Source organism: Pomacea canaliculata, linkage group LG11, assembly GCF_003073045.1.
Source record: "Pomacea canaliculata isolate SZHN2017 linkage group LG11, ASM307304v1, whole genome shotgun sequence".
Lineage (NCBI taxonomy): Eukaryota > Metazoa > Mollusca > Gastropoda > Architaenioglossa > Ampullariidae > Pomacea > Pomacea canaliculata.
The window spans coordinates 12,400,515-12,516,795 of record NC_037600.1 but is presented as its reverse complement, the minus strand read 5'-3'; the positions used below and the strand labels follow the sequence as shown (position 1 = coordinate 12,516,795).

The 116,281-nt window shown below is 41.9% G+C and overlaps 5 protein-coding genes across 7 annotated transcripts; 3 read left to right on the top strand and 2 right to left on the bottom strand.

The window, feature by feature from the left end:
• The first annotated feature begins 24,448 nt into the window (after positions 1-24,448).
• On the top strand, positions 24,449-43,967 carry LOC112574890 (retrograde protein of 51 kDa-like). The gene is given in 12 exon segments (XM_025256248.1): positions 24,449-25,168; positions 32,747-32,933; positions 33,283-33,378; positions 33,779-33,887; positions 33,890-33,936; positions 34,356-34,481; positions 34,967-35,187; positions 36,183-36,268; positions 42,510-42,637; positions 43,051-43,155; positions 43,540-43,653; positions 43,923-43,967. Coding segments are annotated over 12 exon segments (1,728 nt in total). The 5' UTR covers positions 24,449-24,701; the 3' UTR covers positions 43,965-43,967.
• A 3,667-nt stretch (positions 43,968-47,634) lies between these two features.
• LOC112575753 (sulfhydryl oxidase 1-like) lies at positions 47,635-57,837 on the top strand. Its single transcript, XM_025257760.1, has 11 exons — positions 47,635-48,096; positions 48,211-48,311; positions 49,097-49,254; positions 49,435-49,525; positions 50,595-50,731; positions 52,389-52,582; positions 52,825-52,834; positions 53,017-53,146; positions 53,402-53,518; positions 53,874-54,009; positions 54,552-57,837. The coding sequence occupies exons 1-11, from the start codon at positions 47,826-47,828 to the stop codon at positions 55,019-55,021; spliced, it is 1,815 nt and encodes a 604-aa protein (XP_025113545.1). The 5' UTR covers positions 47,635-47,825; the 3' UTR covers positions 55,022-57,837.
• A 613-nt stretch (positions 57,838-58,450) lies between these two features.
• On the bottom strand, positions 58,451-95,358 carry LOC112574958 (protein FAM102A-like). 3 transcript variants are annotated; one of them, XM_025256399.1, is made up of 10 exons: positions 94,630-95,358; positions 91,301-91,491; positions 81,351-81,471; positions 80,798-80,988; positions 67,573-67,745; positions 66,629-66,703; positions 66,001-66,166; positions 65,748-65,784; positions 65,228-65,339; positions 58,451-65,104 (listed from the first exon to the last, which is right to left on the bottom strand). In XM_025256399.1, the coding sequence occupies exons 2-10, from the start codon at positions 91,447-91,449 to the stop codon at positions 65,052-65,054; spliced, it is 1,077 nt and encodes a 358-aa protein (XP_025112184.1). In that variant the 5' UTR covers positions 91,450-91,491; positions 94,630-95,358; the 3' UTR covers positions 58,451-65,051. The 3 variants fall into 3 exon arrangements, with proteins under 3 accessions (XP_025112184.1, XP_025112183.1, XP_025112185.1); XM_025256398.1 differs by lacking the exon at positions 94,630-95,358 and adding an exon at positions 92,599-93,129; XM_025256400.1 differs by lacking the exons at positions 66,629-66,703; positions 94,630-95,358 and adding an exon at positions 92,599-93,135.
• A 1,662-nt stretch (positions 95,359-97,020) lies between these two features.
• LOC112575752 lies at positions 97,021-104,272 on the top strand. Its single transcript, XM_025257759.1, has 11 exons — positions 97,021-97,173; positions 97,523-97,584; positions 98,000-98,118; positions 98,294-98,458; positions 98,932-98,978; positions 99,478-99,589; positions 100,126-100,290; positions 102,368-102,410; positions 103,087-103,214; positions 103,571-103,738; positions 104,007-104,272. The coding sequence occupies exons 1-11, from the start codon at positions 97,171-97,173 to the stop codon at positions 104,102-104,104; spliced, it is 1,110 nt and encodes a 369-aa protein (XP_025113544.1). The 5' UTR covers positions 97,021-97,170; the 3' UTR covers positions 104,105-104,272.
• A 515-nt stretch (positions 104,273-104,787) lies between these two features.
• Positions 104,788-108,866, bottom strand: LOC112575751 (homeobox protein ceh-31-like). Its single transcript, XM_025257758.1, has 3 exons — positions 108,650-108,866; positions 106,205-106,457; positions 104,788-105,305 (listed from the first exon to the last, which is right to left on the bottom strand). The coding sequence occupies exons 1-3, from the start codon at positions 108,864-108,866 to the stop codon at positions 104,966-104,968; spliced, it is 810 nt and encodes a 269-aa protein (XP_025113543.1). The 3' UTR covers positions 104,788-104,965.
• Between the last annotated feature and the right edge of the window lie 7,415 nt (positions 108,867-116,281).

Below are 116,281 nucleotides of genomic sequence, written 5' to 3'. Positions count from 1 at the left end.
TATTCAAATAAAACCAGCAGGAGCAAGGCGAGGAACAATTCATGACAGAGTGACATCCATTAACCAAACAAACAAACAGGCATGAAGACATGTATCCAGCCAACCATCCAGCTAAAGCAAGACGAATTAATGAATGGTTTTATGACCGTTCAGTTATTCCTTTGACAATATTACAGAGTATAATATCTTATCAGCGTGCACCTGTGGGGTAGGCCATGTTTCTGTGACGTATGCACAGAAATGCAGGCTGCGGCATGTTGTGGGACTCACACCCTGACCTCTGCCCTCAGGTTAAAATGTTACGTGAAAGGCCACCTCACTCACATCCCTTCCCTCCCCTCCCCTCGTGTTGAGTTTTCTCGAGTGAGGAGGCCACGTAACTCTCCGCCGCAGTGTTTGTCACGGCGTGAATCAGTCCGGTCACTCGATGACGTCACTGGAGTCTGTGTCCATAAGCAGCTCTGCCTCCAAATAAGAGTTCTGCCCATGGCCGGAGCAACGACCTTGTTTGGAAAAGGTAGCACTCTTGGGTAAAGGTTCGAGGTTAGCAGGTTTGTTCTCATATTCAGGTGACACAACTGTTGTTGGAGAGAGAGAAAAAAAAAAGGAGTTTCGAGGCCAACGACCAGAAAATGTAGTGAGCTCGTGCTCTTACATGTCGGCCTATAAAATCTCGTAGGAGTGAACAGTAACAATACGATACTGATTACTTCTTTCACAGTCAGGTTCAGAACGAATGGAATGTAAGTGATCTAGGAGTCTACAGACCTACACACTTTGTTGGCAGGTGATTACTGTATGTTGGTGTTTACACAACAAGGCTGTAATTATACCATTGAAAATTTTTCTCATTCTTGACATCTGACAGATTCTGCAGACGGAAATGCCGAGACAAAGATTTCACAAAGGCAAAGAACGTGGCTTCGTGCAGTAAACAAAGACAATTTGTTTCTTGTTTCCGCTCGGCAATGCCTACCGAGGTCTGACCCCGGTGACCCGCATAAATTAGCAGACGACGCTGTGACTTTAGCTTATTTTGTACCGCCACTGACGTCATTGTAAGAAAAAAGGTTTTTCATGCTAGCACTTTCGTTAATTTAAAAAATGTCTTGGTCTTTGTGTCTGATGATGTTGACATACGTGTCCACGTGACCAGCGCTGCACGACGCATCTGATGGAAGATGGAAGGTTTGCTTCCATTACTACAATACGGTATTTATTAAGCTGTAATTAAACATTAAACAGTCAAACCGGTTGATGATAACATTTCATTCTGCTGGTGGCTACTTCCTGTTTGGCTGCAGACTCTAATGGCGTCACAGCCTCTTAATGCTACCCGATGAAAAGCGATGAAAGAGAAGAAAATTACTCATTCTCCTAAAATGTCTGTTAAGAACGACAGTAGCAGGACATCAGTTCTCAGAGCCTACACAGTGCCATGTGTCTATAAATACCTGCAGGAGGAGGGGATGGGGAGGGAAATCGATGTTTTGTTTGGCCAGAAACATCGTAAACAGGTAAACAGACTCCACAGCGCGACGATGGAAGTAGTCTACAGGGAGGTTCACGTGTGAGTGGAAGGTGCGCACGTGTGCTTTGGGCGTGTGTGTGTGTTGTGTGTGTGTGTTCTTCTTTGGCCTGACTCAATAAGTCTGAAGACTAGCCCTTGGCAGCATCGCTAGATACCCTCTTGATCGTTGCCTAGGAGACATCCGTTCTGCATTCATCCCTCGCTGTCCGGACGTCCTGCATCTTCGCATCGTGTCTTATAAATAACCTGTAAGCACTCGTAATTTAATTTTATTTCTTTACACTCATTCAGGTTTTTAAAAAAAATGATACCTAACTTCCAAAACTGTATTAGTTTCTTTTCTAATACGATAACTTCAGATACATATCTATATATTGATATAATTATATCATAATCGACAGGAATGGAATATCGGAGATGACTAACTAAAACTCAGAAGCGTGCTCAGAGGTGAGCACGACTTAATTAAGCATACTTATGGGTATTTCCTTGCTCTAGTTAATATAAATAGAAGCACAAACATCCACAGCAGGGCGAGCACGACACACGTGTGGGAGAGATGAAACACCGAGGCCATCTGCCGCCTGGCTATCTTAAACAAACAAATCCTGAAGCTTTGTCAAAGGCGTGAGATGACTATTGTCAGCACCTCAATATGGCGGACACATAAATATTGTCAGTACTTACAGACTGTCAGCGGCCTGCAGTTGGTAATAGAATGGTGTCAACAATGATGGCGCTTAAATAAATGGCGAACGGGACTGTTGGGAAACTTGTTTATAGCTGCACCTGTCCATCGTCAGTTTGTGATTATTGTACACATCGAAATATTGCAAAAATATTTGCACCTGATATTTTGATAAAATGTTACAAAGTTTTGCTATAACTGTCATTTTAAAACTCTGGTCACACGTTCGTCCAAGAATGACCGTTGAAGAACCTCGACTTCAGCTCAGGTCGACTTCGATCCACCGCCGCGTCGATCGTCGGCTGTCCTGTGTAGTACCCGGGGTGGCAGCCGGCCAGGGTATCAATATTAAATACATTGAAGAAATCGTTATCAGCACAAAGTGTAAACAATATTTATGCGCCTTTGGCAGCAACCTTTTCACACGCGTCCAACGATGAAACCGTCGAGCTCGGTGTAGCAGGTGACGATGCGGAGAGCGACCACAACTACTGACAGGTGTTAGTTAATTAATGAGTGTGGGGTTAGACGGGTGTGAAGCTACGGGTGTGGAGTGGGAATTAGTACTGTGTGTGAAAATAATGCTCTTGGACGATGGCGTGTGATGAACAGTAAAATTAAGGTTAATGAGGCGAATCAGAAAAAATATAAAATTTCTGAGTTTTCAATAAATCTTAATGTGGACATTTGTAATTAAGTGTGGAGTTTGTAATCGAGGGACGTACGCATCAACACACACGCAAGCACGTTCACACACAAAGACTTGCACACTCCTACATTTGTGTGCAGGCATAGCAAAAAAAAAGAAGAAGAAGAAAGAAAGAAAACGGCTTACAGATGGAAGAGGAAAGCAGACATTGACAGACGATAAACAGAAGACAAACGAGAGCAAAGGTGTTCTTTCGGAATGAAGTGCTGACTCGAGGACTTGGAGGCGTTTGTCCACCCGACACCCAGCTCCCCACCCCACATCGTTCCACCTCGTGCAACACTATTGGTGACTAGAAAAGTGCATAGAGTACAGGGGGGGGGGGAGAGGGAAGGGTTCCACACCAGCAACCACCGATGTTTTAACGAACATCGTCTGTAGGTCTTGCAGGCATTGTTGTTGCCGTTGTCCAGGCGAGATCCGTATCGTAAATACCAAGAAGTAGCGGGAGATCTCGCTACACTCAAGTCCGCCCTCGCTCAGGGTTCATTGAGGTCAGGGTTCAGTGAGGTGAGCCTTGCCGTGGGCGCTTGACCTTTCCAAGTGCAACCTTTAACCTACTTGCTAGTAAATAAGTCGCTCATGAATGAAGTTCCGGCTGTTGATTTTCCAGTCTTCCATGCACCGGTACGTCCTAGTTTACTGTATTGTCAGTCTGTCAAAACTACTGTAGGGTAGGTTGTTTACAAAGTACTCAACTGCTAGTGGGTGGAGGATGGGGAGGTACTTCGTGTTATACAGTGCGAGCACTTGGAGGAGAGGTAGTCATTAGAATTCTACTGCTTTCTTTAGGGGGGAAAAATCTCTGAACCATGACACTTGCTATCATAAAAAAATGCCTAAAGCTGAATGGGTTTGGTTGTTGGGGAAGGGGGAATGAGGAGAGTTAAACAAGGGGAGATAACATCAGATTTCTGCTGCTTCATGAAGGGGAAATAATCTCTATGATGCGCCGCTGTAAAACTCTTAAAAAACAAACTAAAAATAAATAAAATAGGGAAATAACCAGGCAAAGGTTTTTGTTTAACATAAAATATACGGGTACTTACTTCACGAAGGAGGTATGAAAAAGGAAAGATACTGGCACAGACGTTGCGACCCGTGTCGCAGAGGTCACGAACCTTTGTCATCGACTGTTGATACGTGACTCGAAAGTAGGCAGTGCGGAAAGCAGTTAATCAGACGATGTAGACAGTAATTATTAAATGCCTGTCCTCTGGCAGACAGACCAGTGACAGAGAGAAAAATGCGGTTACGTGCCACGACGTCACATACATCACGTGGTGCTACGGAACCAAAGATACACACGCACCAAAGGCTATTTCATCCAGTTCTGAATGCTACAGATGGTCAGGCTAGTTCTTGAGGACAAGTTTCCTACTCCCATCGTTAGAAACCAGTTATCTAACCCTTTTATTGCCTCACCACAAATTGTATTAATGGACCGCTTGAAGACGATTTTTTTTTCAGTTAACTACCAGAACGAGGCTGGTGTGCACAAAGCTTCCGGTTTAGTCACATTCGTGGTTTATGCTCGCAGAGACTAACAGCGGAGAACCTTGCAAGAGGCTAAGAGTTGATCTCGGCAGACAGACATCAGTCACCTACACACGTCCATGATCTCACAGAAGTGTGAATGAGGTGAGGGGACAGTACAGGTAAAGGTTACCTGGCTAAACTAGTGTCCCTATCACATTCAGGCGGTAAAGATTACCTGGCGATCGCTTCACGGCTGACTAAACATGAGGAAGCATGCTGAAACTGGAAAAACGAACCTCAACCACCCCCTACCCTAATACTCCCTCCCACAATACACCACCACCTTTCTCCGACCTCTCTGAGTTCTCACCAAAACCTGCAGAGCACGAGAGTTCGTCGGGGATTTCAGAACACGCCTAAGCCATAGGTCACCTAAGCCACGCTCCAACAAGTTGCCCCAGCATGAGCATGTCTACCTGTGCAAGCTTATTACTTCATGGCTGGCTGGCTGGCTCGCCATGTCGTGAGGTGAGAACCACACCGGGTGATTATTCCTTTTCAGTGGCTCGAAAGGTACGAAAGAGTTACAGGACGTCGGTGGTTTTATTGTGGTTTTTTTTTTAATTTATTTTCTTGCTAACACTGACAGGAGCATACACTTGTACCAACACCGGGGCGTGTGAACTTCTCCACTTGTCGGTATTTAAGGTTGAGTAAGTAGATGTGTTGGACTGGGTACTGTACTGATGCATCCATGTGGATGTGCAGCAGCAGTGTCCCCAACCCTGACGATTTATGAGAGGAAAGCTTCAAGTGCAAGAAGGAAAAAAACTGACTTCCATCATAGATTAACATGGCGTAGGCGAGAGAGTGTTAGCCATGACGGACGAAAGAAGCAGTAAATGATAAGAACTCAAAAAAAAAAAAAATGAGTTGCGAGGTTTCTCCATCAAATGCCTTGAGTCCATCCCCTTCCCACCTCCATAACCTGTCTACGTTGTTGCTTGAGGGGATGACAGCGACGAGGGTATAAACCGTGCATAATTATTACTACGATAAGCATTGTAGCTTATGCGTGTACGTGCGCATCCATGCGTGCATACGTGAGTGTCTTGTGGTGCGTATGTGATCAAACCTAACATAGAATGAGAGAAGGAAGAGATAATTTATTCCCCTGCTTACATTTGCAATGATTTCCTACTCATGTACATCAGCCACATTTTTTAAACTTCCTGTCCTGGCAGGACCTCAGTCGGTGCGACCTTAAAGAACTAAAAAAAAAAATCCAGGACACGCTAATGAGGTCAGCAAGATGGAGGATTGAGGGTGGGGGTAGGTGTACGAATGGTGGGGTGAGAATCTGTACAATATGCCATAACCACGTGACCTCACGTGATTTTTACGTGTTTCTCACTCCCTCCCCCCTTCCCACCGAGCAAAAGAGAGAGAGAATGCAGTCATGCGTCGTCGTCCCGGCCAAAGAGATCGATGGGAGCAGAGTCCGGCTCGCTTCGCTGCGCATGCGCGTAGCGGGGTCATGGGCGAGTGGCGCGGCTTGTGGTGTCGCAGTACTGGCACGATTCGCTCTGCTGGTTGTCGGCGGTGACAGCAGCAGCAAGTGTGCACGGTGCGCTCCACCCGACCGTGACGACAGTTGTAGGTCGCCTCCTGCCGGCGGTGACCCTCCACGATTCGCCACGTCAGTCTTTATTTTTTTTTTTTTTTTAATTAACCTTCGGAGCATCTGCAGTACAGGTGCTGGATGCAGAACCCGTAGCAGACATTGCAGCATACATAGGACAATAATAGTACCACAAATAATCACGTAGTAGCCAGTGATTACAGTTGTAACATCAGCTGTTGTTATGCAGCTGTATTAGGAGCTGCGACTACCTCCAGCTGTTGTTTTGTTCTCGTCCATCGGCACCAGAACAGTAATAAACAATAATTCCCCCATCGCTTCCAACACCCATACACCTCTTGATAATATCTGAATGATCAGGGTGCGGCGTACGTGCGTGCACTCATGCAGTGCCTACAGGTGCAGCTGTGCGTGTGTCTGTCGGCGAATGAAGGAAGCGGCGACGTCGACATTTGTACACAGCGGTGACGTGGAGTGCCAGCGCCATCACTAACTGCGCTCGCGAGCCTCGCCTGGCAAACTTTTCGCTTCACTGACAAGGGGAAAGTCACGTGATTGGTGTTGCTAGAAATTACCGGTCGTGCAGTAAAAGGCATTTTGCTTGCTCTGGGTTTTTTAAATTATTTATTGTGCTCGCGTGTATATGGAGTGGGTGCATTTTTACTGAATATGCATCCTGGATTTTTTTTATTTATAATAATTTTTACTTTGTCGGATAGAGATGAATTCAGACAGGGAATATGTGTGGCATTTAATTGCATACCAAGAATTTGACCTCCAGACTAACCTTGACCCGTCAACAAGGTCGAGTGTTTATGCACTGAGCCTCTGGGTTGCTCCTGCCAAAGCTATAGTCAATGGTCTGTACAATCCTAGAACTTTCACTGCGGTGTATTTTATTATTATTATTCATTAGTGGAGACATGTGTAGTATCAAACGTTTAAACCAAACTGTAAATAGGATCGAAACCCCGCAGGTACAAACGACAACGTAAAAACCGACAGTTGAGACCGGTTGTTTATTTTCTTGTCACATTGTCCTGATCTCCGGACACTGTGTGCGACACCTGTTCGCATGGCTGGCCACCCGGGGTGTCTCCTCCATCCTCTATCACGCCTCTCCCTTCCACGAGTGCGAAATCGTCTCAAAGGGAAAGCACGTTTCTGATAATCAACCAACCAGACATGAGAGAGGAGGGGGACCTCAGGGGTCACCTGTGCAGCAGCAGAGATGGATAAAAAAAGAAAAATCCTGCTTTCTCTCGGTCTGAAATTAGGAACCAATATGGCGTGTGAAGACAGCACAGAGGAAGCACGAAGTGACTGGAGTGGCGGAATAATGGATGAAGGTCGGTTCCGTAAAACCTCTTACTGGAACCTCGATCGTCTAATAATCTGACCCTTACCTCTCTCATTTCTTCCTGATAACCTTTTCCTGCAGTGCAAGAAGGTCGAAGAACATATAAGAAGCCGAAAAGAGAGGAAGAAAGCAGTCAGCAGAGTACATGTACATTGATTGTTAGGGATTATCTGGTCATCATGTAGAGAATACAGAGCTGGTGATGGTGTCTGGGTGCACCCCACCCACAGCCAGTGAGTGGAAGGATGTCCAGCTGTCAGATGGAAGGAGAGAGAGAGAGGGGGAAAACGGATAGTCGAGTGGCTAGAGCGCTGGATTCCGAACTGAGAACCGATCTGGTTCGATACCCGGGTAGCGCAGCAAACTTCTCCCAGTCGACTCAGCTGGCGGGAATGGGAACCTGACTCCATAGAGGGTTGGAGAATGTAAGGCAGCGAGGGAGAGGCGATGGGCACCGCCCTCGAGTAATAATGGCCTCGAGAAACGTGAGGTCTCGAACACCTCATTCCACAATGATCTTAGAAGGTTAGCGGAGGACCTTTACCTTCACCAAGTCCCAGATAAATGACACTTTCCTTTGTGGAATATCAAGTTTCAAAAACACTCCGCCACCGACAAGCAAACTGCGCATTTTTATTATTTTACAGAAGACGAGTTGCAGAAAACAGGAAGGTGCAGATTAAGAAACTCTCTCAGCCGGAACAGTATGCGGTACCTGTGTGACAATGTATAATGACAAATACAACAATATTATATTAACTGACCAGGACAACTTTGACTGCGGACAGTGATATTATTTGTAGTGTAAAATGTAGCCATTGAGACCTACATAAAAATATTTTTTCACCCGCATTTATGCTGATGCTCCTGGGTCACATCCCAGTGTGGTGAAAGACAGTTGAAAATACATTTAATACATCCACCTTAGCAGTTTATCCTCTGAACCTCACAGAACGTTTCAGTCAGCCTTCAACTGTGCAAAAGAATCAAATAAACATTTTTGAAAATAAAATGTTGAATATCTCATGTGAAGATCAAAATATGGTTTCTACTGAATGCATCATCATAATGGACCGGTGTGATTCAGGGACCGTGAGTATATCATCAACAATATTTACTGTATATCATCTACACTGGGACAAGATATGTGCGTACGGATAAACATCTACAAAGCACGTACACACATATTGTGTGTGGAGAGGAGGGTAAGTAGAGTAACTCAAACATAACTCGTCGATACGCTCGGTTGCAAATGCTGGAGCCTGACTCGCTCTGCTGAACGCATGCGCGCGGCAAGGTAACCACGGCAACCAGAGAAGTAATCAGGTGCCTTCATTTTGATGACCACTCCGTCCTACCTCAAGAAGTCAGGAGACCAGGCAGATGACTCATCCTTATGCGCGAACTTCGACCCGCTGCTGGGAAGGAATCACAGAGCTACATTCACAAAGAAAAAAAAACAACAACACACATACACACCTGATGTAGATGTGTTATTAGCATGTGTTATCCTGGCCAAACCCGCCAAAGGTGTCATAGAGCTAGATTCATAGAGACGAACTCACACCAAGGACTGTCGTGACCGATTTGGATCAGTGAGCGTCTTGACGACGAGAAACTAGCAAAGGTCACAGAGATAAATTAATAAAGAAGGACATAGGGTCGTTGTGCTGATGTAGTTCTGTGACCGCCATCCGTGTGACAGAGTTAGATTCATAAACACAGATGCACACATAGGAGGGGGGGATGTCGTGCTTATGTAGATCTGTGAGTGCCATCGCCACAAAGCCAGTGAAGCGAGTCCACTGCAGCGAGACATCGACATGCACTTTCACCGCGGGGTCAAATCGAACTTCCGTCACGCATGGCTGCGGAGGCCCTGTTCCTCCAACCACCTCGTCACAGCCCGATGAGAGAGGTGGTTACACAGGTTGCTGGATGCTGCTGCTGCTGGGTCGATGCGGCACATTAGTGATGTGATGTCGGCAAAACAGCAGACTCCCCTCGTCGTGCAATGGAGAGATCGAACTAAAATCTGAAGCACTTAGAAAAGATGTGCATTTAAAAAAAAGTGTGAGAGACAGAGAGAGAGAGGAAGGGGGGATGGGCTTAGCGTGTTTAAAGATTGAGATGTTCTGATAACAGTCGCAAGGTAGCAGCCATTGTCCCTCCATGTTCATAAAGGCAAACAAAGCCCTTTTCAATATCTACCATTAGCTTCAACCTGGCTCGAGTTTGAAACTCTATCAATGCAAGTTATGCTCTCGTTAAGCCCCTCACTGTCAACAAAACATCTCAGATTTCGGTATTCCATATGGACTAGTCACTCTCATCTAACCTTTTTCACCAGCAGAACCTACACCCCTCCTCACCCAACTTTTTTGGTCTTACTTACCCGTCCCTTAAAGTCAGTTTAGCCTTACAAGACAGCTTATGTCTCACTGGGGTGGGGGTAGGTACATTTTGCAAGCAAAAACTGCATCCGTAATTCCTGCAGAAACCTTAAACTGATCTGTGTCAAAGTTCACGAAGCGGGGGACATTACGACTGACATGAGGAATATCTTACAAAGCAAAGTCTGCCATTACTGAATAAAAAAACAACAAACAAACAACAAAACAGTCTCAAAAACTAGTAACGTGATACTTACTGTCGATAAAGTTGTCTGAAAAGGTCTATAAATAAATGTTCTGTTGCGTCACTTCTTACCTTCTGGATTGTTTCTCTGCGTCTGCGCCATATTGCTTCCTTCAGACTTATTCTTTATTCAAAGCCCATGTTAATTAAACTGTAAAATAAACTTTTCAGAAATAAAACAAAACTACACATCGGTGAAATAAGATATTTTCAAAACGTTTTTAGCTAAGCTAAGCACAGAAAACATCTTTCAGATTCTGAACATCTGACAATTTCAAAATTGTAATTTTTGTCCAAATCTGCTGCCATGTCCTCAGGTGCTCGTATTGACAAACATTTGCGCACATCTGTACATTGCTGATTGCTGCTGTTGTTGCTGTTGTTGCTGCTGTTAGCAAGGTTGGTCAAATCAATGAATGTTCATGCTTGAGTGGATTTTATCAGAGCGTGAATACAAGTCTGCGTCCAACTCATGCGTGCAGCCAGTGGCGGGTACGAAATGAACGGGAATCACCACCGACACTCTGTGAACTGATGCAAAGAATTCACGGCAAAATGTCCTGAATCAGGCCCAACGTCCCAACCTCTCATTATACCGATAAATATAATTGCAAATGTACAATCAAAATCTTTATTTATTTTCTATTTTGTGTACAAACATGAAATATTCGCGTTTTAGCTAACCCCTAGGAGGAGACAATTCAAATAACTCGCTATGTACTCCTCCGGGTGGACGGCGTCTTTTCCAGTGTTGGCTAGGTTTATTTTGTTAAACCCAAGGACCGCAGGTAGCCAGTGGTCATCGACTGTCAGAGTTGTCAGGTCACGCATGGTCACATTTCTCGCACACCTGTAGAACATCGCCATTGCTGACGACGAGCCCATGACGCCGGAAGTAGTGTGCTGCCTCGTTGTGGATCCGACGTGCAGATAAAGCATGAATGTCCTGGAGCCGGACGCACATAAACTCTCAGCAGGAGATTTTAAGTCCCATTCATCGGCTAAAACTGATGATATTTTCAGGATTATAGCTGACTCTAAGGCTTAGCGGCGAGAGACCGTGTTTGAGCGCCCAACCTCAGGAGGACAAAGCGGGACTGTGTTGAACCTTTAACCTGCATTGTCTGATTGACGTAGGTGTTTACGTGGTGCAGGTAGGGAGGGAGAGAAGATTGAGGGTGTGACTGGCCTGCACCGCTGTCTACCTGAAACATCCGGCCTTGAACTATGTGCATATCTCTACACCTCCTCACACAGGGAGTGTAGGTACTGACGCATGAAAAAGGCCAGGTAAACATGAAATTAAGTGGCACAAAAAAAAACTACGCTGAAGAAAAAGCACAGGGTGCAGAATAAAATAAAACAAATGAAGGGTGTGTGTGAAAAATTAAGTTTAATTTACAGTGCACCTGCATCTGAATGAGTGAATGTGTGTGTACGCGTAAGTGGACGCGTATATATTAGGTAGTGGGGGTGAGAGAGAGGTCAACCACATTTTACTCTTGATCTCTTAATTAGTCTGTCCGAGTCTTTAAAAAAGAAGCGATTTCTTGTCTATTTTTAACTCACCCTTCTTCAGTCAACGTCTATGCCATCGACCGGAAGTTGTGGGGTCATGACTCCAGCTACTGAGCCCCTAAGTGGTAAAAGTTACCCACTCTCCTCTAGGCTTTCTGCATCTTGTTTACAGATACCCTGTGTAGGTAGATACCCGACACTTGTCAGATACCCTGAAGCTTAAAGTCAAGGTATGTGATGATGTATGCGAGAGGGATGATCCCTCGCCTAACTGGCTGCAGGGGGCAGAGGTCAGAGGTATTTTTGTCTAACCTGACGTCTTCCTCATGTGTGACTTGTTGTTGTGTACGTTAATTGTTGACGTTCCTGCCATCGCACGTGTGGAATGTGGAGCATCTTCCGTGTCAGTGGCTACAGTTCCTTTTCGACATACACCCGCAGTCCTGTGGGCTCCATGTCCGCTTGACCTTTGTTGATCAGTGAACTTTGGCGAGTGTTTGGCATGCGTGGATGAGCAGTCATCGTTGCAGTGCAACTGGTGTCATCTGTTGGATATGCGTTTGCGTATTCCGACCTGTCCGACATGGAACTGCGGAAGGTGTTCGTTGTTCATTGGTGTGGTGTACACATACCTACGTCATTTTTGTTCTGTCGTCATATTATTTTTGTTCTGACGTCATATTATTTTTGATGTGTCGTCATATTATTTTTGTTCTGACGTCATATTAGTTTGTTCTGTCGTCACCTTATTATGACGTCACATCACATTAGTGAAGCGCCTTGAGGATATAGGAGTGAATATGGCGATACTCGAGCAAACTTTTATTTTCATCCTGTCGATGTCAGTGTATGAAATATTATTCATAAGATTGTCGGAACCTCACAAATTTCTTCATCACTCATTTCCTCACACTGTGTGTGTGCGTTCGTGTGCTCGTAAGACACGATAAACTAAAATATTCTATGTTGCATTCAAAGAGGAGAAGGGACATGCAGAAAGCACAGCTACACGACGAACACACGGGTAGCGTAACAGGTAGGGAAGAGGGAGATATTCTCTTCTTTCATTCACTGTAAAGCTCTACTTTTGTTCATTGTTTGGTCACACACACGCACGTAAAGAAAACACATTCTTGTCACCTGCTCAACAGGTAGAGCGACGCCACGGGGGGTTATTTTTAGCACGTCGCGTCGAGAGCGAGGAACAGGTATGAGGGTGTGAGGTGTGAGGTATGTTTGTATACCACTTGACGCCGGTAGCTCTGTACTCGAGTACATACACCACAAGGAGCTCAACGATGTGATGTTCAGTCTCAGGCTTCTCGCTAGTACTCAAGTCCAACGGTCTACAGTCTGCACCCTCCTTATCCATCTTCAGACTTGTCTACTCTGCTGAATCACGACACCATCAGTTCTTCTTACCCAATTCTCCTTTGTATTTTCTAGATTTGTCTTTTATTAGTCATCTTGCTTGTCCTTCCGTCCTTCGTATATTGTCCATGTTTCCTTCTTGTTTCAAGCGCCGAAGAGCTTGCTCTGTACGAACGTGAGTATGCGCTATTCAAAACATGCGATTATTATTATCATCATCATCAATCAATCAATCAATCAATCAATCGTCGTCGTCGTCGTCGACACTTCCGTTCTTCTGTTCCAGCCGCAATTCTCCTCTCACACCCACAAATTGATACACAGACACATTCACATAAACGCTACTCAAATACATACGTTGACACAAATGCACACATACACAGACAAAAACATGCAAATACACTTATAGGTACACACATACAGACAGACAAATAGAGAAATACAAAGGCACCATGGAATACACGCATGCGCGTGTGCACACAAACATACAGAAACAAATACACAGAAACACACACACACATATGTATATATGAACACACATTTATACACATGCAGAAACACAGAAGTATACAAATACACATATATACAAACACAGAAACACATACGCATAAGACACATATTCACACAAACAAGATTCAAGATTCTTTCGCCCCCGCAAAGGTATTAGGTTACTAAGAATGTTTTTATATATATACACACATATATATTCACACACATTCCTCACTATCTGTATATGCATTCTCTCTCACACACACCCACACGCACACACAATGGGTCGGGTAGCGTGGCTGCTCGCATCTCTCTTCCCACACATCTGTAGTGTGTGGTTTCAGGTGGTTTAATAACTGCGAATGCTCCCTGCCGACCCGGCCACCCTGAGAGTTGTATTGAAAGTGAAATGACGATGCACTTTTACAAGCTTTCTCTCCTTTACAGAACATTGAACAGATTTCTACAATCACACAGGGCTAATTACAGACTGGGAGGTTTGCCTGTTCCTCGCTCTACCCGTCCATTAGTCTGTCACCCTCACTGACTCATTGCCAGCCTGTTTTGTTTTTGTTTGTTTTTTTGTTTTTGTTGGATTTTTTGGTTTGTTTTGTTTTGTTTTTTGTTTTGTTGTTTGTTTTTTTTTTTGTTTTATGCTTGTCTTTTAGTGGTTTTTTTCTTTTGATCTTTCATTTTTTTATTAAGACTATTTTCGTCTTTCAGTCTTCCTGCATATGTATTTGTCTGCCTGCTTGTTCGTCTCAGTATTTGTCTGTCTCTGGGCCGTCTCACAGTCTGTCTTGCCCCCAGCCCAACCCCCTCACGTCCTGATTTTCTTCTCCTCGCCCACATTTGACATTCCAAGTCTCCAATATTTCAGTTTCCCAATGTCCCCGCAGTTAAGGAATGCGAAAACATCTAACCCAAACTTGCACCGTGAGCACATTTTCAATACCCAACCTGCTTAAAAAAACTCTCACTACTTGTTACACAAGCCACCTACATAAAGATCTGAGATAAGTCTACCAACAAAAGACCGGACCATTTTTTTTCTCCTTCACTAAAAAAGCTGCAGAAAAGTCCAGGGTGAAGGTGAGGAGGATCTTTGCTACCCTCCCGCCTATTTACCACGGTTGAGAGACTAAGCTGGTTATGCAGGTCTGCAGAGCTGAATACCCGACCGGCGAAAAACCTGCTGGACGAGGTTTTATTACGAGGTTTGGCCTCTCGGAAGATTTTCATGCCTCGACCCATACCCATGTTCCCAGCAAATGTGTTTATTTTCTTGTATGCTTATCGACTGAGGTTAGGCTTCGGGTCTTGTTTGTCGAGCAGTTCACCTGCCGAGCAACAGGTAGCAAGGGGAAGGTGGTGGGGGAGGGGACCTGTACTCATAAAACACCCCCTTTTTTGCGTGTGGGTGTGGATAGTGCGCGGGTACCGACGTGCATGCAGGCACATGCGAGGGGAAGAGAGTACAAACGCACACAAGAACGCATGCACGCAGACAAACACGCATATACACACACAAGACGCGCGCCTTTACAACAATCCTAAAAAAAAAGCCTGAGAAATTTTTTACAAAAATTAAAAGAGGTTGGGAGAGAAAGAAAAGAGCTTCATTCACTCCTCTCCTCGCTTTGCACAGGCAGCTCTGAAAAGCAGCACGTCCTCCGTGGGTTTTGTTTGATCGAGACTTCCCCCCGAGTTGGCCGGGGATGCAGCGCAACAATGGCGTAGAGACGATAACCGCCATCTGGTTTCAAAGGTTGACCCCTCGCTGCATCCTGCTTCCATGGAACATAATCATCGCGAAATCTCACTATACTGCATGAAATGTCTGTCAAGACAATAGTCTCGGCAGGATGGAGGTGCACTTGGCAGAGATATTCACCAAACAACTGTGACGGCATTGTTGTAAGAGCGTGGGTGGGAGATAAGAATATTTGGAGGAGCAATGTTAAGATAAGCGGGAGGATCTCAGGGTTTGGATGGTGAAGGTACTCATATTGTTTAACCTAAAAAAGGGCCTTTTAATCAGAGCAAATTACAAATCCATGATACAGATAAATAAAGTGAAAAGCAACTAATTATAGTAGAAGTTCTTTTGTTGCCTTTGACCTCACAGAGGACCTTTTCTTGGGTCAGAGTGAACTCATGTGTTAAGTGTTTGTTTGTACGTGTTATATTTGACATTGTTACATGCATGTTATGTGTTACATTGTTACATGCATGTTATGTGTTTTATATGCATTGAATGTGTATAACTGTTTTATACTTGCACTTTGATATCTTTGTATTTGAAAGTGTTTCTCCTGCATAATTAGTGCATCCTCCATAGTTTCAAATCACTTAATACATACGGCAGTTTTATATTTTGTGTTGGAAGGAAAGATAGTGGTTTGAAATGGCAAGAAATAGGATGGAATGTTATGGACTAAGAATGACTAAACACTTATCACTAAAAACAAAGTTTAAATTACAGGTATGGCCCCTTCCTTTCTTCTGCTCAACCATTTCTTACGTTTTGAGACAATAATGATATCATAAATCCTCGGCAATTATACTAGAGGATATACTAGGGAATTGTGTGCAGTTTTTAGAATTTATTTACACCTTCATATTAAGCTTATACTTTACAGTGTGGGAGGGGGCAGAACGAATGATAGTGCGATGGAGTATTGAAAAAAATGATTTTTGTTTACGCTCATGATTTTTTTGTTTTTTAAGTCTCTCTGTGTGTGTGTGTGTGCAGGTTAAACATACCGTTGATTATTTTCTATCGATATTTGCCTATCATACATAGCATTGATATTTGCCATCATACATACCTTGTGCCGCCATATGTGCACCCGACCGCTGAGATCATGGTCTCGAGTACCTACTGAACGCAGAGTTATCGTGCAACCCTCAAGCAAAAGTGACAGCATGGTAATTATGTGTGTGGTAGTGGTGGTGGTGGTGGTCGTGTGTAGTGCGTGGTGGTGGTGGGGGTGAGGGTGGTTCACTCTCTCTTCCTATATCCTTCCCCTCCAACCTTCTACATGCCAGCGCAGACTTGCATAAGGACGAGGACTTGTCTCTGTTCTTCGATTGCCGGCTTCACTCGACAGGCGAATGAATGATCAATGAAACGCTTAGCTCTGAACCCTGAGTCAGCAGCCTACGTCCGACATCATTATTGGCACCAACAACACCACAACCACGGCATTCACCACCGACGTGGTTGCCACCACCACCGCCAGCACCACAACAGTGGGGAACGCAATCAAAGATCAAAGCGAAGGCACACCGCCATCATTACACCTGAGTGCAGGAGCTGTCATGCTGCACCTGTATGTGCGACAACTGTCGTGTATATTAGACTTGCTACACCTGCGTTTATACATTAATTATGTTCAATCTGTGTGTAGTATCTGTCTCATACATTATCCATGTTACATTTCTGCGTAGTTGCTGTTTGGTTTTTTTTTTTTTTTTTTTTGCTTTTGTTTGTTTGTTATTTATTTTTTTTTTTTTTTTTTTTTTTTTGGTTTGTTTGTTTTGTTTGTTTTGTTGTTTATTTTTTTAGGGGGTGGGGGATGCATTACCCATGATGCACCCAGACTGTGCTCATGTAAGGCACTCGATGTGTAAGACAATGCACCAGTCAAGGTGCCGTGTGCACTGCGTCTGCTGAACGCTCCACGTCAGTTCCGGTCGATATTCCAGTTCGTAATGACCTCAACAAGACGAGACCATCCCTTCCCCCCGGCACCCAGCAGGACAAATAAAATCGTAGAGTTACCTACTCGTCTGCTGTATCCTTCTAATCCCTGTGTTCACCTGCCGTGGGCGCTAGACTCGGTGTGTACCTACACCTCGGCCATGATGGCAGTTCGTGTCAATCGATATGTCCGCATGACGCGGTGCCACTGAGGTCAAGGTCCGCTGAGGGTCTGGCCACTGTGGCTGTGTGTGTCTGTGCCAACAAAGTTTTTTTCTCTCTCTGGAAGTGCATATGCTGGCTCAGCAGGATTGACTGAAGTTTGTAGACAGCTTCCAGTTGTTACCACTGTCAGATGCCATTCAGTGTCTGTGACATCCAATCATCTCTTTCTCTCATTCTCTCTCTCACTCACTCTCTCTCACTGTGGCAAAGATCCATTAAGTGGTTTTGAAACTGGAGTAGAGAGTTCTCTTACATGATAAAGTGGATCGTCTCCTCCTTCGCACGCTCCGTGTCCCTGCCAGAACCAATAATGGCATCTGGGAAGGGCGTGAAGGTCGCCTACCCGAGATAAGTCCCGAGGCCGTAGTTATGAACCAAGCAGGCGGGTTCCCTAGGTCACGCACTGAAGGGAAACAGAGTCTGGTTTCCGTAGTTACACTGCAATGCATAGACCCTGAGTTCTCCATGCTGCCCCAGGGCAACGACGTGCCCTCTGTTTATAACTCCTGCCCCAGGGTCTCGGGGGCAAGGGAGATACTTGTTGACTCTTGAAACACCAGACTGGGCCCAAAGGAAGAGAGAGAAAGAGATGCTGTCAGTGACAATGTGTTGTCAGCTGCTTTCCCCAACCGTTTTTATCTTATTGTCGATTCTTCGCCACATCAGACAGAGCGATGGAGTTTCTGCTAGTTGTTGAACTTTTTTTTTTCCAGAACACTGACGAAGAAGGTTCAGCATCCTTTGAGTGTTTTCCATTGACTCTACACGTGCCTGTGTGTGCGCAGCAGCCAAGAGCCGACAGACAAACAGACAGATATTTTGATAAGATAGAGAGAATTCCATTCAGTAATACCCCATGCTCATGTTCTACCGCTCCTCTTGAAACGATTTAATCGAATGATGAAATATTTCAGGTGCATTTTATTTTATTTTTATTTTATTTTATTTATCAACGGATTTCATAGCAAGCTACAGTTTGTTGCCAACCCACCCAGATCAACCATCATGTAGAACGAGGAACAGTAACTGCTAGCGAGACAGGACACCCACCCCGCTGCCGACCCAGACATCTTGTCGATGGAAGCCATCGATCTCTCGGCTTTTATGGCGGAACTTTTTTCCCTGCACTTTATCCGCGCTGAAGTTGGAACCTTTGCCAGAAGCCCGGAGGGGTTCGACTGTTGTCCTCTTCATTAGAAATCGGTGGGAAGCTGCACTTTTTTTTTTCTTTTTTTGTTTGTTTCACTCCGCCAGTGGCGGCATAACCTCCCAAGATGGTCGAGATGGCTTCCAGGCGAATAAACTAAGCCAGGATGAGAGTGTGGTGGTTACGATGGTTGGTGTTGATAACACTGAGAGCATAAAGCGCCGTTTGGTGTGAAACACTTGTCTGAATTATTTTTTCTCGTAGCAGTCATCATCATCATCATCGTCATCATCATCATCATCATTATCAAACGAGTATCTTTTGGTGATAGGTTGGTACACTAGACAGTTTCTGTTTTCTTGAAATGAAAAATCGACTCGACTGCATTTTTGGGGTTTGTCTTCCCATCTTCCCAGCCTGACCTCACGTCGTTTTTAAACACGTGGTCAGAAGCTACTGGAACTTGATATCGTGGCTCGTTTGCCGAAGGGTGGGGACGCAACTGGCTGTGCAACAGAAGTCTTTAATCGTCACGGGTGCGCAGATCTCAGTGTAGAGGGCGCTCGATGTTAGAACGCAGTTATCACGGCTTTCCCCACCCACCCACCTACCCGTCCTTGACAAAGACGAAAGAGGACAGACGCACAAAAGCAGGCAGGGCTGACTGGAAGACAACCAGCAGACGAGAAAGTTAGGGTATCAGGGGTATCAAGCCAAACAAATAAAGCCATATGACAAAAAGTATCCGGTAAACGGGTACCGTGTACAGAGATAAGTTATGGACACCCGAGCCTCACTATGCGGTGTCAACTGCTCTTAACCGTTTCTCAATAGAACATAAACAAGAAGTGGAGACCAAACAATTCAATGGCCAAACAGATAAAAAAGTAAAATTTTGACAGAGATAGCTGTATTAGCAGTTACAGAGGTCAGAGAGGTAGAGCTGCGATCTGAAAGGTGTGCAAGGTAAAAAACTAAGATGGCAAGTCTCTTTTAAAAGTTTACAAAGGAAAGAACAAAAATAATCCAGAAACACGGACCTTCTTCAAGTATAGGATATCTTTATTTATTACAACTTCGTCAGACACAAAACAGACCTACTGCGCGCTTTGTGTGAACGCCTGATCGAGTATCCGTGTGTGAGAGAGAGAGAAAGAGAGAAAAGAAGAGAGAGATACAAAAGTCCTGAAGCAGCAAAACCCAGAGACGTTTTTTAGATCCCCAGCCTATAGTTTTCTTTTTTGTTTGTTCTACAACTAATCTTAGAGTATATCAAGGAAATAAAATGTAAGCAGATAATTTCTTTACCTTTTTTTAAATTGACACAAACACACCCCAACCTCAAACTTTCCATGATAATTTACAACGCTTTTCAAAGTTTAAAAATATCTTTTACATGGTATAATTTACTTGGATGGATTACTTTATCAGAAAAATATTGTTAAATAACGATCATATCTTTTCCTGCCTTTCTGCATAGCTCCAGTAGAAATTTAAATGCATGATATAGCTGCTTCTATCTACATTTGCATGTGGTTAATTTATCTAAAAACTGTTACATGATCCATGATAGTGTCACTGTGATCATGTTTTAAATGTCGAACTATCTCTGTTTTTATATTTGCTTTTTTTTCAAATATAGTTTCACTGGCCTTTGTTAAATGTCAACTCTGAAGTAAGTGTTCGGGTGAATTTCTTAAAATCCATGCATAACAATCTCAAAGATGAATTTCAAATAGTTCATTCAACCCAGTAAAACAATGCATTCAATTATTTTGATATTGCAGATATTTTGTGATCTCTCAGAAAACATTTTTCCTCCCCCAAAAAAATTTCTGAACTATTTTTATGCTACCATACATAGTTCTTGACATTGTTAGCTCCCCTTGTTGTGCCAAAGGGCAGGACAGAGTGTTGAAGGTGTGAAAGGTCTGTGGAAACTCTAAGGTCATAAGTCATCAGAGAGATCACGTGGTCTGCCGGGACTAGACTGAAAGGTAATTGCCGATGGCTGTTTGTAGACAGTTTTCTCAGCATGAAATGAGTAGAATTTGCGTTTTCTTGTTTTGTCAAAAAGCCCAGGCTTCCAGTGCAACCTGGTTTCAATACAAATATATAGTAAATACAGACTGTATGACTGTAGTGTGCAGGACCTGTTTACCACCTCTCCAGACAGACCTTTGTGAGGAGACTGTCAACCTGCGTCTGTCCAACTACCCTCCATAACATACACATACACACGCATCCATCCACCTACCAATTTTATATAAAAAACAAAAACAGCACCGAGGTTATTTATAAAACGAAAAAGTGTCACAAAACCTGGTCGGCATGTAGGGAAATTAGGTGTTATTTTTATGGAAGCACTTTCAGGTATGCTGGAGATGCAAGCAGCAAAATTCTTCTCTGGCTGGATACGTGTATGTACACGTGTGCATACACACACAACCACAAACATACATTGACACACCCATCCATACACATCTACACATGGACACACACACATTCACACATGCATCCATAAACATGTTCACATACATCCACACACACATCCACACACACACAGATATTTGTGAACGCTGCCTTTCATCGACCCTATAGACAGACCCTCTGAACATCAAGTCGAGCGTCTGACGAGTCAGTAAATAAATAAAACTATTCTTTAGTTCTTTTTATGCGTAACATATATTTGTTAATTTATTTAATGTATGCAAGTGGATGTGGGTGTACCTCACAATTAGATATGCTTGTGTCATATGTGATGTGAAATTGCATAATTGGGAGTGGTGTGGGAGGTCTTCGCTTTTTTGCTTAATGTAAACACACACACACACACAATGTGTACGTAGAGTATCTGTTTGTGAGGGTTTGGAGGAGCTAGGTGGTAGGTGTAGGTGTATATATGTATATAAACACACAGCGCCCAGGGTTAGCACATCCCAAGAGAACTCCCCCATCCCACCCTCCCAAAAAAATGTGTTAATACGAATGCCTGCTGCACATTGAATAGTGATTTTCAACACGACTCATACTGCTTGCCGACATAGTTAAAATACCTCCACCCTTAAGGTTTATAGAGTGGCTCTGAAAGATGTCCAGGTTAGGGCAAACACCTAGTAGTGCTATTTAAGTTTTACTGTTGACATGGACGTGGCAGAAATGAATGTAGGATGTTGGTTTGTCCGAGCTGGTATGCTCTTGATGATCTATCCCACCGTTATTTTTGTTGCTGCTATTCAATACCTAGGTTATTCCTTATTTCCTAGGCTTTCTTCCAACTTTTTCTATCAATCCCACTCCGAAATGTAGACAGCAGTGCATTCGTTTGCAAGGATCTCATTGAATAATTCACAAGTTGAAAAGCAATATTCGCAGCGAATCCCCTAAACTGTCCCGGTACTTAGAAATAGCAAGATTTTGTCGAATGAATCATGTGGGTCCTTTTCACACACCTCCCATCTCCAATTATCTAACCCCAACCCCAATCAATGGCGGTTGAGTCATCTTGGGGGGAAGGAGCGAATACTGTGGTTGACAAATTACGGTTGACGTAGACGGTTTTTTTCTCCCCCAAGGCTATTCATGGTGATGCACTACCTGTGCATTTGTTATGTAAGAAAGGTGCAAACTGCTGCAAGCTCACACTGTGAGCAGGTGGTGCACTTCTCCCTTCTCATCTTCTTCCTTCTCTTCTCTCCTTTCTCCTTTTTCTAACACCCTCTTCATCTGCTCCGTCTTCTTAAAATAATTATTTCATTTGAAATGTTTAAAAAGTATTTATGCAAGTTACATTTTGGAACTGTGTTTTTCTGCTCTAACTCTGAACTAATTCCAGTTTGAAATAAAATGTCTTCACATATTTGTGTTCATATTTTTAAACATTCTTGTGTAAACGTACTGTCTTGAGAAAGGACCACAATTCCCACTAAATATTTCCGTAATTCAATCCAAGTAATCAAAGTGAGAGCATGAGAGAAACAAAATGAATTATGGGAGATTTGCTTTTCTCCCATGTTGGTACTAAACCCAGGGTTGTAGGTCTCTGCGACTGATCAGTGGATGAGGGTTTTGTTAGTACTCCACATAGAATTTGCTAAATATTTTATTGGAATGACACACCCGTGCTCGTTCACATCTCTAACATCTTCAGGAACCAAAACTGAGGTTGTGAACTGAAGGGCATGGGCTCTCACTCTCCAGCACAAAAGGAAAATAAAATGTTGTATGAACGATGCTAAACACGAGATGAAGCTTCCTAGGTGACAGGAGTGTCCACGTGATGCACTACTAAAGGGCTTGTCTTTATTAGAATCGGTTCGTGAGATGTGAATTGTCATGAGGTATGTCCAGTGTCAAGATCAAGGGAAGGATTCAGTTGACACAAGGTCCCCGTATGTACACAGCCGAAATTTACTGGTCCTGTCGATCCTCTCCTCCATGAGTGTCGGCGAACTTTAAAACATGCTTCTTGTGTCGCATGTAATGTCAGTCAGTATGTTCTGCATTTCGCCATAGTGCACTGAATATCTGCGACGACGACGACGACGATGAGGATGATGATGAGGAGGAGGATTTAAAACTGCTCTCTGACATTGTCAAAAATATTAATCTGAGAAATGTGTATGGGTAAGGAAAACAATCTGTACTACTAAACATATTTTCCGTGGCCACAAACCGGTCACCTAAATACCTTGATGCGAAGAGGAAGCCGACTGGTTTGAGTACTGGCAGCTGAAACTCAGGGCTCACCGGTTCGAAGCCCGTATGGCGCAACACACGTCCCACAGTCGGTCCAGGTGTCGGTAATGGGTTCTTGAGTTCACAGAGAGTTGGGGAAAGGGAGAAGAGATGGCCACCACCTTCTATAACTTTGGCAAAGAGAAAAGTTTGGTCTGTAAACTTCACTCCCCAACGACATGAAAAGGTTAGGGGACGACTTTTATCTAAGATTTATGTGAAGTAGGTTGAGATTTCTTCAGGTGCCTACCTTAATTTTATTACAAGAAGTATTTTATTTTAATCAAAATCTATGAAGAAGAGACACGCCCAATAACTCCTCCCAGGTCCCTGCGACACTCAATAATTCAAGTCTGCAAACGCAGAAGACTAAGAAGAAAAGATTGTGTTGTCTATAAGCTCGATTTGAAAAGTGATAACAACGACCACGACCTCAGCAATGAAGGTAGCGATGTCAGTCGTTGTACGCCCATCACCCGTCATCTCAAACTCCACAACACTGCTTGCAACCCTCTTGACATATCTCCCTGCTCCTTACACCAGGATTAAAACAGGGAGGAAAACATCATTCAGATATATGTGTGGCTTCAGCTTTTTCCAGGTTAAAAATATTTCAAGTTTAATTTCCACAGTGTGCTGGAGTGGGTGGGATGAATCTTCGTTTTTAACATCTTACCAGGGATAAAACTTGCCCCTAAATTTCCGAACATGAGCAAGGACCTACGGTCGGAAGATGATATTCAAATGCTTCATGCAGCTGACCCCAGGGCTCCACCATGGGTCCTCCGCGAGCAGGTCATGTTCCCACACCTTCGCCAAATTGCAGCACTGTAATTTTTAGCTTACACCATTTTGTGTCCACGATGGAGGTTTGTACACTTATCGTGTGTGGGAGAGGAGAAAAATGTTCTAGAACGAACGAGCGTTCTATGTACTAACCCTGTTTTTCTTCTTAGGAATATTAAAAGGACGAAGGTGGGAGGGGTACAAGCAAGCAAAAATAGACTTGCCCTACAAGGTTTCGGGTACTACACGAGAGAGAGAGAGGGACGAAAAAAAGGTCTTAGGCAAGTGACAAATTCGTTCATGCTTCGACACGGGCCCCGACGACCTACAGTCCACGCATGCGCACACCCACGCTGAGGACGCGAAGCCGGCCGGCGTGCCCATGATGCTTTTCGCGCTTCCGTCATATATAAGCTGCGATCGAAACCGGCGTCAGGCCATAGGCGAAGTGCCTAGCGTCCTCTTTGCTGTCGGTCGCACGCAGTCTCCTCGGTCTGTCCTCCGCGCTCGCACACACAGCCGCACCTCCTTCTCTCTTGCTTCGTCGTCGTTGCGACCGGTTGTTGCAGCATCAGTGGTGGTCTCGTCGTCGCCGACAGCAGCCATCTACTTCAACCTTTCCCTCAAAAAAGGGGTTTAGTTTCTTGCGCTCTCTTCAATCTCTCCAAATCGCAAGATGACGGACGAATACCTTCCCAAGACCCACCAGAAAACGGTACTCCTGAACCGTTCCACTGTCGTTCCCAAGTCAAGGACCAGTCTTTACAATGTGTCTACCTCCGTCTCCCGCCTGTCCGGCTCGGGCTTCTTTGACCCTAGCGTCTACTCCAAGATGTCCAACGCCGGCATCTCCGACTTCCGTGGCAACCGCGAGAAGGAAAAGCGGGAGATGCAGGGTCTGAACGAGCGTCTGGCCTCCTACATCGAGAAGGTCCGCTTCCTCGAGGCCCAGAACAAGCGCCTGGAGGCCGAGAACGAGGCCCTGCGAAACCGCAAACAAGAGGACTGGAAACCCATCCGGGACATGTACGAAGGGGAGTTAAACCAGTGCCGAGAGCTGCTCAAGCAGATGTCCACCGAGAAGGGTGTCAACGAGGGCCGTCTAGCGGGCATGCAGGACGAAATCCGAGCCCTCAAGGAACTGTGAGTACCGCTAGACCCATTTTTTTCTGGTTCAAAACGTCCATGTGGTTTACTTCCGGTGTCCAACACGTCAATAGTGACGTACATTTCGATTCTCCCCCTTCCCCACGTCCTTGGACGTCTTTTCTGGACGTCACTCCACGTTTTGCTGATGTAGCATATTAATAACCAGTGTCGCCGATCATCGGTGTCGTGCCTTCTTTGAATGCGTGAACGTCACTTCCAGTCTACCTTCTTTCTCTCTCTCTTACCTGAAGTCAGCTCCCCACTTGGAGTCTGTCCTTTCTCGGTACGTCGCGTTAAGTCAGTACGTCATTTGAAGTCTGTCGTCACCGGTGACGTGTGTATGCCTCACGTGAGTCTATCGTTACGTTTCTCACTCTGTACGTCACTGCAGTACTCCGGTGGTGTACACAACCTTCATGTCACTAAATTTTATTATGTAACCGGTGATTGGTCAGTATAAAAACGTACAAACCATATATATATATACCAACAAAAAGTAAGTAGAGTTGTGACGAAATACGTTATGTTTCTATAAATAACTTTCTAGACGAACTTCATTCAATAATTGAGTTTAACAAACGGTCCATAATTTTACTGTGTGCTAGGGAGGTCAGTTGAGAAAAATGTTTGCAGAGCTCGATTCCTGGTTCTCCTCCAGAGGTAGGGACTATACTCTCGAAAGTGCCACGCCCATTTTTACCGGCGCAGTAATAATAATAATCGTAATACAATCCTGCCAGCTAACCAACAAGCAGCAAGGCAGGGCGCACAGCCTCTCGATGAAAATGTCGCCGGTGAAAATTCTCTCTCAAACTGCTCATCCCTCTCTCAGGTGTGACAAGCTGTCATAACGCCGTTCACTGTTCATGAGCTCAACAGCCGGTGCGCAGAGTGGAGGTGGATGAACGGGAGGGGAGTGGGGAATGTATGGGAGCAGGGAGGTTAAAGGTTCATGCTTGATAACATTCATGATTCCCGATCCGCATTTTTTGCATGCGTCATCAGTTCCTGTGTGATCATGGGGGGAGAGCTGACGGGTGCAGAAAAACACTTGAGAGGGGGAGGGGAGGGGAACAAAATCTGCAGTTTGCCTACCGGAGTCTCGAGTGTGGGAGTACAAAGGCACCCCTATAGAACCAGGCCACCGGCTACCCGTCTGGCAAGTTTTGTCGCCGGGACTGAGCCGACACCCACGGCCATGAGCCTCGTCGGCGACCCGGCCACGGAAAAGCACTTTGGGCCCAGATATGGAAAGTGTCGGGTCGAGCTCGTGCGCACAAGCCCCGCCCATCTTTCCTGATTATGGTCTTGACGACTCGCATTCCATGACGACGGGTGACTGGCAGTCAGGTTCGATCCCCGCTTTAAATAGATCGTCTTTTTTCTTCTTCTTTGAACGAGGATAGTGGGAATGCATTGACAGCTAATAGACGGATGTTATCTGCGTGAATTTTTGTCGCCAAAATTTTGCAGTCTCAAATAATTTATTATCAAATATTACAGTCTAATAAGAAACGACGTAGGTCACAGGTCACAAGAGCTAGTATGCAGAGCAACAAGCAAATTTATTAGTTTGTGAAATGAGAAAAACCCAGCGATGCCCGCTCACACCTTACAGTTCGAATCCAGGGCTGGTCGAACGTGCAGATGGAAAGACAGTTCAGTATTTTTTTTTTTTTTAGCTGACAAGGAAAGAGGTTCTGTGTTTCATCGTCAAGACAAATGCAACTGTGTTTGCCGTCTGTCCGCAAGTGTCGCCCACTCCCCCAACCCTACCCCTCCACCCAAGGTCGAAAAACACGTCAGGATACTGTCCTGTCTCGCTCACAGCTCACGGCAGGGCGTGGCGGATATTTAGGACAGGCTGCCGGGCCTCCTGTGAACACGACCCTTCCCCCCACCTTACCCATCCGCCTACCCACCCCACCCCCTCTAACAAGGGCGCAACGGTGTTGCATTTGTTAGCTCAGGGTTGAGGCGCTGCGAGGTGATGGGGTGTAATGAAGGTGTGCAGACTGTGTACCTGGCTCTAACCTACCTGGCGTGTACCTTCGGGATAGCTTTTAGAATGGAAATAGTTTTAGTGGTCGGCAGTTTATTTTGTTTTAGTCTCACACACAAACACATGAGTAAACATTAACACAAGTAGACTTCCTTCTCCTCACCAACATGTTACCTACACGCACATACATCCTCATACACGCACGTGCACAGGTGTGCACTAACACATACGAACACAGGAACGTGCAGAATGTAACGAACAGAAGACGACACATTGACAATACACACGACCTTACCCTCAAGGTCTACCAGGGGTAGGTGGGTAGAGAACACTTCTGAGGCATACTACACACATAAATTATTTATCAAGCATGGCTGTTATTTGAGAACTCCATTACAGGCACTCAGGACAGATAGCTTTCACCTTGCAACGGTCGTCTCCTTCACCGAGAGCTGCCAGGTCACACACGACTCTAGCGGTTCATTGCCCAAGTGTTGGTTTTTAGGAAGTGTACATAAGTTGCAGATTAAAAACAACAACAAAAACTAGAGAAGTCTCCGATGTTGTGAAGGTAACCATGACATCTGCAGATAACAGACGATCTGGGTCAGCTTGTCATCGATTGACCTCCTCAGCTTCAGTGACACGTGGCTAGAAGATGAAGATGGAAAATGTCTGCTGGCGCCACCTGTTGTTATTGTCGCGCAAACGTGGGGATTCTTTTGTCAGAAGAGGACATCAACTTCTAGGCCATTTCCAGAACTTGACTGACTATATATAATAATAAACAATAGAGATGAGGTGTAGAATATACTTGTTTAAAAAAAAAGGAAGAAGAAATATAAAATGAGAAAGGTGGCATGGTGGGGTTGCCATACCTGGGAGTACAAGCGAACTTTATGACTGGGACAGGCGTTGGTACTTGTGACTGACACACACGGTGAACCACTTGTTGACATTATCCTCCCCCCTGGAGTCAGCTGTGTCTTGTGTGGATATTCACACACCTGGCGGGTCAGTGTGCTGCAGCAGATTAACCCCCTAAACCCCCGTCCAACCACAAGATATTTTCAACACAACAGCAATTATCTTCGTGAAGGTTTAGCCATGGAGTATGTAACATTTAACCAAAAGGTCTCTCTCTCTCCCTCTCACACCCACCCACACACACATCGTGGAACATGTTTACAAGCTGTGTCACTCGACGCCCAACACAGCCAATCACTCGACAGCTCGTGTCTATATAGACACAACCCTACCCCCCGGTGCCCCCTACCCTCCACACTCTCCCCCTCTGGATGGTGGCGCCGAGGGCAAACAGATACGTGTCGGCTAAACTTTATTTTCCATTAATCTTGGCTGGTCGTGCTTTTGATTGCACCCACGCACGCGCGCTCGCAGGCACTTACATGCTGTGACAGAGAGCAATAAATTGCTGGTCAGGGTGGTCGAGATGGAGTCGGCCGCCATTTTGAACAGCAAGGTGACGCAATGTCATAGCTGTGTCCCCCCTCCAACCCTCAACCCACCCCAAACATACACACACTTACTCTCAACCTTGTATGCACATCCTTCTCTATTTCTGGGAGGGGTTAGATGAGAAAGAGGAAGATGAGAAGCTGAGGTTCTTAGCATGACCGCGCGTTCGGGCTTTGAAGTCCGAGATAAAACCGTTACATCGATCTGAGACAAATGTGATTGGTGATACATTGCTTAGTAGGCGCTTATAAGGCTATTGATCTACTCGTGTGTGTGTGTGTTTTTATTTTATCCCCAATGTTTGCCTTTATTTTGCATCTTTGATTTTTGCTTGTCGTCAGTGAACAGCTCCTGTCAAGGTGTACCTGGTTTTCCCCAGACACTAGAAATGAACGAAGGAGAGGGTGTGGGGAGGATACATGCCTGAACTCTTGGCTTGTGCAAGCAAAGCATTATTTTTTTTTTTTTTTTTTGAAGATAGTGAAGGTTGATGAAGTGAACGGTCCGGTGTCTGTTCACAATTAAGCAATCAAGTCATTATCCCACCCCCGCCTCTTGTTTAGGTTTTCAGCGATCCTTGGAAAATATTCTCACGAACAGAATTTTCGAAAAATATTTTTCTCCCATCATTTTTAACGCATCGCAGCATCTGCCTGCCAACGGCCTATCACAGTCGGTAGGGGGCGCTGGCGGTGACAGCGATATGGCGACGTTCCGCGCCGCTGCACCGCAGGCTCGTGCGGTCACGTAACTATAAATATAAAAAATAACACGGTTGGACTCGCAAACGATCCATTTCCACTTTGCCGCGAGGCAAGTATTTGATGTGAAAGGTTCGTTCTGCTTCCGACGGGCTGACAGAGTCCTATTCCATTTAATTGATAGAGATCACGTGATCTGAAGTTCAGAAATGGAGAGTCACTTCAATGGTCGGAGCAGACAGGAGAAGGACGGGAAAGAATATTAATAATGCAGTATTATTTAGTTTTGGTCATATGTGGGAATAGCAAATATCTTGTCTGTCATTAAGTAGAAATATTTTCGTCGACGTGTAATGTTTTGTTGGGGAAAACCAGCCTCCAGCCTCTGCCTCCATCTGGCAAACTCGTTGTCAACAACGCTGAAGTGTAAATTCTCGCTTAAAATTAATGTTAAAATTTTATATTATACATTTCTGGAATCATGCCTTGTGGTGTACTTACTAATTTCCAATTTGAAGAAGCCACAGTCGGCGTCAAATTGAGTTGCTCTGAGGTAGAAGCCTTTGACAAGATCGTCTAATTGTAATTTGCTGTTATTTACTGAAAATAATACTTCATGTCTTTTATAGAAGACACCTGTTGACCTGTGGACCATTGCAGCTGATTGATATTCTCAGTGGAATAATGAACATTAATAATAATGATTGCACTTCATCCGGGTACTCAGTGCAGGATGCTATACCGCAGACAGGCTTTGCGAGGAGGGTCGTGGTCTTTGCAGTAAACGTCACTAACATCCGGGGAATTGTTGCAAGATGAATTTGAAAGTGCTTGGCTGTGACACCAACATCTAGGCTGGGAGTTGAATATTGCTAGAGGATAAATCTGTTTTATGTCAGCCATGTGAGAATTTTATTGCGGGAGAGAAGTAGGTTGGGGTTAGGGAGGGGATGCTTGCATCTTCTAAATCCTCCTTGTATGAAAACTCACACACACCATCCTCTAGAAAAGCTACTTCACCGACAGTTTCTACGTCAACCGATCTGTCGTTAACTTTTATTTTTATGAATCAGTCGATACATTTTTCTCGTTGCCATGGTACCTGATGTTTCTTTGAGAGAGCTCATTACTGACATTTAAGCTGTCTTGATGGGGGGAATGTTGGTAGCTGGGGATAAATGCTGAAGAGAAGGGGAAGGGGATGAGTGCCCAGAGTGCTGGCGGCAGTGGCTGGCCAGGGGGCAACCTAGCGCAGCAACAGGAAAGGTCAGAGAGACCCAGTGTGAAAACAGTGGAATGGCATGACAAGCATCGTGTGCACGCTCAATACCAGACAGTATTGATTGACCTCCAGGGTCAAGGACTGCCCCCTGGGGTCAGCATTTTATTGTGGGTGCATGGGTGGGGAGAGGGAGGAACTCATGTCCGCGCACTCAAAGAAAGGTCTTAGTCACTAGGAACGTGAAGTATACAGAATATGCAACACTGAACTAAATAGCAGGAGGTATACATGTGTTTGATTACAGTTTACACTAATAAGTATTACGTCAAAAAAGTAAGAAATATTCCAGCTAACCTTCTTCCTGTAAGCATTCCAGAAGCTCATGCGATATTAACAGTGTGCTCTGTATTCTGGCTTGATCACATTTTCAACACCAATCTCTGTCCTTCTGCCTCTGACTTTCAGTTTGTTTGTTTTTGTTTTTTTCTTTTTTTTTTTTTGTTGTTGTTGTTTTTTTTTTTTTTTTTTTTTTTTTTTTTGCTTGTTTATTTTATGGACATATCGGTTATTGTATCCCCAATTTCTCACACATGAATACAAATATTCTGCGGTCTGTCTGTTGGATGGCTTGTCCTTCTCACTGCATTTCAGTCTGTCTACCCTGGTCTGACTTTCCAGCAATGAGTCTGAATATTTCTCTCTGTATGTCTGTCTACCTGCCTGTCCTTCTATCCGTCAGCGCACCCACGGTTATGCAGCGAAGCACAAGAATAATTTGTCACGCGTGGCTGCGGTTAATAGTCCATCGGACAACTTGGAGGGTTGCTGGTGATGGCGGGCTGTTGAGGCCTGGCTAGACCACAACACTCTGGTAGCTGCGGCAGTTTTTAATGTAGTGGACTACGGCTGTCACGTGAAGCAATTTAACAACGGGTCCCCTACCAGGAGGGAGACTTTTAATTAAACGGCACTACACACCGACCTCTACACTTCAGGTTTTATTTTTTGAGTGAGAAAACATGAGAGTAATTTTGGCCAAGTTGTCAAGCTTTTCTTCACACTTGTCCAGTGTTCAAAATGTCTTTCAGCGTTCTGTCCAAACTTTCCTCTTACATCATGACGTGTGGTAAGCTCCACTTGATAGATTCAAAAAATCGCCTGTATATCTATATCACAGGATGAAAGGCTTCTGCGTGCATTTTTATGAGGAGACAAGGGATAATCACGCCAATGCAACCCTGCTCTTGGTTTTGGTCGCCTGTTCAGAAGCTGTTTGGTCTTGTAGTCTTCGTCATCTGGCTAAGCCAGGCGAGAAAGATCCCAAATACTTCTTGAAAACCTGTGGAGAAAATAGTAATCCAATGTGTTGAAAGAAGACATTATTCTAAAAAGAACCTGTCAAGAAATGAGGGTTCACTGCACTAATGCCTTTATCCTTTCACAATGGTAAAGACCGTTGGACTTTCTGGTTGTCTTTCTATTCTAATCCCTTGTGGCTCATCGTGAAACTCGCCTGCGTTATCTTGCCGACTACATGATAACGATGTGAGGACGATGCAAATTCAAACAGTGTAATGAGAGATCATTTCTCAATGACCATATTTTCCGATTGAGCCCATTCCGTTGTCGTTGTAGTAGCCTAAGGGTCTGACATCGAGCAGTCGTCCCGTCAATAACATCAACATCTGCGGCCACCGTCATCGGATGGCTTCGAGGGGTACAATGCCGGTCTCATTGTGTCCTTAGTCTCTTGTACCTTGAAAATGGAGAAGTTTAACGGCTTTCTGGAGTTTTAAGGGGTGTATAATAATCGTTGATGTGTAGATAAAGGTAATATAAACTTAAAACGAATATGACAGACAATAAATATTAAAGATAAAAGGACGAGCGGATATCCCACTAGACTCCCAGCTACAGGCTTATATATAATACAAATATAGACACAGCAGATGTAGAGATATGACAAATATTCAGATAAATCAGATGTGTATGTACAGTATCGACATTAATATCTACAAAGGTCCGAGATGAAAAGGAAGATGAGATCATGTCGCAATGCTTCATACACAAAACATTTTTAATTAATCTAAAATTTCTGGATTTTAAAAAAAAATTCATGGACAGTCTTCATATCATGACCAAATATTTATAAAATATATTGATTACAGGATCAACACATATGAGAACCAGTCGAAGGACTACATCAAAAAGATCGATCAGCTCAATAACCAGATCGGTGACTACGAAGGGGAGACAGCCACGCTGCGACTGAGGATAGCGTCCCTTGAAGACGAGGTCGGCAAGTACCGTGACCTCTTGGCCAGGTTGAAGGAAGACAATGCCCGCTTGCGCGCTGTGAGTACACATATTTTGCTGATGCATGTTGTAGTCTATATTCATGTGTACTAGAAAGCCATTTTCTAAAAAAAAAAAAAATGTTTCAAGAAATCTACAAATTAATATAAATCGTAATTTTGACTTGTCTTTCCCTTATCACTTTCCTTTTTAATTTTTTCCTAGATAATTCGTAAAACTCAAGATAGTGTTTTCCTGACTTAGTGTCTTTTATTTGATTCCCGTTTTGCCTGATCCTGGTGATTATTTCTAGGGTTCAATTCTGTTCAACCTGTTTTATACGTGATTATAGATTATCTGCCCATGTTGATGATTTACAAATTATTCATAATGAATATTGTCTCCACAGGACCTGGATGCTGAGACATGTGCCCACATTGAACACGAAGTTGACGCTCAGGCCAAGGCAGAAGAGATCGAATTCCTTAGGGATCTTCTGGACAAGGTTGGTCTTTTTTATTTAAAATTGTACGATGCAATACATTCACAGTCCTTCATCCTCTCCATCCCTCGAAACAATTCCACCTTGTATCCAGAAATCTGTTGTATGTAAAATCGTAATATTTTCCGTACATAAAATTAATCACTGTGGAGTGCTGAGCCTGTGAAAATTATTAACATTTTAATATAAAGAATGAAAAAAAAGCTGGAAAAGTCCCTTAAATAAATTGAGCCATGAGTTCCTCGAAAGTTGCTGTTTTCAAGATTTTTTTTACACCCCGGGTACTAGTGATGCGTTACTTAAATTCCTGATGTAAACCTGACTGCGTAATGTCCCTGCAGTCCTGCAGTATTATACTGCTGGATATTACACCTGTGTTATACTGCTGGATTCGATGTTACAGGTGCAGGTTCAAGAGCTACCACCCGTCACCGTCAATGGCAAGGACTTGGAGGCTTTCTACAAAGGTGAAATCGCCAGATGCGTGCGAGATATTCAGCAGGAGTATGACAACAGCTGGCCGCCATGACCATGGACATCGAAGCCAAATATGCCGCCCAGGTAGGTCATAGACGAGTCTACTGCTTGCATGCAGGGAAGACAGAATTTTTTGTCAAATTCTTTGAACATTTAGGGATGCATGCATACAGGGATGACAGCATGTTCAAAGAATTGGACCACACACACAAAAAAAAACTGTCTCCTGATATAGAATTATCTTTCATCCAAACTTTCTTTTCATGAGGGCTTTTTTTTTCTTAATTTTGAAGCTTGAACTTAAAATTCAATGGAATATCTTTGTACGAAAATTCCTATCTAGAAATTTTTCGAATTTTATCTTCTGCCCCCTTAAATTTATTTTTTAAATTCTTAATACAAAATATCTCCCCTTGATTTATAGCACAGAATGTAGATAATAAATTTGCTTCATTTTGTTCTTTTTTTTTAATTTGTGCCTTTTCTTGCTTGTTCTGTTGCAGATGAATCAACTGCGTTCTGGCAATGCCAGAGAGAACTTCGAGTTGGCGCACTCCAAGGAGGAAGTGAAGCGTTTGAAGGACGAGTTGGGCAAACTGAAGGCCACCATTGCCGAACTGAACGCTGAGGTAATCAGATCTTGTTCATAGAATTATTTGAGTATTTTTTTGAGTTGTTTTGTTTTAGTGTCACTCTTCCTGCTTCTTTTTCTACTTTATTTTTTATTTTCTAGTTTGTCCCTTTTCATTTGTTCATTTCTTTGTTTTTATATTGGCTTCTTTGTTTTTTTAATTATTTTTTATTTCTGTTTCCTTTTTGCTTTAAAATATTTCTTTTAAATTTCTTATTCTCCCTTTTTTTATTTTTCTTCCTTTCTTTGTTTACTTTTTTTCTGTTTTTCTTTTATTTTTGTTAGCTTTTCCCTTCTTTTTACATATTTGTTTGTTTTGTTTGTTTTTTGGTGCGTGTGTGGAGGGTGGGGTGTGTTTTCTACTTTTTTGTTGGAAAGATGGATTGAAATATCTTGGAGGAATCGCTGTTGAAGTGTTATCTCCATTACCTGTTATCTTCTCTTGCTGTCATAATGCTTATATCCCCTTTATCGTGGTTGCAGCTGTCGAAGACACGGTCTGAGCGTGACAGCTACATGGCACAGCTGAGCGAACTGCAGCTGGAGCTGGACCGCGAGAGGACGGAGAACGCCCGCAGACTGGACGAGCTCAACATGCAGATCGAGGCTCTCATGGCCAGCCTTCGCGAACTCATGGACTGCAAGATGTCCCTGGAACTCGAGATCAGCTGCTACAAGAAGCTGCTGGAGGGCGAGGAGAACAGGTCAGGACCTGCCAGAGTTGCTCTTCCTGTAGTTGTTAAGATCTCAGTTATCCTATCTTGCCGTAGAGTTGTTGGTACTGCGTACCCTTGCCGAGTTGATTGTACAAAATGGGGAACTGTTCAAGTCCAGCCTTTCCTCTGTCCTTTTCTGTTTTTATTTCGAGTTCTTCTCTGTCATCTGCATCTGTTCTCAAATGTTTATACTATACCATCGTAAATGTTATTACATTTTTTTCTTTTAATGTTCTTTAAAACATCTCTGATTTCCCATCTTTCTACTCAATTCCACCCGATCGCACTTTCCATTTTTTGAACTTATCAGCACGCTTTAACCGTTATCTTTCTTTTCCTAGATTTCCACACCCCTCACCCACCCTTTCTTTGCTAATCTTAAAGAAGAGTTGGTGTGTTGTTGTTTTTTTTTCAAATTTATTTTGGCCCCCTTTTTTTTTATCTTTCTTTGCACCCTCCCCGACATCCTAACTCATACTTCTGACTTCCCTCCCTTGACATGGAATATTTCTCGTCCTTATTGCATCGCTGTATTTTTTTTTATTATTTTATTTAGCTCCTCAAGTAAAGTTTCAAAATTTGTCTGTTTCTCATTTTTCGCCTCTGCCTGTCCTTTCTTTCAATTTTATTTCCTTATTTGAATCAACTAGTTTCTGTTTGTATACTTTCAGTTTTCTTGTTGTTTCCCTGGTTAGAAAAGAAACATATTACATACGTGTTACTCTTTTTAGCTTTCTATGTTTATTATTTGAAAAAAGTTTTTTTTCTCTCTCTCTCTCTTCCATTTCTGATTGTCCGTAATATTCGAATTCCAAAAAATCTCCAACTATTTAGCCTGTACAAGTACAAAATCACGTGATTGTATTAAAACTTAACCTTCTACTCTTCCGAACTTACAATAATTGTTGTTGTTGTTGTTGTTGTTGTTGTTGTTGTTGCCGAGTAAGCACTAAGCATTTTTTTTCTTTTCTTGTGTCCTGCAGGACTGGCCTGAGACAGCTGGTAGAGCAGACGATCGGCACCCGAGGCAGCGGAGCCGCCAGCCTGGCTGATATGATCCAGCAATCCAGTTAGTATGCTCATCTTCCCGTCCAGTTGCTCTCCCCTTGCGGAAGTGGCGGGCTGAGCAGAGCTGGGCGCGCATGCGCAGTAGAAGACGCCAGCCTCTCTGTGATGCAAATCCGGAACTTTTTTTAACCGTGCAACTTATACTTTCTTCACGCTTTATGCTCTTTTGACCTTTGTGATGAACACTGGAAAGGGTGAGAGAGGTTTTAATAAGTCGAGATAGGAGTAACGGTACAAAAATGGTGAGGAAAAAAAGAGTGGAAGCAACTTTTTAAAAAAAAGTTATTGAATTTCCAACAGCCGTGATCTCCCTGAAAGTTTTGTGATTTTTTTTTTTTTTTTTTTTTTTTTGCATATTTTGCGGATCACATTCAACGAAATTCTCCTCCCAAGTGGGTCCTAGGAGAGAGATCACGTTTTGTCTGAGATTATTTTTTTTTTTAAGACGTTGGTTCGGTTAGCTTCTTTTCTATTTCAACTTTTTCTCCCAACCTTCAAGCCTCTCCCACCCTTCCACCTTCTCAGGCCATAAAAGATTCACGCTCAACATTTAAACTTACTTTCAAATCGTTCACATCGAGAGCTGTTGTCACCAGCAAACAAAAAGCAACCTGCAACAACATCCCCAGCAAAGATAAGTATGTCACAGTATTTCGAAGACCTTTTCGACGCTCGCATTCTCCACATTCCTCCTTCTTCACATTCCAGTATGTCTTCCCCCTAAACCATTTCCCCCCCAAAAAAATCACTTTTTCAAATACCAGAATTCACATGATTTCCTCTCATCTGTAAACTCAACACAATTCAGCCTGTGATGTCGTATTAACCTTTTTGTCGGTCTTCGCTCACTCTCTCACTATCCAGGGGTGCGGGTGTGACCACTATGTGCTGCAACTCTCAGATAGGATGTGGGGGGCAGAACTCTTTCAGCTGCTGGTGGAGTGCTTCTTCTTCTTTTTTTTTTTTTAACTACCCTTATATGACTTCTCTCCCTTTGAGGGTTATATCCGCAAGGTTGTGCTTCAGACATAGGCTGTTGGTGTTTGTCTTGCTGGTTGCGGAGCCGTGTATGTCTTTACAAGAAGTACGAAAGTTTTTTTTTTTAAACCAAAAATTATTATTATTTTTTTTAATCGTGGTTTGTTTTATATTTGCAACTGGCTACGAACTCTCGCATATCTAAGCCTATCTAGTTGTGATCTGTTTGAACTGTTTTCCCATAAAGCTTTCTAGTTATGTAAACTATATATATATTGAGCGCAATATTTACTTGCTTACCATAGGTGCTAAAAAGTGTTTTTATACGCTTTCAAAAGAAATTCGTTTTGTGTCGAATCTTATTCCGCTTTTGAAGCCCTGGATGTCGGCCAGTGTGTCATAGTAAACATCAGTGTTATGATGCACAGTTCTAAACATTAATTACTGTCTCTGGATTCTGCCGTAGTTCCGTATACCACGAATACTGAGAGCGAGATTATGTTCAGATACTTTTTTTTCTTTTGCTTCTTCGCAAAAGGTATACTGAATAAAATTTGAGAAAAAGAACTCCCGAATCTTCTTGTCCTAATGTTGATAAGTGTACAACACTTCAGCGGATTTTTGTCTCTGTGCACATCTTTCATTCTCCTCCACCCCCCTCACAATTTATTTATTCTTCCTTTTCCCTTCCCATTACCCTCCCAGCGGCAATTAATTTCCTAAACCCCACCTTTGTCTATGGTGTGAAAGGTTTATCAAGAAATAATCTTAATGGCAAAAATTCCCTGATAGTTCTGGTTCTCAAATATTGACCATTTCTATTGTTATAATTATTATTTTAAATTTTATATTCTTTAATGTTTTTTAATTTTCTTATTTTATTGAATAATTCAATCACAAATATTGAGACACTCAGATTTTTTTGTTAAAGATTATTTGTGCACACGGCTTTCTAACGGTGGCTTGTCAAAGAATTTTAAGACTTTAAGTCAGGTGATCAAATATTTTTTTAACGAATGCTACATCTTAATGACTCTCAGTGTAACTTTAACTTTAAAATTTAAATTTTTTCTACCGGTAATATTTACGAAATATAGTAAAGTCTATTTTTTTTAATATTAAATTTGTCATTTACAAAAATTGTGGATGCCGGGTGTTTGCCAACATTTTAAGAGTTTGTACCTTAGGTTTGTTTCGTCCCTCCCTTAACAGCTTTGGTGTACATAATACACGGGTAGCTGCTTTGTTGTGAAGCCAAAGGTGGTTTACAAACTCTAGATAGCAGGGCTGTCAGATGATTTAATAAGAAGGATGATTGTTCTGCATTATAGTATCAACTCTCTGCACCTCTTGTACTTCTGCTTGTGTTGTGAAGAGAAACAAGTACGCTCGAACGAGTATAGCAAGGTGTGCTCTTAAGACCCTGGGTTTACAATGTTCGAAATTTGTTTCAGCCAGGTCTTGTTTGTAAAGAAATTGCCGTGACCGTTCAACATTTCATTTTTTATCAATTGTTCCTAACATTTCTCATATTGTTGATAGGTTTTTGACAACATTTGCATACTAAAACAGTTGAGTAAACTGTTAACAACAGCAAAGAGCACAATTTTTATTTCTAGAATGTGAAATAATGTGAACCATCAGGTTAGCACACTGAGTTCTAGCGTACTAGTACTTTTGTGTGTGTACAAGTGCGTGTGCACGTGTTTGTTTTCTTTTCTGAAACACGCGCTACCGGCATTGAACAAACAAACAAACAACACCGTAACTAATTTTTACTTCACCATCCAAAATAACTGTTAGAAAGCAGAACTCAGATGTATTTTAAAACTGTTAAAAATTTGTCATGGTTTCTTTACAAAAATGATTTTAAATGCAGTTTTTTTTCAAAAGAACATTCATTATGATAAATGTTAACATGTGTGCGGTTTTGTTAAGAGCAAAAATGATAAACTTGGATTGGAACTTCACATTGGAAACGTGAGCCCAGGTTTTGTGTGTATTTAAAGATTCAAAAAAATGTACACGGAAAGGCTAGAGTACGAGACAAACAATGGGTTCGCGAAAACAAAGTAGATGATGCCTTGCCAACAGCCAAAATGAAAATAAAAATAAACATCAACAAACCGTCGACCGACAAAGGTGATAAAGTTTGCCAGCTGAAACCATCAAGGTGTGACCACGCCGAAATTTGGATGCGAAACTATGGCTGCAAAACGGAGTTGGAAATGCATCACTGCAAGCCTATTGGTCCATTAGGCAAGAGCGACAGACAAAATAAAAATAAAGGGTTTGAGGACACTCCTCGGGAGAAGCTAAACATGGCCGAAAGGGGGAGTGGAGTGGAGGAGGATGTCCCCTGAACAAGATCCGCTTGTTGACGTCTCAGCCACCGCCTCACCCCTCACTCCCCTCACTCCCCTCACCGTCCCCTGTCCCCACCCTGCACGGATCCCCCGGAGGACAGAGAAAGTGCACTTGGAGGAGACGAAAGAGTCGTTGCTAGTAAACATTTGATCAGGTCTTCCAAAGGGTATCAAGTGCCTGTGACTTATTCACTTCTGATCCCCTCCCACGCCCACTGCAAGATGTTACTTAGAGTAGTTTAGCCAACAATACTTGCGTGCTGACCTCTCCTGACCTCATTCGAGGGTCGTGTGAGTTGCTGAATTGTCCTTTGGAGTCAAGTTTCATTACTGTACATACTGAGTTGATCATAGATGACAGTCTAAACATTACAGATAGCTTTTTTGTGTTTGTGTTCGTGTGATTGTTGACTTGCATTTTTAAAATGTCACAAACGAGATGGTTTTTTTTTTTTTTTGCTCATTTCTCAAAGAAGAAAACAGTAGAAAAATAATATAAATGCGGGTTTTGTGGCATTTTTTAATTGTAAGATTTTTATGTCGGGTCTTTTAATGCTTTTCATACTCTACACGAGGAGAGGAGTAATTAGGGAGGTTTTGTTGTTGATGTAATTTTATCAAGGATGAGAACGACTGTGACTTTCGATCGAGCCTAAACGATAACATTTTCAGCATTTAAACATTTTTTCTGCCAAACTATGATTAGTCATTTTTTTATACCTGTCCCCGGAAGCCCAGGTGATATATTGGTGTACATCCACGGCAATAATCCATCAAATTAGTTTTGATCCGCCGACAGTTTGACATGAAACTAGATGCATGGCGCACTATCATGGATGACTGAAAATGAAGAATTTGATATTCTGGAGGGTGTTTTATTTTTCTTAAAAGCGCGCGACGTTAATGACATTTAGACACTCGTGACTATGATCACATTTATGCAGGTATTTGTTTTCAGTAGAAACTAAATCTTGTTCCTCCATTCTTGTTGAGTCAGTAGCTGCTGCCATTGCGGTCACGTGTTCTTTGTTTTTTTTCTTTTTTTTCTTAATTTGTTCAGGGAGACGTGGCCGGTGTAAACATTAAATGTAGCGGACAAGCAGAAGTACACAGGGTCGAGGGTTTAGGATGAAGCAGAAAGTGTTGATGAGGTTTGAACCCAGCGCTGTTGGCTGTTTTGGGGGGAAAAAAAAAACCACGTTTAGTAAATAGACACAGAGTGGTAATGGAAGTGCACTTTTGACTAAGGTGTGGCTCCATGGTTTAAAAATGTTCTTGATAGACTGTAACATGAACCAAGGAGGTTAGAGGAGGTCAAACAGAACACACGAGGACGAGGCATGCTGGTAGTTGCAGCAGTTTAATGATCAGTCACCTGGGTATTAGTTGTCCATTACCCCTCAAGCCCCCTACTTCCCTCAGACACTCCCTCGCTGTGGAAATAACATTATTGCCTAGATTTTTTTTTTTTTTTTTTTTTGGCAGTATGCAAAAGTCAATAACCACTAAGTAGATGTTGTTAATCCGAAACCAATTCGATTGTACCAGCTGCTTCGACATTTCGGAAAAAAAGGAGTAAGGGGGGTAGACAAGCAGAGTGTTCAGTCTTTTGATTGACATTGTATGTGAGCTTTGACCTACGAGGGCCATGGTCGAGGATTTTTCAGTTAGTTGAGCAGTCTAGATATGTTGAAGACTCACGGTTGTGTTTCCTTCCTCCAGAAGATAACTACTCGTCACACTGCACTGCCTCTGTCCTCCCACCTTTAACCCTTATAGCTGTCGGCAGGGTTTACAGGAGTAATAAACAAACAAAGCAAGGACGAGGGGGATCATGGACCTTTCTCTGAATTTTCAAAGAGACCGCTAGACCGTAGAGAAAGTGTCCTTGTTCGCTGTGAACAGTTTCCTAGCTGTGCCCTTGTTCACTGTGAACATCTTGCTGGCTGCGTCTATTGTACTCTGGAGATGTTTCACTAAGGCCCGGCGGACACGGTACGATAGAGTTGAATAGGATGCATAGTGATGAACCCGTTCCCCTAGTCAACCGAGATTTAATCTCATTTCAGTGAAAGGATGTTATACAGAAAGTATGTCGGCAGAGACCTTAATCGTTTTTTTTATTGGTCAGTACCAGGTGTGTGACAGACTTAACATGAATTATTATATTTAATCTTTTCTTGTTAGGTTAATAATACACAGCTATCTCAGGGTGTTTTATTTTTAATCCAAGTTCAAGACTGAGGTAGAAAGTAAAACACATTGTAACTTGTAAAAACATTCGTCAATCTTATGTACTTGTTGCCTCGTCGACTCCATGTCAAGTATAGGTAGATGTAGGCCAGCTCCCTCATTCTTTGGAAACACACCGTTTTCATCCATTCCTGTATCTTTTGCTTGTAAAGTTTTTAATCCTAATCTCTTTTTTTCTGTTTGTGTGTGTTGGGTGTAAGACTGGTAAAGGGGTCAAGAACTTTGCACTGTGTATAAATGCCTTTTTTCATTTTTTTTCTTTTTTGTTTAAGAAAGCATGAATATCTGTTTTCGTTTATCGCTCATTATTCTTCCTCACTTCTCCTCCTATCTGCAAATTTGCCACTAACCGCTTCTTTGACAGTCAGCACAAAACGAGTTTTCCATTCGAAGGCTGGTAAATAAAAATGGAAAGAAGAAAAGAAATGAAGCTCATAGGATGAAGGAAGAGGAGTCATACAAGCTAAGTAGATTTATGGGCCCCTTTGTTGTTGTCTGCATGCTATGTGTTCGATTTAGACCTCGACAATTTTTTTAGGGGGATGGAGTGAGGGGAGGTTTCGTGTCTAAGTCGTGTTCATTTTCTCGTTATGGAAGTAGATTATTTTCCCGTGATGTTATGCACCTCTTTGCTCTTTCTAACAGGCATGAGCTCTTCAACCGGAAGGCTAACAATTCAGAGGCAAGCCAAGGGACCCTGTACTATTCGATCAGTCGAGCAATCAGGCAGTAATATTGTCATAGAAAACACCAGTTCTGGAGCACGCGCTAAGGTGAGGAAAAATTACATGAAAAATATGAAAAATTTATAAAAAGAAAAAAAGCAATGCATGTGTGTGTATGGACAAAAAAATCTAGCCCCGAAAAAAAATATATGGTCTTTAACACCTCAACGACCTAAAAATGTTTAGGTGAAGACCTTTATCTTTTAACTCGTGTATGTGTGTGTGTCCAGGTGAAACTGATAAATATGTTATTGTCAGAGAGACTGAGATATTTAAATAAAACAAAGAGAAGAAGCACAATAGGAACACCAAAGACAGGTGTAACAAGATGTCATTACTTTGTCGTTGGAAGTCTCATTGCATAAGGTTCCGATGTAAATGATGAGGCTGCTGGACATAAATGATGCAGCTTGTGTAACAGGATGGAAATACTGAATAGTCGAAATACTTGTTTGTCTCAGAGCCAAAATTTGGATGGCTGGAGCATTGAAAAGGAAGTGAACGGCAAGGTGACGTTTAAAGTCGCCCTACCGGACTTTGAACTGGAGCCTAAGGGAGCCTTCACGGTGAGTGGAACAAGAGCTGGCAGCTGACTGAATGTCTGTCAGCACCACGACCTAACCCGATTACAAAATTATTGTCAAACAAGTGATATTTAGATACAATAACATAACAGTTCTCGTTTTAGATAAAAGATCAGAAGCTTAATTTCTGTGACGTCACAAGGGTAGGCTGCTCACTGGTCATCACCTCATCAGCGTGTGTTTCAGGCTTTTGCATTGGTTTGCTTGTTCAGGGATGTTAAAAGTTTTCTACATAAAAATGAGCGTTAAACATCTGCAATGCATACTTGATTTTTTTAAACCACACAAATCTTTAAATAATGAGGCTATTGATAGCGTATAGCAGTTATACGTGGAGATTGTCATCTTGTATATGTTCACCTGTAGATATGGGCCAAGGGAGCCAAGGCCGTCAAGTCCGACAAGAGTGAAATGATCGCTGACTTCTTCTCCTTCGGTACCGGAAACGGCGTCTTCACACTGCGTGATCAAACTGGCCAGGTGAGTCCTCCTCCCTCTCCTCCGGCTTCTTATCCCTTCTCTCTATTTCCCTATTTCTCTCTATTTCCCTTCTTATCCCTTCTCTCTATTTTCCTCCCCTGTGTGTATGAGAGAGAGAGAGTGTTTATGTGTGTATTTGTGTGTATGGTTGTGTTGGTGTGTGTATGTGTGCGATTCTCATTCTTCCCTTTTATTATTCTAACCAGACATATTTTCAGCAAGAATGCCTTTTGCAGAACATTCTAATGCTGATATTATTTGTTTTGCAGGAGAAGGCGCAGCTGACTATGCGCTTTGTCGAGCAGTCGTGAAAACAAAACTGATGTCACCAAGTCTCCCTGTCCCAACCCTCCCTCCTAAACTTCACAATTCTACTTTTTCTCTCTGGATTTTTAGACTCACGGCTAAGCTGCTCTAATTAACACATACGACCACGTAGGGTAGATATGATGGAGTAGATTATCTTCTTTGAAATGATTCTCAGCACACTGTCTCAAGCACGAAGCCTATCACCGAGAGGGCGCCACCGTTCCGTCAGTGGCTGGACACTCGCGATCTTGTGTTTTTCGTGAAATCTGCATATTGCATGATGTACATGTAATCTGAACTTTTACTTGCTGCTGTTTTGTTCTTTGATCACACACACACACATTAGAAAACACAAAAACCTATAATAATCATTTCACAATCCTTTTCTGTAACCCCAGCAACGAACAAGCTGCACGTGACACGAAACATCCAATCGAATGAGACCCCAAAAATTTAAATTGTAAGCTACAATTAAACAAAAAAATTAAGTGAAAAAATATGTCAAATTGAAGCATAAATATTTTGGTCTAACTGATGGTTGTGACTTTTTTTTCTTGGTTGAGTATTTTTAGGACTTTTATTTGTTTAGATTGTTGATTATTGTTGTGTTCCATGACACTGTACAGAGGCACCTCTCGTCACCGGACGCGCTAGTGACGGACATGCAAATGTAGATCCGCTTCTCTCAATATTCCGCATGTCATGTACAACTCATAATAGCATAAAGAATGTATGTTTGGTTTTCAACTGCAGGAGGAGAATGACCAAGAGTTTTCGTGTGGATCTCGAAAGACAGTAGACAAAAGTATCGGAGTGAGCTTCAAGAACTTGTGGCTTTTGTTGTATTTTTTTGTGCTGGATTTTAGAACTGTAGATTCAATCGCTTTTATAATTTCTTGGAGTCGTGTGAACCAGCATGCACGTGTACTGGACATTGCGATCAGTTTTGGTTAAAACAGGGAAGAGGTTTACCACCTTCCCATCTTAAGAGAGTAGGAAGAAAGAAACATGAAAGAGAGACATAATTCCTTTTTAAAAAGAATGGCAGCTAGAAATTTGGCCTCCAGAGTGGTACTTCTCGAAAAACAAAATAACACCGTGCAGTTGATGACAGAAATAAAAACAAAGAAAAAAATCCTGTCTCTCACTGTGCCTTATTCATTAACAAAATCATTTTCGTCGCGAAAGAGAAATACAGAAAAAAAATGTATGTATTGTTCTTTTTTCTTCGTCGTGAAGTTACTACAAAAACAACGAAAAAGCGACCATTGGTGAAAAAAAATATTTAAAAATAAAAAGCAGTCGTTGGTGAAGTTCGTCATAATAAAAGGATGTCTAAGAAAGTGTTGAACCAGCTTCGTGTTCGTGAAACTCTCTTAAACTTTCGAGCCAAGAGTTTCGATTGTGATGTATAAAAGTATATTGAAGAATGGAACACGCAAAAACTTCACCTTTTATTTATTTTGGTTTGGCTACATTTTTTCAGTTGACAAAATGCACCAGTTGGAGTTTGTATTTTTGTTTCTATCTCTGTAAGTGAACAAATGAATCTTAGCAGGAAGAGAAAATGTTCAGAATGCCAAGACCATCTGAGGTTCCATCCACCTTAATCATATTTCTTTGTGTGAAAGTTGGTGTCGGAATTTTATTTAAAAGGAAAAATATTATGTTTTTCATGGTCTCAGAAACAACCAGTAACACTGTTTCTTTCTCACATTTCTCTGAGAAGAAAATCGACGTTTGTGATCACGTGACTATTTTTCTACACGGTGTAGAAAGAAATTGTAGGCGTTTGAATCTCTGGAGAAGGATCTGGGTTCGTTTATTTGTTGGTTTGTTTTTTTTTAAGTCACTGTAACTTAGGAGTGTGGTTATTCCCTTCTCTTTTTTTTTTTTAATAACTAAAACATATTCGATGCGATCTTTTGCCTTTATATGGCTTTACACTACTGATTAAATCTTTTTTGTGAACTGTTGGTGTAAGAAATAATAAGAGTTATTTTACTTGTTACATTTAAATTTTTAGATAGTAGCTAACATGGTGCTCACTGCTAGACCTTAGAGTTTATTTTATTTGAAATAAATATAACATTCCAACACTGATAAAATGTTTTCTTATTTTCTTGACGCTATCCTATTTGTGGGAATTACACCAGTCTGCTTGCACATGAGTGTGTATTATGTGTGTGTGCATATGTAACAATTACAGTAAATGCTGGTACATAATGTGGATACCTTTCAATAAAACCAACACCTGGACATACACTCTCTCTAATGGACTCTCTAGCGAACGCGCGCGTACACACACACAGGACAGACGACCTGTAGGCCACCTTCTAACTGTAAATTATTTTCTAGTATATAATAATATGCTTACAATTTGATTGTCAATGTCTACATTTCATTTAGTGACGTAAAACAGTAAACTCTAGGACAAGTGCGCAGCATGATCTACATCACTACTTGAACATACAGTTGTTTACACGTGAGTGGTTATAGTAAACGTGGGAAATGACATTAAATGATAAAAGTTGTAGTACCATGCTCTATAGAAAAAAATCCCTAGTGTGAGGAACAAGAATAAGAAGTATAAGAAACACACACACGTGCACATAGATAGCAAGCTCAGATATATGCAACGTTCATGAAAATACATACACGAACGTTGAAACGCATCGATATGTTGTACATTGAATGAAAGAAAAGGAAAACAAACACAAGGAAACAAAAGAGAAACTGTCGATCTTGGTGAATACGTGGAGTGGAATTCAATAGTGCACGGGTTGAAAAGAAAAGGGCCATTGTAAGTGGATATACGCGGACAACAGCTTGTGTGTGTTTACAGTGTGAAAGTGGTGTAATATATTTAATTATATATATGTGTCCGTACATGAACGTGCGTGTGTTGTACAACGTGTGTGCGTGACAGAGTCTAGAATTCCTCAACGTTTCCACGGATCTGTCGAGCCTCAAGTTACGAGAAGATTATTTACGACATACAGTAAAATCCTTGAGTTTTCCTTGTTGGCTTTGCAGACATTTATGTCTTTATGACGTGAGGCCCTTCCCGCCATCTTGTCGACGATTGGCTGGCACGTTTTCTTTTTCTTTGTTGTTTGTTGTGTATTACACGTACATGCTAACTCGTTCAATTCGTGTGGTTTGGGATTAGGGGAGTTAGGTCCTTTTCTTTTCCAATTCTGACAGCAACAGGCTCACACCTGTACCTCACCGGATGTATGTACATATAGTATAGGATTGTCACTATATACATATATAGCATCAACACAAATTTGAAAGTCTCTTTCAACCCTATATTCTGGATACATCAACTACTACTAGTGTCACACACCAGAGACTGTTATTTAAAGTTTCTGCACGCACACAACCTGAACAAGATGATGAGAGATGGGCCCAAGAACAGAATACAGAGAACAATTAATACAGCCAAGTGTTAAATATACGATATCATTTATCAGAAATCAGTTAAGCAGAGATGTGCCATCCTAGATGATCGAACTTACAAAACAAAAGATAGGTCTCTTTGTATCAATCGTCCATCTGCAAAAGAAAAAGTGCCCAAGGCACTAAACAAACAAAAAAATAGTTGAGTCATCCGTACGAAACCATGGTTGTGTACATCAAGGAACAACAACTCTGCTCTCCTGTACATGCGTAACTCTTCAATGTCAGGAAACAAGGAAGGCTGCAAGCTGTCTGCACCATATGTCTTCTCTTACCGTTTAGACGGACGTGGATGTCCAAAATGAGTGTGTTTGTCTACTTGAAGAACTATTCTTGTCATTTGTGATGTAAAGGAACAGAAAGTTAATATATTGTGAGCTGAGGATAAGTGAAATAAAATGTGTCGCTTTCTGTTTTGGTTAGCTGTGTGTTTTGCAACCGGCTTACACAAAGGACGAGGAAGACAAGTTGGAGGCCGTACGTTGCTTGAGGAAAAGAAAGAAGGTTTATATTCAAATCTCGACGATGTGATTGTTTTAAATAAAAATAATTTCGTTGAACGTGTTTATGGAAAATCAAACGTGTGGGTGATAGAATTCTACAACAGTTGGTGTGGACACTGCATTCATTTTGCGCCAACATGGAAGAAGTTCGCCTCTGATATAAAGGGTGGGTATGAATGATTATGATCTCACCTGCTGAGCTATCTATTAGAATGATCAATTTTAAATAGTTTTATCACAAAGTGTCTTATTTACATTGTTTTTGATGAAATCTTTGAAGGATGGAGGAGAGTTGTCTCGGTGGGAGCCATTGATTGCTCTAGCGAAATGAACGTTGAAATTTGTCGAGACTATAATGTTCAAGCCTATCCATCAATAAAAGTAAGTGATCGTTGTTGGTATTCTGTGATAATAAGCACGATTCTTATATTCATTCCCCTATCAGTGACTGCCCTACCTCAGATTGAACCGTTTTAGACTAGAATCTACACAAAACATTATTTTTTTTAATGCTAGTTTTTGCTTTCCTCAGTCTCTCTTTAGTAATGACCCCAACCTTGTTATATTAGCTCACATGACAAGGACTTGTAGAAACACACTAGTGTTTGAAGCTTAAAGCCAAGATTGTTAAAATCATGATGATTATGAAGGAACTGTAGTCATGACAGGATCTATGCTCGTCTTATCAAAGATATTTAAATGTATTTTTGTCTTCCTCCCAGCTTGTTCCATTAAGATAGTGTTATAGTCCTTTGTTTTACATTTGGAACACAAAATAATAGTATTTAAAAGAAAACTAATAAGAAAAATAAGACAATTTAGACACCACAACTCATTCCATGTGCCATTCACTTGATAAACTCTACTGGCCATGATCTTGTATTAGCCTCAGGTGGTGGGGGGGTCACCCACTGTAACTGCTGTTGTTAGGAATGTGTCTGCGCGTGTGTGTGGAAGAGAGAATGTGTGAGAGAACTATTTCAACATGCATGTTTTTTATCTTGTATGTGTATATATTATTGCTAGTACAAGCACTATTTTGAATTGCCCTGGGATCAATAAAGTTGTATTTTAGTCAGATAGTGCTGCAGTTAAGCTTTCATATACTCCACATTTTCTTGCCATTTAAATGAGCATATCATCTGCTTTATTTGTATTTCTTAAAGCTTTTCCCCCCTTACACGACGAAGGAGCAAACTGACAAACACATGATTAAGAATGTTAACACTCAAAATGCAGAGGAACTTAGAGATGCTGTCCTAGACTACATCACAGATCCCAAACTGAAACCACCAAACACCTGGCCCAGACTTCAGCCACTGAAGTATGTTGAATATTTTACTGACAAAGTTTTTTTTATTGCTTTGATAAATTTTCTCCAGTGGATAAGTTAGCTCTGTGTGTGTGGGAGAGAGAGAAAGAGAGAGGGGAGGTGTGAGTGAGTAAAAGAGAGTGTTAGGAAGAGAAAGAAAAAACCTCCAAAGGAGTTATCATTTATTTACAGATCCATTGCAGACATATGGAATGAGGCACAGTCAGAGCACAAGTTTGTAGTTCTGGTGTTTGAAAATGAGCATTCCCTAGTTGGCAGGCAGGTGAGTTTATCCAGTATCTAGTTGACTGGAAACCATGGTGGCCATTGTACTATTATGTGTTATTAGCATCATATTGTGCACTTGTGTAAAATAAATCAAATAGAGTATGGCTCTTTTTTGCATGTTTTTCTTCAGTTACTGTTTTATGATCATAGATCACCTTAGTGTCTATAGATTTTTGGTAGTGGATATCCACACATTACACTAACAAAACTGAAGACAACAAAATACACAAAGCAAACATTTAGTCACAGACCAAACAAATATACAGATGTATTAACAATTATGAATAATACTACTATAATAACAATAATGGTGTGAGCTTTCATAGCACTGTATCCTAGCCAAAGCCAGCCAAAATTCCTGTAGCTCTGTAAAGTTAAGGGAATGCCAGGCTGAATGACATTCATAGATGAAGATGTCAGTGAGACAGATCTACAGTCAATGGACTGGAACAGAGTAGGTAAATAACCAAACAGGTAGATCAAAGCACCAGAACATTCAGCTGATCACAAAGCCAAAATTGCAGTACAATGTTGAAATGCATGACTGTTTGGTACTGATGTAAAGTCTATCCTAGGGATGACTTGTAAAAATGAGGAAAATCTTATGGTATTAGCCAGAGTGAATTAACAGCTATGAGAGAGTTGATATTAGCAGAGGATTAAATAAAAAGCCACAGGAAATTAGCAAAGTCAAATGCAGTGCGGATAATGTCAAAAAAAAGTGCAGCTCGGTACAGTAGGCACTACAAGCACAACAAATCCAAGAAAACGAAAATGCGGAGAGCTGGCCCCCTCAAGCCTGTCTAAGCTTGTTGACTCACGTAGATCCAGATTATAAATTGGAATAGGGGAAAGAAAATGATAAGTAAAGCAGAAAATCTAAATAGCTGCAGAGAAAAACACAAACACAGAAAAAAATGTTATGTTTGTTCTGTAAAAATTTCACTAGATTCTTTTTGTATGGGTCTGTTTCAGTATATGATGAAATCTTTTTTAATTCTTCAGAGCTATCAAACAAAAAGAAAGTGATAGATTGTAAATCCTGTATTTTCTTTACTCTGTAGGTTATTCTGGATCTGGTAGACTACCCAACTGTCCTTGTTCGCACAATGCTGAAGGAAGATGTAGAGAAATTTGGCATCATGATTTATCCATCACTTTATTCCATTAACAAAGACTCCTCCTTTCAACTCTTGGCAAGGTAAGAGATATAACCTATGATCATTTTTTCTCCAAAACATAGGCTGATAGCGATTTTTTAAAATTTCTCCAATGATTGTTGGCATTTGAATATACATACATTTAATACTAAAATTTTACTGAGGCAAGAACAGGCAGGCTTTCGGCATGGTAAATCATGCACAGACTATATCACTACACTGCGTATTATTATTGAACAGTCCATCGAGTGGCAGTCACCACTGTACATGACATTTGTGGATTTTGAGAAGGCTTTTGACAACTTAGACAGGCAAACCATCTGGAAGTTGATGTAGCACTACGGATTTCCACCAAAGTTCATTGACATCATTCAGCAGCTGTATGAGGACTTGACATGCCAGGTAATCCACAACAGGAAACTGACCGACCCCTTCGCAGTAAGGACTGGAGTGAGGCAAGTTTGTGTGATCTTGCCTGCAATCTTCCAGATTGTCATAGACTGGATCATGAGAAGAACAACCTCTAACAGCAACACGTGCGTTCAGTGGACCTTCGCCAGGCAACTTGAGGATCTCGACTTTGCGGATGACATCAGCCTGTTGTCCCACAAGCAACAACGCGCACAGACAAAGCTCACTCAGCTCTCAGAAGAAGCAGCGATGACTGGCCGGACCATCAACATCAAGAAGACAGAGTAATGCAGATCAACAACAAGCAAGAAGCCCCGCTCCAACTACATGGGGAATGTATTACAGAGTCTGACCGCTTCACCTACCTTGGCAGCATAGTCAGCAAAGATGGAGGAACAGATGAAGATGTAAGAAGCCAAATAAACAAAGCCAGGCTTGCATTCACATTCTGTGACCTGTCTGGAACTCCCAGGCTTTATCTCTACACACCAAGATATGCATTTTCAACGCAAACATAAAGTCAGTCGTCAAGAGATATCTGCACCACATCCTCAACATCAGATGGCCCAAGAAGATCTCCAATACAGACCTGTGGGAGAGAACCAACCAAAAACCTGCCAGCCAAGACATCAAGAAGCGGAAGTGGGGCTGGATCGGTCACACCCTGCGAAAGCCAACTGACAGTTTAACAAGACAAGCTCTGAACTGGAACCCACAGGGGCTGCGCAGGGTTGGGAAACCCAGACAGACATAGAGGAGATTGATCCACAACGAGTCAGAGGCAGCTGGCATGACATGGTCCCAGCTGGAAAGGGAAGTCCAGAACCAGATCAGATTTCATCGTGTAGTTGTGGCCCTATGCTCCACTGGGGGTGAAAAGGAAGAAGAGAGAATGCTAGAATTTTAGTACCATTTCAATATATGTTTATTTTCATTTAAATTTGTTAGCATCATTTCAAACTTCTCAAGTCTGGGATGGAAGAAGAATACAAGGATAGGATAAAAAGAAAAGGCTTGATTAGGGTCAGTTGAAATGTTTGCAGGTGTCGTGGTTATGTAACTCTGTGTGTGTGTGTCCATAATTGAAGCTGAGCTCATTTTCAGTTGATACAGAAAAGATGTTTGTCTTCACCAGCTACGTAATTAGAGATGCAAACCAAAAGGAAATTGACACTTTTATATTATCTGAGATATGCTCTGTGGCCTTTGATCACAGTTCATTACCACACTGTCCTATATAACATATAACACACTGTTCTGCAAAATAACATCTTATCATTTTTTCAGTGGCACTGGACAGGCAGACTCGGATCGGCATCGATTTGTGGACACCCTCTTGAACTTGGTTGGCCACATCAATCATGAAGGGAAGAAACTGAAAATAGTTCATGATGAAGACAAGCAAGTTAATGATGGGGTGGTTCACTTCCTGCAGGAAGATAATATGGCCATTTCCTTACCACAAACTTCTCATCTTTCAGGTCTGCTAATTTGTGATTTTGTAATTTGTGAGATATGTATGTAGAGATGATTATTATTTTCATGGTTTAAATCACGCTTCGTGTAACTTTTATGCCTAATTGTCCATTATTTTTTAGTAGTTTTTTTTGTGTTAACTCTTTACAGTTCAGATGAACATACATTGTCAAAACACTTAATGAAGTGAGAGACTTTTACTGTTTAGACCTGAGAGATAAATCACTTGTTGATATTTTACTGACAGAATTACTTTGGTCTTTACATTGAAATTATCACCACAGCAAACACAAATGTTTTTTTTTATTGCTTTGCTAAATTTTCTCCAGTAGATAAACTAGTTTTAGGTATGTATGGGATGTAGAGACATGGAAGATGTAAATTAACTTGTTTACATAATAACTTTCATTCATTCACCTGTTGTTCCCATGTCCTGCAGGTTGGGAGTTCATATGCTGGATCTTGAATCTGCCCTTCACTATAGTTTGCGACAGGAAGTGGCCATCTGTAAGACAATTGAAGGCCAGAAGCTTGATGCTTTGAGAAACTTTATCACCACTCTAGCCAAGGTAATAAACTTTTTACCTTCCAGGAACATTTCAACTTCTTTTATTTTTACGCCTTAGGAGTTTAAGATGACAATATGGCTAAAACAGCTTTTGTCAGACTCATAGGACCCTTAGTGTGGTAGATTGAGATAAGATGCAGCTTGTTGCTTGAAGGCTGATTTGGCTAGCTTAATACCTTGTGTGTGTGTGTTAACAGCTTTCTAACTTCAGCAGTACAGTTTTTCTTGTCAGTCTAATAAATATCTTATTTGCTAGTTCTTTCCAGGACGAAAAGAAGTTGTGGCATTTCTGTGGAAATTAGCTAATCATCTGGCAGAACTGAAAGAACCCTTGACTGGAGAGAGCTGGCTGGAGGCAGTGGAAAGCATTCAGGTGAAAAACAGTTATGAACTGATTGAACTGTAATACACCATTTTCCCGAAGTCTCTTGGTTTAGTTCATCCAGACTGTTAAACAAATCTTTGTTTGCGTTGTTTGACAAATGGCTCTTTCCAGCTGCCTGTTCACTAGAAGCTCTTCTATGATGTGCCAGTGGCATACAAAACTATAACACTTACTTTCTTGCACTGGTCCAAAAATGATGAATCATTTAAGGTTTACTCAAGTTTGTTTCAGAATCAAGTTTGGCATTCGTACTTTCAATCCTTTCTATTCTTGCAAATTTAATGTTTGTGTTGGTACCACATGCACAGTCTTTCCTTGATTTTGATTTGCACTGTGCTCGTAGGACAAGAATGCATTCCTGCCAAAACGAGTCTCCTGGGTAGAGTGCAAAGGTAGCCAACCTGGTTACCGTGGCTACCCATGCAGCATGTGGACACTTTTTCATGTTTTGACTGTGTCTGCCTATGACAACGCCAAAGGTAAGTCATTAGGTGCTGATACCCTGGCTGCTATATTCCTTTGACCAAGCTGTAGTGTTTTCAGATTTCCTTTCATTAAGGTTTGAGTCTGATCAAGTCTACAAGATAACAGCTTGCCCAGACCAGAAAGGTAGCAGTACTAGTCTTTAATTTTCCTCAGCTTGAGGGAAGCTTTAGGATGACGAGAACAATTGACCTTCTTCACCTGGGTCTTTTCCATGCAAAGCTCGATCAAGAGATAAATATATGAAGCCATTATATTTAGCAAAGGTTGGAAGTGTGAGAGAGAGAGAGGCCAAAAAATTACCTATGGTAACAATAGTATTGAAGCTAATGAAAGTGTGGATTTGTTACTGCAGGTCTTGCTGTCTTTTTACTTCTAGAAGCACATGAAATTTTTCTCTCAAAATCTGTATATGAGAGGACATTAGTATGCTGTCTTGTGAGGTGAGGTAAATTTTATAGTCTCTGTGAATATCAACTGTTTTATTTGAACACATGCTAAAGATTTCCAAATGATTTTTATTTTTAAATTATTTCAGCAGTAAATCCCCAGGAGGTACTTCTTTCCATAAGTGGATACATGAAACACTTCTTTGGATGTCAGGAGTGTTCTCAGAACTTTCTCAAAATGGCGGCAACAATTGAAGATGAGGTACACAAACCACGTGATGCAGTAATTTGGCTGTGGAATGCACACAACCGTGCAAACAAACGTCTTCACGGAGACGTTTCCGAGGATCCACAACATCCGAAGGTCCAGTTTCCACCAGCATCCGACTGTCCCGAATGCCATATGGTGATAACCCCAGATTCGGACCAATCTCCTAAGTGGAACACATCAGCAACGTTTTTCTTCTTGGTCAAGTTCTTCAGCAAAGATAGCATCATCCAGATTACTTCAGAAGAAGATACAGAGACACCTATGGCATCCCTCATCAAGAAATGGAAGCAGTATAGAAATGGATTGGTGGGAAAAAAAGCAAAAGGATGCAGATTTGAAACGAATTAAAATGCTCCTACTGAGAAAGCCAAACGAGCTTGATGGTTCATGGTGAAAAATTAAACGACAATGAGAAAAAGCATGACAGTAAGGGAGACAATGCTGATCCTCAGCAGGTAAAACATAAAAACCAAGATTTTCTAGTTAATCCCAGGTACAGTGACTTATCAGCCAAGTGGGGTTTCAGTCAGATTGACATTGGGGTGTGCATGGCATTCTACATCTGCTGTGCTGTAATTATTCTTTTCCTTTATTATCATTTTATAAGCCGGAAACGTTATCGATTGCCTTGCTCCAGCTGTCCGCCTGTTTGAGTGTTATTTGGTATAAGAAGGGATTCTTGTGGTAGAACTTTGTAAACTTTTGCCTCCATACAGCCACATAATTTCTTTCAAAGCATTTCATAGAATGTTTTTATCAACAGCTATAAAGTTTGAATGTTAATGTGGTCATGGAGTGCATAAGCAAGCAGTTAAATGAAAAATCTGCACATGAAAAGAAAGAATCTGGTTATTTTTGAGGGAAAAAGGGAGGCAAAATAGTCTTTATTAAGATTAAAACTTTTTTATTGCCTTGAGATTGACAGGGTTTTAATAAACTATTTCTAAGAATTGTTACCAAGCTTGTCAACAGATCTTCCATACTTTTTTCAGCTCTTCAATTAGTTTGTCATCTGTACTTTTATGTAAATTATAATTAAATGCTGTGATTTTTTTTATATCAATCTATATAACATACTTCGCACGAAGTATGCCCTGTCCAACATTCCTATAAACTGTGTTGTCAGATCTGTTGTTTTTTAAATTGCTCTGGTTGCTTTGATCTAAATGTCTTGAAACAGTGTGGAGAATGGAAGTATTTCAGTGGAGAGGAGTATGATGTATTTGTTTCACAGACATATGGCCAGTTGTCATTTCCAAAAATATACCGTACAAGTATGGTGAAGCCAGTTGTCGTCATACGCTTTCCCTTCAGTACTTTGCAATGTTACTTTGCTGTCCACTCAGCTTTTAAGCTGATGGGCCACAATTATGGTCTGTTTGTAAGCAATGTAAATGAGTTGCTATAATTATATGCAAATGGGCATATAGCATGCTAATGAATGGCTGCTTGAAGTTTTAATTCATTTTGATATGTCAGAGTCTCAAAAACAGACAGACATGCACAAGCTAGAGTTGTGAGTGTATTACTTTTTAATCCTGAGGCATGGGTATAGGCAGGGTGCTCTGTAGGACTCTGTGATGCGAATTTTTAATATTTAGCTATGTTTATTAGGAACACAAATGATCACAGTGTAAACGAAAGTTAGGATGTCTTCTTTATGTGTGACTGCATCAATTCAAAACACAATGTATTTTTGTAATTTTATTTGGTATTTTATGCAGTGATTGATATGCAGGTATTTAGGCCACCTACTCATTCCAGTTTGATCATGTTTAAAAGACAATAGGTGGAGGTCAGTCAGCTGGCGCTTGCTGGTGTAGGTAGACCTAATCTAATGCATAAAGGCTTATCTACTCAGTGTCAGTTAAACTTAGAAACATTTCAGATGTTAACTCTTAAAAGACACTTTGTTGCCCTCCATACAATGCTCCTGTTTATAATTTATAAAATAAAAATTGTGTACTTAACTGCACACAGCAATAAGTTAATATTGATTTCTGTTCTATCCTGCGTGCCAACCATTTTAAGCTAGTCTTACAGTTGTTAAATATACATACTTTAATTTTTGGTGCAGGAATTCAAAACTGTGCTGTACTTAAAAATTTAGGGTTCTCTGAGAGATAGGGTATGGGATAACAGTTTTAGACCTGCCCACACTTCGTTGAAATAATTATAGAAATGTAATAACAGGCATGGTGAACTTTTAAGTTTGATTATATATTAGTATTTCAAAATGTATTGGTGCTGGTACAAATTGATTGGAAGGGCTGAACATTCTAGGGTTTTTAGTTGAAAGGTAGCTTATTCATTAATTTTTGTTTGGTTTTTCTGTATCGATATATGGTTTGGATTTTGAGGTGTACCGCACATGCATAGATGAATGGTCATCTCTGTGTGGTTTGATATTAATTTATTTTGTTCATATTTAATACTCCTCTCTTGTTATACTTTTTTTTTGTTCTACAGGGTGGCAAGGGGAAGTGTTGATAACTTTATTAATTATTGATCAGTTTTAGTGGAACAAGTATGGACAGTAGAATAATAGAACTTGTTTGCAGGGTTAAAAATTTCACATAGGCGCCAACATTGTCCAGAGTTTTAGTGTGATAATGTGACTTTTCTCCTGTAGGGGTGGGCAAAATATGAAGAAAATTTTTGGCTCAGTTGAACCATCACATTCAGCATAGTCTGACTAACAGACCATCTCAGTTCCTGCTGTCAGTTGAGGATATTCCAGTGATTGCAGAAACTGTTGCCTATGTGGAATTAAAACTTGTTCCACTATAATCAATCAATAAGAAAGTTATTAACAGTTTTAAATGTGGAGTTTCTTTCCACCCTGTATATGAGAGCATGGTTCCTAGTCATTTTTTTAATAATTATACATTTCAAGCTATGCATTTTTCATAATACAGAGTACTGTTCTTGAACACAAGTGGATAGCTTGGTTTTCTGCATAGCTGCTTCATTCAGGTTTCATTACCTTTTAATGTTATGATTAGGGAAACTGTGTACATTAAAGAGAACTTTTTGTAAAAATTCTTACTCAAGAAGAAATTTGCTTTAGGACTTAAGTCATTTGAGAATTAGTGCAGAATGCTGAGGAAGATGGCGCAATAAGACTTTTTAACCATTAATGAAATAAAATGTCTCTATTGTTATGGGTTAGGCCGTTAGGGGTAAAAATGTGCTGATTGTTGTGTGTGAATTTAAATACATTCACATCTGGTTGGTAAATGCCTGTACAGTTGTACAGAATGCTTAAAATTTTGTTGACACTCATTCTTGCCATCCCACCTTCACCCCTCTAACTTTCTGTTAGTTTGAAAATTGATTTCATTGCTCTTCACCAGCACATTGAGGACTGTGCATCATAGGTTTAGATCACCCAAGGCAGAGCATGTGCCACCTGTTTACAGGCCTGGGGCTGTAGTTTTGAAGCTAGAGTAAGTCAGTTCCCCACAGCGAAATGTGGCAACTCAAAAGAGTAAGTGTCTTGTTTCTGAAGTTATAACGAGGTATCCAGACCCCACAGACTGCTTCATTTTTCTTTACTCGAGAACACTTTTGCCACCACTTTCTAACTACAGCTCCAGAGTAAAACAACATCAGCAGGGTTCTGTACACTGCTTATAAGTCTGGAAACCGACGCTTTTCCTTGAGTTTTCTATGTTATGCCTCAGGCACCAACTCACCCTTGCTTCATAACTACACCCTCTAGGGTGATTGTCCTTAATTGCTGGCTACTCACACAACACTATTATGTGCCATCACTCTTCCTCATTCTCTTTATTCTTTCGTCTTCTAAACGACTTTATGAGAACACCAAGATATATTAAGACTTCAATGTGAAAAGAAACATTAAAAAAATCAAAATGTTCTGACACTCAAGTGACCTTTGCACTTAAGTATTTATTTTATCCCAAGTGCTCTTAATCATGAGAAATGTATCTACCCAAAGTATTTAAAAATCAATATAAAACACAGCAATGTTACATGGTAGTACTTGAACACAAGTCACCAACACTAAACGGAGCTATTTGTACAAAATTTAGTCACAAAGGAAAGTGACTTTCTGAGAATGATACACCATTCAAAGACAATACCTCTAAAGTCTCTCAGTATCGCACAACATTTAAATATATGCTGAACCAAACAGTAGCAATAAAAATAAATTCTTCCACTTATGTTCGAGCTCGCTCAAATGCAAAAAATTACAGCACTCAATTGAAAACATTTGTTGAATATCTACACACCAAAACAAAACAAAAATAAAACACATAATTGGATACAACTCAAAGTAGCTAACTAGAAAATCCACTTTAACATCACCTAGGCCTTTTGTCTCTCTCTTACAAGGCTTATAGAAATTTTTAAGTCATATGGTGGTCAGATACTGACCATTTAAAATTTAAGAAGAAAAGCAGAAGTTGCAGTTTGATGGTCATAAGATAACCTGCCAGTTTAGCTCAAAATAAAATGCACAAGCTGTAACTGAAAGCCGATTTTACTGGTGACAGAATGGGGTTTATGCATCATGAAAACTACAACCATACTCTGTACATCATGAAAGGTGTCCCTCTTGGGCTATGCACACCATCACTATGTGGCCTTCAACTTTGCATTCTGGGTACACATCACACATTCAGTGCCTTATGTACACAAAGAACTCTGTCAACTTTACCAAACCAAATGCATCTCGGATGCATAAAGGCAAGGCTAGCTACACACCCGCACCTCACTGCAGGTATGCCATCCCTATTACCACAGATGTTTATCTTATCTAAGACTGCTTGCAGACTAACTTTCCCAGTTATCATTTTGAGTGAGGCCCCAAGCCAAGTGGGCTTGCTGATTCACAATCAACATGAAGAGCAAATGATGTAAGCTCTTGTGACGATGGAGGTACAAAAACACAATCTTTAGTCTGTTGTGATTTCAGGTTTTTAGCTTTAAGCCATGGGATGGGAAGGTCAATGACTTCTTGCCAAAAAGATAAAAATAAGTTGAAAGGTATCTAAGCAATGCAGTTATTGTAAGTCTGCAAATAAAATTATGAATTTCAATGTGGTTCCAAATACTGGCTGTCAAAGGGCTTACAACTCTGTGCAAGGGTAAGTGCTGGTCTTAGCAAACAGCCAACAGTCCAGTTTTCATATAAGTTCTATGCAGCTTTCCCCTGAAGGTAGCAAATTTTAAAAATGTACATTCTAAAATCGTTTCTTACAAGTGCCACACCTCTCTGACTGACTCAAGATATGTACAGATATCTTAAAACACGGACTGCATGTGGAAAAGATTATCTGCACTGCAGCTAAAAAGTACCTTACATAATTACAAATCGTCTGAAATTTCACAGAGGTTGGCTGAAACAATGCATAATGGTATTTACAAGGAAACACAGTTGCAAGTGTGGATGGTTTACAGCTGTGAACTTGTGCAAAGCTCTATTCTTTGGTAAGATTAAAAATTTAGTGGTTTTGAATAGGACTACAGAAGTTATCTTTTGCTTGCATAATTCCATGTTTTGTGTCTTAGTAATGGATGAAACGCTGGCTGTTTTCTGTATGAATTCCTCACCAGACTGAACAAGATGTCTTTACTTAGAGGTACCAACCACAACTGTGAAAGTTTTATCTAATATTGTACATGAAGTTAAACAAGACCTGTGAGTTTTCAAACCAAATCTTTTACAATAATTTACAATAGTGATAATGCCTTCCTGAATTTTCTTGTAGCATTTTCATTTCTCTCCTCTCTCCTATCTTTTGCATTTTTGTTTGCAGTTGCACTTTATAATGGTGGTGTTAAAACACAGAACATGCATGGAAAAATAGCAGAAAGCTGCGCACAATCAAGTTCAAGGCCATGAGTAAAACAGCAGTAAAAATGTAGCGTTTCTGTGAAAACACAAAAAAGCAATATGTATGCATATCATCACATTAACATGAGAGCTGAACCGCAAGCCTGGTGCTGTGACTGATTTGAAATGACTGCACCAAAACTCAAAGTGAAATTATATGACACCCAGAGAATAATTTCATTCCTCACAAGCTTTATTAATAATAAATTCAAGCAGGCAAAAGAAAATCTTTGTAAGTGACCATAAGTGTGGCTGGATTACATGAACAAAACTCTGATGCAGATCAGATCTAAAATATTTGTGTGTTCTTTCAAAAAAAACAAAAAATAATTGTGTGCATCTATGATGGGATAGGATACTTTCTCAATTTACAACACTGTCAAAAGTAGCTTTGCTTATCAGGTTTATGCCAAAATATCTTCTGCATTGTATTTCCTTTGGACCCACCATGATAACATCTTAGAACATTGACAATAAACATAATATGCTCTGGAACAACGTACAACCATAGCCCATGACCAAACCATAGATGACAGGAATACTTCAGTTAAATTTGGTGAAAATCAGACAAACTGTAAATTTGCACAAATTTCAACTGCCACCATTAAAAAAAATCTCTCTCTCACACACACATACATAGAGCCATACCCTGCTTCATTTATGATACTTCCTGACACTAAGAAATGATAATTGATGCTAACTTTTACGATGACGAGATATATGAAAAGTCAGTTATTTCTTACTGTGAGTTTCAAAATTGGAAATAAAGGGGATTTAGGGTGAGTTCTCCCTTTAAAAAAGTTGATATTTAGTGAGATGACTACAGCATTTCTGTAATCCAAGACGACTCAGCACAGGGCTCAAATCTGACACACCAGTAAATTTACCAGCAGGGCTTTGAACTGAACACATCCACTTTCATCCTGTGTTTCTGCTGCTCTGCAATATCTTCTGGCACACAATATCATAACATTTGTTTCTTCTAATATGTCATGTAAGTATTTTTTCCATTATCACTACCTAGGTCTGAATGACTAACTAACCAAAAAGTCGAAAGGGATTAGTGTTTTATGCCAAGCTCAGGCTATATTATGGCAAAGGCAGCCAGTCCTGTAAACAAATGCCACATACAGAGAAAGAACAGCGTGCCCAAGACAAGAGCTGAACCCAAGACAGCCAACTTTTACTGTATTGGTGACAGTTTCGTCACCGGACCTCCAACTCAAAAGTCCAAGTCATGGATTCTGTTGCATAGAACAAACAAAATTCACACAAAATACACAGCACAAGAGTAAGGATTATCAGACCCTCCATGCTGACCCAGCTCATTTACAGGGCAATCCCTTTCTAAAACACAAAATCACAAACAAAAGAAAAATGAAGAATCATCAATCTTCATATCTGCTTACAACAAATGTTTGTTTTTTTTGCTTGTTCAGGAATAGTTCATGCATGAATCTTGCTGCCTTGGAAAACAGTCATCTTAAACCACAAAAATCTAAGTTATTGTATTTTCCTGAAAATAAACAATCACCTAATGTAAAACACATAACCAACCATCTGCATTAGAATTTAAAAAAAATGCCTTTATAACAGTTCTTATATTCTGGTGAAAATAACAACAGTCATAGTTATTACTCAAGAGAACAATGACACATTTGCATCAAGCATAACAGAAATGGCTGCCTACAGGTAAGCAATGTGTAGGTCATTCTACGTTGTATGCACACTATAGGAGAGATTAGGAACTTTCAATGCCAGCATACAGCACAACCAGGTTTTGGATTTGCATATGTAGATGCTTTCCTTCACAAGAGGGACAAAAGCAGCATCCTGTTACAGTGTAACAATGCTGCTGATCTGAAAATCTGTACATGTAATGCAACTGCAAAAGCCACAAATTTGCAACGGATTCTGGCAAGAAACTGAACTAGCCTGTAACTCTTCAACTACTTCTGGCCTCCAGCCCTTTCTCCTCTATCCACAACTGCCTCATGATGGCCTGCTTCCAAGATATTCAAAGCAAAGCTGAAGAAGTGACGGGAAAGAGAGTTTGAATAGGAACTTTATTCTTACTGTGTTACCTATGGCAACATGATGCGTTGTGCTGCTAGCAAGATGTAAGATGGCACAGACTCTACATGCTATTACGGTAGTGGCAAGTTTCTGTTCCTGTTATCATCAGATTATCAGCACCTGCTGCAAAAGACTTGGTGAGGACTCCCTCTGCAGACGGCAAAAGGATGAACAGGGGTGGTTCGGCTAGCCTGGCAAGACCAAGAGATATCTGTATGTATGGACTGCAGCATAAGCGTCTTTACAGGAGGAACTGGACAGCCACCAATTACTATTACTGAGGTCACCAAAGTATTGAAACTATACAATGCCTTCCACAGGGCCAAGCAACCATAGGGTATATGGTGCATCCCTCTCTTTACAAATATAAAATGTGACAGGTGTTTCAGCCATCACACAACTCTATAATCATGCTCAAAGATAAAGAGCCATCAAGAAAAATAAGTGTGCAATTTATTAAGCAAGGCTTTATAAAACTTGCAGCTAGCTATGGAGTTTTGGAGGAAGAAAAATGGGGTGGACTAAACGCTAGGAGAACTGCAATGAGGTAAGAAAACAGACAGGATTCATCATTCAGCTAAATCACCACTGGCAAAGGAAAACTCAAATAACTATAAATATAATGATACAGCTAATGATCACACTGTATGTATGCAATAACGGTAAACAAACTCTAAATGCCACAGCAGTCTAGGCATCACACACAGCATCACTGGCAGAGAGAGAGGGGGAAAAAACAAAGGTCAAAACGATATGTGCAGGTCATCATGTCATGTGTTACCATAGGTCACAAATCTGTTTGACAACAAGAAGAATTTAGCACTCAGCAAGCACTGACCATACTTTAAGACAAAACACAATGCTGTAAACTGTTCTCACCTTCGCCAAAGGTCAAGGAATCTTCATAAATGTATTTCCCATGTTCGGAATTTTCAGTATAAAGTGTAATAGGTATGATCAACAAGAGTCAACAATTCTTGTATTTTAGTATTCAACATAATTCCACAAGCCATGGATCTTCAAGGTGATAAACAATATAGTTCATCTCTCATCAAAGATAAATAATTTTCATGATAATACACAATAATTTATCTATATCTGTGTCAAAGGTCATGATGTCACATCCATCAGGAACATCTCATGCAGTTAAACATAATCTTGAAAAATCTTGTTCATTTCCAATGAAGATGTGAATCTCTTGCACTTTTTTTCACCTCAAAATGCCCATACTGTAAAATTTATCTAAGTCTACAATAATATATATATCTTCTAGTCTTTCATATGATGATTCAAATAAATAAATATGTTCTGCTTCGACTACTATAGCCACTGACCAACTAATTACATACAACTGACAAGGGAGTTATTCCCCAAATATATGGTCCACTTACAGGCAATAAATCCTGCAAACGTCTGCTTCTATCATTGAAAAAAGTTTAATCTACTTTGCATCATCAATGATGGCTGATGTTGAGTACAATGATATTCCTTTACCAAAAGCACAAACACAGCAAGGCCGATACTTCACTACTTCCTGGTGTATAAAACTCTGCAAGCTGCACATTTTCAGCTATTACTGTATATGTTTGTTGACATTTCTGGCATGGAAGCAATTTTAACATTTCAGCAACTGTGCAACAAACAAAAGTATCCTAGTCAAGAAGAAAAAAACCCAGCAAACAGAGGAACATAGTGCATAAGATTGAACAATGACAATGACATCCCTGAAACTTCATGTAAAGAGGCAGCAAGATAGGTTAGTGGAATCTCTGAGCCATCTTTCAACCAAGTTTTTGATTCTTTTCTTACTGACATCCTCATGTAACTAACAGAACTATGCTTCACAGCAGTTCAAAATCAGACTGAATAATCCCAAACCCAGCTTACCTAACCTATTTAAATAAACATTTTATAAAGATTTCTAGAACAGTTATGTCTATTCTTTACATAAAAAGATAGTGGACAAATCAGAAAGCTATTATAATCTTAAGAATTAGCAAGATTCATGAAAACCTCTCTTCTGACAAAAATCGCCACCTATTTTGTGCAGAATGTTTCAGCAACGCTGTGTGGTCAAGACACAACAGGAACCATCATTTTACTAAGCTCAAATCGGGCATATCCAGGCAAGACAATGGTCATACTGTTCTTGTAACTTGTCACAGTTGAAAGTATCTGCAATCTAGGGGTTGTACAGATTTCACAAAAAGTCACCAGACAACACGTCAGAAGGAAAACAAAAACATCCTTCCTACAAAATCAGAGAGCATCTGTCTTGAAATCTTTCTCCTGATTAGTTTGCCGACTATGATGATCTGGCTGTGATGACGAAATGCAAGGGTCAATTTTGACAGTGACGTCGATCTGGAAAATAAATCAAAGAATGTTCCTCCACTTGACAGAACAAACTTTTGGAGTTGATGCAAACTGCCATCATCATCTCAATGCCATGGTACCATCCTTCTGAACTAAGAGTTGCAATCCAGATGCTGAAAAATCAAGAAATTTTTTCTTATAAAACAAAACAAATAATGGGGATATTTTAAAAATTCAGTTATTCCAAATAACAAGGCATGCACAGCTCAATGTAGATGATAAATTTCGGAACTCACTCTCCTCACTGTCGTTGGTGCCCAGATCTGTGCTCTCAATCAATTCCTGCACCAGGGCCTCAGCATCAACTCGAGTTGCTCCAAGACTCTCCTTGCCAGACTCCTCCAGTTTCTAAGGCCAAGTTAAAAAGAAGTAGGTGAATTATTAAACTTGAAGGCACATGTATGTGAAACCCTTGCTGGCAAAGCTTGCATGCAAGAATGTGTAGATACAAATATCACTTTAATTATTTATAACCCTAGTTGCTTACATCGGTATGTTCACCTCATGCATCAAGTACGGTTATAGATTTTTACAGTGAAATAGCCCTTTTTTAAACAGAAATGTCAAGCCTTTTGAAGATTTAACAAATCCTTTTATGATCTATTTATATATAACCTAAGAAATGGTTTCACAGTGTGATCTGATGACCACAGTTATTCAAGCCATTGATAGATCATGCACATTAATAATTTCCATTTTATATTATAATTCACAATTTAAATGGGATGAGGAGAGAAACAAGTGAAATAAGTATACCCTTCTCCTTTCTAATGTGCTGCCAAGACTTGGTGTCCTGAAACATTAAGAAAATAGACATAAGATTACAATTTATTGCAATGATGTAAAAGTTTGTGAATATAACATCTTTTTGTGTGTAGCACATACAAACATATGTATACACACACATCAGCACGATTCACATCCATGCACATATGCACCAACACACCACAAATAATGCATGAAGATACACACTGAAGAATACATGCACCTCACGTTAACCAGTTCTTACCGAATGTGTCCACTAGTTTCATTTGACACACTAGACTGACGACTGTGCGAGAGAGAGGCATACCCAGAGCCCCGCGACTGCTGACTTGTGTAGCTGGCGTTCCGTGAATGACCAAACTTCGAGTCATCATCAGCAGCAGCAGCAACATCCACATCCATCATAGCATCTATTTAAAAATTTTAAAAAAAGCATTAATCTCTATCTGCTGAAGTGAGAACATTCACTATTCTTTTTTAAAACAGAGCAGCTTTATATACATAGTATTAATCATTATAAATGCCTTCAATCCACAGTAAATAGATACAACTTGTTTTTACAGGTAATAATAATTCAGTGGCATAAAAAAAAAAAAAAAAAAGACAGAGAAGGGAAAAATGTGAACATTGTTCAACCCCTCCCTCCACCACTGTTAAGCATCTTACTACACCGCTGTTAAAGATTAGAAAATGGTTTAGTTAGTAAAAACAGTTATTGTAGACATTAATGGTGTCATGTGATTGATATATATATATAAGTGAATCACCATGGGCATCAGGCAACACTTACTCAACGACTCATACACATCCATTCAAATATACACACAAATAAAAACAGACTACACACACACAAGGGAGAAAACTTCTTATACTTGTGTATGAAGGTTGACAATGGTAACTCAGGGTTGCATCCCTTTCTCCAGGCTCACTTTCCGTCAGAATGTTCTCTGGAAGGGAACAGGTAAGGAAGGGTAGAGGCAACCAAAAGAAAACTTTGATAGGGAAAGAGGGGGAGGGGCGGTGAAGGAGTAAGTGTGAATTATTAACATGATGGCTCAGTTGAAGCGATTGGATAGGTTATTGAACATGCGTGGGAACAAACAAAAGTGTACGGGGTGCTTGGAGCAGTGACTTGGTATTAATGGCAATGAGTCTATGCACGCCCAAAATTTACTATTGTCATCATCTGAAAACTATAACTGACAAGTTTTTCCTAAAAGTAAAACCAAAACTCAAATGTTATTTTATTCTTATTACCATACATGACACCATTTGCACTATGTAGAATATAAAGAATATAAAGAGACCCAAACACAAATATTATTTTATTAGTATTAATACATTTTACTAGCAAACCTCAATTAGTATTATAAAGGAAGAAATGAAGATAATGAAGGCAAAAGTGCATTTTTTTCTTGATGAAAAATGGCTTTAAAACCACAATCAAGGCACGAAAGTATGAAACATGAGACCTAGACAGAAAATCATCAAAAGGTATTTGCAACACATCCACCAAACACCTGGAACCCACCCAAAGTCTACCTGTAGCCCACACTGCATTGAGCCCACCTGTGCACCCCACAATTGTCTGTCCCACTGTAAGCCTACCTGAACCCCTATCCCACCTGCCTGTCCCACCTGCAGCCTACTTGCACCCCTCTTTGCAGTCTCTATCTGGGGCCAGTCTAACTCACATTCCCACCGCAAACCTTCCTGTACCTTACCTGGTGTCCACCTGCAGCCCACCCCATCTGAAGCCTACCTAGAGCTACCCCACTTGAGACTTTTCCTGGAGCCAACACCACCTGCAGCCTACCTGGAGCTTGGCAGTCCAGCTTGCCCTTGCGCGTCAGGCTGCTGAAGCCGCTGCTGCTGTTGGAGGCCATGCTGCACTCGCTCCTGTCGTCACTGAGGGCTCTCTCCCCCCCTTCTGCCCCCAGTCCAGACACCATGGAGTCACTCTGCTGTGACAGTGAGAAGGATGAAGGCCTGCAAGAGAAACCAGCAGATCTATTTACTGACCATGGCTAGCCAAGTTCACATTCTGGACTGAGCTTTATAAATGTTTTATTTATATTTTGGATGGCAGCAAACTGATCTCTGTTATGTACGAATGTGTGTTTACAGGACTGTGTCCACACATGAACTAGTGGAAGGGAAGGGTGAAGGGTATGGTTGGCAAGGAGATGGTTGGCAAAATGATATGCAAATGCACATTTTCATTAATACTGAATCTGAAGGATTAATTAATACCTTGACCATCAGGCGCAACAAAAATTATAAATGATTATCACACACACAGGCACACATGCACAGAGAAAGAGAGAAGAAATATAGGACTACTACAACTTAGTATTTCTGAAACACTTTCTTTGAGTGAGAAAGGGAAATAGACTGGGAGGGAAGAGTCCCCTTTGACCATTCACTTCCCATTCATAAGTCTTCATTAAATTAACATGTTCAAACACTGCAGCATGAAGCCGCTTTAAAAAATTCTCGCTTTAAAAAATTCTCGGCAGCCAGTTGGAAATTGCCTGTGTTTTTTCCCCACCCCCTCTCTCTCCAACACACAAACCGAAAAAAGAGTGATTGAGTGTAGCAGAGACTAGAGAGGCCTCAGAGAATGGCAAAGCCTTCAAAACACACCCTTTTAATCAACATGTTGCCCAACTTAAGTCAGGGCAATGTCAGGGCCTTGCTAAGAGGCCTCAGCAAAGGTCATACCCTGGGTGTCTTGTGAACCCTTACTATTGTTCTCTTTATCCAGATGACTACAGCATTGAAGGCTAGTTACACCTCCCAACCTTTTCTCATGTCACACGCCTCAACTCTTCAAGCTACAGCATGTAGAGAGAGAGGGCAAACAAAGCAATGGAAAGAATTCATTTTTTTTAAAGCATAGCCAAGAGTGCATTTTTCAAATTTGTAGCCCCGACCCTCCCAGTCTCAGCTCGTGAGGTTGTGGTATCGCATGCACAATCACTCTACAGCCTAGCAGACAGCTAAGATGCTTAAATATGCGGTCTTTGGACTACCAAGGAGTTCCTCTGACCGATTTTCCCTGCAAGTCGGTCATATACGTACCTTTAGCATCATTAAGTCAGATATTTCACCTTGCCTATAAAACCTTTCAGAAATCCTTCCAAATACTGCCAAACATCATAAACAACAATACTAATAGGTAACAAATTATCTCTCCTTGTTCATTACTATGAACTGTTTGTCTGCAATCACAACTTTTAAATTAACAGACCTTCTTGGTAGGTTGTTTGTAAGTACAGAGGTCTGTATCTCGGATGTTCTTTAACCGGAGTAAAATATAGTCACTAGCTAAATGCTAAGACCTAGCTGTCAGTTCAACTGGGAAATATTTTAGCTGACTGCCATGTTGTTAGCCAAATAGCTCGTGGCTTGAAGTATACAGAGCACCTCTACAGTTTATAGCAAGCCGTTTCTGGATTTCTACACACAAGAAAACGCGTCTGATTAAAAAACAAAACCAAACAAGGAGCCGCACGGCAAAAATTCAACAACATCCTGTGTGCCATTATGTTTACTTTTGCACCACAACAAAATGAAATGGTACGGAGCCATCCAAAGAGACAGAGCCAGGAGAGATATAAAGAAAGAGATGGCAATAGTGCGGGAGAGAAAGGGAGGGATACAAATAAAAATAATATCTATTTATATAACTTACATTAATTGGTGTGTTGGTGTGAATTATCCTGCATCCCTGGAGAGTTTTGAGTCTTTACAGCCTTAAAAAGATGGAAAGGGGTTGCTCTGTAGGGAGTGTTATGATCCTATAAGAACTCTAGCCTTGGACATAATAACGGCTAAAGGCGGACAGAACTGCGGTGTAAAGTTATTAACAACCCACATGTACAGAAAGCTATGATCAGATATTCCCTCCCTGTCTGGCTTTGAAAACGGAACCGAAGGGAGAAAGACAGCTGATGTTTGGATTCATTAACCACACCTGTCTAGGGAAAATTATGATCTGGTACAAAAATCTGGACTTGAAAATGTTAACAAATACACAAACAGTTGCTGGGCTGGAATCGTCATGCCACGTGTCTACAGCACAGACTCCAGGGGGGATGCCACGCACAGGCCCCGTGGCGGTAAATAAATAGGGGTGGGGAGAGGGTGGCGTGAGCTGTAAACACAAAATTCCATGTCTGGCATGTTCATCTCAGCCCTTGGGAGCCGTGCTATCACCTAGATTCAGTATCCACATTTTATGTTAATATTCAGCATTCACATATATATCTGGTGAAAAATGTCCTCACATGACCAGTTCACGCAGGTGTCTTGCACAGGTTCAAGGGAGGGGTGGGACAGAACAAGACGTGCGCAGACAAATCAACGCATGCACACAGTGACCTGTGGTCACGTGGTCAAGCGTTTTGGGTAATGAGTGTGCATTTGAACCGTACATCACGTGATGTGTGGTTTGGTGTCAAGATCTGTTATTTTCCGAGAGATATTAAGAAAATATGAAGATTATGTAAAGTCTGGGTGAAACTCAGCTTATTGCTATGCTTGGGTAGTAGCCAATGGCTTGCATTTGTGTCTCCAGGGGACGGTGGTTTGTTGTCATCTCAACGGAACACATTAAATAAAGTTTTCACTCTTCGAAGTTAAGCGGACGGAAAAGGTCAGTTAAAAATGCAAGACACTCCATAAAACATTGAGCTGCAGAAAAGTTGGGGGTGGGTGAGTGCAGTTGGAGGGGAGGAGGGTAAGGACTGCAACAAGGAGGTAAAAAGAGACAAAACTTATTATGATTCTTTCTTTAACCACACGTGCATATGGGACTGAAGTATGTGCGTATGTTTGGCAGATTACCTGATGATAATACTGGAAAAAATATATATAACCCTTTCTCACACACACAAGCAGATACCGGCTGCTGTATGAGTCCGTTATGTGACGGCCCATTACCCAACACGACATCAGCAACAGCTCCCTGGGCTCTACTGACGTCATCCGGGGCCGCTGGTGGCCGGCGTCTGGTCCCCGAACTTCTATCCCACCCATCTCACGGATCGTAAAAGTCTCCATGACTTCAGGGTCAGAGATCAGTCTAGAGATCAGACAAGTGTGTGGTCTGGTCCCTTGTCGTGACAACGGCAACATCCGGGCTCTCCCGTGACGGTCCAATCTACGGGTGGGGGAGTGGGGAAGGGTAGCGGGTGGCGGACAAGGGTGGCACCGCCAGGACCGCGAGGCTGGAGACGTGCGCGTGCCGCTGCTGGTCCAGCGCCGATCTCCGATGGGTGGCTGCCGGAAACCCGGATGTGCGGAACGACGACACGACGTGAGGTGACGAACCCAGACGACGCCGACACAAGCGGCGACGAAGAACGAGCTGGTCACGACTTAATGGATTTGTAGGAATATGGACTGACGGCCTGCAGGCTGATTCTCTTCGGTCCTTTACTTGCAACTTATAGTTATGTGTGTGTGCGTGCGTGTGTATGTTGGGGGCGCGCACCACCATATCACGGATTCAATATACTTTATTACTACACAAACAATAATAGTAGTAATTGTACTAGTAAAAGCATCAAAAGCAATTCACATAGTAGCACAGAAATAATTTTTGTTCTAGAAGTAACATCGGCAATGGTAGCAGTAATTTTGCAGCAGTAGAATTAGTCCTTTTGTTGTAGTGGTAACAGTTGCAGTAATTTTAGTAGTAGCAGTAGTAGCAGAAGTATCAATTTTAATATTTGCTAAGTGGCAATGGCATCAGTAGTAATTTTATTAGTAGGTGTATCAGCAGACGTAGTAGTAATTTCATTATCTGTAGTAGTAACAACGGCAGTAATAATTTTAACAGTACCTGTAGTAGTCGCAGCAGTAGAACAAACTTTTTTTTTTGTAGCAGCAGTAGGAACGACAGGGTCAACACTCGCTTTATTAATACAACAGGCCCCGTTTATGCTAATCACAGCAGATGGATTCGATTTGCAAAGTTCAAGAAAGTGGAGGTGACTGCTGTGCTACCAGCCGCCCCAACCCCCCGAAAAAAAAATTCTATTTGTGGACCAGCATGCAAAACATCCAGGATGTCTGTCGTCAACACTGACCATCGTATGACGATCTACCCTCGCCCCTACCCAGATGCACCTTACCGGATGCAGCATTTCACGCCCACCCCGTGCATGTCACAGATCCGGGGTCACGTTTCTACCACGCACGTCGCCGTCTTCTTCAGTCTGGCAGCTGACAGCGCCGCCACCCGGAGCGGAACTGACGCCGCGCCATTAACCAGTAATTAACCCTCAACGACCTAGGTCTTCAAGACAGTCGCCCGGGCTCAGGAGGAACGGTCCGGTGGTGCAACGGTTAGCGCCTGTCACCAATACAGTGAGGCTTGATTGTCTGGGTTCAGATCCCGTCTCAGGCACGTTATATTTTTTAATTTTTTATTTTTTTATATTTTGGTGCATGTGGCATCTGTTTACAGCGTTGGCTACCTCAGTTGCTGTCAGGACGTGAAACACCAATTCCGCCGTTCCCTTCCTCAACCCCTACCTTCGTGAGGGTGTGCTCGGTGCTCTATATCCTTTTAATGCCCGGGTATTTCACTCCGACTCAAAAACTCCGCACTTTCAGAAAAAGAGGGGCAACGACCACAAAACTAGTCACAACCACCACAGGCAGCTCTGTGGATCTCACTCTAAAGATCAGTGATAAATAAGTAAACGCCGTGTTTAGCAGGCGATCGTCTGAAATGTGATTGCCCTCGGTATACAATCTCGCGGGACGCTCCCTTGCCCTGGAGACAGGGGGCGGGGGTAAGTGGGGCGCAGACAATCAGTGATCTACACCCCCCGACACACACAGGCCGCGTCTGCATTCCAGTCCCGTTGTCTCGACCAGTGCACGCCATTGTCTAAACGGCAGTCGGTCGCCACCGTCATACCAGGGAGCGTTCGGCGTCTGGCTTGTAACGGCTTTTCCCGACTAGCCTCGCGCTACTTCCACCCGGTATGGGTGAACATCCTCTTCCGTTCTCGGGATATAAGCGTCTCTAAACTCGCCGTGCATAGAAAGCGGTCAAACTGGTGATTACGATGGAACAGATAAACAATGTACACCTGACTGACACGCACTCCCACCTGTGAGGTCTTCGCAACGTAAACAAGCCCATGGACATGGCGGTCTGTGGACTGCTGAGGCATGTATTCGAGAACCGGAAGAAGATATTCACCCATACATTGAGGGAGAGTGGGAGGACTACACTCCTATCTCGTTACTCCTCGTGACATACACTTAGATTGCTGGCACAAACAAACAAAGTCCCACCTCTTTAGACATTTAACTCAGGCAGCGCGTGCACATACTGCGAGATTCATCACGTGGTCAAACAGCTCACCAGTAAAACTGCTGAGGTATGTGAAACGATAAGACCACGGACGTGTATATGACACACAATTCGTGGTAAGACGCCCCTAAGTCAACCTCCACTGGTCAACAGCAATCACGTGCATGACAACAAAAGCTGATCAGCTCGGTTTTGTTTACCATGGAAATGAAGAGGAGGGACTGGAGGAAACCTGTCTTTGCTGTGGACAACATCAGTCTTTCGGAGCTCGCCGCTAGGAGGCAGCGACTTCCCTTGCGCTCTGCATCCGGCACCAGTAGTCGGCCCTTCCTCCATCTTTGAGTCCCATGATGACGTCACGGTGTTCTACCCGCACGCGCCTCACGAAGAGTCCGCGTGATGAAACTAGGACACACTTGGGCCCGTAATTACCAAGCGAGGGTTGAAAGTCTTCGCCCTAGGGCGACAGGGGGAAATTTTAAGACACATCTTGTTTCCGAAGTTATAAGTGGGTCCGGACCCTGCAAATGCCGTTTACACCTAACTCCGTAGTTGAAAGGCGGTGGCAATGATACCCTTGGGGGTCAGAGGGAAGACAGAGGGAAGAAACATGAAGAAACAGAGGGAAGAAACATGAAGTCTGAGTATCATGTTGTTATTACAAAAATGACGATTGGTTCCCCATTTGGCCCTGGGGATATAACTTACTATCGCTTCATAACTGTGGCCCCTGGAGGATTTGTTTCTCCTCTTTAGTTTCACCTTGTCAGTCTTGCCCTCTTGATATTTCCTAACATAAAGAATGTCTCTCTGCAAAAGGACAGAGAAGGTCGGGTACTTATAGTAAATGGAGAGTGCGTGGACAGCAAAACAAATAAAATTGGAGGAGGGGGGGGGAGCGCGCTGAGGACGCCAGAAAAAACGAAAGATGGATGGAAGAAGAAAGAGGATAAACTCTGCGGATGTCTTACTCTCAGTTTGTTTTGTTTTTTTTTTTTTTCCAACTATACCGTTTAACACGAAAATTGGTCGAGAAGCGGTTATGTATTGGGAAAAGAAGACTGTAGAGTGTAGATAACTCATCTGCAGTAAGATGATTTGTATGTAGCACGACGTGTGGGAGTGTCAGGCAGGGTGGCAGGATCTGTTCTGCCACAAAGTGTGGCACGGAACTAGGTTGGCGAGATAATGGACACCGAGTTGAGACTGTTCTTTACTCCAGGGCATATTTGTCACCAGTTCGTAACCATGGCCCCTAGGGGTAAAGCAACAATGCCAGACGCCTCTTAACAACGGAGACAAAACGCTTTTATCGATGTTGCCCCCGAGGTAAACGACTTAAAGGGATGGTAAAGGCAAAAACAAAACAAAAAGCTTAGAATCTCGTAAAGAGTAGAGGTCAATTTGAATCTTGTCTATTTTTCGTGTCTGTTAATGTGGAAAAAGGTGAATGTTTTATAATTTATAGGATGTTGTGTTTCATAAGAGAAATTACACGGACTGTCGTTTGCGTCGACGAAGTCTCGTCGCCGATGACGTCAACTCGACCCCAGTGTGAGCTGATGCAATGATATGATTGGTCATTACTCAGCCATCTTGATTGTTATCATATATCACCAATCCAACTAACGACACACCACCCATCCTTTGACTTCAAATCCTAACAACGACCGACACTTCCTCTCCCTCGCTGACGTCACACAGCACGTCACAGCCTTATCACCGACGTCACAACCTTTACTAGACCTTTAACCGCTGCTTCGTAACCATGGTATCCATCCCCCTACCCACCCTCACCCCCGGACAATATAACTGCCGTGGTTTATAGCCTCGCTTTGGTGTTTGTAGCTATCAGCAGGATGCGCTTCACCAGCCCCACAATGCACCTGCAGTCACGTGCAGACAAGCGCAATCGCTCGGGCCTTTGATCTCGTGACAGGGAATTGGCGCGGTGTGCGCGGCTACCTGCGGACTTCCATCCAACAACTTGGTGCACAGACAGATGTCGCCTTCCCTCGTGTCGGCAAACACACCAACTGATGTCCCCATTGTCCCCGCAGTTAGCAAACACACCTGTCAAAGCAGGTGCTTGTCTACTCTTGTTACTGTCTACAAGTCGTTATGACCCACTACAAAGAATAAAATACATCCTTGTCATCTCTCTTGCGCGCTCCAGCAAAACCAAACAAACAAAATACAAGAAAATACAAAGTTCCTTTCTCTTGTTCATCTGCCGTTGTCCTCTTCCACTTATTTTGTCATTGCTGTATATTTTGCAGTTATATTAAAGATTCTCTCACCTGGGATAATTCCCCCTCCGCCATCTTGAAATGGGCAGCAGGCCTTGTTCAATAAATAAATTTTCTCTAGAGAGCCACAAAGAACTTAGCTACATACATATCTACCCATCATCAACAAACAAACCAAAAAAAAAACTGCTATAAGGGAACTGCAAAGATCACAAAGGCTTTACTTCCGCTTAGTTCAAGCTCGGAAATGAACCCACCAGACACAATCACACGCAGGGTCGTGACAGTTCTGCTGCACTTGTAGCCCAGTGACGTCATATGTGTGACACGTTGACCTCCTACACCAAGCAGTCTGCCACTTCAGCTCGTCAAGAAGGAAAAAAACATTCCCTGATAGAAAAACCTTAACAGGAGATCCTCCTTACTCCTTACCCCCATTTATCTAGCCATGCCTCACCTGGCTTCACCTGTCATCGTTTTTCCTCTACCCCCCTTCCCCCAAACGACCTGTCTGCCCCACTTAGCTACCGCACCTTAGCTACACACTGACATCTTTTATCTGACTCTTGAATGCCTCTCACCTATCGTCGCCCTCTGTGCACACAAGCTCGTGGCGACTTTTGTCAACGAGCTTTGCTCACTGCAGCCTCCGTGTGGGGGAGAGAATGTGGAGGCAAGTCTGTCCTCAGGGTAAAGTCACTACGTGTAGGATGATATGCGTGCGACCTCTGACTTACTGACGATGAGGGAGGACAGACAAGGCAACAAGCAGCGATAACACAGCGACGATAAAATACGGGGGGCAGGATAGTTTCAGACGAACGAGAATGTGTTGTATTGTTGTTTGTTTACTGACACATCACAATAGAGAAGAGGGACAGGACAAGATAATCTACCTCTTATCTCGAGCTTATCTCAAGAACGATATACAAAGGATGCTGGTAGCTAATAAGCGACTACTTCTAACTCTTATATGTGTTTGTCAACAATGTTAACTAGCAACAGGTGTGTGTGATAGAGAGAGCGCGCGTGATGAGCTTTATTCATTGAATGAAATGTAGATCACAAAACCACGTACTAACAAATTTTCCAACATCAATTAAAGAAAAAAAATTCCATCACGTGTACAAGGTCGTTCTTAATCGGACTAATAAGGACGATGGTGTGACCAGATCGGACAAAGTTCTTTATGCGACGGTTATAAGTTTTCCGCAGTTACCGTACTTGTTTTACCTCTGACCTGCAGGCTGCACGCCCACAAAACGTGTTTCCAACGCAAACAGATCACGTGACCTTCGCACCTGCTGGATGCCGTCACTCGTCCTCGCTGCTTTAAAGGGCAACACGAGTGCGACAGATTGTATTTTCCTTATGACCTGGTTTACGTACATTTAAAAATAACAACTCTCAAAATATAAGAACACAGTTATGCTTGATTTTTAAAGATATTAGTCTTTAAACATCGGCGTTTTCACTTGCGACTAGGACAGCAGAAGAAAAATATCCGCCACGCTGATATCTGACCCACTGTCTTATTAACAAACCGCTTCCCTCGCCACAGCCCTCATGCAAGGGACATCACCAGTCTCGACTACTAACCCTTACCTCAGCATAACGAAAAAAAAAATCCAAGAGACACCAACCTCCCCCGCAAAAAAAAAACAACTATAAATAAATAAAATTCCCTTCCGAAGATGTAGGCGAGATCCGGGACATGACGGCTAATTAAACTCCTGCCAAGGAAACGTAACTGCAGCAGGATTCCGGATCGGAAAGGGAGAGAAGGCAACGGGCTCTTGTAGCTGTAACGATCAATGGCTGGTGACGTCACAACGTTGGCATCACGTGAGTGGTAGCCGCACCATCACCGCGGTCAACTCTCGCCAGTCCCGCCTGCAGCTTCCGTGTAGGGACAAGATGAATAAAGAGAAATAAATGTGGTTCAAGTCTTCCGCCCCACCTACTCCCTCCCACACCAGTCACGTGGCCCCTTCCTGCCTCGCTCATCCTCTCTCTTCAATTGTCCAAAAAAAAAAAAAAACCAAGCAAACCATCTTGAGAAACTCTAAGCATTCTGATGGCAGGAATAAATGGTAATAGAGAGAGGGGGTGGAGAGGGTGGAAGAGAGAGAGGTGGAGGCTGATGGTTACCCCTGAACCAGCGACTAAGTGTACATCACGGAACAGCAGCCAGCCATTTGGTGGAGCTGCACCGAATCGTGGAGGAACTAAATGTAAAAAAAGGTTCCCTTGTCAAAACCATGGGCGTATAAAAAATTGATATAAGTCAGTGCTCCAGACAGGTGCCACTGTATTGTTTTCTTTCAACAGGCAAGCACGCACCGTAAGTTTTTGTCTTCAGTATAACTACACAGGAAGATGCTTATGAGAGGTGGTAACCAAGGAGCCGAAAAATCATCAAATCCTGGGGAATAGCGGGTAGGCATGGTGTCTCCAGGGAAGAAGAAAGGCAGAATGTCAAACTGTCGTAACGGCGCTCATTAAAGCAATCACACCCACACACACGTGTACACACACCCTCAGATGGAACTTTCTACTTCTCCTCCTTCCCTTAGCTAGCTCTGAATTCAGATTCTTACGGCAGTAACCTCCTCTCCACCCCTTCACACACACAATGCTGCATGCTGCTCACACATGGAACAGGTAAGGGCAGAAAACCGGAACTGACCCCCATCAGCCCGAATGTTCTGAAAATGTAAGTCAGAAACCTGTGCTGACAGCAATGCTCTCAAGGTTCGAACAGACTTCAGTGCTTTTGTTTGTGGCACGTTGTAGGGTTTGTGGGGGGTCTTGGGTAACAAAGTCCTACTTCCGATGGTCACTTAACGGTCGCGAACGTTGGCCAACTGAGGCTTTAAGCACGCGACGTACACTCTGTGTGTGTGAGAGAGAGTGAGAGTGAGAGAGAGAGATACAAAGAAGGCAGAAACAGTCAAGAGATGCTGAACTTCCTCAACTGTCTGTCACCCACTATGTGTCCAGTTAAGACATTAAGAACACACACACCAAGGTGCAAAAAAACCATTCCGGATCCCAGTCACGCACTGTTAGCTCCAGACACATTCATTCAGTCTTGTCAAGTCTGTCTGTCTGCTTTTTTTTTCTCTCACTCACAAACGGCCGGTTAGCACGACATGCATGGACAAGCGCCAATCCAGGATCCCATACCTACGTGTCTTATTTACATCAAAATGATTATAAATGAAAACATTAAACTGTCACAGGTGCTGGGACTGATGAACACATTTCTCAATTCCATTCACACTATTCGTTCAATTGCTCAGATCAATCTTCACTTCAAAATAGGATAGGTTGAAGTGAGTTTTCATTTTGTGTGCGTGTGTGTTTGCGGGGGTGGGAACAGAAGTATCCACGAGTGTCCAATAAAGCGTCTCGTGAATGTTCCAGATTCCGCGTCTGCTCGACCGTTTAACCGAGTGCCAGATGTGAGGTGGGGTAGAGGGTGAGCGGGTAGGGGCACTGATCTAAGACTATTGGATAGACCCTTGCTGAAGCCACCAGCAGCCATCTTACAACTCGTGCTGTCGTACAAACCAGCATGGATCATGAACAAACTCACACCCACCAGGGAGGCAGGGGACAGGGGGCAAACTCCACGCTGACAGTGAACGACGTTCACATTCTTGCCTTCTCACTATCTTGAGGGGCTGCTGCCTCCCATTACCCCACACGCCACCCTGGTTCCTACGCCACTGGTTCGAACGTGGTCACAGGAGCATGCTGGGAGTTGGGGGAGGGCCCTGCTACCTGCACTTTACAAAGTTCCGATCACTTTACACACCCACATACCACAGGCCATAACCTCCTACACATGCATGGTTCTTAGTTTGTCCTTAAAATCTCTTAAAATTTAGAGTGTAGGGGAAACTGGGTGCATGTATCTAGAAGGTTCTGCTGAACACCACTCGCGCTCCGCACACGTTCTGGTGCCGACGCCTTACAAAGAGCAGCGCGTGTGTGTGTCACGGGGGTTCTTTGTACCCGGGGTGCGTGTCTGCCAATCAGACGCATTGATGTTGACCGCTCCAGTGATTTGCACACGCAGTTCCCAGGCCACTGGGCGAGTTGTAACATGTACGGCCATGTCAGACAAGGGACGCCAACAATCATGAGCTCACAGACTACAACGTCTGAACGGGTGGGTTACGGGTGCGGGAACGGTGTGAGTACTGCATTTTCAATGCTTGCGCACCGCGCATACACGCACACATACACGGACTGCTCTTAATGAGACATCTGCATCAGAGTGCACTCGGTGCACCAGTGGTAGTACAAGGTCCACTTAACCTTCTAAATGCTTTCACATCGTGCGCGTGCACTCTCGCCCCCCAACACACACTAAGGACACCTCTACACGGGGAAACGCTTTAGAAACTCGATTCTTATTACCACACATACACAACACACTCATGCACTCAATCGATCTTTCTCACGCACACAAACACAACTACACTGAGCATAACCCATCGCTTTGCTTCTTTCGTTCGTACAAATGAATAACTTTCTCGTCTGAACAGAATGCCGTAGAAAAAAGGTTGTTTGGGTAAAGCAAGCTGGTGCTACCTGTCAACCTATCAAATCAAGTAGACAGGTCAACAAACAGGTGTCTCAACCTGTGTTACCTGCTACATCGTTTAAAAACTGACGGAAAGCCGTTTACGGCGAAGTCTTATAAAAATAAAAAGAGACAGGTCTCAAGAGGAAACATAATATCAGAATTCGCCCATACACCAGGCGGAGATCAAAGCAGACAGGTGTTTATATCTCCTTTCTCTCTCTCACACACACACACAGTCAGGTGGCGCGGTGGCACAGTGGTTGTCACTAATACGACCATGGGTTGAGACCTGCCTGAAGCAGGCGCATTTCTTGCTGATGAGACATGTTTAATGTTGACTGATCAACACTCTGGACACAAATGTGTGTGTGAGATTCTGCTTTTACATGTTTGCGTAGTTATTTAACTGAAATTTTTATAACCCGATAAATACTGATGAGATTTTATCTCAAAGAGACAGATGTGTGTGTGAGAGAGAGAAAGAGAAATAATTATGTGAGAGAATTGTGTCTGTGTGTGTGGCGTGTATGCATAATGTATACGTAACCTGCTGTCTGGTGGGGATACGCCCTCTGTTGAGTCGACCATGATCACTAACATTATTCTTATTATTAACTGTAGCGCGCATTTTCCCCCTAGGGGGAGGGCGCTGTGCATGTTGCTGTTATCAAAACTCACAATGGATACATCCCATTGTTGTTTATTGTTGTGGTGGACATGTTGTTTTCACCTCTACTCTCACAGTGCGACGATCACCGCAAAGTGTAGACACTCTCTCTCCCGAGCAATCCCCATTTTTTCACCCCATCCCCCGCACTCCCCACTATCCCCCAAGCGCTAAGTGCCAACTCACACTTTGAAGACAGGATCCCCAGCAATGAGAGACAACTCCACGTTGATCTTGACGTTAGAGTTGTCCTGCCTGTGTTTGGCGTCGTAGCCTTCCAGCAAATAGCGCCGCGTCTGCCTGCCCGAGCCGGCGTAGTGTGCCAGGTTCAAATCCACAAAGCCCAGCTTTTGGTGGGAACGCCCGCCTTTCATCTCCTGCACACCGACACACACACACGTACACACACAGACAGATACACAGCCGCATGACCAGGGACTAGTTGGGAGGGAAAACACGAACCTTCATGGTCAAACCTTTACATAATTTACATATTTTCTTTCTTATTTGTTATTAAAATTATGAGAAAAATGAGGCAAATAAACGCGCTGAGCAAGTCTGTGATGATGTTTCCTCATTATTTCTTAGGTGGGGTGGTGGGGGAAGCTGGATGTTATCTGAAATAATTTTTTTAAAATCAGAACACGCTATACGTTTCTTAACGAAGTTTACAGAAAGACATTAAGGGAAAAAGTTTATTATATCATGCTTTCCCACAAAAAAATGTCCGAAGGTTTACCTTCCTCACGGAGATTCTGCACACACAGGGGTCAAGGACGCCGGTGTTGGCGTTGGCAGTCATCTTGCAGGGGAAGTTGAACTCGGCTCCCCACCGGACACAATTGTTACTCACCTCCTCCCTGCAAAAACACACACACACACAAAATGTAAAAACAATTGACCATTTTGCATTACATTAAGAATCACTTTCCTCCTAAGTCAGAATAAAGCCCATGGATCTAAGTTGTCTTCCTACTCAGAGTCGGTTTTTTTTTTTTTTTTTTTGTATTTTAAGATCGTTTGCCTTTTTGCCATTGTTGCATCTGTTCCCTGAAAACCGGCGCCGGACAAGACACCAATAAGAAAAGCAAAGTTACCATGGTAACCATGTCCAGGGCGAGATCAGATGCAAAGACGTGAAAAGAAAGGAATGGACGTCTACTTGTAGTAAATGAGAGTCTGGGACGGGGAAAAAAAGATTTAAAAGAAAAAGGAGCAGATACAAAGCAGATGCTTTGATAAGCAGCCACAGGAAGGTCGAGATTCAAGTGGAGTGGGTGCAGAAGACGGGGCAAGGAAGTGAAGAGTTTAGCTGAGGAAATCACGTGATCAACAACTTCCGAAGAGCAATTCCCGATTTAAAGGAGATAAAAATCCTCTGCAAATCCATTGAAATCCCCTTTTCAGTTGCGTGGCAAGATGATTAAAAAAATCCTCTCTCTTACAGTCTGTGAAAGAAAGAGTGAGCAACAGAGGGGAAAATGGCGAGGGACTTCTTAAGGCCTCGAGAAAAGAAGAAAAAAAAAAACCCAGTCCTTTCCTGTTCCTGAGGACCAGAACCCTCCCACGGCTCTGACCATCTGACCATTGAATTCCCTTTACTTTGACGCAAGTAGTAGACCCTGCCAATACCCTTTCCTGACAACGCCGATGGTGTGTCTAATGCGCGGCTTTCATCGGTTTTGCTGCGAGTCAATATTCTGCTGGCTGCTGGCATGATGCAAGGTGCTGCTGACGACACGGAGGCTGCCAGTGGAATGTGTGTCCATGTCCTTGAAGCCCCTAGCGAGCGAAGGAGAGAGATGGTGGATTCTGCCTGAAACCGGAAGTGTGGTCCACAAACTGTCAACAAACTCCAAATGAGCTGCGCGGCAAATGTTAATGCCATGTCGAGGCCGAGGACTTTGCTCTCTCACAAACACCTACGCCAGCGGTCTTGAGATGGAGTCTCTTAAACATGAAAGCTAGTGTTTTGAAAAATACCCTTCCCTGTCGATTTTCAAACTGCCCATTTATTTAAACGTCTAACCGTTATTAACCATTACCTACAACGGATTTAGATGTGCCCCACACCCCACACAAGCTCTGTGAACAGTGCAACACCCCGCCATTCCAATGTAGGAACAAGGAGCGTTTGAACAAAAACAGAATTGTTAGCATGGTTCACTAAAATAAAAAGGTTTTACGAGCGCGTGTAAGCACAGTAGGAGACCTTTTTTTTTCAGTGTAAGCTCGCTACTCGCCCCCACCTCGTGACTAATCTAAGGGAGGAGGGAGACTGGTGTTTTACGCCGAGCAAACAACAAAAACTATATCCCGGCAGACAGCCAGCCTTGTAAACAGATGCCACATGCAGAGAAAGAACAGCGTGCCCGAGACGAGACCTGAACCCAGGACAGCCAATCCTCACTGTATTTGTGACAGGCGCTAACCGGACCGCCCCCTTCCCTTGACTAAGGAGAGTGGCCAATAAAAAATAGTATACAAAGGCAAAATATATACATATCAATCAAAGGCGGTGCTCAGAAAGTGGGGTGGGTGGGAGAGTGATGAGAGCGAGAGAAAAAAAAAACCGAAAGGGGTATCAAAGGGGTATTTACATGAGCATCAGAGAAGAGGAGTCGCTTTATAATCGCTGTTTTCGTCGCTACATGATACCCTAGTACGATAAGTGAAAGTTGTTTACATTCAGACATCGGCGGGAAAAGTTGTCAGCCTGGATACTAGACACCAAGAGAAACATAAGTGGGTTTGTAAACAGATTATTGCTCATCCATCAAAAGGTGAAAGAGTTGTTAACTGGCGAAGGAGACTGCCAGAGGAGATGCTGTGGATTACAAGCTGCTCTCCAGGACTGGGTACCCGGTGTATCAGGGAAGATAAAGTCGGGAAGAACGAGATCTGGGCATCGTCTTGCACATACCGAGGCCCAGACACAGTGGACCACTTTCTTTTTACATGTGGAACTTTTTACATCTACTAATACTGTATTAGAACATCTGATCAAACTGTATTTTTACATCTACTTATTTTTACGTTTATTGACACTGTATTAAGGAAGGAGGGTGATAGTGAGGATGGAGGTAGGAAGAAGACAAGCATCTGTTTCCTGCGGTGTGAGCTAGCTTCCACACCGAGGAATCATCCACGCTGCGTGCATGCGTGTAGATGAAAGATGAGTGAATGAAGGCACGTGCACGAGCATTTGCAGGCGTGCTTGTCACTGTGCGAGACAGACGCACGAATGCGCACGTAGTTAGGTTTCCGTTTAATGTCTTGATTGTAGGAACCTCTTGGAACTTGAGATAGGAGAAGCAGACGGTTAAACAAGTCTCTGTTAGCGTCCCACCCCCCTACTTCCGCTACACAGGCATCAGAAAAATGTCAGCATTGTAAAGCATATCAAGCTCTTCACTTCTCTCTCTGCAAAGGTCAAGATCTATCATCTCTGCTCTCATTATGCTGTCCTTTGTCAGTAGAGGCGGGTAACCGAGGGCTGTTAGTCCGCCCTCTACACAGCACGTGACCCCAGCAAGTGGCCGCAAGTACAGCTTGGTCATCTCGAAAGTAATGGCGCTCTTCCGCCCCACGGTTCAGACCCCTCGACAGGACGTGTGGGAACAAACCACCGCCGTCCGCGCTGCAAGAGCCGCTTTCGTGTCTTCTCCCACCCCCACAATCCTCTCTCTCTCACACACACACACGCTACCACTACCACATCGCTACAAATGACCGACTTTGGCATTCTCAACGTCACATTTCAAAGTCTCGATCAAGTAAAAACCAGACCTTTGACCTTTGATCCCTTAAGTCCTTCAACAACAACAACCCACCCGCCCGTCTCAAACTTCTTCCGCACTTCATGTGTCCTCGCGGGGCTGAAGTATTGAGGACGAAAGCGTTGTTCCTCTGCTCCCTCACCCTCAAATCCTAAATCATCCCCCACACACACCACCAACTTTCACCGCGGTGGTGCATGCGGTCCCTCTTCTAACCCGAAAAGTATACGGGATGGGGTCACAGGGGTTGGGGCGTCACCACCAGGGCCGTGCTTAGGGGCAGGCGGACGAGGCATCTGCCTAGGGCCCCGCGCTTTTGATTGATATGGTAACTAGGCATATGGAAGTGTAGTCAGCCGTGGCGTGAGGGCCCCGCACATGCCCTTTGCCTCGGGCCCCGCGGGGGCTAAAAACGGGCCTGGTCACCACTATAGTGAGAAACTCAAGATCCCCCCACCTACCCTTCAATTCATGAATGACAAAATATTACAAGAAATTCAACGTTTCTCGTTAGCTCTTGCTACAGTTGTCGCCTGACGTGGACGACGAGTGCCACTCGATACCATGTCCGTTAGAACAGTTAAGGGTGATAATCAGCACATCTATTTCTAACGTCGTCCTCTGAACGAGGATGTGCATGATACTGACTGTGTGAGCCAATTCCACCATGTCATTCCCCTTGTCATGCTCACCAACAAACTGACGTGGAATTGCCGATTATGATTTTTCCCCCTTGGATTGATATATTATCAGTTCCACTTTTTGTACCGCAGGGAAATCGAAATTGTTTCTCCCCTCAAGAACTGGAATAAGGAGGGACTGAAGATACCGTGTGCGAAAAACCGCTTTTGGAGATGGTGAACAGGCAGTGTGTCACAGGCGGGCACTGATGGCCATTTGGGTCGTTTGAAAGTGAGAACATATCTTGGTCACCAGCAGAAACGAACCGAAAATGTTGAATATTGTTATCTCTTCTTTTAAAAAGATAAACAGAAACGACGGGAATAAAAACAAAGTTAAAAATTCAGTTTCTTTCTTTTCTTCTTTCTCTTTCCTTAATATTATATAACGGAAAACACAGTCTGCCCTGTCCGGGCCGTTTCTTCTCAGCTTTCTCTTCGCACAGTTTCGTTCTCAACTCTAACCCGTGGGCGAGAAAGATGCATCGAGCATCGCTTGTGACCTCCGCGAGATGAAGACCTCCCCGACAGAAAAAGTTGAACCTTTAACCTAAGCCGGCCTTTAACTCGGACTTAAGACCCGTTCACTTCGTGCATGCAGGCCCTACCCACGTCCGCTTCCTTTGATGAGCTCATCATCAGAGTCGGTAGCCACACACGTGAGCACGGAAACAACAGCAAGAGTGGGAACAGGCGATAACGGGCGGCGTCTGGAGGCGTGTATCGGGGTGTAGCACTGCGTGTATCGGGGTGTAGCACTGCGTGTATCGGGGTGTAGCACTGCGTGTATCGGGGTGTACCACTGTGTGTATCGGGGTGCACCACTGTGTGTATCGGGGTGTACCACTGCGTTTTAAAAGGTTTTAATCCAGAGACATGACTTATCAAAGCTGTCACTAATCGAGGGTCGATTATATATTTACAGCAACACCAAGTGTAAAGCTGCTGCTACTTCCAACATGTGCGTGCACACGAGCGTGTTATTTCGCGCGCCTTCAGTGCAGTCCTGCCGAGCGCACGGCTGGGGCGACTGTTACAACCGACCCGACCACCAGTGTGACGTCACGACTGTGGTTCTCAAGTTTCCAGGTCCTCGCTGGTCCTGCTATCGCAATACCTGACATAACAATTATACACGACACACGCACACAGGCGGTTTGTATACTGCGTGCATACAACACACAACACTGAAGGGCGGAGTTGGAACACTTCACCCGACACATTAGCTCCATCTTTGTATCCTGTACCTAACCTCTCTCACACACACACACCACGTACGAAGCACGAACACATTCTTTTAAAAAATCTGTCAGTTTCGTAATAGAACGCTAAGGTTCAGCTTGTTGTTGACATTGAAAAACAGATTTTTATTTTCATTCATGGCGCTATAACGACACTCCTTCGGATACAGACATATTCAGGGTAAGACCCGACTTTCTCCACCCTCGCCACACAAATACACGCAATAAGAGAGATTCATGTGCGCGCACACACCCACAAACCAGGTGTACAAACTCATCTTAGTTTTGCAAAAGAACACAAATGTTCTGTCTGGCGGTGACAGGAAAGCTAGGTTGTTATTTTGTCTAGTTTTTTTTCCCCACAGTCTCTAAAGCTCGGGTAAAGATTAGCGCGCCACCCCACGGCACCAATAATACTGTAATATAAAAACAGACATGTGTTGTCACGAGCACTCTGACCTCTCTACCCGATCTAGCATCTTCCCTTGCTACGAAACGTGGCCGACAAAAACACAAACACTCGACACTTCACAGACTCTCGTGAAGACTTCTTTCTCCCTCAACCTCCCCTCACCCACCTAATGTCTGGTGTGACTCTAAGAAAGAACATGACTGCACTGCCATCTTTGCCAGCCATCATCGACACGTCTAACGTCTAAAATCTGTTCGTCTCCGACATCTATTGACCCTTGTGGCAGCTGATTAGAGGACCACGCCCTACACCAGGTAGGTCTGCCACGTAGGTCGCCACAAGCACCTGGTAGTCAAATCTTCCTTCAACGCTTTTTCTGCATCCTCCGAGTTTAAAAAAAAATCAAATCATAGGACGATAATTCTGTTGCTTATTATTATTAATTTTGAGTGCTTACTTCATTTATGTAGCTATGTTTACCTTAAATGCGATCTTATTGTCTGTTCATTTATTGACCGGATCAGCGGCGACAGCTAGGTTTTACTGTCATCCCATCGCTTTATGAATACCCATTATTATTATCTTGTCTACAATTTTAAGTGATATTCTGCCAACACACATACGCCCCTTGACATAAGTATGAGTGCCGTGCTTGTCACTATTTAGCAAACCAAACGCTCACGCACACTGGTGTTTGAGAAGAACAGTCTGAGTAACCGCTGATAAGCAAACAAAGGTGTACCCCTTTCCAGATACAGCGAGCACTTGGCCCTTAGCCATGGCATCAACAGGCCCTTACTCAGTTTGACACCAGGTAATAGACCAACACACCCACCACCCCTTTTAACCCGCCAACGACCTTAAATTCATGACTGCTTCGCAAAACTTGTCGGGGTTACGACTGTCAAAAGAGTTTATTGTTTGTTTGTTTGGGGTTTTGTTTTGTTTTTTGCTTTGTTTTCCTTGTCCTGGAGCTTAGCTAAGCTTTGCCTTACATACTGCGCGAATTAAATTTCTCTGCGACGAAGCGCAACATGGCTTCGACGAGATTTGACAGATCGGATAGAAACTGAGAAGCACAACAGCTGCCAAGCGAGGTGAAATCGTTGCCCTGGGTTCATTACAGAAAAAATCAAATCAGGTAAATGTCCGTTATTATGAACAAGTGTCCAGTTTTATAACGCAGCGGCAAAGGTGCCTTTGGGGAGGGGAAGGAAGAAACATCAAGCAATATCCGCTTAATAACTTCGGAGGTAAGACGGTTACCCTCGATTTCCCAAGTTTACTCCATCCCTCACCCTCTCTCGATCAACGATTATGTTCGCTTCGTAAATACGGCCCCAGCGGAATCGTCCGGCATTCCACAGGGTGCAGCGGAAACTGTCGCGAGGTCACGGCGCCCGCTACCGCCGACTTCCGTTTCTATGGGACATCCCATCACCGACACCGACAACTCGGCCAAGGCTCCAGACTGCCATGCATTGCCGCACACCTTCACGAAGGGAAGAGTATTCAGCAGGAGGGACTGCTGTTATGCTGGGTGGGGGTGAGGGAGGAGTGAGGGAGGAGTGAAGGTTACCCCCCACCAACTTATGACGACTGCAATAATCCTGTGGTTGCGAGGTGAGGGCAAGTGAGGCGGAACGAGTGCCTGAGCGCTAGTCAGCATGACACACAGACGTTGACATCGTCACACCTGCAGCGGGTGTGCAGCTTACTCTTCGGGGTGCTTTCACCTGAAAACGCGAGTAGCAGTTGTGGCCAGCTGCTCGCAGCAAAAGGCCGAAGTTTGTTTTGTGAGACAAGAAGGTCAGAGCAAGAGACTGGGTTCGTTGCCCCTGTGGTCTGGCTACCCCTATAGCTTCACCCGACCCATGCCGTTAGCCAGGCAGCCCTGGTATCTGGACATTCTGCCACATTTGGGTTGTGGGTAATTACCTAAGGCTTCAAAGATGCTGGAATGCTTCCCGACTTGCACTTAGTACTCGCAGCGTGTCGTGTGCAACGGGTTGATAATGATCGGATGAGACAGGCGAGAGGGAGGATGAAATGAAGGAGAGAGCGGGTGAAGAAAATGAAAGAAAACGAGAGAACGATATTTTGTATTCCCTCTCACCTCCTTCATGTATGGTGTAAAATAGGGTGAGGGCGTAAAGGGGATAGGGGGAAATGGAGAAAGAATGAAAGAGAATAATCAAGAAGCGCGAAAATGACAAAATAAAAAGGTGGAGAGAACGAAAAGAAAATAAATAAAGTGGGAAAGTAGGACAATGTGGAGAGAGAGAGCGGCAGGAAAGAGAGAAGTGGAAAGAAGATGGGGAGGGGGTGTACCAAAAAAAGAAACAAGGAAGAGAGGAAATTCTTTCCAGCAATCGGTTGTTGGATCACAACCTGACGACATGTTTCATCTTTCTGTGAGCCCATACTTGCCGGCAGTGCACTCCTTCACACTAACATGTGGAGCTGCGAAATGGTATGAATGGCTGAGAATGGCGCGCGCACACACACAAACACACTGTGGAAGAGTACAAGTACTAAGTATCGCACTGGCGGCAGCGCTTAGAGGTGTGTCCTGCAACCCCAGACCTCAACCCTGCGGGCACACACACAAAACGCACGCTTTATTACTAGTGCACTGGAAAGAATGAGCCATTCAGCATTCCACAATGATTATATGCCCCTGCCAATCATTCTGACAAACACCTTCCACGTTTCCAGTTGCAGTCCGGGTTGTGGAGCGCGGAGAACGTGGGAACACGCAAGGGACGTAAGTGAACAGGGGAGCTAACACCTAACCGCGGTACCAATGTCTCCTCCGACTTTATTGGGGCAATAATGCAGCTTCTCATCAACACACTCATCTCCTAATGAATACCGAAGCGCCCTTTTTCATATGCCCATGTTCATCAGTGAATGCTTGATGTGGAAGGACAGGCAAGCCAACATTGAGGAAATAATAAAAATCAATACCAAAAGTAAGAATGTAAGCCATAATAAGAAAACAGTACAACAATCATAAATGTCAAATGTAACATGCCTACACTGCCTGTTCTGTGGAGAATGTCTAGGTCATGGTCAAAGTATTTATAAAAGCAAATTCAACAGCAACAATAGCTATCGTACATGTATTCACATTCGCATGCCTTGATAGTCTGGTTCGCCAGACTGTCTAGTTCATGCTTAAGGTTTCCTAAGCAACTCTTGAATCTCTGATTTATTTTATCAACTGAGGCAGTTTCCAATCCCAAAAGTAATTAAATTTTTATCAGAGATTTAAACAGCTCTGTCTTCTTTTTTTCTTATTTTTATGCAAAAGCCATTAAAATTATTACAAGCCAGCACGGCAGCTCAGTGTTTCTTAATGAAATATGCATGGAGAAAACAACACTGTCTAAATGCCTTGTAAAAAAATACAATGGAAGACTAGTTGCAATAGACCACATGTGATTTGAGTATACAATGAAGCTGCCTCAATCAAAGTATTTAGTATGTGTGTGTTATTTTTAAATCTCACTGAGAATAAGCAAAAATGAAAATTGAATATGAATACATTCAATATAAAAACTATAAGATTCCAAGCTACCTCTAATCCCTAAGTGCATTCCTATGCTTGTTATTTGTATTGTGTTGGAACATGATAGAAACCACCAGTTCATTATGCAGCTGTCTTCATTGCACAGATGATTTTCCTGGCATTAGCTTATATTTAGATTTATTACTGGCTTGTTTTAATATTATTTTGTTTTCTGGCTTTATTTACCTATCATTTTTATAATAATGTTTTTCCTATTTATGTGTTCTAATTTATCAGATTTTATAATATCGCTCTGTCTAATTTATTTATGTAGGTAAACTGTTCATCAGAAATGGAAAAGAGCTATAAATGGCGAACAAAAAACTATGCATAGAACCAAACGAGAAAATAAAATTTTGTGCTTTCTAGATTTTTCCAGATTTTCTAAATCGTACAGGTAAGTATTTCTGCAAGTATTATATATGTGTGCGTGCAAACATGCATGTGTGTTTGCATACATATAAGTGGACACAAACATGCATGCATGTGTGTGTAGGCATTTGTGTCATTATGCATAATGCATACACATTCTGGACACAAAATTCCTAGTTCAGCATGATTTATTAATTTATTTCCATATTTCTATTGAGTATTTAATCTTCAATACATAGAAGAACATATTATTTGTCTTTTTTAATTTTATAATGCTGTCTCCTTAAAATAAAAAGAATCAAGATTTTACAGAGGCTGTCTTATTAGTCTTCAACATTTTGGAGTTAATCAAGGATAACAGCATAATAGCACTAAAATAACTTCTTTTTTTTTTAGTTTTAAGACCGACTGATACATCTGTGGTAAATTACAGAGAAGTATTCATAAATAGCAACATAACAGCTTCATCACAAACATGCCAAGGGCAGATTTTACCTCAATAAATTCACTTCATAAATATATGCATCATTTCTCCAATCCTTCACTTTCTCTCTCTCTTATTTCTTGAGTCCTGGTATGCACACACTGAGCTTCAAAACACTAAGTAATATGATAGTCTGTATTGTCTTACCTGGGAGAGAAGTCAGTGTAGCTGCCCCCATCATGAAGCCGCACTTTGCAAAATAGTACACCAGTGACGAAGGGTACAGAGGCCAATTCATCAAGCTCCAAGTGAACATGGAACTTGAACTTCTTCTTTTTAGACATGAAGGACATCATTCTGTGGCCGGACCATTGTTGAGAATCAAACCAAACTCAAATCTGGTGACATAAATGTGAAAAGTCCTCACAGTAATGCCAAGCGACATTAGTATGTTGGCTTACAAAATTCACTTTCTGCTCCTGCAAGCCATATTCAATATCTGCCTATATTACATGAGGTCACTAAGTCTTCAACTATTCAAGCTAGGTTTAACCTGTGTGACCATTTTGCAGGAACCATGATGAAGCACTTGAGCTATCAGCATTGTACTAATTTATACCAGATGGCACATGTAATATTCAGTTCACTCAATCTTAAGTTCCTCACCCATACATCCTGAACAACCAGGGAAGGATTTAATATAACATAAACTGATGCCAAATTTTCCTAATAAGAAATGCATACATCTTAATGCCTGTCAGTTTGAAAGATCCTTTATAACAGAACAGCTTGAATCATCTTTATAAAATTCAGATGATGTTACAAGAACTATGTTGTTAATATTACAATACATTTACGCTTTAATTCTGAAAATAAGCAGACTACATTAAAGAACCTTTCGGATATTATAAATAACATTCATTGTGACCACAGATAAATTGAAGACAAAAATGTTATATGAATCTTTTATAGAAGAAATAATTTTCTAAATATTTAATACATACATGTTAACTGTATGCTTGATATATGTAGTTTCCTGCTTTATATACTCGTTTATACTCGTTCATATCTGAATTATATTTACCTGAATTGTATATCTGCACAACTACTAACCACTTGCCATCAACATTTAATCATTTGTCATATAAGCTCATATTGCCCGTTTAACAACACCAAAGAAAAAAGCATATTGCACTTAACCTAATTACACGAACTGCTGCCACAAAATGTTTTCTTCATAATTAAAATGATCCACTGGGCATAACAATATCGTTATTCATTTTACATCAAATTAATTTTATTAGTCTGTAAACTGAGTAATCGTATCAACAACACCCCATTCCTGTGCATAAGAACTGTATTTTATCCAGCAGCAGTAGTCCTGAGAGAATGTGTCCCATCGCTACTGAGCATGCTTACACTGACTCAAGCTGATAAAAACATCCCTCGGGGTTATCCAGTATATTCGTCTAATCTTTGTTGTGGGCGTATCGTAAAGTACATACCAGTGAATCGCAGGGTTGCTGATGATCCGATGCAGTATGCGAATCAAGTTCTCAGAATTCCAGACATTTAAATTATGCAGCACGAACAGATATCCGCATGCCTGCTCTCAGCTGACCACATTATCTTCCGTCATTATCTCCATTGTAACTGTCCGAAGTCCTCGTCTGACAGCCTACCGAAGCCAAAGGAAGCCTCGGTGGTGCAGGTTAACAGATCTACACCGTGCGTGGACGGTACAGTGGCGAGCGGAGTGTGTGCTTGGCACACTCACCTGTGAGCACTCCAGCAACGGGGTTCGACTCTGCTGCTTCGTGCTTATTTATGACGTGCACCGGCAAGATTCGCACACGACAGCCTGGTGGCTATGCTCACTGCTGGACTGGCTGCACCGGCACCTAGGAATCATTTACTCCATCTGCACTGTCCTGGCAAACGAGTCACCGACAGCTTTTGTGGCCAGTGTTTTGATTTTCAATCGATACAGCAGATGTCAGCAACGCGCATGCGCGCTGAATCCCAGACTTCCAGTTCCTGTGTCAGAGGTCAAGTGGCTTGCTCAGCGTGGGAGCAGTGCATGAACTAATATCCATGGATCAGTGCTTTTGGTATAATGATTTAACAACAACTCGAATAATAATAGAAAGCGAATTTGTATAGCACCTTATCTTGGTCCTATCGACAGGCTCTTGGCACTTTACAAAAAAAAAAAAAAAAAAACCCAGACACTCATTCAACATTGTTGTTTAGACAATGCAAGATTATAGAACAAAAAACCTCTATTAACACGTCTGTGATATGGATATCTCGCAAGAAGCGACTCCATGCGCAAATCATTTCAAAAACTCTATAATGATCTCTAATTAAATTATATTTTTATATATTTGGTAGAGGTACATGTATCTGAACAAAGTTGCAGGGCTTATTAAATGATATGTATATTTGATATTTGTTAAAATACTTAGAGACAATTCCTTTTCGTTATCCAAAATAAGTCCTTGTGGTTACTCATACATTTATGGGTACCACGATTGACACACTTTGTGCACTGAAGCACTATGTTGCAGTAGCAAGCAGTACAATATCTGAGTTCACATTTCAAATTATATGTTCTCCATAACGTCAACAGAATACTGTCACACACCCACATTTTATGATATATCACAGCAAGCTTCCATAGCCAAATGCCCTAAGCCAGCTGTCTTCTCAAAGTTAGATTTTCCAGTCTGCACCTTTTTTTTCCCCACAAGATATTTTTGAGTGATGTCTTACTTCACAACTCAATTCTCCTCTAGACTTATCGGTTTTGGGATTGCATAGATAAATGAAAGTATTTGTGTGTATGTACTTATTCTCTGGTTATGAAGAAAACAAAAACCAACACAAATCTCCACGAAATACAACAACTGGCCTGTAGCAGTGGATGATGAAAATGACTACACAATATTATAGCTGTAATTTCGTCTAGGCAATAGTTGGGCTGGATCTACCATTTATTTAAAGCTAAATATATTTCTTATCATATAACAATGGATCTCTCTACAGTTTTATAGCAAATACAGCACTTTTTTTTAAGTCTCACATCAATTTAATTTTTGTCATAAATATTGTATTGTGAATTTATCCGCTGTTATTGCAATTATAATATTACAGTAACAAATGATATACATATAAATTGCCATTAAAGAAATATATTTCTTAATAGGAGGTTCAAGGGGAGTTATCCTGATTTCATTTCCCTTAGTATAAAGCTGTTTTATTTCAAGCTCATTAATTTTTACTGACAGCCCCCTCATGATGCTGACCTGTTTACCAGCATGCTTATAATCTCCACAAAACTTTGCAGAATTTGTAACACACTAAACAATATCCGCACAAGTACCCCCACAACATTTTAGTTTTTAGGAAGTGGAGTGCCCTTCCCTTCTCTTCTTTGCCATCTTTCCTTTACCTTTTCCTTCCCTAACCCTTTGAGGATTTAAGTTTAACAGCTTGGTCCAACCGGGGTAAAGTATGCTGCATATTGAACTGACCTGTACGTAGGCCTCCGGCTTGGGACACCATTGCGCTGACTCTTTGGCTAGCTGCTTCTCCAGTGATACTGGGGAGAATGCTGAGATGTAGCAGAGACCAAGGACATGGCAGAGTAACTTATCTGATTGGTGATAAACAGCACTCTAGCAGCTTAACTCTTCCTTTCAGCATCTGCCACCTGAAAGTATCTTTCCCTGCTTCATAAAAATAGTGCACCAGCAACTATAAGTGAAGCATTTATATTAAAATCAATCTTTTGGACTAGAATCGCTATGTTATTTATTGCAGCCGAGTAACAGCTGCAGCACCATGTTGACAACCTGACCCACATATTTATATATGAAGACATGCTGCATACAGTGCTGTGAATCTGCCAGTTATTTTTATTTTATACAATGTTTTGCCGTCGAAGGGAAATTGACTCAAAATAATCTTATATAGCTTACGGATTATAATAATTCAATTTGCTTCCTTAGAGCACAGGGTATTATTGCCTTTCATACATCTGACCTATGATAATAATTCTGACTCATTAATTTTTTTCTTTTACAAGTATCCACAGGGACAAATTCTTACAAAAGATTTATTACAATTAGGTTTGCTTTTTTCTGACTGTATGTTTTGCTTCGATATTATTTTAATAGTAAATATGCTTCGTTTGCATGGATCGCTTATCTGTTATGGAGGGGAGATAATCTACATTTTACAAAAGGTTTTTAGTGTACATGATTGCTGTTTGACTTGATTTGTCTGACAGAATTTTTTAATATATATATAAAGTTTATCTGGTATGTGAGATTGGAATTAAAAACTCAAATACTTTGTTTCTGTTGTGTAAAATTTTACATTTGCTGGCTTCTCTGGGTATATGGATATGCTCTTAAAATGACTGTTAATCTATGTGCATATGTTATGTTGTTATATTGTAAAATATTGCCTTTTTGTTATGTATATTTATATTGTTATGTATCTGTGAGAGATAATAAATGTCTATATATATGTATAAAGTTTCTTTTCTGAACTCACTTGCCTTGACCTTATGTAAATCTGGACACTTCAGTTCCTTAAAAAGAAGCCCATGCCATCTGAACAATTTCTTACTTTCTCTTGACAATTGGTAAAACATTTTTTTTTTTTTTTTTTTTTTGCTTCAGACCCAGCTGATTGTAAAACACTCTGCAAAGGTGCCAAATTAAATATACTAGGCGGTGTGTTTTGGTGAGGAGTGTTTGGGCTCCTTGGTCTAGGCTTCATTTCCATCTTTCAAGAGTTTTTGAAGGCACATAACCACCACCCCTCTATGTGTGCATACTCCTCTATGTGTCCCTCAGTACCTTTTTTTTTTTTGAGACACACTCACACAGAGGCTTACATCTGAGAAGAAGTCACTGCAGCTTAATGCCACATGGCACCTGAAGCTATTACACAGATGAGTGTCAGCGTTGTCAGCCTGTAAACAGATGCCATATGCGGAAAATGAAAAGCTCGCCCGAGATGAGATCTGAACCCAGAACAGCCAAGCCTCACTGTATTGGTGACCGGCGCTAACTGTTGCACCACCGGACCGCTCAAGATGACAAGGTAAAAATTTACAGTACAACAGAAGCAAGAGACAAATGTCAGCAGATCTTCCTCTACATAAGGGAGGGGACACCAATTCCATGCTGACAGTGAACGAAGCTCACATTCTTGACTCCTCAATATCTTTTTCGAATGGGTGGCTGCCCACCTTGCCCCCCTGGTACATCATCTTATCGAACATAAAAATGCAGGTAGGTTCCACCATCGCGTGGAGCAGATAATCAGCAAATTGTTTTGTGCCCAAAAGTATGGTGGTAAATATATTAACATCAATAAAAATGGAGACAAGTATTCAGACTGATGTATTAACAGGTAACGGGGGTCGATGGATCGACAGATGGTTAAATGGGTAGGTCGGCAGGAGGGAATTGTACTGTTTTTTGTTTTTTTTTTTTTTTGAGCCAACAATAAAGACTTTCTCGTGGCAAACCAATAGACCCGCGTTGATAAATGGGTAGGGAACAGGACTAGAACAGTTGAACAAAAGATAAAACATAGCCAGGTGGAAAGAAAGATAAGAAAAAAACCCAAGTGCACTTAATCTTATTTAAACTGCTGTGCTCTTTGCTCTTCATGCTGTACTTTAGTGAACGTTGAAATAATGCTATGTGAAAGTACTTCGGCCCAAAATGTCTGCCATGCCCCAAAACTACTTGACTAACACTCGTCCTTCACCCGTTAGCTTACAAGATCTGTGTTACATAAATGTTGATGTGCCATGTGGCCAGAAGCATGCTGAGCATGAGGTCTGTCGTTGTCGTCAATAATCTCCCCTCAAGCAGCAGTAGGCTGTTTCCGAGCAACCCAACCCATCTAGTACTGGTCCGACCTGGAGCTGCTAGACTAAGGTCTTTTATCATTAGGACGCCGACGTTTCAGATTTTATCACAAAATCCACTTCAGTCAGGTACATCAGAGCAAAGGTAACAAGGACTGAAAGCTGCACAAGTGATTTTAAAATGGTGAGGAGTTCAAAATTTTTGTGGTTGTATTTTTGAGGCCGTTAGCTGGTCATAAAAGCAAGCTTGGATAGATTTTGCGTTATTTGAAAACACGATCGAGTCCTCATGAAGAAGATTATTAACAGGGAGATGCTGAAAGAAGTAACAGTTTGTTTTTAAGAACGTGCCACGTCTCTAGAAAAATAAAAAAAGAGAGAGACAAGGGAAGAGAGAAAGAGCAAGAAACATCAGATACCAAGCAAAATAAGTAAAGATAATGATGACGATGAGGACAGTCTGTATTCCGAACTTTATATACTGAACGCTGTTTTCTGGCTAAATGTTGTATTTTAAACATTGTTTATTTCAGAACTGTTGTTTCCTTGTCGTCCTTATAGCCAGTCTCCTATGCACCAGCCATGGGCAAAATGTGTAGGTCTCTTATCTACTCTTTCGGGATAAAGTCCATTCTTAACTGGGCAAAGGTCCAAAAGCCTCAACCGTCCGCAGTGTCTTAAAGTCTTTATGGACATCTTGGCAAATAACACTTTGGACTTAACTTCAATATGTTCTCTGAAGTTCCGATTTAACTAGAATTCACCCTGAAATCACTGATTTCTCATGATCTTGACACTCAAACCTTGGTAGACTTGGTCAAATAATCGTCCCCATTTGTCCTGTCAAGAATTAAAGGACATTTACAGAAGAGGCTGCTGGGTACGATATGTGTGTAGAATGTACAAACATGAAAAATGTTCTTTCGTTTGATGCAATGACTTCGGCAATTTATTATTACTTTATGATGTGTGTGTTTATTATGTGTTTATTACTTGTGTGTGTGATGTAGTCACAGCCTGGACATGTTTGGTCTGATCAACATCCTCTACATGAAAGCTGACCAAAACCTCGATGGTGTCATCAGCAGGTCAGAGCTGGACAGCGTTTACACCGGCTTTGACCGCAACCGTAGGTGGCGCTTCCTACATCATGGGAAATCAAGGGCTAGCCTACCGTCTTGTCTACGTATAGTTATTTAGCAGTTTCCAGACCCATTTTGTTTTATGTTACTATAATAATAATAACAACTCAAACACGTACACATTTACTTACAGACTCATAACAAGTTTGTCTATTACCGCAGGGGACAAAGTGATCTCGCAGACAGAGTTTACCTCCCTCTGGACGGCAATAACTCAGATGACCCAGGAGGAGGCAACAGCCTTCTTCCTACTCGCAGATCTCGATGACAACGAACAAATCGACTCCAACGATTTGAGCGCCATTTATCAGCGCTTTGACCTCAATGGTATTTAATTTACAAAAGTCTTGTTGTGCTGTAGCCGACTGTTCTCAAACCCTGAGCGGAGCAACAGCTAACAGCTGATTAGCATGTTTCCATGTGTCTCACAACAATAATTAATCTGAAATGTCAAGCCATAGGCAACAGACTACACAAACGAAATCAGCCAGAAATTATAGCAAGCTAATGAAACTAAATGAAAGAAAAGTGAGAAATAAAATGAGGAAGAGCTTAAACTGATGGCTGATGAAATCTTCATGATAAAAACTAAAAGCGAAATTTCAACACATTTTAAAAAGTGTGTGTGTGTTTGAAGAAGTGAGAGAAAAGGGAAGGCTTACTGTTTGCAATCTTCAGGTGTAGTGTTTTATGCACCTTGTAATCTGTTCCTTTTTTTCCCCTTGGCAGCATTGTTTGCTCTGTACTTTTAATGTTCACCTCTCCCCCAACTCCCTCCTTTATTCCACATTGAAATCTAGGTGACGGCAACGTGCAGGCCGAGGAATTCAACCTCAAGTGGCAACAGGTGAGCCGACGATTAGTTTGGCAACTGTTTAACTCGCTCTAAAAATATCTGTCTGTCTGTCTGCTGTCTGTCTGTTGATTTTCTATCCGTCTGTCCATCTGTTCGTCTGTCTGTCTGTCTGCCTGCCTTCTTGCCTGTGTATTTATTTGTCTGTCCGTATGTCCATTTGTCTCTACTTACCTGTCTGTCTATGTGTCGACCTGTGTTTTCTCTCTGTCTGTCTCTCCTGCTAGCACAATTAGCACTTAAGTATGGGACAGATACCTATACAGGTGTTTAGTTAGAGCACAGTCATGAGAGAAATAGAGAGTGGGAGGAGGTCGATTAAAACAATTCAAACCCTGTTCATGTCTACTGTAATTGCTTTTCCTGATTTCTTTCTTATAACCAAAAGCATTCATTTCATCTTCACAGTTCAATTAAATATGCTATTTCGAATTACAACCTGATGCACACCAATTACTCGCTATACAAACATTGTTTTAACTTCTGTCACCAGTTGTATCACGAGGCGCCGATCGCCGTTCTGTACACTGAGGCCGACACCAACAAGGATGACGAGCTCCAGGAAGCAGAGTTTTCTCGCCTCTTCTCTCCCTTTACCTCGAAATGTTGGTATCTCTGCTTCTTCTCCGTTTCTACTTCTTCTACTGCTAGTGCTCAACCTACAACCCATACTTAGCCTACTTGACCTACTCCTTGTCAACCTAATACTGCTGCTACTCAACCTACTCTTCCTCAGCCTGCTACTACTCCTAAACCTACTGCTATTATTACTACTATTTCTCAACCTATTATTCATAATTCCATTATTATTGCTAAGCTGCTAAACTACCACTGCTGCTGCTAGTGGTGGTGCTTCTCTGGTTACTGCCATAGCCACCTCTGCTATGTACATCCACCAACTTCAATCAGAACCCTAAGCAGTAGTCATTGATCACGTCTTTTAATATTTGCATGCAATGAAATATAGTCGTAGGAGAAAGTACTTAAATTCACCTTTATGATATAAATATAAATTATGTGTATGTGCGCGCGTGCGTGTGTGAGAGACAAAGGGAATAAAAGATTGTCCTCTGCAAACACGTGTATAAGTGTACATGCGGTTTTGATGTCTTATAAAATCGGAATTTTTTTTACTTTCTAGCCGACGGTTCAGTGACAAAAGCTGATTTTGAAAGCGGTTGGACCAAGTCCATTGGCTTTGCAGCCGACGCGGACTCTGTTTTTCGTCTCTGGACACCAACCATGATGGCATTCTCACGACAGGGGAAGTCAGCCATGCATTCCATACCTTTGACGTCAGCCGTGAGTTGCATCCCTTGAGAGTTTAATGGCTGGGGAATAAACGTTCCTTCCCCAACTCTATAGTGCTCGTCTACGGCGGCTGAAGCATTTTAATAACTATATACTAGCATCGTATTTTTTTTTCTCCGTTTTTCAGCGCAGCATCAATTAACTATTTTTTTAATTGAAATTCAAAGCGCAGCTCTAAATAATCTCTGTAACTACATAACTTCGAATCCAGTTTTTTTCTCCAGCTAGTCTTGACTGTGATCTTACTCCTACACTTTCATACTATGCTGGGGTGTCTATGTATATTTGTTGATATTTCTGATCCATGTATGTATTTATTGCTATAATTATATATTTGTATGTTTTTCTTTCGTGAAGCGCACTGAGCCTACTTTAAAGTGTGAATATTTGCAGTAAACATTTGCCTCTTACTATAAATAAATAAGTTATATACTGATGATGTGGTGTTTTTTCCTTAGATAACGGCAGTATTGATCTACTAGAACTTCTTGCGGTACGTAATCACCATATAAAGTAAAATATTAACATATGTAGCTGTTCCTCTAGCCTAGATTATGTTCACATAGCAGCTAAGTATGTGTAACAGTCAGCTGTAGCTTACCCATGATTCTTTGCGGCGTCTTTTTTTAAAAAAATAGTTAATTCATTCTTTACTCACTTATTCGATTGTTCAATCAATCAAAGTCTCACACTCATTCATTTTCTCTGTCGACCTTTAGCTTATTGTCTCCAACTTCTTTTAGCCCCCAACATGATTAGTCACATACAACCATCCTACATTAAAATCTTTTTTTCCTTTGAATATAATTACAGATCGGCAAGGTGTTCCCGACAAGAGCTCCATAGCCCCTTGTTTTCAGCCATCATTCAAATAAAAGACGTTTTCAGAAAGTATGTGAAAGAAATGAATAAAAGTGATGGCGTATCTGTAGGTTTTGAAACCACTTCCACTTCATTGGCGTGGTTGCTGATCTCTGTGTGTAATAAAATATGTACAAGACCTGAAACAGTTCCTATTTTCTATTCTTGTGTGTGTGTGTGTGTGGGCGTGTGAGATTCAAAGAAAGAAATAGGAGTTGCAACCATCATGGCACAGGGAGAAATAAGGTAAGAGTCTAACAAGCAAGAATGATAATGGAAACAATAAAATGGGGAACTCAGGGGGAAGCGTCTTGTTTCAGAAGTTAAAAAAAAATGTCCAGACCCCGCGGACACCACATTTCATAGATATTTTTACCTTAGGATACATCGAGTCTCACCCTCACTTCATAACTACCCCGTCAGGTGCCTTAGTTATGAAACGAGAGTAAGTAGCATTCACCCAAGGGCAACATAGAAAGCCTCTTGTTTTTACAGTTACAATACCCAACCTCGTGGATACCACTTTTTTCTTTACCTTCCAGAAATTTTGCTATCTCTTGATAACTTCAGATTCAGGGGTAAACAACATCTGCTGTGTCTGGACATCACTTGATAGCTTCAGAAGCAAAACACACCCTGTTGCCCTGTATGTTCTGAGAGTGGGGTAAGATGGAGGAAGGGAGAGTCCTTCGAGTCAAACTATAACGACTTCACTTCCTTCGTCAAATTCCCATCGCCACATTAAGAATTAATCTCGATATTCCTGATTTAGACGAACAGAAATCGAAAACTTCACACAAACCGAAAGCTGGAACGTTCGATTTCAAGCCTAAGGCCTTGACATCAAACCGGTTTTGTTTAAAACCCAAAACAGTGTTAACATATAATTTTATTCTTTTATGTACAGTTTTAGTTTTGAACAGATAAGTTATTTTGAGCTGTATTCCTTAGTCGTCCAACAACAACAACAAAAAATAAATACGCCTGATTTTAGAAGTAAACTTGCCTGAGACCAACACCATGTGCCCTCGCCAAAATCTTATCTACTGTAGGTCGGTGGAACTGACAGTTTTCAAAGGTTGTAAATGCAGTTTTTAGTCGGCCTCAAGCAAACCGAGGCTGAAATGTCAGTCTGTTATCTATCTCCTGCACCTGGCAGACGACATTGCTGTATGACCGTTTGCAAGACAGAACGTAACAGTTTACCTGAGAAATGGCGCCTGTGACTTTTCTGCTTCTCGTGGCGATGATAAGGTAAGTATTTGCACGGGATTTCTAGTCATGTTACATTCGCAGCTGAAGACAGTTGTTGACTGATAAATATCGACAAATATTTGATCAAGTTCGTGGGCTTTTACCTGACGGTTATGTAAATATTCTGTATATAATATACTATAGTTTCAGAAAGAATGACCGCTAAGATACTAATCCTTCTCTCTACAGGTTTTGGTCTGTGCTTTGTCTTCAAATCCGAGACAAAGATTAGATTAGTGTGTGTGTGAGTTACTACGAGAGTGCTAAAGTATAGTATATGAGAGTGTCTGTATCAGACTGAGTACATGACTGAAGTATGTATATGTTGAGAGAAATGTATTTAAAAATTCATGTTTCTAACAGATCGTTAATCATCTTTTTAAATTTAAAAAAAACAACCTTTCTACTAATACCGCCACTGCCGAGACCACCACCAATAATAATAATAATAATAAAATAATAATAATAAATAAATAAGAAGAAGAAGAATAAATAAATAAAAAATTTAAACACGCTGGTCCTTCCTAGCAGGATCTGAAGGAGCATTTCACTGTTCTAGGACCGCCAAAAAATAGTTTAAAAATTTAATTTTATATTTACTGACACTGGTTGAGTGGCAGTGTAGCTGTACTGTCATGTCTGACAAAGATTGCTCACAAGAATATTCCTCGTGCAGCCCGTCTGTGTTCTCCAGCTTCCGAGCCCTTGAAGGAGACTGTGCTTTTCGACTGGCGGACTCCAACCAAGATGGCTTTCTTCTGATGCAAGACCTTTTAAAAATCTTCTTCAGTTTTGATACAAACAGTGAGAAAAGTTGAATGGAAACATTTTAAAAGAAAACGCTTGCATGAATACAACTGATTGCTCAAAACATCTTCAGTATTGCTCAAGATGGATTGAATGTGTAAAAACTTGACATGGGGCCGCCATCAACACTGAAGTTGTACCTCTATTTCCCTACGGGGATGATACAGTAACTCGTAATATTTTACAGAGAGAGAGAGAGAGAACTTGACCACGTGGTTAACGGGTTTTTATTCTCTCTTTCTAAAAACAAAGCAAGTCGAGAAAGACATGGCTCTCTTCTGCTTCATTTCAATACCTATGAACTTGAAACAAATTTACTGCCACTCATAATTCAATTTTTTTCTGGGTGACAGATGACACCATAGTGACGAGGACAGAGTTTATCGCCGACTGGACCACACGCTTTGACCTGGGCAACAGAGGGGAGGCGTCCAGGCTGTTTGACCGCGCTGACGTCACAAAGGACGGTCACATCGGGCGAGATGACCTGCCTGAGATCTTTGCTTACTTTGACATGAATGGTAATGAGATAAGTTTATTTAAATACGGGGCACACTCGTATCCGTCTACATATTGTCGTCTAAACACATAGAGATATTGATCTGTCATAGCAAGTGACCATGATCCTTTGTTCAACATGCTGTTTGTAAGCTTGTATATTAAGAATAGAGATAGAAGATCTTTTTTGGAATAACATTTAACATTGTGAAGAAAGCCCGGACTCTGACTTTTGTTGACATTTTCTACTCTGTGAGTAAATTTTTGCTGTTTCTGTCTTCTGATGTGCAGGTGACGGCCATGTGGATAAGAACGAGTTTCTCACCCAGTGGAGTGACCTGCGTCTAGAGGCCATAGACACCATCATCCTCACACCTCGAACTGGCTAGACATGCTACATGCATATATATGTATACAAACAAACAAACACATATATACAAACACACATGCACGCACGCATATACACACAAAACACACACACACACATATGTAAAAGGTTCTCCTGTCATCGCGCACTTCTGATGACAAACGATGAAATAAAAAAACTGTAGATAAGTCTTTTTGACTCAGATATGCTACAGTTGGTTTTTGAATACCGTCCTCTGCCTTTGAAATATTATTGCTATTGGAGTATTACTGCCGCTAAAATAACAGATAACTGACAAGACTGCACGTGAAGCTCTAACACACACACTAACACACACACACATCCTACCTGTGAGAGAACATTGAGTCACAAATATTTCCAAGAACATTCTCTTCTACACCTGTTGTCACTGTCCTTCCTTGTTTCGTTAACTGAACGTAAATGTGTGGGTCTTTATGAAAACTCTCAATGTTGACTACAAGCTTCATACATCCACTGCTCCTCGCCTACAGACATTTCGAGAAAACATTTACACTGACAGGTCAAAGGTCCATCAGGAATACGGACTGAGGTTAAAATAAACTTCACCGCGGGAATGTTTTCATACAACTGCAGGGTCACTCATTTTTCAGTGCAGTAGTCTATGTGTGGGTAAAGAGACTAAAGCCTGCAACACTTACAGGAATTAAAATCTCAGTTCAAGTCTTCCGCTGTCCTTTAACCCCAGTTGAAGAAGGTCAAAGCACTCAAAGGCCTAAGTTCGAGCAAAACCTGTTTTCTCGATGAAATCCAAATTGAAAGAATACTTATAAAATACTGCTGAATGGCGACGACGACAACAACAACAATAACAAGACAACAATCCCTTAGGATAGTCAGTGCATCAAATTCGTTTTTCGATGACCGGCGCAAGAGCTGCTGGCAGACCCGAATAGGGAACTGTCGTCTGCAAACCAGACAAATGGAACAGCGCCGCCTGGTGCGGAAGTGTCGGTCTAGGGGCCACCACTCCGCCGACTACCTGCGCCACGTCACTACTTCCGGTGGGAAGAGGATGAGCGAATCGGGGAATGAGGCCGTCCATGGAGGAGATGAAGGAGGCGGCGTGAGGATGGAAGGAGGCCCAGTAGGGGTTGGTCTGTAGCACCCGCTGCACCGCCGCCAGGTTGCTGGCCTCCGTCAGCAGCTCCAGCCCCACAGCCGTCTGCCGCTTCCACTTCGTCCTGCAATACATTGTTACACAGTCACACCAGTGTTCTGACAGTTCTAACCATAATGCATCAGGGTCTGGAACTCTTGGCACTGATTAGAAAGTGCAAGGAAATTCCAGAGTGAATGGGCTTGACTGACATTTTATACTGTAATATGACATAAGAACCTCCTCCAACCATTTATATTTTAATTTTATTAAAATAATATTTTACTTTATTCCATCATATTATTATCATTATTCAATTGCCAGTCTGTGTTTACAAGGGACACAGTATAAGCCAACTTTGTACTTTTTTTTACATTTAGTATTCGACCTAAAGGGAGAGAAGAAAGTTAAGTCAGACCTACCACGATAAGAAAAGCTTAAAATATAAACATTAATTTATTGACTATACGCCAGTCAGAAAATAAATAACCGGTCGGTTATCTGCCTTTTTTCAGACGTTAAATTAGAGTTGTTATTAAAGAAACAAACGTACCACAACATGAATAATTTTTATAGCATAATTATAATTGTAATTTTAATACTTTGAAGTTTTTTAAACACTTTATTATAAATACCTTAATTGTTGTCAAAGACAATAATCCGTTGACTTCTTTGCTTTAATTGTTAACAGTGTTAAAATAATATAACTTCCTCTCAGTCTTTCTTAAATTGCAGTTGTGGTTTTCACTTGGTATGTAACAATCTGTTACCCAATGGTTATGTCAAAGACATTGTTTGGTTCACGCAGGACACGATCACCACTAAGATTAGTCTGTTCCTATTTATGACTGTTACGGAAGCTTTTGCTGGCAATGCCATGCTTTTCTTTTCTTTTGTCATTTTTCTGTCTTTTTTTTTTTTTTTTTTGAGGGGGGTAGAGGGCGTTCTACCGTGTGGTACGCTGTACAACATGCAAGCTCTCACCGTCTGTTCTGGTACCAAGTCTTGACCTGGGTGTCAGTCAAGCCCAGCTTGCTGGCCAGCTCCAGACGGTCCTGTACACTCAGATACTTCTGCCGCTCGAAGCTCCGCTCCAGGCACCGCAGCTGCTGGTCACTGAAGGCCGTCCGCGCCTTGCGGGGCCGCTTGGACCTCAGCAACAGCAACGGCGACGACTGTTGATCATTAACCTCGTCATCACCCGCTCTACCAGATACACCAGGACCGAAAAAAAAAAGTCAAAGAGGGTTAGTAAACTATAAATCTTGCACCTACTGGCTGTAAGAGTAGCTGTCAAGTGGTTCATCATGTCAAGAGTGTGGTATTCTGGTGAGAAAGGTGGATCTTGATGCGTCATCCGTTTCATATTTTTTTCTTTCCTAGCAAATCAGGATCACATCAGTCCCGAACGGACAGAAAAATATTTCCAGTTGCTGGCACTAGAGGACGCTCAACGAGGCAAATTTCTTGCCCGCAAACTGACCTTAACTAAACTTACACTGAGCGAGACTAAGACTACAAGACCACGAAGCCTTGCTGACACCTGCTAAAAATCTTTGTCCACTAGAATAACGGGGGAGGGAAGGATGATATATTTGCGTGTGCGGGCGTAAATGTGTGTCTGTGTGTTCGAGTGTCTGCACGAGTATTACGAAGTGCGGACACAAAAGCGTTTTCTTCTCACTTGTACCTACTGTATGAGTTGTACTGCTTCCAATAAAATTTCCGAAATGGTTGTTTGATTACTTCTAAATTGCGAATCTTTCATTTGTTATTGAGACATTTGTATATTCTTCCTTCCCCTTACTTTTTCGTTAATCCCATCCATTCTCCGTTTCTTTCGTTCCTTTTCACTTTTATTCCTTCCTAGATTTCATTTAATGTTTTCGTTAATTTTTTTCTTATTGTGCTTTTGACAGAAATTACCGCCAAAGAGGGAAAAATCCGAAACCAATATACTTTGAGAATAGTCAAGGGAAGAAGAAAACAAGAAAGAACACCGATACACAAGCAAACCGTCAAAATAAAAGAAACAAATTTTTTTAAATGACGATTTTAGCAATTTTCTCCCTCGTTTTCACCATCATAACAATAATCATTATCGGTTTGAGATGCGTGGAGGGAAGGAGAAAAGAGAAACTCAGTATACTTGTAATCGTAATTACTTTCCCAGTATATAATCAATTCGAATCTCAATACACTCAAAGCAAATGCTTGGGTGTTCTGTCTTAAAAAAGAAAACTTGTCACAGACCCCCTATGTAAAATTTAGGTAACTTGCTGATATTTACTTGCATAGTCGTATAAACTAGGTATTCCATATAAAGTGTACATTCTGATTGTGTGTATGTATTTGTATTTCAGCCAGCAGTATGCTGATCATATGGATAGTGGTCGTTTGCTTGTGACAAAATCTTAACAATAAAGAATGTTAAATCCAGTCTGACAAACGCCCCCATTGTATGCAGGCGAGGTCTGTGTCAAAATAAAAAATTATTTTTCTTCTAAACCACCATTTGAATATTTTAGCCTGCCATTCACAAGAAATGTCTTCAAAGCTTTCTGAATAAATCATAAAGCAACTGTTTAGAATAATGATTCTTTTTCTTTGAAATGCTCTGGTGTAGGATGTTTTGACATTTATGTGATTATTTGCAAAGGAAGCACCCCAGCGAGGACTGCACCCAAATAATAATTTTTGTTTTTTTATTTTATTGTATAAACTACCTTCGGTTATACGCACGTCAAGTTGATAAACTTAAATTTATGAATAGCAAAATATGCAAATGCATCATAAAAATCCGATGTTACTTGTTCAAATGACGACAGTTCTTTTTAGGCGAATAAAATGTTTATATTTAACACAGTTCCTCAAAAAAATTGAAAGAATGCACCACCTTAAAAAATTCAAGGATCTTGAAAAAAAATATATATATAAGTGGTTTTAATTCATGGCAGACTTACGACTCTTCTTTAAGGAATCCTTAACCGTGGGGAGAAAATGGACAAAACATTTCGTGAAAGTTTGGCAAAGTGTTTACATGACCGTTTCTCGAAATTCTGTCGTACTTGGGCAAAAGTTTAATAGTCGGTTAAAACGACCTTTATAGAGAAAATGAAAAGAAAATAGTTGTCATGGATATCATTGACGAGGTGTGATGACTTTAATGATGGTATTTCTTGCAAAAAAGAGGTTCTGGAAGTAACAAGGGTCTTGAAAGTCAATTTTTGTGTTTGAGAGCTAAACGGCATCGTGCACACGATTATTAACGATCAGGGTGAAAAAGGTTAATAACGAGTAATTTTGTAATTCTTCTTAATGCCAGCTGTGCCTCCCACTGCCTACAAACATAAATGTACATCTTATCGTTGTTATCTTGTTATTTCTGTTGCATTAAGATATCATAACGCCGTCCCTTATTTTGCTTACCTCTCTGAAAAATATTTTCGTCGTCGATGCTATTATCGCTGTCTCCATCCTCCTCATCGTCGTCGTCATTGTCGTCGACGTCGGTCACAGGCGCAAGCAGCGGCGAGCGACGCGAAGACAGGTGAAGGTTCACAGGTAGAGTGCTGCCGCCTCTCTTCTCGCACCTGGACGCGACTCTCGACAGCGTCTGCGTGTCCCTGAGGATGTCCGTGATCATGAACGACGGTTTCGATGACGACACACGAGCCGGGGATGGAGGTGATGGAGGAAGCCTCTTGTTGGCTGACGTCTGGTGGACGTCGTTCACCTGGAGTACGTCACCCACCACCGGCGTTACGCACTTCTTGTCGCATGACGAACGTTTCTGGGTCGGACTGTCCCACAAAGGTCTTGCGGACCTTCTTGTGTCTTTCTCTGCTTTTGGTCTTGGTCGAGGGCAGTAACCGTTTCATCGGATTCACTTTTGCCACGGAGGTCGGCAGAGTTGGTTGATTCTGTGAAAAGCGTTCGCGAGGAGCACGGAAAGAACTAAATGGATGAAAGGTCTTACGTGCGAGAGTTCTCAGAGTGCAGTCAGTTGTTGATGTCATCGCTGGTGTGTCTGTGGTGTCCTCTTCGGAGTCCGTGCGTGGGTCCAGGACAGAATTGCTGTGTTTCCCTTGCCAGGAGCAGTCCTTGTTGACCTGCCGATATCTGTGCACTTTTGAGGTTAGAGTATTGATGCTGTGATCTTCAACAACCCCATGTCTTTGTTTAGGGTCAAAGGTTTCTAAGTGGGCGTATTCTGAAATCTGAACAGTCTTTTCAGGTTTCTGGAAATGAGAAACACTGGAAATGGGCTTATAAAAGGAGGAGTGTTCCTCCGTAACTCTCACACCGTCGATGACATCAATCGCTGACTGGTTATCTACGCCATCGACATCAATTATCTCCGATTCGTCCAACTTAATCTCCTCGTCGTCGTCTGCTTCTTTGGTGTGATGTTTCCTATCTTGACCCTCGGTTTCAGCAATGCACGCAATGCTTTCCATTTTCCGAGAGCGTTTGTCAAGATGATAGAAATGTCACAATGATATGGAAGTTTGGAACTTTCACATTTAATTTTATGAAAAGTATAAAGTACTCTTGAGAACTTTCACTTTGAAAAAAGTTTTAGTCACCAGACTGCATCTTTTGCGAAGAACGCAGCACACACCTACACAAATACAACCATCGGGGCCAAAAGGCAGTTTGATCACATTACCTAACGACGAACCTTCTTTGGTGTAAGCGGACTTTCCAGCGAAGCGGATTGCTACACCAATCTACCGATTCGTTTACAAAGAGCCATGAAAGCCAGAAGGACAAAGGCATTTTCAAAGTCATTTAGCTGAGCCCTCGGCAACCACTGAGGACACACAATCTCAATGGCACCCGCAGTAAAGGCGAAGGTTTCCTGAAATGCCAGGAAGTTTGAGGCAGGTACCTTAAATCCATGATCTGGAGGGAGGCAGGGAGGGGATTCGTGGAAAGGGGTAGGGGATGTTTGTGGGGAAAGGGGTGTGGGGGTGGGAGCGACGGCGCAAGCGACAGTCCATCGCGAGGTCTTCTTCAACTGGGCAGCTTCAAGCAGACGACAGCCAAGCATGCTGGGATGTCTTCGACCAGCTGAACGAAAAGCTGACGACGATTTTCGGAAACGACCGGTTATGGAAATGGGGGTGTGGTGGAGGAGTGAGAATGCTCCGTATTATGAACATGAGAAAATTAGAGAGCCCGAAATGGCGAGATGAATGAACGGCTGCCAGAGGGTTTCATGGAGATGGAGTCACGTGACTGGATTGAGATTACAGCTTGTGACTGATTTTGAAACCATTATTATTTTCATATCTCAAACAGAATCCTTTGCTAAGCTACAACCCTCAGCTACCCGAGAAAATAAATGTCAATGTCCTTAGTGTTTTTGTGTTTCGTGTTCTAAATTTCCGCACGGTGTAAGAATACGTGTAGCCCTGTAGGTGCAGGAGAGAACTGTACGGAGGCGACATTATGTTCCGTTGGATTTGCCCTTTGTGTACCTCTTTCCGCCAGCCCTGCCTGTTTTTCATGGATGATTACTCTCCAGCCTTCTCGCCATTTCTGCGTGTGCCACGCCCTCTTCTTCTTCAGCCAATCACGATGCTAGCAATAAGTTGGCGAAACAGAGAGCCTCCTCCTCTGGGACCGTCCTCATCTTCCCTGCCAAGCGCTTGCGCCTACGCATCTTGCATTTGTCATCCTCCTCATCATCATCATCATCATCATCGTCGTCGTCATCATCATCTTTAGCAACTTCAGACATGACTTTTCCACTTGTTTTCGTTTCGCAATTTTTTAAATTACTGAATATGAAGTCCAGTCCATTAGACAGACTCAACTGGTCAGAGAACCGACATAGGCAAATGCTTCACACACATGTCGGCTTCAAATCCCAGTTACCGACATTTTTCTATATACAGTTATGTGTGGGGGATAGCTGATGTGAATTTAAGTGTGTGTATGCATGTGTGTTTGCATGCTTGTCGCATTGGTATCACTTGTAAAGTGCGTTGAGCATACGCGAAAATAGCCCTATGTGTTGTTGTTGTTGTTGTTGTTGTTGTTGTTGTTGTTTTGTTGTTGTTGTTGTTGTTGTTGTTGTTGTTGTTGTTAGTCGCGTTTCCTGTGATTCCTGAAAAATAAAACGGTTCAATTACATTAATTATAAACTAATTAATTAATGAGCTTTCTCTCCAATACCTAAAACATGAAACTAGAGTTAGCTTGTGATGACCGGGATCTGTTCATAATATCAGAACCACATGCAACTGACTTATTGTTAAATTATTGCGTTTAAATTTTAAAAATAATCTTTTTTTCTTTGAACTGGGCCACAAATGTCAAGGCGTTTTAATAAGCAATTTTAGTGAGTCAGTTTTTTCCAAGAAGGGGAAAAAAAACATTATGCAGATCTTAAGCAACTGAACCAACACAAACAGTACAGAAGAAAGAAAAAAAGAAAAATATTTATTGTGAGTTCCTATATCAACTGAAATTTTTTAAAGTAAAACACAATAAATGTTACTGAGTACATACAGATGGTTTAGAAAAGGGAGAGAAATAATTACACCTTTGTTATTATTTTTAAATTTTCAAGGAGGCCACAAAGAAATGGTATAGGAAGGAAAGTGAGAAACTTCTGTCTGAACTGACTTGAGCAAGGATATTGTGAACAATCCCAGGTTTCGTGGAAGTTCACTTCTCCAACTCCTCAACAAACATTTTAAATATTCCATAAAAGTCAGAAGACTGCAGGCGGGTCTCCCGCTTCCCCTTCCCACTCCTCCTCCCTTGCCTGACTTTTTTCACCGGCACCCACAAGGACTCGTGGCCCGCTTGTAAGACCCGTGGCCCTGTCTTCTCTCTTGCTCACCTTTCCTCCCACACGCAGGTCCTTCGCCACCTCCGCCAGGAGAGTCCCGAGGAAGCCAGATGGTGTGAAATGAAGTCCCTATAGTCCCGGGGTCTGGGTGCACTTGAGGTGTGAATAGGATTAGGAGTTCGCTACGGACGCCGCGGCGTGGCTTGGGGTTAAAGGTCGACAACGATGAGCCACAACTTGCCTCAGAGAAGTCGTGCATGGAAGGACTTCCCCAGGTTTGTACCTGTTGTTGTTTTGTTCTGAGCATTCGTGTTCTTAAAGAAGAAAATTGTGTGTGCTAACGGAGTTTCTACGATCAGTCATATTGCTATATTTCAGCTACACCTTTTCAACTTCTTCAGAGTTATTTCAGCTTCATATGTATAAATACAATAAATATTTTATTTACTTTTGTTTTTGATATTAGTAGTACCCAAAAGTCATTCTACTTTATTGAAAATTTTAGTATTACATCTAAAATTCGTTTAAAATGTGGATGTCCTGAATTTTAAATTAAACCATAGTAAATAAATAAGACGTAGGCATACTTTAGGACGTAATTTTTCACTATAAACTAAAAGAAAACTTTTGGATGGGGACGCCTACCTGGTGAAAGATATCTGTGACTCTACATGAAAAGTTTACTGAAAGTGGCCAACGGGGACCCCCACAATCGTCGAACCCTTGGTCCCTGTCCCCCGATCTCCTACTCGAGCAGATTCGCTCAGCATTGGTATTCAATTTGTTGGAAAGGGTGTCGGGCTGCCAACAGTTTAAGCCGTGGGTGCCCCCGGGACTCAATTAAACCTTTGTGGTGGTTGCCAGAAGACGTGCGTTTGATAGACTGAGGGTAGCGATGGACCGGGTGACTCTTGCAGTACCCGACATGGTGAATACCTGCATTGTGTCCTGTCCGCGCCCCTCTCAGCAGAAAGTTGGTCTTCTTACGAGCGATTTCTTCACTATTCATAATGGTTCCTCCCCTTTTACAAACTTGCACCTTGAGGCTCACATGAGGTACGAAGAACTTTTTAACTTTCAATATAAAAAAAAAAAATCTTCAAGCTCTTCAATGTTAAGGATTGTTACTTATACAAAATGTGTAATTTTTCGTCTTCTACTTCTTCTTCTCTTCCATCCCCTTCGTCCTCTTGTTCTTTTATTATTATTATTTCTTGCTCAAATATTTTTTTATTTTATTTATTTATTTTTATTTTTTTTTTAGAGGGGGCGTCGTTAAGCTCGAGGTATTTTTTACTATTCGCCATTAAAGTAAATGTTTTGTAAATGCGTGCACTATCCCTTGATACTACTTCTAAACAGCGTTTGCTATGAAAATTGTATCTTTAATTATACGACTGAATCTGAATATAAAATTAGTGAGATGTATGCCCAGAATTTTTACACGAAATGCGATCGTCTTGTGTCCCTTTGCCTCCTATCTTCGCTTACTTTTCGTGCTTCACCATCATCTTCGTCGTCGTCATCACGACCATCACAACCATCACCACCGTCGTCCTCGTTGTTGTCTTTGTTATTATTGTTTTTAGTGGCACCGTTGTTTTTATTGTGGCATTGATAACAAAAATACCTTCTTCGTTCAGTTGCCCTAATTTCAAACAGGAAAGGAGTACAGCAAAAAAAAAAAAAATGAAACCTTTCTAAGTGGATCATTCCTTTCTCAGCCTCAGTACAATCGGGCAGCTGCCTGACATTCTCCACATTTATTTGTATTCTGTATAGCAGGATCGCTGTAAGGGCATCAAGTTCAGTTCACGGGGTGCACGGCCTTTCTTCCAGCGCCGTAAGCCGTTTCGTTCTCAACACGAGTTGCTACAAGACGACTGAAAGGAACTTTTCTCACCCGGGGTGCATTAAATCCTTTTCACGGAGCTGAAGAATTATACACTTCTCACCTCCTCGAAAGGGAGAAGGGGGAAGGTCTATACATTTCGACAGCAGTTGTAAGCCTTAGCTTGCAAATCTCGAGACTGGAAACATAAATTTTACAAAGAACAAAGAAAAGAACAGGATCCAGAGGCAGGAGGTGGGTGGATCTGATGTTGATGGCAATGGCGGGTGCTGTCTTGTGCTGATGCTTGTACTGGTAGTGGAGGGTTACATAACAAAATAAAGAGTACAATGTACGCTGTTTGTATACTGAAATGCAACTGTTTTGCAATAACTATTATAAACAATTCTCAGCAACAGAAATTAGAAATATCTTACTTTTCGGACTGATAAAGAAAGAAAAAAAGGGGAGAAACTGAAGAAAGGAGAATAAAAACAAACAAATTTTAAAATCAGATAAACAAAATTTCAAACATTAACAATACGGAACAAATTTTCAACAACCAAAAAAAAAATATATACAGATATAGAGCAATGACAGAGAAGAGATCGGTAAGCTGACCTATTGTAAAATAAAATGTTGTATAAATCTTCCAGAATATTCAATGTCGTACTCATTAATACGTTTGGACAAATTATTCTTTCAACACTCTATGTTGTACTAATTCATAGCTATATTAAATATTAAATATATGTATATAACTATATAAATATTAAGTCTTGCTGAATGTTCAGTGCTGTACTGATTAATAATTTTAATAAATAAATCTTGTGAAATATTCGGAGTAGTACTGATAGGCTTTTTTTATCATTTTCAGTTTTCAGAAACATTTATAGAATAATAATAATATACGGGCTTTGCTCCCTTTATTGGCATTCACTGTCAACGTCAACGTCACAATAAAGGGAGATAATTAAAATTGGGGAGAGCAACAAGAACTTTGAGCAGGAACTGATGGAATTCGACAGGACAATCACAGAGCCATTCCTCATCAGAAGCCAGTTTTTTCCTGTGACAGGGTCTCCTCCACAGTGACAAATGTCAGGCATTACAAGCTGTGAAATGGCTTTCCGGAACAACTTACGATGGCGCTAAAGGTCTGAGAGGCGAGTGAGTGGCTAGCAAGCAAAGTTTGAGCTGTCCTGTAGAAATCTTTCATCAGTAAATCTGGGAAACACTGTGTGACAAAGTCCCACAGGCTTTTGTACTCGAAGAGAGTTTCATGGATTCAGAAAGACAATGGTGGATTTTTAATATGTAGGTAAAATTTTGTACTGAGAAGGAGTGTAGTAAACTTGTGTGGGAGGATGCATGGTGGATTTTTGCAGTGAGATGGGTGCTGAAGATTGTGAACTGAGAAGATGAAGATGTGCTGAGAAATGAATGGAGGAGTTTTGTTCTGAGATAATGACAGGTGATTTTGTACTGAGAGGTGATGGGAGATTTTGTATGGACAGGACAATCAGGATTGAAATGGTAAGTGATCAGGCATTTTTTTTTTACTGAGAGGTGATGAGGGATTTTTACCTTGATGGATTTTGCTTTGAACAGGATCAGGATGAAACTTTTGTGAGATGAATGGTGGTGGACAAAGTCCAAAGAGGTATAAAGCAAAATGAATAAATGCAGGAACAATTAAGACAAGAATACAGGTGCGCATATGCACTGGTATGGACACAATATATCTATATATAAACCTCTGGCCACTTTGTTGATCAAGATTGGTTCCACCAAAGAAAAGTATTTTTATAGGTTAGAAAATAATACAATAATCGCTTTCATTATTTTTTTTTTTATTTATTTTATTTTATTTATTTATTTATTTTTTTTTTTGCTCTCATCAAATGTCGTCTTCATCGACTGCCGTCGCCATCGCTACTGTAGGTATCAAATAAGGAGAAATAAGTATTTTTCCATTAAAGGGGTAATGGGAAACGTTAACAGGTAAACTGGATAAACGGATTTTCATGCCAACCAACAGGAGGGACACACGTTGTCCATGTCGTCATCTTCAGAACTTTCTGGAAGCAAGTCACAAGCCGGATATCGTCTCGCTGATTGTCCGCAAGGCTGAACTGCGCAGCAGGACATCAGACGATCGAGTCTCCAGGACTCCCCCTCCCCCTCCTGTCCCTTCTCCCCCACCCTCCCAACCCTCCCCTCACCCAACTTTTTTTTTTCTGCCAATAATTTTGAGTCCTTGATCTCCCATCTCCTCGGCGAGGGGCTGACAGCCTTTTAAGCAATCATAAACACCTTCCCGACTGCTGCCACGATGGGGACGAGACAAGCCTCCTCAGCGCCGTCGCCTAGGCGACGTCGTCGGCCAATCAGGGCCGCGGTCTAGGCGCGCGCAAGGTGC

Coding starts and splice junctions, on each gene's coding strand:
- LOC112575752 (XM_025257759.1), top strand. Junction 97,585..97,999: donor ACCAGCCATGGGCAAAATGT/GTAGGTCTCTTA, acceptor TGTGTGATGTAG/TCACAGCCTGGACATGTTTG. Junction 100,291..102,367: donor ACCTTTGACGTCAGCCGTGA/GTTGCATCCCTT, acceptor AGTTTACCTGAG/AAATGGCGCCTGTGACTTTT.
- LOC112574958 (XM_025256399.1), bottom strand. CDS start 91,449: ATGATGTCCTTCATGTCTAAAAAGAAGAAGTTCAAGTTCCATGTTCAC. Junction 80,989..81,350: donor GCAGAATCTCCGTGAGGAAG/GTAAACCTTCGG, acceptor GTCGGTGTGCAG/GAGATGAAAGGCGGGCGTTC. Junction 65,340..65,747: donor GCACATTAGAAAGGAGAAGG/GTATACTTATTT, acceptor ACTTGGCCTTAG/AAACTGGAGGAGTCTGGCAA.
- LOC112575753 (XM_025257760.1), top strand. CDS start 47,826: ATGTGTCGCTTTCTGTTTTGGTTAGCTGTGTGTTTTGCAACCGGCTTA. Junction 48,312..49,096: donor AAGCCTATCCATCAATAAAA/GTAAGTGATCGT, acceptor TATTTCTTAAAG/CTTTTCCCCCCTTACACGAC. Junction 53,519..53,873: donor AGGCAGTGGAAAGCATTCAG/GTGAAAAACAGT, acceptor CTGTGCTCGTAG/GACAAGAATGCATTCCTGCC.
- LOC112575751 (XM_025257758.1), bottom strand. CDS start 108,866: ATGATCACGGACATCCTCAGGGACACGCAGACGCTGTCGAGAGTCGCG. Junction 106,458..108,649: donor CGAAAATATTTTTCAGAGAG/GTAAGCAAAATA, acceptor ACCCTCTTTGAC/TTTTTTTTTTCGGTCCTGGT. Junction 105,306..106,204: donor ACTTGGTACCAGAACAGACG/GTGAGAGCTTGC, acceptor AATGTATTGCAG/GACGAAGTGGAAGCGGCAGA.